The following is a 144,179-nucleotide window of genomic DNA, read 5'->3' on the forward strand; positions in this document are numbered from 1 at the left end:
TATTTCTGAAGATATTTTCATAACTATTCTTATCTGGAATCATTTATCTCTTTGCGCTATCTGTATTACATCAAAAAGGAAACTGTTTAGTTCCTATACTCTGTAAACCTTTGAGTTTAAAATATGAATGTTTTTGAAGTAGTGTTGGAAACTGAAGCATGAGTTAGTATAATATAATGACACTTGATCAACGTGATTATATTACAGTAATTCATGCTGAGTTTCTAAATGGAACGTGATGATTCACAGATCATAACATCATCATGTGCCATGTTATACGACTCTTGTATTCTATTTAACCTCTAAAATATCAAGAAAATATTTCTTGATGATTCGGCTTTTTCCAAGGTATTCTGGTAATTTGACAAGTCAAGATCGTGCCATTACAATTTCCTTCTTACAACATTAACAATGTTCATTCCAAAATTCATATCTGCGAATTATGAACCATTATAAGCGGTACTTACTCACAAGAAGAAGAAACGAAAGGACAAAACTCCGAAACAGAAATTGGGGTATAAATCGCAACAAATAAAAGAAAGCATTAACTGGAGATGACAATGATTATGGGAGACAGAAGCAGGGACATCGAAATATAAGAGAATATATAAAACCCAACAACCACCTAGAAATTATAAACCGTATATATCAATACATATAGCAATATAAAGACACGGGAGAACTAGAAACACTATAAACCCAAGAGTATAGTAGAAGTAAATAGATTCTTCCGACGGTAGATGAAAAAGAAGAATGACCGATATGAAAGTTATAAGTATATCGAGAATCAGAAATGGATGGAGCATATTGACGAATACTTTAAAATATGAGTTGAGGGAGAAAGAATAGAAGGTGTGAGTTGTAAGGAAACGAAGGAGGCGGATTTATAGGAAAACCTCCGACAGAGCAATCAAAATGGATGATCGCATTTAAAGCGGATCCTAATTTCCTTAACCAAATCTTATTACGAAGATTTTCTCTAAATTCCTTGAATTTTGGAAATCAACCGTGACTATGTCATTGGTTAAAAAGAACGTGCATTTACTCATTTCATTCTTTTGTAATAACTTCACTCGTACTCTTCACAAAAATCAAATTGCTTTATCTATATTACTTGATGATAATAAAACTCTAATTTTCAACTCGTATACGTCATGAAAACATACTTATTGTCAGCCATGACCATCCCATTCAAATTTCGGGACGAAATTTCTTTAACGGGTAGGTACTGTGACAACCCGGAAATTTCCAACCAAATTTAAACTTTATCTTTATATTATTCCGACACAATAAGCAAAGTTTGTTAAGTTAAATCTCAAGAATTTTAAATTGTGTTCATACATTCATTATAACCTCGACCAAATTCCGACGATTCACGAACCGTTATATATAAATAAATATGTATATATATGTATATATATATATATATATATATATTATAACTTAAGAATATTAATAAAGTATTAAACGTATAATATTTTACATGAACGTATTTGTTTCAATATGTTTATCGATGGAATTAGAGGATAATATCAAATGATTAATTTATCAGATACATTGTGATACGATTACGGGTCTATGTTATGAGGTCAACTGTGATTTAAGAAATCTATTCTTTTTGACAACATTCGGAAAATGGTAAAGTGATTTATAAGTAAGAACGTGGAGTGTAAATAACTTAGATGTTGGATATCGACAAGTTAAGTAACTCGGCATTTTTCATTAAGATGATTTCATACGTTTATTTAACCTTTGAACTTTATCCCATGCTTCACCAACAGACTGTAATTTAAAAACTTGAAACCTATTATGAATATATATGATTCTACTTTTCTAAAACGTTTTATGATATAACGATTTCCATTATTTTAACCTTTAAACAAAATGATTTTTAAATATATTTAGTTTTGGAAAACAAAATTATCATATTTATTTGATTTAGTTTCAAAGGTACAAAAACGTTTTCAGTTTAAAAAGAACTTTATTATTAAAACGTATATAACTTTTATAAATATCTAGAACCACTTTTAACAACTCATTACTTAACCAGTATGATAAAGATAACAATATTTATATTTTATTTTATTAAATATATATAACGATTTAAATTAATATTATATAAATTTATACGCGTATTATACGTACATAGTTTTATACTTTTATTATACTTAAACTTTACCTTTACTTTTTTTTTACTTTACCTTAACTTTAATAATTTACTTTAATAATTCACTTTAATAATTCATACTTTAATAATTCACTTTAATAATTCATACTTTAATAATTCACTTTAATAATTTATACTTTAATAATTCACTTTAATAATTCATACTTTAATAATTCACTTTAATAATTCATACTTTAATAATTCACTTTAATAATTCATACTTTAATAATTCACTTTAATAATTCAAAAATCTATTATAAATAGAATTCAATAGGTTTCATTATTTCATAAAAACTTGAAAATATTTTCTCTAAACTCTCTCAATCGATTTACATATATATATTTACTCCGTATTATTTCAAGATATTATCAGTATACATAAAATATTACAACGGAGTGCTGTCCGAGTAATTTCAAAATTGTTTTTCGAGCGGGATAGAGCTAAGAAAATTATGGGTTAAAGCTATGGAGGTTATGGGTATGGTTCGGGAGTATTGCTCGTGAGTCAAACTAGTGTTTATCATCTCCGTTGTGTCTACGTACTTTTCCTACAATATTGAATCTCAATATTGATACGTTCGTGAATCCAAGGCCAACATTGCACTTGTTCAATGACGTCATATGTATTTTTACTACAAAATACAGTATAGCGAGTTTCATTACTCCCTTTTTATATATATTTTTGGGACTGAGAATACATGCGCTGTTTTTATAAATGTTTTACGAAATAGGCACAAGTACTAAAACTAATTCTACGTGGGTTTAAACAAGAAATATACCCTTAGCTTGGTAACATTAAACTACTTGTCTATGTATGGTAGGCGCGAATCATAAAGATAGATCTATTGGGCCTGACAAACCCCATCCTGACTATAGGATGCTTTAGTACTTCGAGGTTATTTTAAACACACCTGATTTGGTGTACTTCAGAGGGTAAAACATGAACGTTAAGGCTTGTTACCGGGTGCCTACAACTTATAGAATACTTTTATACACTTGCGAGTGTACATATATTTATAAACGGAAATCTTATGGTCTATTAATATATTGAAATGATTGTTATGATAAACCTATGAACTCACCAACCTTTTGGTTGACACTTTAAAGCATGTTTATTCTCAGGTATTAAAGAAATCTTCTGCTGTGCATTAGCTCATTTTAATTATATTACTTGGAGTCATTCATGGCATATTTTGAAAGACGTTGTATTCGAGTCATTGAGTTCATCAATATTATTATTATGTCAATTATAGTTGGATGTATTATGAAATGGTGTGCATGCTGTCAACTTTCGTTGTAAAGAAAGTTTGTCTTTTAAAAACGAATGCAATGTTTGTAAAATGTATCATATAGAGGTCAAATACCTCGCGATGTAATCAACTATTGTGAATCGTTTATAATGTATATGAACGAGTCCTTTCACATACTTCCACTTTGAGTTTAACCATAATTTTTGGATATAGTTTCATGTTCATAACAACTTTTAAATCAAAGTTTATCATAGTTTTTAATTAACTAACCCAAAACAGCCCGCTGTGTTACTACGACGGCGTAAATCCGGTTTTACGGTGTTTTTCGTGTCTCCAGGTTTTAAATCATTAAGTTAGCATATCATATAGATATAGAACATGTGTTTAGTTGATTTTAAAAGTCAAGTTAGAAGGATTAACTTTTGTTTGCGAACAAGTTTAGAATTAACTAAACTATGTTCTAGTGATTACAAGTTTAAACCTTCGAATAAGATAGCTTTATATGTATGAATCGAATGATGTTATGAACATCATTACTACCTTAAGTTCCTTGGATAAACCTACTGGAAAAGATAAAAATAGATCTAGCTTCAACGGTTCCTTGGATGGCTCGAAGTTCTTGAAGCAGAATCATGACACGAAAACAAGTTCAAGTAAGATCATCACTTGAAATAAGATTGTTATAGTTATAGAAATTGACCCAAAGTTTGAATATGATTATTACCTTGTATTAGAATGATAACCTACTGTAAGAAACAAAGATTTCTTGAGGTTGGATGATCACCTTACAAGATTGGAAGTGAGCTAGCAAACTTGAAAGTATTCTTGATTTTATGTAACTAGAACTTGTAGAATATATGAAGAACACTTAGAACTTGAAGATAGAAATTGAGAGAGATAGATGAAGAAAATTGAAGAATGAAAGTGTTTGTAGGTGTTTTTGGTCGTTGGTGTATGGATTAGATATAAAGGATATGTAATTTTGTTTTCATGTAAATAAGTCATGAATGATTACTCATATTTTTGTAATTTTATGAGATATTTCATGCTAGTTGCCAAATGATGGTTCTCACATGTGTTAGGTGAATCACATGGGCTGCTAAGAGCTGATCATTGGAGTGTATATACCAATAGTACATACATCTAAAAGCTGTGTATTGTACGAGTACGAATACGGGTGCATACGAGTAGAATTGTTGATGAAACTGAACGAGGATGTAATTGTAAGCATTTTTGTTAAGTAGAAGTATTTTGATAAGTGTATTGAAGTCTTTCAAAAGTGTATAAATACATATTAAAACACTACATGTATATACATTTTAACTGAGTCGTTAAGTCATCGTTAGTCGTTACATGTAAGTGTTGTTTTGAAACCTTTAGGTTAATGATCTTGTTAAATGTTGTTAACCCAATGTTTATAATATCAAATGAGATTTTAAATTATTATATTATCATGATATTATCATGTATGAATATCTCTTAATATGAAATATATACATTAAATGTCTTTACAACGATAATCGTTACATATATGTCTCGTTTAAAAATCATTAAGTTAGTAGTCTTGTTTTTACATATGTAGTTCATTGTTAATATACTTAATGATATGTTTACTTATCATAGTATCATGTTAACTATATATATATCCATATATATGTCATCATATAGTTTTTACAAGTTTTAACGTTCGAGAATCACCGGTCAACTTGGGTGGTCAATTGTCTATATGAAACATATTTCAATTAATCAAGTCTTAACAAGTTTGATTGCTTAACATGTTGGAAACATTTAATCATGTAAATATCAATCTCAATTAATATATATAAACATGGAAAAGTTCAGGTCACTACAGTACCTACCCGTTAAATAAATTTTGTCCCGAAATTTTAAGCTGTTGAAGGTGTTGACGAATCTTCTGGAAATAGATGCGGGTATTTCTTCTTCATCTGATCTTCATGCTCCTAGGTGAACTCGGGTCCTCTACGAGCATTCCATCGAACCTTAACAATTGGTATCTTGTTTTGCTTAAGTCTTTTAACCTCACGATCCATTATTTCGACGGGTTCTTCGATGAATTGAAGTTTTTCGTTGATTTGGATTTCATCTAACGGAATAGTGAGATCTTCTTTAGCAAAACATTTCTTCAAATTCGAGACGTGGAAAGTGTTATGTACAGCCGCGAGTTGTTGAGGTAACTCAAGTCGGTAAGCTACTGGTCCGACACGATCAATAATCTTGAATGGTCCAATATACCTTGGATTTAATTTCCCTCATTTACCAAATCGAACAACGCCTTTCCAAGGTGCAACTTTAAGCATGACCATCTCTCCAATTTCAAATTCTATATCTTTTTTTTAATGTCAGCGTAGCTCTTTTGTCTACTTTGGGCGGTTTTCAACCGTTGTTGAATTTGGATGATCTTCTCGGTAGTTTCTTGTATAATCTCCGGACCCGTAATCTGTCTATCCCCCACTTCACTCCAAAAAATCGGAGACCTGCACTTTCTACCATAAAGTGCTTCAAAGGGCGCCATCTCAATGCTTGAATGGTAGCTGTTGTTGTAGGAAAATTCTGCTAACGGTAGATGTCGATCCCAACTGTTTCCGAAATCAATAACACATGCTCGTAGCATGTCTTCAAGCGTTTGTATCGTTCTTTCGCTCTGAACATCAGTTTGTGGATGATAGGCAGTACTCATGTCTAGACGAGTTCCTAATGCTTGGTGTAATGTCTGCCAGAATCTTGAAATAAATCTGCCATCCCTATCAGAGATAATAGAGATTGGTATTCCATGTCTGGAGACGACTTCCTTCAAATACAGTCGTGCTAACTTCTCCATCTTGTCATCTTCTCTTATTGGCAGGAAGTGTGCTGATTTGGTGAGACGATCAACTATTACCCAAATAGTATCAAAACCACTTGCAGTCCTTGGCAATTTAGTGATGAAATCCATGGTATTGTTTTCCCATTTCCATTCCGGGATTTCGGGTTATTGAAGTAGACCTGATGGTTTCTGATGCTCAGCTTTGACCTTAGAACACGTCAAACATTCTCCTACGTATTTAGCAACATCGGCTTTCATACCCGACCACCAAAAATGTTTCTTGAGATCCTTGTACATCTTCCCCGTTCCAGGATGTATTGAGTATCTAGTTTTATGAGCTTCTCTAAGTACCATTTCTCTCATATCTCCAAATTTTGGTACCCAAATCCTTTCAGCCCTATACCGGGTTTCGTCTTCCCGAATATTAAGATGCTTCTCCAATCCTTTGGGTATTTCATCCTTTAAATTTCCCTCTTTTAAAACTCCTTGTTGTGCCTCCTTTATTTGAGTAGTAAGGTTATTATGAATCATTATATTCATATATTTTACTCGAATGGGTTCTATGTCCTTCCTGCTCAAGGCATCGGCTACCACATTTGCCTTCCCCGGGTGGTAACGAATCTCAAAGTCGTAATCATTCAATAATTCAATCCACCTACGCTGCCTCATATTCAGTTGTTTCTGATTAAATATGTGTTGAAGACTTTTGTGGTCGGTATATATAATACTTTTGACCCCATATAAGTAGTGCCTCCAAGTCTTTAATGCAAAAACAACCGCGCCTAATTCCAAATCATGCGTCGTATAATTTTGTTCGTGAATCTTCAATTGTCTAGATGCATATGCAATCACCTTCGTTCGTTGCATTAATACACAACCGAGACCTTGCTTTGATGCGTCACAATAAATCACAAAATCATCATTCCCTTCAGGCAATGACAATATAGGTGCCGTAGTTAGCTTTTTCTTCAATAACTGAAACGCTTTCTCTTGTTCATCATTCCATTCAAATTTCTTCCCTTTATGCGTTAATGCAGTCAAGGGTTTTGCTATTCTAGAAAAGTCTTGGATGAACCTTCTGTAGTAACCAGCTAGTCCTAAAAACTGGCGTATGTGTTTCGGAGTTTTCGGGGTTTCCCACTTTTCAACAGTTTCTATCTTTGCCGGATCCACCTTAATACCTTCTTTGTTCACTATGTGACCGAGGAATTGAACTTCTTCCAACCAAAATGCACACTTTGAAAACTTAACGTACAATTCTTCCTTCCTCAATACTTATAACACCTTTCTCAAATGTTCACCGTGTTCTTGGTCATTCTTTGAGTAAATAAGTATGTCATCAATGAAAACAATGACAAACTTGTCAAGGTATGGTCCACACACTCGGTTCATAAGGTCCATGAACACAGCTGGTGCATTAGTTAAACCAAACGGCATGACCATAAACTCGTAATGACCGTAACGTGTTCTGAAAGTAGTCTTTGGAATATCATCTTCTTTCACCCGCATTTGATGATACCCGGAACGTAAGTCAATCTTTGAATAAACAGACGAGCCTTGTAGTTGATCAAATAAGTCGTCGATTCTCGGTAGTGGGTAGCGGTTCTTGATGGTAAGTTTGTTCAACTCTCGGTAGTCGATACACAACCTGAATGTACCATCTTTCTTCTTGACAAACAAAACAGGAGCTCCCCACGGTGATGTGCTTGGTCGAATGAAACCACGCTCTAAAAGTTCTTGTAATTGGCTTTGCAGTTCTTTCATCTCACTTGGTGCGAGTCTATAAGGAGCACGAGCTATTGGTGCAGCTCCTGGTACAAGATCTATTTGAAATTCAACGGATCGATATGGGGGTAATCCCGGTAATTCTTTCGGAAATACATCGGGAAATTCTTTTGCAATGGGAACATCATTGATGCTCTTTTCTTCAGTTTGTACTTTCTCGACGTGTGCTAGAACAGCATATCAACCTTTTCTTATTAGTTTTTGTGCCTTCAAATTACTAATAAGATGTAGCTTCGTGTTGCCCTTTTCTCCGTACACCATTAAGGGTTATCCTTTTTCTCGTATAATGCGAATTGCATTTTTGTAACAAACGATCTCTGCTTTCACTTCTTTCAACCAGTCCATACCGATTATCACATCAAAACTCAATAACTCTACTGGTATCAAATCAATCTTAAATGTTTCGCTAACCAGTTTAATTTCTCGATTTCGACATATATTATCTGCTGAAATTAATTTACCATTTGCTAATTCGAGTAAAAATTTACTATCCAAAGGCGTCAATGGACAACTTAATTTAGCACAAAAATCTCTACTCATATAGCTTCTATCCGCACCCGAATCAAATAAAACGTAAGCAGATTTATTGTCAATAAGAAACGTACCCGTAACAAGCTCCGGGTCTTCATGTGTGATGACCCGGGAATTTCCGACCAAATTTAAACATAATCTTATATGATTCGACTCGATAAGCAAAGTCTATTAAACCGAGTCTAATTATGTTTGAACTATTTCATGATAACATTTGACCTTTAACTATTTCCGACGATTCACGAACCTTTAATTGTAACTAAGAATGTAAATATAAATAATTATATATAAAACTAATTATATTAGTATTAATGAACTATTAAGTAATTTTGTTATTATAAAAGATAACATTTAATAACTAAAGATTTTCATTTTGAATATATATAGTAAGTATATTGTATATAAATGATTCAAACATATTTTACCAACGTTATCAAAATATTAAATGTACAATGTTATACTTTGTAGTTAATTGTTTAATATACATAATTAATCATCTACTCAACATTTAAAACATGATTTTATATATATGGTAGTATACATATATACATAAATATAACTATATATATATGATTTTATACATAATTATTATATTATGTATATGTAGAAATTTATAATATATCTATGATGAAATAATGTACTATTTTAATAAATATATATAATACTTACATATATAAAACATTTATATTTTTCATAATTACATACATAAGTATAATATAATTAGTATGTAAATAAATATTATAATATATTTATATTAAAATGCATAAATATATAATATTCAGTATATGTTACAATACATATTACATAATTATTAAATATTACATAATAATAGATGATATTAATAAATTAAATTTAAATACAAATATAGTTGTTGTAGTAATGTTATTTGTATCATCAAATATCAATATTTGTATTCATAATATCACTTTATATCATATAAAGATGAAATTGGATGTATAAATTAGATTATTATTACTAATATTATTATTATCGATAAAATATTAATATTATCATAATTAGTATGGTATTATTATTATTATTATTATTATTATCATTTTTACAATTATTATTATCATTAATATTATATTTATCATTATTATTAATTTTATTAATATTATTAGATATTAATAGTATTGTTATTATATATTATTATTATTAATTAAAAAAAAAGTAGGGATCTATATTATACGCGTGACCTCTGTATCCTTTATCTCTATTATTATTATTTTTTTTGTTTCTTTCCTGCTCCCAACTCGTGAACCTGTGTTGACATTTTCTCCATTTTTTATCAACCGATCTCTATTATTATGTGATGACCCGGAAATTTCTGACCAAATTTAAACTTAATCTTTAACGTTTCCGACACGATAAGCAAAGTCTGTAAAACTGAATCTCGAAATTTTTGAACTACTTTCATATATTTAAATACCCTTCGTTTGTTTTCGACGATTCGCGAACAATTATATGTAAATAGATACATATATACTATAACTTGAAAAGGTAACAATGTATTAATTATTTGATACCGTACATTAAACTTATTGGTTTAAATATCTATTTGAATATATATGATAAGTTGAAATATTTATTATTAAAATTTATTTATAAATAACTTCCAATGTGTATTTAAAAACTGATTTAGTATATTAAAAAGATATATACATATATATAATTTCAAGTTATTTAGTAAACGATAAGTAACATTTTCAAATTGCTACAGTACCCAAAATGCTACAGTGTTTTCGAAAATCACTATTTGCTACAGTGAAATTGACTTTGCTACAGTGAATTGCTACAGTAAAAATTGACTTGCTACAGTGAATTGCTACAGTGGTATAGTTTAGGGATAATTTAAGGCTATATTTTGACAAAGGTACGAGTCACGAAATGTAAAATGCAAGTTTTCTAAGCGTACGAAAATGCGTTCGAGAAACCGGAACCGGGACATAAGTCGAGTGACGACGTACGACATATCGGAACAAAAATTACAAGTCAACTATGCACGTGAATTTAATATAATATATAATTAATTATATAAATTATATATATTATATATTAATATTTATATTATGTCGACAAAGATAAAAACAAACGAACCAGGCTGGTGACAGTTGGCCATGCGATCGCATGGCCATATGCCCATGAAACCATGCGATCGCATGGAAGGAGAAATCAGGCCACACTATAAAAGCTCAACCATTTCTACTTCTGATTTAATTTAATTTTACTCCGTATTATTTAAATTATTTAAATTATTATTATTATTATTATTATTATTATTATTATTATTATTATTATTATTATTATTATTATTATTATTATTATTATTATTATTATTATTATTATTAAGATTCTTAATAATCTTATTATTTTTATTATTAGTGTTATTATTTTTGCGATACAAAAATAATAATGTACATAAAATATTACGACGGAGTGCTGTCCAAGTAATTTTCAAAACGAATTTCTGAGCGAGCTAGAGCTAAGGAAAATATGGGTTATTACCAAGGAAATTATGGGTAATGTTCGGGGGTATTTTTGTGAAGCAAACCTCGTGTTTATCATCTCCGATGCGTCTACGTGCTTTCCTACAATATTGTATATCAATATTTATATGTGTGAGTTTCATATGATCCCTTTTACTCAATATATTTTTGGGCTGAGAATACATGCGACTGTTTATAAATACTGAAAATACCAGATTTATATGCGTGAGTTTCATTGATCTTTTTTTAATTGCTTTTGCAATATATATTTTTGGGCAGAGAATACATGCACTTTATTTTAAACACAATGGATACAAGTACATACTAAATTCTACACTGAGTTTGAACCGAAAATCCCTTAGCTTTGGTAACTAGTAACTGCCAGTTATAAGAACTGGTGGGCGCGAGTAGTAGTATATGGATCCATAGGGCTTGATATCCCCGTCCGAGCTAGAGCACTAGCCTTTTAACGGACGTATGCTATTTGAGAAGTGTACACGTTGGTTTATGTGTATTATTAAGATGATTATACAAATGGTACAAATTATATACACGTTAAGTTTAGTTACCAGGGTGCTCAATTTCGTAGAATATTTTGATAAACGTTTCTGGATGAAACAACTGAAATCTTGTTATCCACTTTTATATGCAGATTATGCGAAACACTAAAACTATGAACTCACCAACCTTTGTGTTGACACTTGTTAGCATGTTTATTCTCAGGTTCCCAAGAAGTCTTCCGCTGTTTGCTTATATGATAGACAAGCTATGTGCATGGAATCTTACATGGCATATTTTTCAAGAAAACGTTGCATTCACCAATTCATCACCATGTACCTTATTTAGACTGCATTGTCAACGGAAATACTATTTTAAACTATTATATAAGGTGATTGTTTATATGTAGAAATCATCAGATGTCAAAAACCTTTGATTTAATATTCATTTATGGTGTGCCTTTTCAAAAGAATGCAATGTTTATAAAACGTATCATATAGAGGTCAAATACCTCGCAATGAAATCAATGAATGACGTATTCGGCCAAATGGATTTGGAGCGATCGTCACAGTTGGTATCAGAGCGTTGGTCCTAGCGAACCAGGTCTTGCATGAATGTGTCTAACTGATAGTTGTTAAGATGCATTAGTAAGTCTGGACTTCGACCGTGTCTGCATGTTAAAAGTTTTGCTTATCATTTTTTGTCGAAAATTACATGCTTATCATTCTTAAGTCTAGACACGTTTTACTGCATTGATTGCATAAATAGTATATAGACAAAAATTCATATCTTAGCGTATCTGTTACTGTAAACTTTTCCTGACATCTTCCGAAAATTTCTCCGTGATTTATGGAATTTGGTATTATATATACATATGTAAATTATGTATTGAAGAATACCAAACTAAATTCTATAATCTAATTCATATCAAAAATCATCTCCCTAATTATACAAGATGGATCCCGTATCTAGTTCAAATTCCTTAAACTCTGACAGCTATTCCGATATGGATATTCACCTGAATTCTGAAGACAGTGTAACCGGAATGGATCAACCAATTAGCCATCATCTATTCTGGATGAATTGGGGATGGGTTCGTAGCCTACTTAATTATTGGAGACAAGAAGAAGGCGATCCCTTCCAACCACCACATTGCCCTCTTGGCGAAGAACCTGAAGCACTTACCGGCGAACCTGTTCGTAACACCATTTTCTCTCTCATCTCCAGAATATCTCGTCATGATCATATACTCTCTCAAATCCTGGATCTTATTCATCTGCTCGTCCGAACCGCTAATCATCCCGGTGTAGTAGAAGAAGTCAACGAGCTTCGCGCTCGGGTAGTGGCTTTGGAGAATATGGTGCAAAGGTTACAAGCACCAGCAGAATCTCCGGCATCAACAGTACCACCGACAACAACACCAACAGTACCATTACCACCACCAACAACATCCGCACCGCAAGCCTCAACATCACAATATGTACCTTGAACATCAACGTCATACGTATCGTAGTTACCAAGAAATACCAGCAACAATAACCGATGAAGTATTAACTTATTTCCCCTGAAGAAATTTTATGTATATTTAATATATATGAATTTTGAAATCAAAATAAATCTTTTCGTACTAAGCTATTACGTGTGAATCTTAACTGGTAGGTACTACTCGGTTAATTCATATTACTAATATGCTATGATGTACATACTTCGTTAATGACTTAACTATCGTTAACTACAATCTCTGTTTCCAACTCAATGAATTCCATTTCATAATAAACTAAGTATATTATTCAATTATATGGTTGATTTTATACTTTCATCTTCGATGTATTCGAAACTTTCTAGAAAACATCATTCGTACCTTGCGAAGTTAGCAAGAGTTCCATGAGCACCAACATGATTCACTGAGAAAATATCAATAAAACTGAGTATTGATTACATTAGTGAAATACTCCGTAAAGATTATTAAATCTTTAATGTTTTATTCATTTCTAATTCAAGTCAAAAATTAAATGAGCTTAATATGGTATTAACTCATCAAATCTGTATTACATCTGAAGAAAATATACATACATATATTTTCATAAAGACGGTAATAAAAATTCTTTTGTACAAAATATTACTTGTGAAATCTTTAACGGGTAGGTAATACTCGAGAAATATATAAGTTCACAATTAATATGTTACACTGTACATTCTTCAACTTTGATTCAAAAATTATTAACAATGCTCACAACGATATACAATCGTTTTCATACAAATTCAATTACATATTCTGATATTGACGGATCATAATCCAAGTCATAACTCTGAACCGGTGAAATCATTCTTAGATCTCTACATCTTTCAAAGCTATACTTTGACTTCAAAACTGTGAAAGATCCTTTGGTATTGTTTTTACCAAAAATAACCTTGCAATTCCTTTTCAAAGTATCCAGTTTTACCACACTTCCAACTAGTCTACTTCAACTTTTCAGATTAAGCCTTATTGTAATCTTGATATATACATTCTTGTTACTGGGGAACCTTTTATGTTCCACCACATTAGCAGTAAATTTACCAACAACTTCATTGATCTTTGACCTTCCGAAAAATCCTTATACTCATTGAAACCGTATCATGTACTCATCCACATCTTGTAACGGAAATTGCCATACCAACTATCAGGAATTAGCAATCAGTATTTTGAAATCTTGTAGCACGTCTACGCCAACAGTTATATGTGTACATATAACGTCTACCTCTTGGACTTACATACTTTGAATGTGAAGTTTTCGAAAAACACCCCAAACTACGAAACTAGTTCTTCGAATTTTGGAAAAATGTTGATGAAGCAGCAAAAACTGAAAACGACCTTAACAGTCAAAAGTTTGATGATAAAGAATAGTATGGTAGTAAAGCTGAGAAAAAGAGAAAGTTTGGAACTGGAAAACGGATTGAGCAAAGTATGAAAGAGGCTGTGGATAAATCACAAGGACGAAACCTGTCTTCAAAGAATCCAAATGATTCAGTATCTGTTGAAGCCATTAACGAATACCTTGCTTCCGAATCTAAACCCTTGCGGACAATATTCTTCATCATCCTCTGATATTAGAAATTCTAAGATATCATCGTATCTTTCATTATAAATATCCTCCATATTTTTGGAGATAATTTCATAATCATTCTTATCGAAAATCAATTTTCTCTTTACGATATCTGTGTTACACCATAAAAGAAACTATTTTAGTTTCTAAATTCTGAAACTTTCAAGTTTAAAATATAAATGTTTTGAAGTAGTGTTGGGAACTGAAGCATGAATTAGTATAATATAATGACACTTGATCAACGTGATTATATTACAGTAAGTCATGCTAAGTTTCTAATGGAACGTGATAAAGGTTCACAGATCCCACCCTCATCATGAACCATGTTACATAACTCTTTCATTCTATATAATCTCTAAAAATATCAAGAAAATATTTTCTTAATGATTCGGTCTTTTTTTGAGGTATTCTGGTAATTTGACAAGTCAGATTGTGCTATTACCATTTCTTTCTTAGAACATTAGTTATGTTCATCTGAAACTTCATACCTACGAATTCTGAACCATTATTCGCTTGACTTAAAGTCGGGAAGAGAAAACGAAAGCATGAAGCTCCGAAATATAATGGAAAATATAAAGCCCTATAACAACCCCAAAATTACAAACCGTGTATATCAATGCGTATAGCAATATAAAGACATGGGAGAATGAAAAACACTATAACCCCAAGGTAATGGTAGAAGAAAATAACTTCCTCTGGTGGTAGATGAAAAAGAAGAATGACTGATATGAAAGTTAGGAGTATATCAAGAATCAGAACTGGATGAAGCATTTCACAATCTTTTGGAAGTATGAAATGAAGAAGAAGATGTAGGAGTGGTGAAAATAATGAAACGGAAGTGTTTAATTTATTGCAAAATATCAGACATAGCAATCGAGGTAGATTACGCATTTAATCAAAGAAAATCCTAATTTCCGCAAATTCTGAAGAATCAAATCTTATTTAGATAATGAAGATTTTCTATTCCTTAAATTCCGGAAATCAATCGTTACTATGTCTACAGTTAAGGCGAATCTCTATTCCTTCAATTCACTATTTTACGATAACTTCTCTCATATGCTTCGAATAATCGGATTGTTTTATCCATATTATTCAACGGTGATAAAACTCTATTTATCAACACATATACGCCATGAAAACATTTTTATTGTTAGTCATGACAACCTCACTCAAATTTCGGGACGAAATTTCTTTAACGGGTAGGTACTGTGATGACCCGGAAATTTCTGACCAAATTTAAACTTAATCTTTAACGTTTCCGACACGATAAGCAAAGTCTGTAAAACTGAATCTCGAAATTTTTGAACTACTTTCATATATTTAAATACCCTTCGTTTGTTTTCGACGATTCGCGAACAATTATATGTAAATAGATACATATATACTATAACTTGAAAAGGTAACAATGTATTAATTATTTGATACCGTACATTAAACTTATTGGTTTAAATATCTATTTGAATATATATGATAAGTTGAAATATTTATTATTAAAATTTATTTATAAATAACTTCCAATGTGTATTTAAAAACTGATTTAGTATATTAAAAAGATATATACATATATATAATTTCAAGTTATTTAGTAAACGATAAGTAACATTTTCAAATTGCTACAGTACCCAAAATGCTACAGTGTTTTCGAAAATCACTATTTGCTACAGTGAAATTGACTTTGCTACAGTGAATTGCTACAGTAAAAATTGACTTGCTACAGTGAATTGCTACAGTGGTATAGTTTAGGGATAATTTAAGGCTATATTTTGACAAAGGTACGAGTCACGAAATGTAAAATGCAAGTTTTCTAAGCGTACGAAAATGCGTTCGAGAAACCGGAACCGGGACATAAGTCGAGTGACGACGTACGACATATCGGAACAAAAATTACAAGTCAACTATGCACGTGAATTTAATATAATATATAATTAATTATATAAATTATATAAATTATATATTAATATTTATATTATGTCGACAAAGATAAAAACAAACGAACCAGGCTGGTGACAGTTGGCCATGCGATCGCATGGCCATATGCCCATGAAACCATGCGATCGCATGGAAGGAGAAATCAGGCCACACTATAAAAGCTCAACCATTTCTACTTCTGATTTAATTTAATTTTACTCCGTATTATTTAAATTATTTAAATTATTATTATTATTATTATTATTATTATTATTATTATTATTATTATTATTATTATTATTATTATTATTATTATTAAGATTCTTAATAATCTTATTATTTTTATTATTAGTGTTATTATTTTTGCGATACAAAAATAATAATGTACATAAAATATTACGACGGAGTGCTGTCCAAGTAATTTTCAAAACGAATTTCTGAGCGAGCTAGAGCTAAGGAAAATATGGGTTATTACCAAGGAAATTATGGGTAATGTTCGGGGGTATTTTTGTGAAGCAAACCTCGTGTTTATCATCTCCGATGCGTCTACGTGCTTTCCTACAATATTGTATATCAATATTTATATGTGTGAGTTTCATATGATCCCTTTTACTCAATATATTTTTGGGCTGAGAATACATGCGACTGTTTATAAATACTGAAAATACCAGATTTATATGCGTGAGTTTCATTGATCTTTTTTTAATTGCTTTTGCAATATATATTTTTGGGCAGAGAATACATGCACTTTATTTTAAACACAATGGATACAAGTACATACTAAATTCTACACTGAGTTTGAACCGAAAATCCCTTAGCTTTGGTAACTAGTAACTGCCAGTTATAAGAACTGGTGGGCGCGAGTAGTAGTATATGGATCCATAGGGCTTGATATCCCCGTCCGAGCTAGAGCACTAGCCTTTTAACGGACGTATGCTATTTGAGAAGCATACACGTTGGTTTATGTGTATTATTAAGATGATTATACAAATGGTACAAATTATATACACGTTAAGTTTAGTTACCAGGGTGCTCAATTTCGTAGAATATTTTGATAAACGTTTCTGGATGAAACAACTGAAATCTTGTTATCCACTTTTATATGCAGATTATGCGAAACACTAAAACTATGAACTCACCAACCTTTGTGTTGACACTTGTTAGCATGTTTATTCTCAGGTTCCCAAGAAGTCTTCCGCTGTTTGCTTATATGATAGACAAGCTATGTGCATGGAATCTTACATGGCATATTTTTCAAGAAAACGTTGCATTCACCAATTCATCACCATGTACCTTATTTAGACTGCATTGTCAACGGAAATACTATTTTAAACTATTATATAAGGTGATTGTTTATATGTAGAAATCATCAGATGTCGAAAACCTTTGATTTAATATTCATTTATGGTGTGCCTTTTCAAAAGAATGCAATGTTTATAAAACGTATCATATAGAGGTCAAATACCTCGCAATGAAATCAATGAATGACGTATTCGGCCAAATGGATTTGGAGCGATCGTCACATATTACAACATGATTATGTATAATTGCAAATCAAATAAAAAGGAAATCCAATGAGATTAAAGAGCACAGCGATTTTTTTTTTCTTCTTCTCTGCACGCTCCAATTTTTTTTCTTCTCTTAATTCAATTTCGAATAAAGTTTCAAAATCTAAAAATGCAGAAAGGTTAGAAATCTTTCTTTGAATCTATCTGCAAAATCTCAACTCTCAAATCTTTATATCGATCTTGAATTTTGAAGTCAAAGTTTAGTTTAAAAAAAGTCAACAATTGTTCTTGAGACAAATTCGCGTTTGTGTATATGTTTCTGATCAAATTGACGATTCCAGTAGTTTTTATACATGTTTAGAAAACTATTTCGTGTTATAAACATTATCTATAATGTTATCTATTACGAAATCAATTTTTTTTGTTTTGTTCCAAGAACCGACGCTGCAGTAGGCCTTTAGTATTTTTTTTTTTTTTTATTTTAGAACCCAAATTTTTTTTTTCTGTAATGTTTTGAAGCTTTAAAGGGAACCCCGATTTTTTTTTTTTTTTTGGTTATTGATGTTTTGTTGAATCCATGAGACTTGTGGAGAAGAAGAGGAATAGAAGAAAAACAGTTTATATATAAAATTTAAATTCGATATTAGTACAGAGAATCAGAATTGGTGGGATGGTCGAGAGTGTTTGCGTGTGAGCATGTGGTCACGAGATCGAGTCCAGAGGACGGTAGTTTTTTTTTGAAACTCTTTTCATGTGAGGTAGTTTTCTTTTCTAATTTTATTATTGTTATTATATATTAATTATTATTAGTATTATTATTATTATTGTGATTGTTTTGATTGTTATTGTTATTGTTATTATTAGTATCATACTTGTTATCATATTTGAAAGTATTATAGACATTACTATTATTATTATGATAGGTTTAATAATATTATTATTAGTAATAAACTTATCATTTTAGTATTTTATCATCATTAGGATTATGATTATGATTATCATTATTATTATTATGAAGGAAATAAAAATATATTATTATCATCAATATTAGAATTTGTACCGGTTTATAAATAATAGTATCATCAGTACATTTACAATTAATAATATCATATTTATCAGTATCATCATTAATATTTACTAGTATTATTATGATTATCATTTATCATTTTATAAATATTAGAACCCTTATTATTAACATAAGTATGGTATTAGTATTAATATTATTTTAGAGTTATTATTATTAGTATCATTAACAATTATCATTTTCATTTTTTTTGCTATTAGTATTATCATTATTAATAAAATTATTATTATTATTAGTAAATCATTATTATCTAAATTATTATTTTAACAAATAAATCTTTTGTACACTATATATATACTTATGGTATATACTAGGATTGTATTAATAATTCACATAACAAACTAATAAAATTTCATAAATACAATACTAACCACAAATATATGTATATAAATATATTAATGTCACTATTTATATAAACGTAAATCATTATAGATATATATACATAAAATAGTTATATATATAAAATATAACTTAAAATATAATATAAGTATACGTTTTAAAATAAAGGTTAGAATAAATTCTACAAAACTATAATATATAAATAATACATATTAATAAATGAAATTTTGTAACTTACATTATACGTATTAATATATACACAATTGATATAGGTTCGTGAATCCGAGGCCAACCCTGCATTGTTCAATGACGTCATATGTATTTTTACTACAAAATACAGTATCGTGAGTTTCATTTGCCTTTTTACCCTTTATATTTTTGGGCTGAGAATACATGCGCAACTTTTATAACTGTTTTACGAAATTGACACAAGTACGTGAAACTACATTCTATGGTTGGATTATCGAAGTCGAATATGCCCCTTTTTATTAAGTCTGGTAATCTAAGAATTATGGAACAGACACCCTAATTGACGCGAATCCTAAATATAGATCTATCGGGCCCAACAAGCCCCATCCAAAGTACCGGATGTTTTAGTACTTCGAAATTTATATCATGTCCGAAGGAGGATCCCGGAATGATGGGGATATTCTTATATATGCATATTGTTAATGTCGGTTACCAGGTGTTCAATCCATATGAATGATATTTTTGTCTCTATGCATGGGACGTATGTTTATGAGAAATGGAAATCTGAAATCTTGTGGTCTATTAAAATGATGGAAACGATTGTTTAAGTTAAACTAATGAACTCACCAACCTTTTGGTTGACACTTTAAAGCATGTTTATTCTCAGGTACGAAAGAAATCTTCCGCTGTGTATTTGCTCATTTTATAGATATTACTTGGAGTCATTCATGGCATATTTCAAAAGACGTTGGATTCGAGTCGTCGAGTTCATCAAGATTATTATCAAGTCAATTATAGTTGGATATATTATGAAATGGTATGCATGCATGTCAACTTTCGATGTAATGAAAGTTTGTCTTTTCAAAAACGAATGCAATGTTTGTAAAATGTATCATATAGAGGTCAAGTACCTCGCGATGTAATCAACTGTTGTGAATCATTTATAATCGATATGGACTTCGTCCGGATGGATTAGGACGGGTTTTCACAGTTGGTATCAGAGCGGTGGTCTTAGCGAACCAGGTCTTGCATTAGTGAGTCTAACTGACAGTCGTTAGAATGCATTAATGAGTCTGGACTTCGACCGTGTTTGCATGTCAAAAGTTTTGCTTATCATTTAGTATCGAAAAATTATTTGCTTATCATCCTTAAAGTCTAAGACACGTCTTACTGCCTTTATTGCATAGACAGTGTATAGTTAAATTCATATCTGAGCGTATCTGTTATTGTTACCTTTGCCTGACAGCTTCCGTAGATTCCTCCGTAGCTTATGGGATTTTAGTATTATATATGCATATGTAAATTATGTATTGCAGGGTACTAATCTACATCCTATAATCTATTTCTTATCGAAAATCCTTCATCTGATCGTACGAGATGAATCCCTCAACCAGTTCGAGTCCATCAGATTTCGATAGCTATTTCGATAGTTATTCCGACAGCTATTTCGATATGGATTTCCACTCGAGCTCCGAAAGCAGAGTAACCGGAATGAATCGATCAATTAGCCATCATCTATTCTGAATGAATTGGAGATGGGTTCGTAGTCGACTTAATCAATGGAAACGCGAAGAAGGCGATCATTTCCACTAACCAAATTCACCTCTTGACAATGAACCTAAAACGTTTACCGGCGAACCTGTTCGAGACACCATTTTCTCTCTCATTTCCAAAGTATCTCATCACGATCATATACTATCTCAGATTCTAAACCTCATTCATCCGCTCGTCCGAACCGACAATCATCCCGGTGTAATAGAAGAAGTTAACGAACTTCGCGCATAAGTTGTAGTCTTGGAAAATATGGTGCAAAACGTACCAGCTTCATCCAAATCACCGGCACCAACAGTACCACCAACAACCCAAATTTCAATATCACATGTCTCAACATCTCAATCTATACCTCGAGTATAATCATCATTCTACATGACATTCTACATCAGTTATCTTCGTTCGACATGGTGATTATGTAATCTCTAATGTTTTAGAGATTATTTATTCTAGTTCCAACTGAAAACTAAATGAGTTTAATATCATGTTAACTCATTAAATTCATGATTACATTTGAAGAAAATATATATGTATATATGTTTTCATAAAGATTGTAATTAAAAATTCTTTTGTACAAACTGTTAATAATAAAAATATTTTAACGGGTAGGTAATACCCGAGGAATATTTAAATTTCACATTAATAAGTTACACTGTATATTCTTCGAATCTGATTCAACAGTTATTCACTATCCTATTTACAACCACCGGGATACTTATCCATTCACCAAAGAATAACTATTTTCATTCAAATTCAATTTCATATTTGAATTTTGACCTATCAGAATCCAACAAGTGGCATAATGAAGAAATAATGGACACAATAAAAATTGATTAGAAACAGACTAATTAACAATATTAAATTTTATTAAGAAACCACGCTAACAAAATCCTAGCTAACTGTTAATTCCGTATTACATTTTATTTATCGCAATTTATTTATCGCAATTTATATTCTCGCAATTTTATTTATTGTCATTTAATTTCTGTTATTTACTTTACGCACTTTATTTATCGTCATTTAATTTCTGTTATTTATTTTACGCACTTTAAATATCGGGACACGTATACAAGGTTTTGACATATCATATCGACACATCTATATATATTATTTGGAATCACCATAGACACTCTATATGCAGTAATGATCGAGTTCTCTATACAGGGTTGAGGTTGATTCTATAATAATATATATACTTTGAGTTGTGATCGAGTCTGAGACATGTACACGGGTCACGATACGTATTAATTAATTCAAATATTATATATTAAACTATATATGAATGATTGCACTGTCAACTGTGGACTATCGACTGTGGACTAATAACATTGGACAATTAAAATGAATTAAAATATTGAATATAACATATGAAACTAAACAATTCTTCAAGTTTGCCACTTGATTTCGTCTTAAACCTCATTTGTATCTTCACGATTACATTCTGCGTTCAAACTTTTCATGATTCTTGAAAACACCTCAATCGATAGGATGAATCAACCGCACTTCATCTACGGAAGGAAAGATTTATGCATATAGTTATGCACCTGAGAAAATCTCGGCAATTGAGTAAAAGTTCAACACGTAGCCGCGTCAGATCCTTTGGCATTTATTAACAAAAACAACTTTGCGATCCCTTTTCAAAATTAGCCAATTTTGTCACATCTCCAACAAGTCAACTTCAACTTTTCGTACGAAACAACCTTATTATAACGTTTATATATACGCGTGCTCTTTTATTGTTACCAGGTAACCTTTCATATTCCATCATATTACCATCAGCGTTTAATCATCTAAAAACACAATTCTCATGAAACCACCTCGGATTAATAACCGATGATTCAGATATCATAGCATTAAATGCAGAGGAAACAGAAAAATGGTAGATGGTCTAAACGGACAAAAGTTTGATGATAAAGAAAGGAGTGTTAGGAACGCTCGATAGAAAATTGGGTATTGAAAAATAGATTGAGTTACCCATGAAGGAGACCAAGGACAAATACAAGGACCAAATCCTATATTCAAAGGATTCAGGTAATTCTGGATCCGTTGAAATCTTTAGAGAATATCTTGCTCCGAAGTCATGTTAAAATCTTGCGGAAAATCTTTCTCCATCAACCGTCGAACTTAGAAATTCCAAAATATCATCATCAATATCTTTGATATTTCTGAGGATATTTTCATAAATATTCTCGTCCGAAATTATATACCTCTTCGTGCTTCCTGTGTATCAATATATTGGAAACATTCAATAGAAAATATAGTACCGAAAAGCAGATTATGCGAAACTATGAAGAAAGCCGTGGATAAATCACAAAGAATAAGTTTGACTTCAAAGAATCCAAATAATTCAATGTCTGCTAAAGTCTATAGTGAATAACTTGCTCCTTACTCTAAACCCTTGCAGACAATAGTTTCTATCATCCTCTGATCTTAGATATTCTGAGATATTATCGTACCTTTCATTATAAATATCCTCCATATTTCTGGAGATATTTTTATAACTATTCTTATATGAAATCATTAATCTTTTCGTGCTATCAGTATTACATCATATAGAAACTGTTAGTTTCTATATTCTGTAAATTTTCAAGCTTAAAATATGAATGTTATTGTAGTAATGATGGGAACTGATGCATGAGTTAGTATAATATAATGACACTTGATCAACGTGATTATATTACAGTAAGTCATGCTGAGTTTCTAAATGAAACGTGATGATTCACAGATCATAACGTCATCATGTGCCATGTTACATAACTCTTTCATCCTACTTAACTCCGTAACAAATCAAGAAAATGTATTCTTGATGGTTCTATCTTCGGTGATGTTGATAAATTTGAAAATAAAATCGTGCTATCACGTTCCTTCATGCTTAGAACATTATAATCATTCGAAACTCTATATCTATAAATTCTGGACCATTATTCGCTTGACTTGAAGTCGGGAAGAGAAAACAAAAGTATAGAGCTTTGAAATATAAGGGAGAATATAAAGTCCGATAACAACACATAAATTACAAACCGTGTATATCAATGTTTATCGCAACATAAAGACACGGGAGAATTAAAAATATTATAATCCTGAGGGCGAAGTAGAAGAAAGCAGATTCCTCTGGTGGAAGTTGGAAAAGGAGAATGATTGTTGCGATAGTAAGGATGAGGACAAGGATCAGAACTGGATTAATCATTTTCAGAATCTTTTAGATGTATGAACTAAGAAAGAAAGTATAAGAATGGTGAGAATAATGGAAAGGAAGAGCTTAATTTATACTGGAAATATCAGACGTAGTAATCGGGGCAGATCACCGTATTTAATTAAAGAGATCTTAATTTCCATAAATCCCGAAGAATCAGATTTTATAGATCTTCAAGATTTTCTTTAAATCCCTTAAATTCCGGAATTCAACCAAGGCAATGTCAAAAGTTAAGACGCGCCTTATTTTCTAAATTCAAACCTGACTACGTCAAAAGTTAAAAACAAATCTTTGTTTCTCATTTCATCCTTTTGTGAATAGCTTCATTCGCACTCTTCGAATAATCGAATTATTTTTATCCATATTACTCAATGATGATAAAACTCAAGTTATCAACTCATATTCGTCAGGAAAACATATTTATTGTTAGCTATGACGACCTCACTCAAATTTCGGGACGAAATTTCTTTAACGGGTAGGTACTGTGATGACCCGGGAATTTCCGACCAAATTTAAACATAATCTTATATGATTCGACTCGATAAGCAAAGTCTATTAAACCGAGTCTCATTATGTTTGAACTATTTCATGATAACATTTGACCTTTAACTATTTCCGACGATTCACGAACCTTTAATTGTAACTAAGAATGTAAATATAAATAATTATATATAAAACTAATTATATTAGTATTAATGAACTATTAAGTAATTTTGTTATTATAAAAGATAACATTTAATAACTAAAGATTTTCATTTTGAATATATATAGTAAGTATATTGTATATAAATGATTCAAACATATTTTACCAACGTTATCAAAATATTAAATGTACAATGTTATACTTTGTAGTTAATTGTTTAATATACATAATTAATCATCTACTCAACATTTAAAACATGATTTTATATATATGGTAGTATACATATATACATAAATATAACTATATATATATATGATTTTATACATAATTATTATATTATGTATATGTAGAAATTTATAATATATCTATGATGAAATAATGTACTATTTTAATAAATATATATAATACTTACATATATAAAACATTTATATTTTTCATAATTACATACATAAGTATAATATAATTAGTATGTAAATAAATATTATAATATATTTATATTAAAATGCATAAATATATAATATTCAGTATATGTTACAATACATATTACATAATTATTAAATATTACATAATAATAGATGATATTAATAAATTAAATTTAAATACAAATATAGTTGTTGTAGTAATGTTATTTGTATCGTCAAATATCAATATTTGTATTCATAATATCACTTTATATCATATAAAGATGAAATTGGATGTATAAATTAGATTATTATTACTAATATTATTATTATCGATAAAATATTAATATTATCATAATTAGTATGGTATTATTATTATTATTATTATTATTATCATTTTTACAATTATTATTATCATTAATATTATATTTATCATTATTATTAATTTTCTTAATATTATTAGATATTAATAGTATTGTTATTATATATTATTATTATTAATTAAAAAAAAAGTAGGGATCTATATTATACGTGTGACCTCTGTATCCTTTATCTCTATTATTATTATTTTTTTTGTTTCTTTCCTGCTCCCAACTCGTGAACCTGTGTTGACATTTTCTCCATTTTTTATCAACCGATCTCTATTATTACAACATGATTATGTATAATTGCAAATCAAATAAAAAGGAAATCCAATGGGATTAAAGAGCACAGTGATTTTTTTTTTCTTCTTCTCTGCACGCTCCAATTTTTTTTCTTCTCTTAATTCAATTTTGAATAAAGTTTCAAAATCTAAAAATGCAGAAAGGTTAGAAATCTTTCTTTGAATCTATCTGCAAAATCTCAACTCTCAAATCTTTATATCGATCTTGAATTTTGAAGTCAAAGTTTAGTTTAAAAAAAGTCAACAATTGTTCTTGAGACAAATTCGCGTTCGTGTATATGTTTCTGATCAAATTGACGATTCCAGTAGTTTTTATACATGTTTAGAAAACTATTTCGTGTTATAAACATTATCTATAATGTTATCTATTACGAAATCAATTTTTTTTGTTTTGTTCCAAGAACCGACGCTGCAGTAGGCCTTTAGTATTTTTTTTTTTTTATTTTAGAACCCAATTTTTTTTTTTTCTGTAATATTTTGAAGCTTTAAAGGGAACCCCGATTTTTTTTTTTTTTTTTTTGGTTATTGATGTTTTGTTGAATCCATGAGACTTGTGGAGAAGAGGAATAGAAGAAAAACAGTTTATATATAAAATTTAAATTCGATATTAGTACAGAGAATTAGAATTGGTGGGATGGTCGAGAGTGTTTGCGTGTGAGCATGTGGTCACGAGATCGAGTCCAGAGGACGGTAGTTTTTTTTTGAAACTCTTTTCATGTGAGGTAGTTTTCTTTTCTAATTTTATTATTGTTATTATATATTAATTATTATTAGTATTATTATTATTATTGTGATTGTTTTGATTGTTATTGTTATTGTTATTATTAGTATCATACTTGTTATCATATTTGAAAGTATTATAGACATTACTATTATTATTATGATAGGTTTAATAATATTATTATTAGTAATAAACTTATCATTTTAGTATTTTATCATCATTAGGATTATGATTATGATTATCATTATTATTATTATGAAGGAAATAAAAATATATTATTATCATCAATATTAGAATTTGTGCCGGTTTATAAATAATAGTATCATCAGTACATTTACAATTAATAATATCATATTTATCAGTATCATCATTAATATTTACTAGTATTATTATGATTATCATTTATCATTTTATAAATATTAGAACCCTTATTATTAACATAAGTATGGTATTAGTATTAATATTATTTTAGAGTTATTATTATTAGTATCATTAACAGTTATCATTTTCATTTTTTTTGCTATTAGTATTATCATTATTAATAAAATTATTATTATTATTAGTAAATCATTATTATCTAAATTATGATTTTAACAAATAAATCTTTTGTACACTATATATATACTTATGGTATATACTAGGATTGTATTAATAATTCACATAACAAACTAATAAAATTTCATAAATACAATACTAACCACAAATATATGTATATAAATATATTAATGTCACTATTTATATAAACGTAAATCATTATAGATATATATACATAAAATAGATATATATATAAAATATAACTTAAAATATAATATAAGTATACGTTTTAAAATAAAGGTTAGAATAAATTCTACAAAACTATAATATATAAATAATACATATTAATAAATGAAATTTTGTAACTTACATTATACGTATTAATATATACACAATTGATATAGGTTCGTGAATCCGAGGCCAACCCTGCATTGTTCAATGACGTCATATGTATTTTTACTACAAAATACAGTATCGTGAGTTTCATTTGCCTTTTTACCCTTTATATTTTTGGGCTGAGAATACATGCGCAACTTTTATAACTGTTTTACGAAATTGACACAAGTACGTGAAACTACATTCTATGGTTGGATTATCGAAGTCGAATATGCCCCTTTTTATTAAGTCTGGTAATCTAAGAATTAGGGAACAGACACCCTAATTGACGCGAATCCTAAATATAGATCTATCGGGCCCAACAAGCCCCATCCAAAGTACCGGATGTTTTAGTACTTCGAAATTTATATCATGTCCGAAGGAGGATCCCGGAATGATGGGGATATTCTTATATATGCATATTGTTAATGTCGGTTACCAGGTGTTCAATCCATATGAATGATATTTTTGTCTCTATGCATGGGACGTATGTTTATGAGAAATGGAAATCTGAAATCTTGTGGTCTATTAAAATGATGGAAACGATTGTTTAAGTTAAACTAATGAACTCACCAACCTTTTGGTTGACACTTTAAAGCATGTTTATTCTCAGGTACGAAAGAAATCTTCCGCTGTGTATTTGCTCATTTTATAGATATTACTTGGAGTCATTCATGGCATATTTCAAAAGACGTTGCATTCGAGTCGTCGAGTTCATCAAGATTATTATCAAGTCAATTATAGTTGGATATATTATGAAATGGTATGCATGCCTGTCAACTTTCGATGTAATGAAAGTTTGTCTTTTCAAAAACGAATGCAATGTTTGTAAAATGTATCATATAGAGGTCAAGTACCTCGCGATGTAATCAACTGTTGTGAATCGTTTATAATCGATATGGACTTCGTCTGGATGGATTAGGACGGGTCTTCACATCATGTGCCTCTGCCGCATTAATATTGAAAACTCTTCCGTGGCCTTGTCCATTCGTGTTCTCCTGGTTCGGGCAATTTCTAATAATGTGGCCCGGTTTTCCACATTTATAACAAACTACATTGGTATAACTTGCTCCGACACTACTTGCTCTGCCATTACTCGTTCCGACACCATTTGTTCCTTTCGTTCTATTAACCCCTGGTCCGTAGACCTCACACTTTGCCGCGCTATGACCATTTCTTTTACACTTGTTGCAAAATTTGGTGCAGAACCCCGAGTGATACTTTTCACACCTTTGGCATAGCTGCTTCTGATTGTTGTTGTTGTTGTTGCGGTTATTATTGTTGTTGGGATGATTGTTGTAGTTACTGTTGCTGTTGTTGTTGTTGTTGTTGTTGGGCCGTTTGTTGTAGTTGCGATTGATGTTACGATTGTTGGGATAATTGTTTCGATTATTATTGTAATTGCTGTTGTTGTTGTATTGGTGATTCTTATCACCGTTTTCCTCCCACTTTCTTTTGACTTGCTTCACATTGGCCTCTTCAGCAGTCTGTTCTTTAATTCTTTCTTCAATCTGGTTCACTAGTTTGTGAGCCATTCTACATGCCTGTTGTATGGAGTCGGGCTCGTGTGAACTTATATCTTCTTGGATTCTTTTCAGTAATCCTTTCACAAACGCGTCGATCTTCTCTTCCTCATCTTCGAATGCTCCCGGACACAATAGGCACAATTCTGTGAATCGTCTTTCGTACGTGGCAATATCAAATCCATGGGTTCGTAACCCTCTAAGTTCTGTCTTGAGCTTATTGACCTCGGTTCTGGGACGGTACTTCTCGTTCATCAAGTGCTTGAATGCTGACCACGGTAGTGCGTACGCATCATCTTGTCCCACTTGCTCTAGATAGGTATTCCACCATGTTAACGCAGAACCTGTGAAGGTATGCATAGCGTAATTCACTTTGTCCTCTTCAGTACAATTACTTATGGCAAACACCGATTCGACCTTCTCGGTCCACCATTTCAATCCGATCGGTCCTTCGGTTCCATCAAATTCCAAAGGTTTGCAGGTAGTGAATTCTTTGTAGGTGCATCCTACACGATTTCCTGTACTGCTAGATCCAAGGTTATTGTTGGTATGTAGCGCAGCCTGTACTGTGGCTATGTTTGAAGCTAGAAAAGTACTGAATTCCTCTTCATTCATATTCACGGTGTGTCGAGTAGTCGGTGCCATTTCCTTCAAAATAGTCAAATGGAACAAGTTAATCATACAGAATATTAAGAGTAGTTAATAGTATTTCGTAGCATAATATGAACTCATTTATAAAAGCTTTTTCTTCATATTAGCGTTTTATAAGTTTAAATTTGGGTAGTACCTACCCGTTAAGTTCATACTTAGTAGCTAATATACAATTCAACTACTACAATTCTATATGAAAAACTGATTATAATAATATTTCGCGTTCAAACTTTTACACAATATTTTACAAACTTACAATACCGCTTATTTTACATATAGCATGAAATATAGCACACAATAAATTTGATACAAGATGGTTGTGAAGATAATTCTATCTAGTGCACAAGTCATTCAGCAAAGGCAATAAAGACACGTAATTCATACGTCCAGAAACAAGTCATGCATTCTGGTTTTACTAGGATTACTTCCCATCCTTGGTCTTGTGGAACATAACGGTTATGGCCGTTGATAAGACAGCGTGTTGTAACGTCGTCAAAGGAACGAGGGTTACGTAATGTCCAACAGTCCCGTAACAATCTAAAAACCTCATTTCTTACCCCAATTACCGACTCCGTCACTTGTAGGAATGTTTTGTTTAATAGTTGTAGCCCGATGTTCTTGTTCTCACTTTGGTGAGAAGCGAACATTACTAATCCGTAAGCATAACATGCTTCTTTATGTTGCATGTTAGCCACTTTTTCTAAATCACGAAGTCCAATATTCGGATATATTGAGTCAAAATAATTTCTTAACCCATTGCGTAAAATAGCATTTGGGTTCCCCGTAATATATGCGTCAAAGTAAACACATCGTAACTTATGGATTTCCCAATGTGATATCCCCCATCTTTCGAACGAAAGCCTTTTATAAACCAAGGCATTCTTGGAACGTTCTTCGAATGTCTTACAAACTGATCTTGCCTTAAATAGTTGTGCCGAAGAATTCTGACCGACTCTAGATAAGATTTCATCAATCATGTCTCCGGGTAGGTCTCTTAAAATATTGGATTGTCTATCCATTTTGTGTTTTTATACTGTAAAATAGACAAGAGTTAGATTCATAAAAAAAATACTTATTAATACAAGCAATTTTTTTTTACATATATCATAAAGCATAAGCACACTATATTACATATATTACACCACACGAATACAACTATCTTATTCCGACTCGCTTGTTTTTTCTTCTTCGGTTTTGGTTCATTTTGCCAAGTTTCTAGGGATATATGATGTTCCCCTAATACGAGCCGTCGTTTTCCACATTGGTTTAGAAAAACCTGGTGGTTTAGAGGTTCCCGGGTCATTGTTACAACTTAAGGACTTCGGGGGTTGACGATACATATAAAGTTCATCGGGGTTGGAATTAGATTTCTCTATTTTTATGCCCTTTCCCTTATTATTTTCTTTTGCCTTTTTAAATTCAGTTGGGGTAATTTCTATAACATCATCAAAATTCTCGTCGGAATCCGATTCATCAGAGAATTGGTAATCCTCCCAATATTTTGCTTCCTTGGCGGAAACACCATTGACCATAATTAACCTTGGTCGGTTGGTTGAGGATTTTCTTTTACTTAACCATTTTATTATTTCCCCCACCGGTTCTATTTCTTCATCCGGTTCCGATTCTTCTTCCGGTTCCGATTCTTCTTCCGGTTCCGACTCTTCTTCCGGTTCCTCTTCGGGAACTTGTGAATCCGTCCACGAATCATTCCAATTTACATTTGACTCTTCATTATTATTAGGTGAGTCAATGGGACTTGTTCTAGAGGTAGACATCTATCACATAATATCAAACGAGTTAAGAGATTAATATATCACATAATATTCACATGTTAAAAATATATAGTTTCCAACAAAATTTGTTAAGCAATCATTTTTCAAGTAAACACGGTCGAAGTCCAGACTCACTAATGCATCCTAACAAACTCGATAAGACACACTAATGCAAAATTCTGGTTCTCTAAGACCAATGCTCGGATACCAACTGAAATGTCCCGTTCTTAATGATTAAAAACGTTCCATATTCATTGATTTCGTTGCGAGGTTTTGACCTCTATATGAGACGTTTTTCAAAGACTGCATTCATTTTAAAACAAACCATAACCTTTATTTCATCAATAAAGGTTTAAAAAGCTTTACGTAGATTATCAAATAATGATAATCTAAAATATCCTGTTTACACACGACCATTACATAATGGTTTACAATACAAATATGTTACAACAAAATAAGTTTCTTGAATGCAGTTTTTACACAATATCATACAAGCATAGACTCCAAATATCGTCCTTATTTAAGTATGCGACAGCGGAAGCTCTTAATAATCACCTGAGAATAAACATGCTTAAAACGTCAACAAAAATGTTGGTGAGTTATAGGTTTAACCTATATATATCAAATCATAATAATAGACCACAAGATTTCATATTTCAATACACATCCCATACATAGAGATAAAAATCATTCATATGGTGAATACCTGGTAACTGACATTAACAAGATGCATATATAAGAATATCCCCATCATTCCAGGACACCCTTCGGATATGATATAAATTTCGAAGTACTAAAGCATCCGGTACTTTGGATGGGGTTTGTTAGGCCCAATAGATCTATCTTTAGGATTCGCGTCAATTAGGGTGTCTGTTCCCTAATTCTTAGATTACCACACTTAATAAAAAGGGGCATATTCGATTTCGATAATTCAACCATAGAATTTAGTTTCACGTACTTGTGTCTATTTTGTAAATCATTTATAAAACCTGCATGTATTCTCATCACAAAAATATTAGATTTTAAAAGTGGGACTATAACTCACTTTCACAGATTTTTACTTCGTCGGGAAGTAAGACTTGGCCACTGGTTGATTCACGAACCTATAACAATATATACATATATATCAAAGTATGTTCAAAATATATTTACAACACTTTTAATATATTTTGATGTTTTAAGTTTATTAAGTCAGCTGTCCTCGTTAGTAACCTACAACTAGTTGTCCACAGTTAGATGTACAGAAATAAATCGATAAATATTATCTTGAATCAATCCACGACCCAGTGTATACGTATCTCAGTATTGATCACAACTCAAACTATATATATTTTGGAATCAACCTCAACCCTGTATAGCTAACTCCAACATTCACATATAGAGTGTCTATGGTTGTTCCGAAATATATATAGATGTGTCGACATGATAGGTCGAAACATTGTATACGTGTCTATGGTATCTCAAGATTACATAATATACAATACAAGTTTATTAAGTTATGGTTGGAATAGATTTGTTACCAATTTTCACGTAGCTAAAATGAGAAAAATTATCCAATCTTGTTTTACCCATAACTTCTTCATTTTAAATCCGTTTTGAGTGAATCAAATTGCTATGGTTTCATATTGAACTCTATTTTATGAATCTAAACAGAAAAAGTATAGGTTTATAGTTGCAAAAATTAGTTACAATTCGTTTTTGTAAAGGTAGTCATTTCAGTCGAAAGAACGACGTCTAGATGACCATTTTAGAAAACATACTTTCACTTTGAGTTTAACCATAATTTTTGGATATAGTTTCATGTTCATAATAAAAATCATTTTCTCAGAATAACAACTTTTAAATCAAAGTTTATCATAGTTTTTAATTAACTAACCCAAAACAGCCCGCGGTGTTACTACGACGGCGTAAATCCGGTTTTACGGTGTTTTTCGTGTCTCCTGGTTTTAAATCATTAAGTTAGCATATCATATAGATATAGAACATTTGTTTAGTTGATTTTAAAAGTCAAGTTAGAAGGATTAACTTTTGTTTGCGAACAAGTTTAGAATTAACTAAACTATGTTCTAGTGATTACAAGTTTAAACCTTCGAATAAGATAGCTTTATATGTATGAATCGAATGATGTTATGAACATAATTACTACCTTAAGTTCCTTGGATAAACCTATTGGAAAAGATAAAAATGGATCTAGCTTCAACGGATCCTTGGATGGCTCGAAGTTCTTGAAGCAGAATCATGACACGAAAACAAGTTCAAGTAAGATCATCACTTGAAATAAGATTGTTATAGTTATAGAAATTGAACCAAAGTTTGAATATGATTATTACCTTGTATTAGAATGATAACCTACTGTAAGAAACAAATATTTCTTGAGGTTGGATGATCACCTTACAAGATTGGAAGTGAGCTAGCAAACTTGAAAGTATTCTTGATTTTATGTAACTAGAACTTGTAGAATATATGAAGAACACTTAGAACTTGAAGATAGAACTTGAGAGAGATAGATGAAGAAAATTGAAGAATGAAAGTGTTTGTAGGTGTTTTTGGTCATTGGTGTATGGATTAGATATAAAGGATATGTAATTTTGTTTTCATGTAAATAAGTCATGAATGATTACTCATATTTTTGTAATTTTATGAGATATTTCATGCTAGTTGCCAAATGATGGTTCCCATATGTGTTAGGTGACTCACATGGGCTGCTAAGAGCTGATCATTGGAGTGTATATACCAATAGTACATACATCTAAAAGCTGTGTATTGTACGAGTACGAATACGGGTGCATACGAGTAGAATTGTTGATGAAAATGAACGAGGATGTAATTGTAAGCATTTTTGTTAAGTAGAAGTATTTTGATAAGTGTATTGAAGTCTTTCAAAAGTGTATAAATACATATTAAAACACTACATGTATATACATTTTAACTGAGTCGTTAAGTCATCGTTAGTCGTTACATGTAAGTGTTGTTTTGAAACCTTTAGGTTAATGATCTTGTTAAATGTTGTTAACCCAATGTTTATAATATCAATTAAGATTTTAAATTATTATATTATCATGATATTATCATGTATGAATATCTCTTAATATGATATATATACATTAAATGTCTTTACAACGATAATCGCTACATATATGTCTCGTTTAAAAATCATTAAGTTAGTAGTCTTATTTTTACATATGTAGTTCATTGTTAATATACTTAATGATATGTTTACTTATCATAGTATCATGTTAACTATATATATATATCCATATATATGTCATCATATAGTTTTTACAAGTTTTAACGTTCGTGAATCACCGGTCAACTTGGGTGGTCAATTGTCTATATGAAACATATTTCAATTAATCAAGTCGTAACAAGTTTGATTGCTTAACATGTTGGAAATATTTAATCATGTAAATATCAATCTCAATTAATATATATAAACATGGAAAAGTTCGGGTCACTACAATGTACCTTGAAGTTGAACCTCATTAGTTGCGTGAAAGCGCAAAAGATTATGAAGAAGGGACGTTTTGCTGTCCTAGCACATGTGAAAGCGGTAGAAACTGAGGTGAAAACGTGAACGACGTTCAAATTGTGAACGAATTTTCCGATGTCTTCCCAGAGGAATTGCCTGGATTGCCGCCGCAGAGAACAGTAGAGTTTCAGATTGATTTAGTGCCAGGAGCTGCACCTGTAGCTCGCGCACCTTATAGACTCGCACCTTCCGAGATGCAAGAATTACAAAGCCAACTACAAGAACTACTTGACCGTGGATTTATCCAACCAAGTTTCTCGCCTTGGGGCGCACCGGTGTTGTTTGTGAAGAAGAAGGATGGATCCTTCCGTATGTGTATCAACTACCGTGAACTCAACAAGTTGACTATCAAGAATCGGTATCCTCTTCCACGAATTGACGATCTTTTTGATCAGCTACAAGGATCGAGCATCTACTCAAAGATCGATTTGCGATCCGGTTATCACAAGTTGAGGGTGAAGGATAGTGACGTGATGAAAACTGCATTCAGGACCCGTTATGGTCATTATGAATTTCTCGTGATGCCATTCGGCTTAACAAATGTACCTGCCGTGTTCATGGACCTCATGAATCGTGTCTGCAAGCCGTACTTGGATAAGTTTGTTATCATCTTCATAGTTGATATCCTCATCTACTCTAAGAGCGAAGAAAAGCATGAGCAACACCTCCGACTAGTACTTGAACTCTTGAGACAAGGGCAACTTTACGCCAAATTCTCCAAGTGTTAATTTTGGTTGAAGGAAGTTCAATTTCTGGGTCATGTTGTGAGCGACCAGGGTATCAAAGTTGATCCCGCCAAGATTGAAACCATCAGCAAGTGGGAGACCCCCACTACCGAAGGTTTATCGAAGGTTTTTCTCTGATTGCGCGTCCTTTGACCGCACTAACTCACAAGGGCAAGAAGTTCATTTGGAAACCCGCACACGAATCAGCATTCCAAACTTTGAAGAAGAAGTTAACCACCGCACCTATCCTATCTCTTCCCGAAGGCAGTGACGACTTTGTTGTTTATTGTGATGCATCGAAGAGTGGTTTTGGTTGTGTACTGATGCAACGATTAAAGGTTATTGCCTATGCCTCCCGCCAATTGAAGATTCACGAGCGGAACTACACTACACATGATCTTGAACTTGGAGCCGTTGTCTTTGCGCTCAAATTGTGGAGACATTATTTGTATGGAACTAAGAGCACTATCTTCACCGAGCACAAGAGTCTCCAGCACATCTTTGATCAGAAGCAACTGAATATGAGACAGCGTCGATGGATCGAGATGCTCAACGACTACGATTGTGAACTCTGTTACCACCCTGGAAAGGCCAATGTTGTAGCTGACGCTTTAAGCCGAAAGGAGAGGACAGCACCTCTTCGTGTTAGGGCTCTGAACATCACCATCCATTCGAACCTCAACAGTCATATCAGAGTAGCCCAAGATGAGGCTCTCAAGGATGAGAATATATCTCATGAACATTTGAACATACTTGTCTCTCGATTCGAGGTTAGGGAGTCTGGACTCCGATGTTATGCCGGAAGAATTTGGGTACCGATTTATGGAGATCTACGAAACCTGATACTTGATGAAGCACACAAATCGAGATATTCGATTCATCCTGGAGCGGGCAAGATGTACCACTACCTTAAAGAGCAGTATTGGTGGCCGAATCTTAAAAAGGACATTGCGACTTATGTTGGTAAGTGTTTGACTTGCTCAAAGGTTAAAGCCGAGCATCAGAGACCTTCTGGTTTACTTCAACAGCCGGAGATCCCATAATGGAAGTGGGAAAGGATCACAATGGATTTCATCACCAAGCTGCCAAAGACGGTGGGCGGATACGATACTATTTGGGTTATTGTTGACCGCCTTACCAAATCTGCACATTTCTTAGCGATGAAGGAAACTGATACAATGGAAAGACTTGCTCAATTATACATCAAGGAGGTTGTATCACGACACGGTGTACCTTTATCCATCATCTCCGATCACGATCCCCGTTTTGCTTCTAGATTTTGGCGTTCTTTGCAAGAAGCCATGGGAACTCGTCTTGACATGAGTACTGCTTATCATCCTCAGACTGACGGGCAAAGTGAACGAACGATTCAGACCTTGGAGGACATGTTGCGTGCATGTGTCTTTGATTTTGGGAAGGCCTGGGAAAGGCATTTGCCACTCGCCGAATTCTCGTACAACAACAGTTATCACTCAAGCATTAATGCCGCGCCTTTTGAAGCATTGTATGGCCATAAGTGCCGATCTCCTATTTGTTGGGCCGAATTAGGCGAAAAGCAAATCACCGGACCCGAGGTAGTCCATGAAACCACGGAGAAGATTGCTCAGATTTAAGCTAGACTTAAGACTGCCCGCGATCGTCAGAAGAGTTATGCCGATCTTAAACGTAAAGACTTTGAATTCAACGTTGGTGATCGTGTAATGTTAAAGGTTGCACCTTGGAAAGGTGTGATCCGTTTTGGAAAACGTGGAAAGTTGAACCCACGATACATTGGTCCTTTTGAAATCTTGGAACGTGTTGGACCCGTTGCTTACCGTTTGGATCTACCAGCACAATTGAGCTCAGTTCATCCTACCTTCCATGTGACAAACTTGAAGAAGTGTCTTGCTGCACCTGAACTTATCATACCACTTGAGGAACTTACCATTGTGGAGGAACCTGTTGAAATTATGGATCGTGAGATAAAAACTTTGAAGCGCAACAAGATTCCGATCGTCCGAGTATGATGGAATGCTAAACGAGGACCTGAGTTTACTTGGGAGCGAGAGGATCAAATGATGCGGAAGTATCCTCACCTTTTCCCGACTCCTCCATCTACCTCAGCTTAAATTTCGGGACGAAATTTTCTTTAACAGGTGGGTAATGTAACGACCCTAGAATTTCCAACGTTTATTTATTAATAATTATTATTATTAATACGTGTGATAAAACGAATGTATGTTATTACATTTACATGTTGCCATGATTGCCCGAACTTGACTTTAATTGCCTGAAACGTCTTTGTGACACCCGGAACTTTCACGAATAATATTTTTAGATATTATTTACATTCATGATTAAGATTATTAATCATTTTAATTAACTAAAGTTGTTAGTTAGTTACTTGGGCTTTTAATTGGATTTATTTGTTAAATACTTGAACTTGGGCTTGACAAAGTTAATGGACTCATGAATAAGACTTATAAGCCCACCCTATCTTTTAAATGGACTTAGTTAGCCCACTCTTTCATGTGTAAGTACCAAGTTAAATGGAAACTAGTTGGTTAAGGCTTTTAGAATCTAGTTTGCAACTTATCCCCATGCATAACCATTCTATTAACCAACTTTTGTCATCTTTACATGCTTGTAACCATTGAATACATCCCTTCTCCTTTTGCTACTGCAGGCCGTGGCCTTTATGGCCTTGGTAGTGCATTTTTTGTTTCAAAATTTGATCACATATTGCTAGCATTTCTCTCATTTCTCACACACACTCATTTGCTCTCAAACTCCTTCTCTCATTTCTCTCTCAAGTTGTAAGTAACTTGAAGTTTTCTCTCTTCTTTCTTTGTCCCTAAACCGAAACCAAGCATCCATATATCATCATCATTCCTTGTTTGTTATAATCTTTTGTTAATTGTAGTTGTTTACTTGATTATTGTTACTTACTTACTAGTTGTTATCTTTCTTTAATTACATGTTTTCAAGAATCAAACTTGGTAGTTTATTCTTCATTTTTCTTGTATCTACAAGAACAAACAAGAACATAAACTCTCTAGTTTATATTCTACACTTAAAGTATCAAAAGATTAATGTTCATGTGTTGAAATCATACTTGAAGTTCATGAAGTAAACTTTAAAAGTTTACTTTCTAAAGATCAAGACATAGGCTTGAATCTTTAAAGTATGAACAACCATGAATAAGTTACTTGTTTACTTAGTTTACTTTGTCATTTTGTACACTTTAATTTCATGTAATTAGTTTAAATGGTCAAGTACTACAAGTTAGTCTTGATCTCATTAATCTTGAACTAAAAGTTAACTTTGAAAGTTCAAGAACACACAAATAAGTTTTCTTTAAATATAACTTTGTATACTTATGCTTGATCTAGACTTTTGAGTCTTGGATCTTCAAGATCTAACTAAGAACTATGTTCTACATCTTAAGATCTTGATTAGTTAGTTTACTTTCAAGTTTGTAACTTGTTATTAGTTTTAAAGTTCATGTATGTGTTAGATCTAAGACTTTGATGTAACTTTGGTTCATCAAAACACTTACAACTCTTAAGTGAAGTTGTGCTACATGTCTTGGACTTGCACAAGGGTTATGATGGTCAAAACTTGGTAAATATGATGTAAACACATCAATGAGTTGTACACTTGAAGCTATAGGCATCAAGGATGAGAACCATGATGAACATCAAACACCAAACCCACCGGAACCCATTATTTTTCTGCTTACTGTTCTCTGCCTACTGTTCTGATGTTTCTGTAACATACCAGTAGACCTGGTATTTTGTGATTATGATTTTCAAATAGATTGTTTCGAGTAGATAACTTTTCATATAGGACTCGTCTTAATCCGAGTTACGGTTTAGGATTTATGGCCCTCCGATCGTCACTATGTCCTTTAACGTTGATCAGAAATTTCTGACCTACTCGCACTTAGACCGTCACCACGGTCAAACGAAGACGAGTTTGCTTCTGTAAATTTTACCACAATTAAACGACTCATATACGGAGCCATGGCCACTGGTCTCACCTTGTTTCAGTGAGGGTAGAGGCCGTGGTGACTGATCGAAATCAGCCTTTGTTTTAAACTACTTTCATAAACGAAACTTACTTTACGCCTTTTGTTTGATGATGAATGATGATGACCTTTAAGACCTTATTTACATACTTTTAAAGCTATTAAGAAGATTTACTGACTTAGTACTATTTGCCTTAGGTGGAGGACCTTCGGACCGATTACTTGCACACCTTTTCCGAACCGACTTTACGACTACATTATCATTGTGAGTTATAGCATTCCCTTTTTACTTTAACTTATTTTGGGAACTGAGAATACATGCGGATTTTATGTTTTACATACTAGGCACGAGTACTTAAACTTATATATGTGTGGGTTATACAACGGCATAAACATTCCCTTTAGCTCGGTAACGTTTAATCATTGGTTTTTGAACCGTGAACGCGAATCTTAGATATGGATCCATAGGGTTTGACATCCCCACTCGGGCTAGTAGCGCTAGCATTTAACGAGTGTTTAATACTTCGTAAACATACGCACTTGCCAAGTGTACTTTTAGGGGGTATAAACCTTAAGTTAGTTACCAAGTGCCCACGGTTAACATATACTTTATCATACTGTTTTGAAACGCTCTTTGTAGCACTGAAATCTTGTAGCCTACCTTACTTACTGTTATACTTAAACTATAGCTCACCAACCTTTGTGTTGACATTTTTAAGCGTATTTTTCTTAGGTGTTTGAGGTTAGCTTCCGCTGTATACTAGTCATGCTGTAGACACCCGCTGCTTAGAGTTGTCATCGCATGAACTACTTTACCTTGCATTCAAACTTTAGTACTTTTGAACTATGACTTGTAACGACCGTTGTGGTCACATACACTTATTATTTGCTTTTACTTAGTAAAGCATGCTTTTGAATTGTAAAACATTCTATGTTGGTTTAGACATCATTTTATTAATGAATGCAAACTCTTTTTGAAAACGCATGTAGTACTTAACCTTGTAATGATCCTGTTGTTGATGATTCGTACACGATGGTTTTGTACGGGGCATCACATTTGGTATCAGAGCATTGGTTGTAGGGAATTAGGTTGCATTAGTGAGTCTAAGACCGACCCGAGTAGGATTTACTAATAGGACTAATCTACAACTTGCTAGTTTACGTGTTTCCGCTGAACTTACTGCATGCTGCTGCTTACTGTTACTGCTATATGCCGTATGCTACTACATTATTTCACTACTACATGCTATTACTTGCTTTCGATTGCATGCTACCTTCGTACGATTTGCTGTTATTGCCATGCTACTTATTGTTATACATGATTTAAACTGTTGGCCTAATACGTGCTTGCTTTATGACTTACTGACATGGAAAATTTATTTTCCTTGTTCAGATGTCGGATGTACCACCTGCTAGCGTTTTGGGCAGTTTAGACTCTTCAGCTACTCCACCTACCACTATTGCTGATCCACCGATCCCGATACGCACTAGTGACCCCGGCGCTTCATCTTCCGGGACTAGCAGCCAGCCGCCTGCACCATTGGCTACTTCTGATGGACACGTGAGCCCTACGGAGATTCCAGCTCCGTCTGCTCCCGGACCCTCGGATTCACAGCCCCGCATCGGTGGAGTTGTGATCCCCACGGAGTTCGGGGAAGGGCCATTCCGCAACCATATGCGCATGCCGTGCCGACGCACTCCAGATGGACGTTTAGTGCCGATTCCGCCAGGCAGACACAGAGAGATGTTGGCCGCCTTCGGACTGCCAGTTCAGCCACCCATGCCACCACCGCATGATTCGGATGACTCATCATCCGCCGATTCTTCATCAGATGATTCTTCATCAGACTCCAGTGACGACGAAGATGTAACATCCCGCGTTTTTCCGTTAAATTTATTTTTAACACCGTCTTTTTTTTTAATAATACCTTTCGTTATTTAAATTCGTAGTTTCCGTTGACTAACGGTCATAATAATTCCGTCATTTAATTATAACATCTCTCGTTAACTTGCGTTTTAAAAATATTCGATCGGTTAAATCCCGCACCCGCTTTGAAACTCGAGGGACCGGAGTTGCCAAATGGGTAAACTAGTTGACTAGGTCAACTAGTCAACCCATTTCATCCATTCCATCATCTCCCTCATCCCTTTTCTCTCCATCTCAAGAACACACACACAAACGTTTTTGGAAACTTCTCTCGCCTTACACTCGTAATTCCGGTTCAGGAAATCTTTTATTTTAAATTCTCAATGGAGAGAGACTCTCCACGTTATACTAGTATTCACCTCGAGGGTGAATAGTTCCGACGAACGTTTTTGGAAACCGATAAATCTTCCGCGACGCGAATTTTCTTGAGAAACTTGTCCTAGCTAACGTTTTCAATTCCTAGCAAACTTGTTCAATATGCCTTAGGGAAATGTACCCCGTTTCGGATCGAGATCCTCGTTTCACTTCTAGATTTTGGAGTACCTTACAAAAAGCCTCGGGACCGCGTTTAGACATGAGTACCGCGTACCATCCACAACCCGACGGACCGAACAAACATGCGATTTAAACCTTGGAGACCATAATACGAATTTGTATTACCAACTTCAAATTTACTTGAGAAAAGTATTTTCCTTTAACCGAATCCTCGTACTACAATGATTTTCATTCGAGTTTTAACGTCACTCCTTTTGAAACCACATGTGACCGGAAACGTCATTCTCCTTTGTCGAACCAAGTAAACGATGATCAATTCACCGGGGCCGAGGTTATTCATGAGCAACCGAGAAAATTTATTCATATTCAGGTAAAACCCTACGCGACTCGTAATCACCAAGAGCTACGCCAATGTTAGACGTAAACATTTCAAATTCCACGTGGGAAACCGCGTCGCGTTAAGAGTCGCACCTTGGAAAGGTGCAATCCGTTTCGGGAAAACGTAGGAAGCTAAATCCGCGATATTTTGACCCTTTAAATTCTTGGGGTGTTTTGGACCCGTCGCTAGCCGTTTAGACTTTTCCGACTCATTTTGGGGTCTCCGTTATCCTACATTCGATGTATCAACTCAAAGACGTGTTTTACGAAACGAGAACTTGTTATCTTCTTTGATGAACTCACTATCGACGATAAACCTCACTTCCTAGGAGGACCGGAAACCATAAAATCATGGAACCAAACCTTAAAACGACATACGACCCCGACCTTCAGGTTCGTTGAAATACCCTAGAACGTACTTCTCCTTCATTCGTAGAATTGGCAACACAAAATCTCGAGGAAGATTCAACAACTACTACTTCCAACTAAATTTCGGGACGAAATTTCTTTTGAGTTGTGGATAATGTAACATCCCGCGTTTTTCCGTTAAATTTATTTTTAACACCGTCTTTTTTTTTTAATAATACCTTTCGTTATTTAAATTCGTAGTTTCCGTTGACTAACGGTCATAATAATTCCGTCATTTAATTATAACATCTCTCGTTAACTTGCGTTTTAAAAATATTCGATCGGTTAAATCCCGCACCCGCTTTGAAACTCGAGGGACCGGAGTTGCCAAATGGGCAAACTAGTTGACTAGGTCAACTAGTCAACCCATTTCATCCATTCCATCATCTCCCTCATCCCTTTTCTCTCCATCTCAAGAACACACACACAAACCCATTCCATTCATTCATCATCTAAATTCAATCTTGGAAGCTCACAACAAATCCGACTACATATTCTTGATCCTCTCATCATCCTCTACGATTTGATACTAACTTCATTGATTTTGGGTAACATTTCTAAAACTCTAGATTTCTCTAAATTCGTGTTTTTAACTTGAAATGGTGTTAGTTAGTGTCTATGGCTCGTGTATAACATGAATATATGTTTTGTTTGCTCGATTCGTTGTTTTGAGTAACTAGTTTGAACATTTGAAATGGGTGTGCTAAATCTTTGATTTTGGATGAGTTAATGTTGTTAAATTGTTAAAGTTCATGTTTTAATTGTGTTACTAGTATCACTAGCTTCGTTTTGATGCGTAGGTTGATTAAGGAAACTTCAAAAACATGAATATTGATCTTTGCGGATTTTGGTTAGGGTTTGATAGACTTAAAACGAGCTTTTGATGTTTCGAATGCCATGAAATGTTATTAGTAAGTGTTTAGTTGTAATGTATGCTTCATTACCTTCAAAACGGCATATCGTATGTGTAAATTGGATTCCCGAATCATAAAATACGTTTTACGAACTTGAAACTTTGAAAATAAACTTTTCTTGATCAATTGACGAGTTTTCGGTTATTGTAAATGATGTTTTTGATTGATGATATGTGGTTAGTTGTATTCCTCGTCAAAATACCTTTTCGACGATATATGATAGGCATTATAAGTGTTTTCGGGTCAAGAATTGGGTTGGAAAAGGTTTTGGTTCGTGCACACTTGGAAAAACTGACCAGAATTCTCTGCCCAGGTAGTGGCGCGGCGCGCCACATCCCCGCGCGGCGCGCAGAATCGCCTGGCCAGATTCTGCTCACTTTGTCACATTTCACGCGAAATGTTTGACTAGCTACCGACTTCCGATTCACATGAAACTTGTTTTAATATACTGGTATATGAATATTTAGCATAGAAAAATAGTTCGGGACCCGACCCGAACGCGTTGACTTTTTCGTTGACTTTGACCAAGTTTGACTTTTAGTCAAACTTAACCAAACTTTTATACAATCATTCTAACATGCTTTTATACTTGTTTCTTGTATGAAACTTGACAACGTGATTCACATGCTATACTTAATCGAGTCATAACGAGCCATAGGACTAATTGAACACATTTCACCCGACCTTGTGTCGTAACCGGTTAATTGATACAACTTACTTGTTTAGGTCAAGGCTAAGCAACTTTCATGCACACGTTTACTTTGTGAAGTACATTTATACTCGTGCACTCGAGGTGAGATCATAGTCCCACCTTTTCAACAACTTTTTATACTTAAATTGTGGGCTGAGAAACATATACTTTGTTACATTTTGTACTACTTGCTTTAATACTTTGAACACAAGTACAAGGAAAACAAACATTCCACAGCGAGTTAGAACAAAAATCCTCAATTCGATTATCATTAGTTACACTTGCAGGGTGTAAGCGAGAACTTATATTGTGTGGCCATACGGGTTTGACAAACCCTCATTCGGACGGTTCGCTACCGTTATGCGGATGAAATATATTTTTGAGAAACAGTGTATGTTCTAACACTATTGTGATGGGGTTCTAGGGAAGGAAACGTTAAGTCTTGATAATTGGGTGCTCGCGAACAATACTTTTGGAATGCAAACGATTTTGATAATCAACTATGGGAATACTAAATCTTGTGGTTCAAAAACAACGTTTACAAATACATCTATGATTTCACCAACGTTTTTCGTTGACAGTTTTCTATATGTTTCTCAGGTTCATACTTGGCTATTTGATACATGCTTCCGCGTACACTCATACTTGCTTGGGGTCAAGCATACATGCATACACTCTGATTATTTGCTTGGAGTCGAGCATACATACATACATACGCTAGGGATAGCACTTTTGGATTCAAACTTTTGTTTACATACTTACGCTATTTATAGCAACTGTGTTTTTCAACTTATATTATGTCGCAAGTTATTTCATTTATACTTTATGACTTTTGTAAACTTAGACTTGTTGTCGAACGGTTTTGTAAACTAAACTTGCAAGTCTTGTACCTTTCAAATGAATGCGACATAATTTTGGTCAAACGAGTCTCATATAGGGACTACGACCACGCAACGGGACCTAAGTTAACGGCGCCGTCAATAACGGTTTTGGTCGGGTCGTTACAATTACTGACATGGAAAATTTATTTTCCTTGTTCAGATGTCGGATGTACCACCTGCTAGCGTTTTGGGCAGTTTAGACTCTTCAGCTACTCCACCTACCACTGTTGCTGATCCACCGATCCCGATACGCACGAGTGACCCCGGCGCTTCATCTTCCGGGACTAGCAGCCAGCCGCCTGCACCATTGGCTACTTCTGATGGACACGTGAGCCCTACGGAGATTCCAGCTCCGTCTGCTCCCGGACCCTCGGATTCACAGCCCCGCATCGGTGGAGTTGTGATCCCCACGGAGTTCGGGGAAGGGCCATTCCGCAACCATATGCGCATGCCGTGCCGACGCACTCCAGATGGACGTTTAGTGCCGATTCCGCCAGGCAGACACAGAGAGATGTTGGCCGCCTTCGGACTGCCAGTTCAGCCACCCATGCCACCACCGCATGATTCGGATGACTCATCATCCGCCGATTCTTCATCAGATGATTCTTCATCAGACTCCAGTGACGACGAAGACCCGGCTGATGTACCTATACAGGCACCCTCCACCCCGCCGAAGAAGCGGTACCGTCCTGACGGCACCGTCATTCCAATGGTGAATGGGGGTCGTGCTTTCACTGAAGCTTTTGGTCGGCGTCGGAGGGTTACTGCCCGTAAGCGGCTTGTGCCGTACCCTGCCGACCCACTCATACGTAAGGCACCTCGTTACGTGCTGACTATTTCTGGAGCCGGGACATCTGCACCCCGTTTCGTGGGGTCTGCACCACCCGCTCCACCAGCACCATCCGCTCCACCGGCCCCACCTGCACCACCAGCACTGCTTGCCCCACCCACTCCCACTGTCGAGGAATTGACAAGGGAGGTGGGAATCCTCCGAGCTCTGGTTACTGAGCTCGAGGAGCAGTTGGCTCAGGTTTTAGACATCCTTCACCCACCTTCACCATAGGACTTTTGTATTAGATTTCATGATGTAATCTAGTTGTAGTTTCATATTTCACTTATGTATTGTACGAATCTATCATGATGTATGAAACTTATTATTAATGAATGGAAACTTTGTGATGTTACTTTTTGCACAAGTGTTCTATTTACGTTACTGTATGGTGTTTTGCGGTACTTGTATCAACTTGCGTTACTTAATTAACATGTGTTGTGCTGTTTACATGTTGGTTGTTATATACTATTTTATTATATATTGAATACTGGATTTTGACTTGAGTCAAAATTTTTGTTTAGAACATCATGGCTAACGGTCGATCCACACCTACTGCTGCTCAAATTGAAGAGATGATCCAAGAACGTGTGGCCGCAGCCCTAGCAGAAAGAAACCTCCAAGCTCCACCACCACCACCACCGGTTATCCCACCCGTTCGAAATGGATGTACTTACAAGGAATTCCAGAGCTGCGAACCACATAACTTCAGTGGAACCGAGGGACCGGTTGGTCTCACCAGATGGTTCGAGAAACTTGAATCAGTATTCCGAGTTAGCAACTGTTCGGAGGACAACAAGACCAAGTTTGCTTCATGCACGCTATCTGACCTCATTAGTTGAACCTCATTAGTTGCGTGAAAGCGCAAAAGATTATGAAGAAGGGACGTTTTGCTGTCCTAGCATATGTGAAAGAAGTAGAAACTGAGGTGAAAAGCGTGAACGACGTTCGAATTGTGAACGAATTTTCCGATGTCTTCCCAGAGGAATTGCCTGGATTGCCGCCGCAGAGAGCAGTAGAGTTTCAGATTGATTTAGTGCCAGGACCTGCACCTGTAGCTCGCGCACCTTATAGACTCGCACCTTCCGAGATGCAAGAATTACAAAGCCAACTACAAGAACTACTTGATCGTGGATTTATCCAACCAAGTTTCTCGCCTTGGGGCGCACCGGTGTTGTTTGTGAAGAAGAAGGATGGATCCTTCCGTATGTGTATCGACTACCGTGAACTCAACAAGTTGACTATCAAGAATCGGTATCCTCTTCCACGAATTGACGATCTTTTTGATCAGCTACAAGGATCGAGCGTCTACTCAAAGATCGATTTGCGATCCGGTTATCACCAGTTGAGGGTGAAGGATAGTGACGTGATGAAAACTGCATTCAGGACCCGTTATGGTCATTATGAATTTCTCGTGATGCCATTCGGTTTAACAAATGCACCTGCCGTGTTCATTGACCTCATGAATCGTGTCTGCAAGCCGTACTTGGATAAGTTTGTTATCGTCTTCATAGATGATATCCTCATCTACTCTAAGAGTGAAGAAAAGCATGAGCAACACCTCCGACTAGTACTTGAACTCTTGAGTCAAGAGCAACTTTACGCCAAATTCTCCAAGTGTGAATTTTGGTTGAAGGAAGTTCAATTTCTGGGTCATGTTGTGAGCGACCAGGGTATCAAAGTTGATCCCGCCAAGATTGAAGCCATCAGCAAGTGGGAGACCCCCACTACTCTGACGCATATTCGCCAATTTTTAGGTCTCGCCGGTTATTACAGAAGGTTTATCGAAGGTTTTTCTCTGATTGCGCATCCTTTGACCGCACTAACTCACAAGGGCAAGAAGTTCATTTGGGAATCCGTACACGAATCAGCATTCCAAACTTTGAAGAAGAAGTTAACCACCGCACCTATCCTATCTCTTCCCGAAGGCAGTGACGACTTTGTTGTTTATTGTGATGCATCGAAGAGTGGTTTTGGTTGTGTACTGATGCAACGATCAAAGGTTATTGCCTATGCCTCCCGCCAATTGAAGATTCACGAGCGGAACTACACTACACATGATCTTGAACTTGGAGCCGTTGTCTTTGCGCTCAAATTGTGGAGACATTATTTGTATGGAACTAAGAGCACTATCTTCACCGATTACAAGAGTCTCCAGTACATCTTCGATCAGAAGCAACTGAATATGAGACAGTGTCGATGGATCGAGACGCTCAACGACTACGATTGTGAACTCTGTTACCACCCTGGCAAGGCCAATGTTGTAGCTGACGCTTTAAGCCGAAAGGAGAGGACATCACCTCTTCGTGTTAGGGCTCTGAACATCACCATCCATTCGAACCTCAATAGTCAAATCAGAGTAGCCCAAGATGAGGCTCTCAAGGAGGAGAATATATCTCACGAACATTTGAACATACTTGTCTCTCGATTCGAGGTTAGGGAGTCTGGACTCCAATGTTATGCCGGAAGAATTTGGGTACCTCTTTATGGAGATCTACGTAACCTGATACTTGATGAAGCACACAAATCGAGATATTCAATTCATCCTGGAGCGGGCAAGATGTACCACTACCTTAAAGAACAGTATTGGTGGCCGAATCTTAAAAAGGACGTTGCGACTTATGTTGGTAAGTGTTTGACTTGCTCAAAGGTTAAAGCCGAGCATCAGAGACCTTCTGGTTTACTTCAACAGCCGGAGATCCCACAATGGAAGTGGGAAAGGATCACAATGGATTTCATCACCAAGCTACCAAAGACGGTGGGCGGATACGATACTATTTGGGTTATTGTTGACCACCTTACCAAATCTGCACATTTCTTAGCGATGAAGGAAACTGATACAATAGAAAGACTTGCTCAATTATACATCAAGGAGGTTGTATCACGACACGGTGTACCTTTATCGATCATCTCCGATCGCGATCCCCGTTTTGCTTCTTGATTTTGGCGTTCTTTGCAAGAAGCCATGTGAACTCGTCTTGACATGAGTACTGCTTATCATCCTCAGACTGACGGGCAAAGTGAACGAACGATTCAGACCTTGGAGGACATGTTGCATGCATGTGTCATTGATTTTGGGAAGGCCTGGGAAAGGCATTTGCCACTCGCCGAATTCTCGTACAACAACAGTTATCACTCAAGCATTAATGCCACGCCTTTTGAAGCATTGTATAGCCGTAAGTGCCGATCTCCTATTTGTTGGGCCGAAGTAGGCGAAAATCAAATCACCGGACCCGAGGTAGTCCATGAAACCACGGAGAAGATTGCTCAGATTCAAGCTAGACTTAAGACTGTCCGCGATCGTCAGAAGAGTTATGCCGATCTTAAATGTAAAGACTTTGAATTCAACGTTGGTGATCGTGTAATGTTAAAGGTTGCACCTTGGAAAGGTGTGATCCATTTTGGAAAAAGTGGAAAGTTGAACCCACGATACATTGGTCCTTTTGAAATCTTGGAACGTGTTGGACCCGTTGCTTACCGTTTGGATCTACCAGCACAATTTAGCTCAGTTCATCCTACCTTCCATGTGACAAACTTGAAGAAGTGTCTTGCTACACCTGAACTTATCATACCACTTGAGGAACTTACCATTGACGACAAACTCCACTTTGTGGAGGAACCTGTTGAAATTATGGATCGTGAGATCAAAACTTTGAAACGCAACAAGATTCCGATCGTCCGAGTACGATGGAATGCTAAATGAGGACCTGAGTTTACTTGGGAGCGAGAGGATCAAATGATGCGGAAGTATCCTCACCTTTTCCCGACTCTTCCATCTACCTCAGCTTAAATTTCGGGACGAAATTTTCTTTAACAGGTGGGTAATGTAACGACCCTGGAATTTCCAACGTTTATTTATTAATACTTATTATTATTAATACGTGTGATAAAATGAATGTATGTTATTACATTTACATGTTGCCATGATTGCCCGAACTTGAATTTAATTGCCCGAAACGTCTTTGTGACACTCGGAACTTTCACGAATAATATTTTTAGATATTATTTACATTCATGATTAAGATTATTAATCATTTTAATTAACTAAAGTTGTTAGTTAGTTACTTGGGCTTTTAATTGGATTTATTTGTTAAATACTTGAACTTGGGCTTGACAAAGTTAATGGACTCATGAATAAGACTTATAAGCCCACCCTACCTTTTAAATGGACTTAGTTAGCCCACTCTTTCATGTGTAAGTACCAAGTTAAATGGAAACTAGTTGGTTAAGGCTTTTAGAATCTAGTTAGCAACTTATCCCCATGCATAACCATTCTATTAACCAACTTTTGTCATCTTTACATGCTTGTAACCATTGAATACATCCCTTCTCCTTTTGCTACTGCAGGCCGTGGCCTTTATGGCCTTGGTAGTGCATTTTTTGTTTCAAAATTTGATCACATATTGTTAGCATTTCTCTCATTTCTCACACACACTCATTTGCTCTCAAACTCCTTCTCTCATTTCTCTCTCAAGTTGTAAGCAACTTGAAGTTTTCTCTCTTCTTTCTTTGTCCCTAAACCGAAACCAAGCACCCATATATCATCATCGTTCCTTGTTTGTTATAATCTTTTGTTAGTTGTAGTTGTTTACTTGATTATTGTTACTTACTTACTAGTTGTTATCTTTCTTTAATTACATGCTTTCAAGAATCAAACTTGGTAGTTTATTCTTCATTTTTCTTGTATCTACAAGAACAAACAAGAACATAAACTCTCTAGTTTATGTTCTACACTTAAAGTATCAAAAGATTAATGTTCATGTGTTGAAATCATACTTGAAGTTCATGAAGTAAACTTTAAAAGTTTACTTTCTAAAGATCAAGACATAGGCTTGAATCTTTAAAGTATGAACAACCATGAATAAGTTACTTGTTTACTTAGTTTACTTTGTCATTTTGTACACTTTAATTTCATGTAATTAGTTTAAATGGTCAAGTACTACAAGTTAGTCTTGATCTCATTAATCTTGAACTAAAAGTTAACTTTGAAAGTTCAAGAACACACAAATAAGTTTTATTTAAATATAACTTTGTATACTTATGCTTGATCTAGACTTTTGAGTCTTGGATCTTCAAGATCTAACTAAGAACTATGTTCTACATCTTAAGATCTTGATTAGTTAGTTTACTTTCAAGTTTGTAACTTGTTATTAGTTTTAAAGTTCATGTATGTGTTAGATCTAAGACTTTGATGTAACTTTGGTTCATCAAAACACTTACAACTTTTAAGTGAAGTTGTGCTACATGTCTTGGACTTGCACAAGGGTTATGATGGTCAAAACTTGGTAAATATGATGTAAACACATCAATGAGTTGTACACTTGAAGCTATAGGCATCAAGGATGAGAACCATGATGAACATCAAACACCAAACCCACCGGAACCCATTATTTTTCTGCTTACTGTTCTCTGCCTACTGTTCTGCTGTTTCTGTAACAGAACAATAGACCTGGGATTTTGTGATTATGATTTTCAAATAGATAGTTTTGAGTAGATAATTTTTCATATAGGACTCGTCTTAATCCGAGTTACGGTTTAGGATTTATGGCCCTCCGATCGTCACTATGTCCTTTAACGTTGTGCAGAAATTTCTGACCTACTCGCACTTAGACCGTCGCCACGGTCAAACGAAGATGAGTTTGCTTCTGTAAACTTTACCACACTTAAACGACTCATATACGGAGCCATGGCCACTGGTCTCACCTTGTTTCAGTAAGGGTAGAGGCCGTGGTGACTGATCGAATCAGCCTTTGTTTTAAACTACTTTCATAAACGAAACTTACTTTACGCCTTTTGTTTGATGATGAATGATGATGACCTTTAAGACCTTATTTACATACTTTTAAAGCTATTAAGAAGATTTACTGACTTAGTACTATTTGCCTTAGGTTGAGGACCTTCGGACCGATTACTTGCACACCTTTTCCGAACCGACTTTACGACTACATTATCATTGTGAGTTATAGCATTCCCTTTTTACTTTAACTTATTTTGGGAACTGAGAATACATGCGGATTTTATGTTTTACATACTAGGCACGAGTACTTAAACTTATATATGTGTGGGTTATACAACGGCATAAACATTCCCTTTAGCTCGGTAACGTTTAATCATTGGTTTTTGAACCGTGAACGCGAATCTTAGATATAGATCAATAGGGTTTGACATCCCCACTCGGGCTAGTAGCGCTAGCATTTAACGAGTGTTTAATACTTCATAAACATACGCACTTGCCAAGTGTACTTTCAGGGGGTATAAACGTTAAGTTAGTTACCAAGTGCCCACGGTTAACATATACTTTATCATACTGTTTTGAAAGGCTCTTTGTAGCACTGAAATCTCGTGGCCTACCTTACTTACTGTTATACTTAAACTATAGCTCACCAACCTTTGTGTTGATGTTTTTAAGCATGTTTTTCTCAGGTGCTTGAGGTTAGGTTCCGATGTATACTAGTCGTGCTGTAGACACCCGCTGCTTAGAGTTGTCATCGCATGAACTACTTTACCTTGCATTCAAACTTTAGTACTTTTGAACTATGACTTGTAACGACTGTTATGGTCACATACACTTATTATTTGCTTCTACTTAGTGAAGCATGCTTTTGGATTGTAAAACATTTGATGTTGTTTTAGACATCACTTTATTAATGAATGCAAACTCTTTTTGAAAACGCATGTAGTACTTAACCTTGTAATGATCCTGTTGTTGATGATTCGTACACGATGATTTTGTACGGGGCATCACAGAATTAGGTGCGGTTGTTTTTGCATTGAAGACTTGGAGGCACTACTTATATGGGGTCAAAAGTATTATATATACCGACCACAAAAGTCTTCAACACATATTTAATCAGAAACAACTGAATATGAGGCAGCGTAGGTGGATTGAATTGTTGAATGATTACGACTTTGAGATTCGTTACCACCCGGGGAAGGCAAATGTGGTAGCCGATGCCTTGAGCAGGAAGGACAGAGAACCCATTCGAGTAAAATCTATGAATATAATGATTCATAATAACCTTACTACTCAAATAAAGGAGGCGCAACAAGGAGTTTTAAAAAAGGGAAATTTAAAGGATGAAATACCCAAAGGATCGGAGAAGCATCTTCATATTCGGGAAGACGAAACCCGGTATAGGGCTGAAAGGATTTGGGTACCAAAATTTGGAGATATGAGAGAAATGGTAGTTAGAGAAGCTCATAAAACCAGATACTCAATACATCCTGCAACGGGGAAGATGTACAAGGATCTCAAGAAACATTTTTGGTGGCCGGGTATGAAAGCCGATGTTGCTAAATACGTAGGAGAATGTTTGACGTGTTCTAAGGTCAAAGCTGAGCATCAGAAACCATCAGGTCTACTTCAACAACCCGAAATCCCGGAATGGAAATGGGAAAACATTACCATGGATTTCATCACTAAATTGCCAAGGACTGCAAGTGGTTTTGATACTATTTGGGTAATAGTTGATCGTCTCACCAAATCAGCACACTTCCTGCCAATAAGAGAAGATGACAAGATGGAGAAGTTAGCACGACTGTATTTGAAGGAAGTCGTCTCCAAACATGGAATACCAATCTCTATTATCTCTGATAGGGATGGCAGATTTATTTCAAGATTCTGGCAGACATTACAGCAAGCATTAGGAACTCGTCTAGACATGAGTACTGCCTATCATCCACAAACTGATGGGAAGAGCGAAAGGACGATACAAACGCTTGAAGACATGCTACGAGCATGTGTTATTGATTTCGGAAACAGTTGGGATCGAAATCTACCGTTAGCAGAATTTTCCTACAACAACAGCTACCATTCAAGCATTGAGATGGCGCCGTTTGAAGCACTTTATGGTAGAAAGTGCAGGTCTCCGATTTGTTGAAGTGAAGTGGGGGATAGACAGATTACGGGTCCGGAGATAATACAAGTAACTACTGAGAAAATCATCCAAATTCAACAAAGATTGAAAACCGCCCAGAGTCGACAAAAGAGCTACGCGGACAGTAAAAGAAAAGATATAGAGTTTGAAATTGGAGAAATGGTCATGCTTAAGGTTTCACCTTGGAAAGGCGTTGTTCGATTTGGTAAACGGGGGAAACTAAATCTAAGGTACATTGGACCATTCAAGATTATAGATCGTGTCAGACCAGTAGCTTACCAACTGGAGCTACCTCAACAACTCGCGGCTGTACATAACACTTTCTACGTCTCAAATTTGAAGAAATGTTTTGCTAAAGAAGATCTCACTATTCCGTTGGACGAAATTCAAATCAATGAAAAACTTCAATTCATTGAAGAACCCGTCGAAATAATGGATCGTGAGGTTAAGAGACTTAAACAAAACAAGATACCGATTGTTAAGGTTCGATGGAATGCTCGTAGAGGACCCGAGTTCACCTGGGAGTGTGAAGATCAGATGAAGAAGAAATACCCGCATTTATTTCCAGAAGATACGTCAACACCTCCAACTGCTTAAAATTTCGGGACGAAATTTATTTAACGGGTAGGTACTGTATTGACCCGAACTTTTCCATGTTTATATATATATTAAATGAAATTGTCATTTTACATGATTAAGTGTTTCCAACATGTTAAGCAATCAAACTTGTTAAGACTTGATTAATTGAAATAGGTTTCATATAGACAATTGACCACCCAAGTTGACCGGTGATTCACGAACGTTAAAACTTGTAAAAACTATATGATGACATATATATGGTTATATATATAGTTAACATGATATTATGATATGTAAACATATCATTAAGTATATTAACAATGAACTACATATGTAAAAACAAGACTACTAACTTAATGATTTTGAAACGAGACATATATGTAACGATTATCGTTGTAACGACATTTAATGTATATATATATATCATATTAAGAGATATTCGTACATCATAATATCATGATAATATAATAATTTAAAATCTCTTTTGATATTATAAACATTGGGTTAACAATATTTAACAAGATCGTTAACCTAAAGGTTTCAAAACAACACTTACATGTAACAACTAACGATGACTTAACGACTCAGTTAAAATGTATATACATGTAGTGTTTTAATATGTATTCATACAGTTTTGAAAGACTTCAAGACACTTATCAAAATACTTCTACTTAACAAAAATACTTACAATTACATCCTCGTTCAGTTTCATCAACAATTCTACTCGTATGCACCCGTATTTGTACTCGTACAATACACAGCTTTTAGATGTATGTACTATTGGTATATACACTCCAATGATCAGCTCTTAGCAGCCCATGTGAGTCACCTAACACATGTGGGAACCATCATTTGGCAACTAGCATGAAATATCTCATAAAATTACAAAAATATGAGTAATCATTCATGACTTATTTACATAAAAACAAAATTACATATCCTTTATATCTAATCCATACACCAACGACCAAAAACACCTACAAGCACTTTCATTCTTCAATTTTCTTCATATAATTGATCTCTCTCAAGTTCTATCTTCAAGTTCTAAGTGTTCTTCATAAATTCCAAAAGTTCTAGTTTCATAAAATCAAGAATACTTCCAAGATTGCAAGTTTACTTCCAAGTTTTCTAAATCCATTCCAAGTAATCATCCAAGATCAAGAAACCTTTGTTACTTACAGTAGGTTATCTTTCTAATACAAGGTAATAATCATATTTAAACTTTAATTCAATTTCTATAACTATAACAATCTTATTTCGAGTGGAAATCTTACTTGAAATTGTTTTCGTGTCATGATTCTGCTTCAAGAACTTTCAAGCCATCCAAGGATCCTTTGAAGCTAGATCCATTTTTATTATTTCTAGTAGGTTTATCCAAGGAACTTGAGGTAGTAATGATGTTCATAACATCATTCGATTCATACATAAAAAGCTGTCTTATTCAACGTTATAAACTTGTAATCACTAGAACATAGTTTAGTTAATTCTAAACTTGTTCACAAATAAAGTTAATTCTTCTAACTAGACTTTTAAAATCAACTAAACACATGTTCTATATCTATATGATATGCTAACTTAATAATTTAAAACCCGAAAACACGATAAACACCATAAAACTGGATATACGCCGTCGTAGTAAAACCGGGGGCTGTTTTGGTTGGGATAATTAAAAGCTAAGAAGAACTTTGATTTAAAAGCTATACTTCTGGAAAAATGATTTTTCTTATGAACATGAAACTATATCCAAAAATCATGGTTAAACTCAAAGTGAAAGTATGTTTTTCAAAATGGTCATCAAGATGTCGTTCTTTCGACGGAAATGACTACCTCTTTCAAAAATGACTTGTAACTTGTATTTTCGACTATAAACTTATACTTTTTCTGTTTAGATTCATAAAGTTAAGTTCAATACGAAACCGTGGCCACTGGAATCACTCAAAACAGATTAGAAACGAAGAAATGGCGAGTAAAACAAGATTGATAAAAACTACTCATTTTACCTACGTGAAAGTTAGTAATAAATCTATTCCAACCATAACCTAATCAACTTATATTGTATATTATGTAATCTTGAGATACCATAGACACATATACAATGTTTCAACCTATCATGTCGACCCATCTATATATATATTGCGGAACAACCATAGACACTCTATATGTGAATGTTAGAGTTAGCTATACAGGGTTGAGGTTGATTCCAAAATATATATATAGTTTGAGTTGTGATCAATACTGAGATACGTATACACCGGGTCGTGGATTAATTCAAGATAATATTTATCGATTTATTTCTGTACATCTAACTGTGGACAACTAGTTGTAGGTTACTAACGAGGACAGCTGACTTAATGAACTTAAAACATCAAAATGTATTAAAAGTGTTGTAAATATATTTTGAACATACTTTGATATATATGTATATATTGTTATAGGTTCGTGAATCAACCAGTGGCCAAGTCTTACTTCCCGACGAAGTAAAAATCTGTGAAAGTGAGTTATAGTCCCACTTTTAAAATCTAATATTTTTAGGATGAGAATACATGCAGGTTTTATAAATGATTTACAAAATAGACACAAGTACGTGAAACTAGATTCTATGGTTGAATTATCGAAATCGAATATGCCCATTTTTATTAAGTCTGGTAATCTAAGAATTAGGGAACAGACACCCTAATTGACGTGAATCCTAAAGATAGATCTATTGGGCCTAACAAACCCCATCCAAAGTACCGGATGCTTTAGTACTTCGAAATTTATATCATATCCGAAGGGTGTCCCGAAATGATGGGGATATTCTTATATATGCATCTTGTTAATGTCGGTTACCAGGTGTTCACCATATGAATGATTTTTATCTCTATGTATGGGATGTATATTGAAATATGAAATCTTGTGGTCTATTGTTACGATTTGATATATATAGGTTAAACCTATAACTCACCAACATTTTTGTTGACGTTTAAAGTATGATTATTCTCAGGTGAATATTAAGAGCTTCCGCTGTTGCATACTAAAATAAGGACAAGATTTGGAGTCCATGTTTGTATGATATTATGTAAAAACTGCATTCAAGAAACATATGTCGATGTAATATATTTCTATTGTAAACCATTATGTAATGGTCGTGTGTAAACAGTATATTTTAGATTATCATTATTTGATAATCTACGTAATGCTTTTGAAACCTTTATTGATAAAATAAAGGTTATGGTTGTTTTAAAAATGAATGCAGTCTTTGAAAAACGTCTCATATAGAGGTCAAAACCTCGCAACGAAATCAATTAATATGGAACGTTTATAATCAATATGAATGGGACATTTCAACTTAAATATCATTTTAACAAATCATAAGTATATATATATATATATATATATATATATATATATATATATATATATATATATATATATATATATCCATATATACATCATTATATAATTATTTCAAATTATGATGTTCGTGAATCGTCAGACAGACTGGTGGTCAAACATTTGCTTAAAATCCATTCCAAATATATATATCTTGACAAGTTTGATTGCTTAACATGTTGGAAACATTTAAATATGTAAATATTAATCTTCAATATATTAGCGGAAAAACCTGGGTCGTTACATTACACACCCTTTAAATTAAATTTCGTCCCGAAATTTAGAATAGTACCTAGTTAACGTGCGATATCGGAAAACAAATGTGGGTACTTCAGCTTCATTTGGTCTTCTCATTCCCAAGTGAATTCAGGTCCTCTACGAGCATTCCACCGAACCTTAACGATTGGTATCTTACTTTGTTTGAGTCGTTTGACCTCACGATCCATAATTTCGACGGGTTCTTCGATGAAATTTAGTTTCTCGTCAATCTTAATTTCGTCTAAAGGGATAATGAGATCTTCTGTAGCTAGGCATTTCTTCAGGTTCGAAACATGAAATGTGTTGTGAATCTTTTCTAATTGTGGAGGTAGTTCAAGTCGATAGGCCACCGGCCCAATGCGTTTTTCGATCTTGAATGGCCCAATGTATCTTGGGCTCAATTTCCCTCACTTTCCAAAACGAATAACACCTTTCCAAGGTGATACCTTAAGCATAACCATATCACCCTCCTCAAACTCTAAAGGTTTCCTTCTAACATCCGCGTAGCTCTTTTGCCGACTCCGGGCTGTTTTTAATCGTTGCTGATTCTGAATGACCTTGTCGGTAGTTTCCTGGATAATTTTCGGACCTGTAATCTGTTTTTCCCCCACATCACTCCAACAAATCGGAGACCTGCACTTCCTCCCATAAAGTGCCTCGAATGGTGCCGCCTCAATACTAGAATGATAGCTGTTGTTGTAGGAAAACTCAGCTAATGGTAGATGTCGATCCCAAATGCTTCCAAAATCAATAACACATGCTCGTAGCATGTCTTCGAGTGTCCGAATCGTCCTTTCACTCTGCCCATCAGTTTGTGGATGATAGGCAGTACTTAAATCTAGACGAGTTCCCAACGCTTCGTGTAATGCCTTCCAGAATCTAGAAGTAAATCTGCTATCACGATCAGAGATAATAGAGATTGGTATACCATGTCTAGAAACAACTTCTTTCAGATATAATCGTGCTAATTTCTCTATACCATCCTCTTCTTTTATTGGCAGAAAGTGTGCTGACTTAGTAAGACGATCGACTATTACCCAAATCATATCATAACCACCTGCGGTTCTCGGTAACTTATCAATGAAATCCATGGTAATGTTTTCCCATTTCCATTCTGGGATTTTAGGTTGTTGGAGTATACCCGATGGTTTCTGATGCTCAGCTTTGACTTTAGAACAAGTCAAACATGCTCCTACATATATGGCTATATCGGCCTTCATTCCTGGCCACCAAAAGTTTCTCTTGAGGTCTTGGTACATTTTCCCCGCTCCGGGATGTATTGAATATCTGGTTTTATGTGCTTCATCTAGTACCACTTTCCTCAAATCCCCATTCCTTGGTACCCAAATTCTTTCAGCTAAATACCTGGTTCCGTCTTCCCGAATATTAAGCTGTTTTTCTAATCCTTTGGGTATTTTCCTTCCAAAAATTCCTTCCTTCAAAACCTCCTGTTGTGCCTCTTTTATTCGAGTAGTAAGATTAGTATGAATAATCATGTTCATAGCTTTTGCTCGAATAGGTTCTCTTTCCTTTCTACTCAAGGCATCGGCTACCACATTTGCTTTCCCCGGGTGGTAACGGATTTCACAATCATAATCATTTAGCATCTCAACCCACCTACGTTGCCTCATATTTAGTTGCTTTTGATTTAAAATATGTTGGAGACTTTTGTGGTCAGTGTATATGATGAACTTGACCTCATATAGATAATGTCTCCACATCTTTAATGCAAAAACAACGGTGCCCAATTCCAGATCGTGTGTGGTGTAGTTTTGTTCATGAATTTTGAGTTGTCGAGAAGCATATGCAATCACCTTCTTCCGTTGCATAAGAACACACCCAAAACCCATTCTTGATGTGTCGTAGTAGATAACAAAATCTTCCATTCCGTCAGGTAACGATAAAATAGGTGCGGTAGTCAACTTCTTTTTCAATAATTGGAAGGCACCCTCTTGTTTGGAAGTCCATTCATACTTCTTCCCCTTATGTGTTAATGCGGTTAAAGGTTTGGCTACTCGGGAGAAATCTTGAATAAATCTCCTATAATAACCGGCTAAACCCAAAAATTGACGTATTTGCGTTGGAGTTTTCGGGCTCTCCCAATTTTTGATGGCTTCAATCTTGGCGGGATCAACTTTGATTCCATTACTACTGACTACGTGGCCAAGAAATTGTACTTCATTTAACCAAAAAGCACATTTAGAGAACTTAGCATAAAGTTGTTCTTTTCTTAACAGCTCTAACACAAGTCTCAAGTGTTGTTCGTGTTCTTGGTTATTCTTCGAATAGATAAGGATGTCATCAATAAAGACAATAACAAACTTATCTAAATATGGACTACATACTCGGTGCATGAGGTCCATGAAAACTGCGGGTGCATTGATTAAACTGAATGGCATAACCATGAATTCGTAGTGGCCATAATGAGTTCTGAAGGCTGTTTTCGGTATATCGGCTTCTTTAACCCTCAGTTGATGATAACCCGACCTTAAGTCAATTATGGAGTATACGCTCGAACCTTGGAGTTGATCAAATAGATCGTCGATTCGGGGTAAAGGGTATCAGTTTTTGATGGTTACTTTGTTCAGCTCACGGTAATCGATACACATGCGAAAAGACCCATCTTTCTTTTTAACGAACAAAATTGGAGCTCCCCATGGTGACGTACTCGGTCGGATAAAACCACGTTCTAATAATTCTTGTAGCTGACTTTGTAATTCTTTCATTTCGGTGGGCGCAAGTCTATATGGAGCACGAGCTATTGGTGCGGCTCCTGGTACAAGATCTATTTGGAATTCAACGGATCGGTGTGGAGGTAGTCCCGGTAATTCGTCCGGAAACACCTCAGGAAATTCTCTTGCAACGGGAACGTCATCGATTTTCTTTTCTTCTTTTTCACCCTTCTCGATGTGTGCTAGTACGGCATAGCAACCTTTTCGTATTAGTTTGCGCGCCTTCAAACTACTAATAAGATTTAATTTGGCATTACCCTTTTCTCCGTACACCATTAAGGGTAACCCATTTTCTCTCGGAATGCGAATCGCCTTCTCATGACAAACAACTTCGGCTTTCACCTTGGACATCCAGTCCATTCGAATAATTACGTCGAAGCTTCCCAATTCCACCGGCATTAAATCAATTGCAAACGTTTCGCTAACTAAACTAATTTTTCGATTTTGACAAATTTTATCAACCTTAATTAGTTTACCATTTGCTACTTCAACTATACACTTTTTATCCAAAGGCGTTAACGGAAAATTTAATTTGGCACAAAATTCTCTACTCATATAACTTCTATCGGCACCCGAATCAAATAAAACATAAGCAGGTGTATTGTTGATAAGAAACGTACCCGTAACAAGCTCCGGGTCTTCCTGTGCTTTCTCCCCATTAATGTTGAAGGCTCTCCCACGGCCTTGTCTATTTCCATTCCTGCACTGGTTTATGGTATGGCCCGGTTTTCCACATCCATAGCAAACAACGCCGTTATTATTTATTCTGGCATTATTTACTCCTTTGTTTCTATTTGGTCCGTAGACTTCACACTTTGCCGCAATATGGCCATTCCTATTACACTTTGTACATAATTCTCTACAAAACCATTCTGGATGAAACGTATCACACCTGGGGCATATAGTTCTTTGTCTTTTGTTGTCGTTGTCGTTGTTGTTGTTGTTGTTGTTGTTGTTGTTGTTATTGTTGTTGTTGTTGTTGTTGTTGTTGTTGTTAGGGTTATTGTTGTTGAGTCGTTTGTTGTTGTTATTGTTGTGATTGGGATTGTTGTTGTTATTATTATTAGGATGGTTGTTGCAGTTATTGTTGCGATTATTGTTGTTGTTGTTGGGGTGGTTGCGATTGTTGTTGTAGTTGTTGTTTTGATTGTTGTTGTTGTATTGGTGACCCTGATCACTGCTTTCCTCCCACTTTCTTTTTCCCTGTTTCATTATGGCCTCCTCGGCCGCTTCTTTCTTTATCCTTCCCGTAATTTGGCCTATCAATTTGTGGGCTATACGACTTGCTTTCTGCATTGTTGCAGGGTCGTTAGCACCTACATGCTCTTGGATTTGTTCCGGCAACCCTTTTATGAATGCTTCAATTTTTGCTTCTTCGTCCTCAAATGCTCCAGGACACATTAAAGCCAGTTCATTGAAACGTCGCTCGTAGGTAGTGACATCTAACCCTTGGGTTGTCAGTGCTTTAAGCTCTGCCTTGAGCTTGTTGATTTCAGTTCTGGGACGGTACTCTTCCGTCATCATGTGCTTGAAAGCGGACCATGGAAGTTCGTAGGTGGTATTCTGTCCTACGTAATCCATGTAGGTATTCCACCATGTCAAAGCAGTACCCCTGAAAGTATGTGTAGCATACTTAACTTTATCCTCTTCTGCGCAGTTGCTGATTGCGAACACGGCTTCAACCTTCTCTGTCCACCGCTTTAGTCCAACGGGTCCTTCAGTTCCTTCAAACTCATTGGGTTTGCAGGCCATAAAAGCTTTGTAGGAACATCCTACCTGGTTGCCATTGTTTCCTCCACTGCTGGAACCCGATTGGTTATTGTTGTTCATTGCATTCACCACTGTAGCTGTGATGGCCCCGTCAAAACACTTAACGGCTCCATCACTTGGTCCCACAGCTTGATCGAACTTAAATGAATTTAATAAATGACATTGCATTCTTTTATTTCAAAAGTTTCCCAAAAAGGAAAGCATACCAAAATATGTAGTTTAAAAGTAACTCAACATATTAATAATCCAAAGTTGACACAAAAACATTGTCAACAACCCACAAGTATTAATTATTCAAAAACCGAATGCAAGCCAAAGTTTCATAAATTGTTTCATAAAAAACTGCCCAAATGCATGCAGACTCTTCTAAACACAACGGAAGCATCACATAAACTCAAGTACCTGTGAAAACATGCGAGTAAACTGTCATCACAAAGGTTGAGTGAATTATAGGTTTAAATAATTGAATAAACTTTAGACCACAAGATTTAAAAATGTTAGAAAAGATTAAACATTATTCCATTATCAATGAGCCACCTGGTAACCACTTAACCCTTTATTTACCCTTGCCAAACATAATAAAAAAATATACACTGGACAGTATATCTACAACAAAATACGAAGTACTAAACATTCTGATTATAAATTGCTAGCGCGACTAGCTCGAAATGGGGTTGTCAAACCCGATAGATCTATCCGTAGGATTGGCGTTCACCGGTAAAAACCAATGATTACAGTTACCATACTAGGGAATATTTTTGTCCAACTCACAATGAATAATTTAAATTTAATTGTCACTTGTGTCTAAACGTGAAATAAAATGTATGTAATCACATCCCAAAAATATACTTTGAAAAGTATGTAAAAACGGGACTATAACTCACCTTAAAAGTAATGAAGTAACCAACACAATTAAACGAACAACAAATGTAGTACGGTGATCAGGAATGATCACAACGCCGACCTATAAATAAAGCAGGTCGATATAAATAACTAACTTAGGTCAAGTCTTAGTATGATAGCTATCGTACATGTTGCAAGTAATCATAGAACAATACTCAATATGCATCGGTTTGATCGGAACAGCTAACGGACACACACTTTCTATTTTTAGAAAGTTTCTACTTTTAGCAGGTTTCCATTTTTGGAAAGTTTCTATTTTTGGAAAGTTTCCAAATTTAGAAAGTTGCTATTTTAGGAAAGTTTATAAGTTAGGAAAGTTTCCTTAATTAGAAAGTCAACAAAAGTCAACTGAAAGTCAAAGTCAACCGAAAGTCAACTCAAAAGTCAACCTCGGTCAAACATAGTCAACGTTAATTTTAAAAGTGTAAGTTATAATAATAATATAAGTTATAACGTTTATTAAAGTTAAATATGTCTAATTATGTCATAACATAAGTTTAATTAAATTAAAATGAATTATTAAAGTTAATATAAGTTTAAATGATATAATTAATATAACATAAGAATTTAATTAATTAATTAAATATTAGTCATAATATAAGTATTATTAATTAATAATAAATTTTAAATCATATCATAAGTTTCATTAATTAATAATGAATTACTAATCATATCATAAGTTTCTAATTATAATTATTAAATCATAAGTATTTAATAATTAAATTATAATTAAATAATAACTAAGTCTTATAATAATTAAGTAATTATTTAATCCTTATTATAAGTCTTATTATAATAATCTCATAATATAAGTTTAATACTTATCATAAGTATTTTTCCATTAATAATGAAGTATTATTAATCATATGTTTAATTAAAAAGTTAATTAAATCATAAATATTAATTAAATGATATAATAAATATAAATATATATCATAAGTGTTAAATAATAATAATTACCTTTTTTTATCATAAGTAATTAAATTATAATGAAATCCATTATTTATATCCTAAGTTTAATAATTAATCAAAAGTTTTAAATCAAAAGTTCATCGGGTCGTATCTTGGGCTCCGGGTGTCGGTTTTCGGCGAGCCTTACATATATCTCTGCCTAAGTAAACCACCCGACACTTTGGTACACTCAAGAACACCCCAGGAACAGTCTACAAGTCATGTTATACAGCCAATACACCACTTGGACTTCAATTCAATCAAAAACGTGTTTTGGACGTAACGGGTGATTCGTGGCTCGGATTGAGATGACCCGAACATGAAAGTTCGCCCCACCATCAGTCCTAACACACTAACACACCCTAAAGTCACCAAATATGGTCACAAAGTCGGACCAAACCTGGTTCATACTAAAATCACATTCAATCTTAACAAAATACCACTTTGATCATAACTAGGGTTCCGGGAATCGAAACGACATGAATCCGGTGTCTAAAATTAATGTCTTGATGAGAGGAACTCATTTATATACTTTATTTTAACTTTTATATCAGTTACAAAGTCAGAAACACACGAAAAATCTGCTGTCCAAATTATATCAAACCGAAAACATATGTAAACGAGCAATTCTACGCATACAATCAACATTACAACAACTAATAATCATCATACTATTAATAAATCATCAAAATACAGAAAAGTAAGGAAAAATTAAAAGTTCTAGGGTTAGGGTTTATACCCTAATCAAGAAACGAGAAGTATAATCGCGTAGAGAACGGAACGAGGAACGCGTTGATGTATAACAATCCTTGATCCAAGCTATGAAAATTGATGAAGATAATGATGTTATGGTGATGGTTGGTGACGGCAAAGAGGGAGAGGATAGGGAGAGAGCACCAAAAATAGGAAATTAGGTTTAATAAAAAGTGGGATGGAAATAATACTCCAAAAATAAAAATCAAGGGAGTTTTACTCCCCTCCCTTAGTGTCTCGGCCGAATGAGGGGCCATGGGGTGGGCCCCATAGCCCAATCTTGCTAAATGTGTAAAAGTTTGTGGCCCAAAAGCCCGAACGAGTCCCGAAACGCGAAAACGCACTTACGCGATTAAAAATTCAGAAAGACAATAAACGCGCGACGAAAAATAAATATAAATACACTATATAATTATATGACCTTAAAATATCATATTTAAAATAAATAGGATTTAAATATCCCAAAAACGCCACCGTTGGTTTGAAAACTGAAAAGATTCACCGGATAGAAATCCGCGATTCGTATAAACGTACGATTTAAAATATGAATACATATATTCACATAACACATAATAATTAATATATTATTACTAAAATAATAATATAGGTCATGAAATGACGTAACCCAATTAACAGTTAACGGTCGTTAAATAATTAACGGTAAAAGATAACGGAAAAAGTAGGGTCGTGACAGTACCTTCCCGTTACGGAAATTTCGTCCCGAAATTTAAGCAGGTGCAGGGGTTGACTCAGCATCTGGGAACAAATGCGGGTACTTCTGCTTCATCTGATCTTCACGCTCCCAAGTGAACTCGGGACCGCGTCTGGCGTTCCATCTAACCCGGACAATAGGAATTCGGCTCTGCTTAAGAGTCTTAACTTCTCGATCCATAATTTCAATAGGTTCCTCAATAAAGTGTAGTTGCTTATCAACATGAAGTTCCTCCAAAGGAATAGTCTTGTCAGCTTCGGCCAAACACTTCTTTAAGTTCGATACATGAAAGACATCATGAACAGCACTGAGTTCTTGTGGCAACTTCAAACGATAAGCCGCCGGTCCAACTCTCTCAACAATCTCAAACGGTCCAACAAAGCGAGGACTTAGCTTTCCCCTTTTATCAAAATGGATCACACCCTTCCAAGGTGAAACCTTTAACATAACACGATCACTAACTTGAAATTCCACATCTTTCCTTCCCCTATCGGCATAACTCTTTTGCCGGCTTCTAGCGGTTCTCAAGCTTTCCTTAATCTGTACAATCTTCTCGGTAGTCTCGTGAATAATTTCTGGACCTGTGAGTTAAGCATCCCCAACCTCATTCCAACAGACAGGAGACGTACACTTCCTACCGTACAGATCTTCAAATGGTGCGGCTTGAATACTTGCGTGATAACTGTTTTTATAAGAAAACTCAGCTAGCGGCAAATATTTATCCCACCCATTACCCAAATCAATAACACACGCTCGCAACATATCTTCCAATGTCTGAATTGTAGTGACCCGAACTTTTCCATGTTTATATATATTAATTGAGATTGATATTTACATGATTAAATGTTTCCAACAAGTTAAGCAATCAAACTTGTTAAGACTTGATTAATTGAAATAGGTTTCATATAGACAATTGACCACCCAAGTTGACCGGTGATTCACGAACGTTAAAACTTGTAAAAACTATATGATGACATATATATGGTTATATATATAGTTAACATTATATTATGATAATTAAACATATCATTAAGTATATTAACAATGAACTACATATGTAAAAACAAGACTACTAACTTAATAATTTTGAAACGATACATATATGTAACGATTATTGTTGTAACGACATTTAATGTATATATATCATATTATGAGATATTCGTACATCATAATATCATGATAATATAATAATTTAAAATCTCTTTTGATATTATAAACATTGGGTTAACAACATTTAACAAGATCGTTAACCTAAAGGTTTCAAAACAACATTTACATGTAACGACTAACGATGACTTAACGACTCAGTTAAAATGTATATACATGTAGTGTTTTAATATGTATTTATACACTTTTGAAAGACTTCAATACACTTATCAAAATACTTCTACTTAACAAAAATGCTTACAATTACATCCTCGTTCAGTTTCATCAACAATTCTACTCGTATGCACCCGTATTCGTACTCGTACAATACACAGCTTTTAGATGTATGTACTATTGGTATATACACTCCAATTATCAGCTCTTAGCAGCCCATGTGAGTCACCTAACACATGTGGGAACCATCATTTGGCAACTAGCATGAAATATCTCATAAAATTACAAAAATATGAGTAATCATTCATGACTTATTTACATGAAAATAAAATTACATATCCTTTATATCTAATCCATAAACCAACGACCAAAAACACCTACAAACACTTTCATTCTTCAATTTTCTTCATCTAATTGATCTCTCTCAAGTTCTATCTTCAAGTTCTAAGTGTTCTTCATAAATTCCAAAAGTTCTAGTTTCATAAAATCAAGAATACTTTCAAGTTTGCTAGCTCACTTCCAATCTTGTAAGGTGATCATCCAACCTCAAGAAATCTTTGTTTCTTACTGTAGGTTATCATTCTAATACAAGGTAATAATCATATTCAAACTTTGGTTCAATTTCTATAACTATAACAATCTTATTTCAAGTGATGATCTTACTTGAACTTGTTTTCGTGTCATGATTCTGCTTCAAGAACTTCGAGCCATCCAAGGATCCATTGAAGCTAGATCCATTTTTTTCTTTTCCAGTAGGTTTATCCAAGGAAATTAAGGTAGTAATGATATTCATAATATCATTCGATTCATACATATAAAGCTATCTTATTCGAAGGTTTAAACTTGTAATCACTAGAACATAGTTTAGTTAATTCTAAACTTGTTCGCAAACAAAAGTTAATCCTTCTAACTTGACTTTTAAAATCAACTAAACACATGTTCTATATCTATATGATATGCTAACTTAATGATATAAAACCTGGAAACATGAAAAACACCGTAAAACCGGATTTACGCCGTCGTAGTAACACCGCGGGCTGTTTTGGGTTAGTTAATTAAAAACTATGATAAACTTTGATTTAAAAGTTGTTATTCTGAGAAGATGATTTTTATTATGAACATGAAACTATATCCAAAAATTATGGTTAAACTCAAAGTGGAAGTATGTTTTCTAAAATGGTCATCTAGACGTCGTTCTTTCGACTGAAATGACTACCTTTACAAAAACAACTTGTAACTTATTTTTCCGACTATAAACCTATACTTTTTCTGTTTAGATTCATAAAATAGAGTTCAATATGAAACCATAGCAATTTGATTCACTCAAAACGGATTTAAAATGAAGAAGTTATGGGTAAAACAAGATTGGATAATTTTTCTCATTTTAGCTACGTGAAAATTGGTAACAAATCTATTCCAACCATAACTTAATCAACTTGTATTGTATATTATGTAATCTTGAGATACCATAGACACGTATACAATGTTTCGACCTATCATGTCGACACATCTATATATATTTCGGAACAACCATAGACACTCTATATGTGAATGTTGGAGTTAGCTATACAGGGTTGAGGTTGGTTCCAAAATATATATAGTTTGAGTTGTGATCAATACTGAGATACGTATACACTGGGTCGTGGATTGATTCAAGATAATATTTATCGATTTATTTCTGTACATCTAACTGTGGACAACTAGTTGTAGGTTACTAACGAGGACAGCTGACTTAATAAACTTAAAACATCAAAATATATTAAAAGTGTTGTAAATATATTTTGAACATACTTTGATATATATGTATATATTGTTATAGGTTCGTGAATCAACCAGTGGCCAAGTCTTACTTCCCGACGAAGTAAAAATCTGTGAAAGTGAGTTATAGTCCCACTTTTAAAATCTAATATTTTTGGGATGAGAATACATGCAGGTTTTATAAATGATTTACAAAATAGACACAAGTACGTGAAACTACATTCTATGGTTGAATTATTGAAATCGAATATGCTCCTTTTTATTAAGTCTGGTAATCTAAGAATTAGGGAACAGACACCCTAATTGACGTGAATCCTAAAGATAGATCTATTGGGCCTAACAAACCCCATCCAAAGTACTGGATGCTTTAGTACTTCGAAATTTATATCATATCCGAAGGGTGTCCCGGAATGATGGGGATATTCTTATATATGCATCTTGTTATTGTCGGTTACCAGGTGTTCACCATATGAATGATTTTTATCTCTATGTATGGGATGTGTATTGAAATATGAAATCTTGTGGTCTATTGTTACGATTTGATATATATAGGTTAAACCTATAACTCACCAACATTTTTGTTGACGTTTAAAGCATGTTTATTCTCAGGTGAATACTAAGAGCTTCCGCTGTTGCATACTAAAATAAGGACAAGATTTGGAGTCCATGTTTGTATGATATTGTGTAAAAACTGCATTCAAGAAACTGATTTCGATGTAACATATTTGTATTGTAAACCATTATGTAATGGTCGTGTGTAAACAGGATATTTTAGATTATCATTATTTGATAATCTACGTAAAGCTTTTTAAACCTTTATTTATGAAATAAAGGTTATGGTTTGTTTTAAAAATGAATGCAGTATTTAAAAAACGTCTCATATAGAGGTCAAAACCTCGCAACGAAATCAATTAATATGGAACGTTTTTAATCAATAAGAACGGGACATTTCAGTTGGTATCCGAGCGTTGGTCTTAGAGAACCAGAAAATTTGCATTAGTGTGTCTTATTGAGTTTGTTAGGATGCATTAGTGAGTCTGGACTTCGACCGTGTTTTCTTTAAAAATGATTGCTTAACATTTTTGTTGGAAACTATATATTTTTAACATATGAATATTATGTGATATATTAATCTCTTAACGTGTTTGATATTATGTGATAGATGTCTACCTCTAGAACAAGTCCCATTGACTCACCTAATAATAATGAAGAGTCAAATGTAAATTGGAATGATTCGTGGACTGATTCACAAGTTCCCGAAGAGGAACCGGAAGAAGAGTCGGAACCGGAAGAAGAATCGGAACCGGAAGAAGAAATAGAACCGGTGGGGGAAATAATAAAACGGTTAAGTAAAAGAGAATCCTCAACCAACCGACCAAGATTAATTATGGTCAATGGTGTTTCCACCAAGGAAGCAAAATATTGGGAGGATTACCAATTCTCCGATGAATCGGATTCCGACGAGAATTCCGATGATGTTATAGAAATTACCCCAACTGAATTTAAACAGGCAAAAGAAAATAATAAGGGAAAGGGCATAAAAATAGAGAAATCTAATTCCAACCCCGATGAACTTTATATGTATCGTCAACCCCCGAAGTCCTTAAGTTGTAACAATGACCCGGGAACCTCTAAACCACCAGGTTTTTCTAAACCAATGTGGACAACGACGGCTCGTATTAGGGGAACATCATATATCCCTAGAAACTTGGCAAAACGAACCAAAACCGAACAAGAAGAAATGAGCGAGTCGGAATAAGATAGTTATATTCGTGTGGTGTAATATATGTAATATAGTGTGCTTATGCTTTATGATATATGTAAAAATTGCTTGTATTAATAAGTATTTTTTTTATGAATCTAACTCTTGTCTATTTTACAGTATAAAAACACAAAATGGATAGACAACCCAATATTTTAAGAGACCTACCCGGAGACATGATTGATGAAATCTTGTCTAGAGTCGGTCAGAATTCCTCGGCACAACTATTTAAGGCGAGATCAGTTTGTAAGACATTCGAAGAACGTTCCAAGAATGCCTTGGTTTATAAAAGGCTTTCGTTCGGAAGATGGGGGATATCACATTGGGAAATCCATAAGTTACGATGTGTTTACTTTGACGCATATATTGCGGGGAACCCAAATGCTATTTTACGCAACGGGTTAAGAAATTATTTTGACTCAGTATATCCGAATATAGGACTTCGTGATTTAGAAAAAGCGGCTAACATGCAACATAAAGAAGCATGTTATGCTTACGGGTTAGTAATGTTCGCTTCTCACCAAAGTGAGAACAAGAACATCGGGCTACAACTATTAAACAAAACGTTCCCACAAGTAACGGAGTCGGTAATTGGGATAAGAAATGAGGTTTTTAGGTTATTACGAGACTGTTGGTCATTACGTAACCCTCGTCCCTTTGACGACGTTACAACACGCTGTCTTATCAACGGCCATAACGGTTATGTTCCACAAGACCAAGGATGGGAAGTAGTCCTAGTAAAACCAGAATGCATGACTTGTTTCTGGACGTATGAATTACGTGTCTTTATTGCCTTTGCTGAACGACTTGTGTACTAGCTAGAATTATCTTCACAACTATCTTGTATCAAAGTTATTGTGTGCTATATTTCATGCTTTATGTAAAATAAGCGGTATTGTAAGTTTGTAAAATATTGTATAAAAGTTTGAACGTGAAATATTATTACAATCAGTTTTTCATATAGAATTGTAGTAGTTGAATTGTATATTAGCTACTAAGTATGAACTTAACGGGTAGGTACTACCCGAATTTAAACTTATAAAATGATAATATGAAGAAAAAGCTTTTATAAATGAGTTCATATTATGCTACGAAATACTATTAACTACTCTTAATATTCTGTATGATTAACTTGTTCCATTTGACTATTTTGAAGGAAATGGCACCGACTACTCGACACACCGTGAATATGAATGAAGAGGAATTCCGTACTTTTCTAGCTTCAAACATAGCCGCGGTGCAGGCTGCGCTTGTAATGACCCGGAAATTTCCGACCAAATTTAAACCTTAACCTTTATATGTTTCCGACACGATAAGTAAAATCTGTAATGTTGAGTCTAGAAAGTTTGAAATCTATATTCGGAAAATCAGTTACCCTTTGACCAAGCCTGACGATTCACGAACAAATGTTGTAAATATATATATACATATATGTTATTATTTTACTTCTATTATTATTATTAATATTATATTATTATTATTATTATTATTATTATTATTATCATCATTATTACCATCTTATGATTATAAATTTTATTATTGTTATTTATAATGTTAAGAATATTATCAATAGTGTTATAAGATTTATTATAAAATAAATACAAATATGTGTAGATATTAATAATACAGATATAATTACACCAAATCAGATATATCCTTTTACGCGTTTGGATTTGTTATCTATCCTAATCAGTAACTTTATTTTTTCTTCTGTCTCTCTGTTTACTTGTGATTATATGTCTACCTAATCTTGATACAAAACAAAAATTTCTCAATCAAGTCTTATCACTGGATTAATCGTTCATTTTCACATATCAAATTACAATTTATGATTCTTTACTCTTTATCTATATAATATGGCTTATATGCGTATATAGATATACTTCACCACCTTCCTAACTATTTTTTTTTTCTTTTCTTTCCTTTCTCATAATCTTAAACACCAACCCAAACGGTTTTGTTGTGGCTACACTACTACCCGTCTTCTCTTTATAGTTTTGTCCAAACAACCAAACCGTCACCAACACTTTCAAACACCACTACACCACCATCAACTTAATACATATATGTATGTATATTCTTTTTCGTTTCCTATTAGAATCACCAAAACCGTCATCTCTCAACTTCACTTCACCACCCTCACTATTTTCGGCCACAACCACCTTCATCATTCAAACACCACCAAAAGAAGCCATCCACCTATCTTCACTTTCTTCTTCGAGAACCCACTTCACCATGACCTCCATAGATAACCTTTACGACTCTCTCTCTCTCTCTCTCTTATCTCTCTCCTATTTTCTGTTTCTAAACGAACACTCAAACCACCATATACTGACATCAATGATCTCAGTCTGATGCTTCTTTTCGTTGTTTCCTGTATTTGTCTGGAAAACACCACCGTAAGCCACCCAAACTGCCACCATCACAATGAAAGACTGTTACTCGCTATTTCTTTTCTTTCTTTTCTATTCCCTTTCGAAATCATAGTAAACTGTTGCACCTGCAATCGCTAGTCCATGCTCATGCTGCTGTTGAAACGTATGATGATGATGGATAATGTAAATGATGTTGACGAGAGACATATTGATGATCGAAGAAGCATGAATACTATTATATTTATGGCTGGCAATTATTTAGTAGGAGATACCCTACTTACTACTTTATTCGCTAGTGGAGTAGATTAGTGATACAATAATGAATTGATGGGGCATCGAAATACTTTAGTGTTAGACAAAGACGTTTTTTTTTGGAAGTTGATTACATCAGATTTCATAAACGGATTTATTAATAATATCATGTTACCACTTGCCTTTCTTTTGGCCAACCATTAATAAACTATCTTGATTGTGGGATATGTTGTTTAAACGAATCTTAGATGAACTAGGTTGTGGTATAAACTAATTGGTACCTTTGTTGTAGTGGTAGGGTAAAGTACATAAGGAAGAGGGATTATTTAAGTAGGCAAGACAGTGTTATAAAATGGGAATGGTAGAATGATTCTGCAACTAGTCTGATATATTTTTTTAAAAGGAAACGAACCCTATAAATGTCTAGTCGCATTCGGGCCTAACAACAAGCTGCTGGATTGAACTGTTTGGGCCGTAAACTTGCTATCACAAATTTGGGCCGAAGATTGGTGTTGAATTACCAAGTTTCAATTCTTATTTGGACTCGTGATTTTGTTTATACACTAATACAAAATTTGATGGTTTGATAACTAGAATATGATGATGAGTTTGGTAGAGATTAATGGAGATATAGTTGGTTATGATAATACATAAGTAAAGAGAATGATAGATACTGTGTTGATGTATCACGATGAATGAGATGATGATTATAATTAGGAATATGATGATAATGATGATGATGTTGATAGAATGATGATAGTGAATGATGAGATTGATTAGATTAGATGATATACGTTATAAAGAATAGTAAATGATAATGTTAAGCGAGTGATCATGATGATAGAAAAAGGATAACGATTGAGAAGTAAGGATGATAATGATGGTAATTAATAGAAAAACAGAATCGGACGAGTAATTAAGAAAGTTATCGGGCTAGCGAGACGTCGTGGGTTCAAACCCGGACTTGGGCATATTTTAGGATTTCTTCCTTGAGGTAGTTTACTGATTTCTTATTTCTATTATTATTATTATAATTATTATTATTTTAATGTAGTAGTATTTTTTTTATCATAAATATTACTAAAAGTATCATTATTTTTAAATTTATCATTTTTGTTAAAATTAATATTTTTATTGAAATTTATAATTATCATTTTTTTAAAAAAATTTATCATTATTAGAAGTATCAGGATTTTTATCATAACTAGTATTATTTTTATTATTATTAGTGTTATTAATACACCTAATAAAGATTTTCTATATAAAATATATTTATGACATAAACTTTATATCACTAGTAATAATATATATATATTTGATCAATTACGATTACATATATTAATAAATATACAAATGATATAGGTTCGTGAATCCAAGGCCAACCTTATACGTGTTCAATGATGTTATATGTATTTTTACTACAAAATACATTAGGTGAGTATATAGTCCCTTTTAAACTCTAAATATTTTTGGGCTGAGAATACATGCGCTGTTTTTATAAATGATTTACGTTATGGACACAAGTAACTGAAAAATATATTCTACGTTGAGTTGTACCACTGGCATACTTCCCTGTAGCTTGGTAACTATTATTTACAGCGGTATTGTAAACGCGAATCCTGTTGATAGATCTATCGGGCCTGACAACCCCAACCGGACTGGACGACCAGTATTCAACGGTTGCACAGTACTTCGTTTCGTGACTACACTTGGTACGGTGTAGTAAGATTTCATAATAAAGGGAATATGCGACGTGATTAATTGTTAAGTATGGTTACCAAGTGCTCAACCACTTAGAATATTTTTATTAAATGTTTATATATTAAATCTTGTGGTCCATTGTTATTACGCTGCTAGCATTAAACCTATATATCTCACCAACTTTATGTTGACGTTTTAAAGTATGTTATTCTCAGGTACGAATTAAGTCTTCCGCTGTGCATAAGCTCATGTTAAGGACATTATTAGGATTCGATCAACGCAATGGGACCAACTGTTGAAGATATCGTCCGGATGGATAAGGACGGGTCGTCACAGGTGGTATCAGAGCTGGTATAACGCCGTCCATGTGTGGCGGGTTAGTCGTAAAGGAGGTTCTCACAGTGTTACCTGTGACGAAGCATTGGCTCTTACTCCTTACGATCCCTTATGAGGGTTGGCTGGCTTGGCAGATATGCGGGCCGTAAAATCAGTGTCTGAGGTACGCTCAGTGGTCACCAGGCGGTTAGCTGGGTATCAGCAGCTGCGGAAGGCACTGGGTGGGACGTTGTCCCCACTGTTCGTCACAGGTGGTATCAGAGCGGTGGTCTTAGTGAACCAGGTCTTGCCTTAGTGTGTCTGACTAGTAGTTGTTAGAATACATTAATGAGTCTGGACTTCGACCATGTTTACATATCAAAAGTTTTGCTTATCATATCTAGTCGGAAATCGTCTGCTTATCATCCTTAGGGAATTTCCTGCTTATCATCCTTAAGTCTAGACACGTCTTACTGCATTTAGTGCATCGATAGTGTATAGACAAAATTCATATTTTAGCATATCTGTTACTTTGGACTTTAGTTGACATCTTTTCAAAGATTCTCCGTAATTTACGGGATTTTGGTATTATATATACATATGTAAAGTATGTATAGAAGAGTACCAAATCTAACTTCTATAATCTATTTCATACCAAAAATTCATTTTTCCGATTATACAAGATGGATTCCGCATCTAGTTCAAATTCCTCAGATTATGACAGCTATGCCGATATGGATTTTCATTCAAGCTCCGAAGGCAGCATCACCGGAATGGATCAACCAATCTCCCATCATCTATTCTGGATGAATTGGGGGTGGGTTCGTAATATACTAAGTCACTAGAGACATGAAGAGGGTGATCCCTTCCATCCACCAAATTGCCCTCTTGGCGATGAACCTGAAGCACTTACCGGTGAACCTGTTCGAGAAACCATTTTCACTCTCATTTCTAGAGTATCTCGTCATGATTATATACTATCTCATATTTCAGATCTTGTTCATTCGCTCACTCCAACCACCAATCATCCCGGTGTACTAGCAGAAGTTAACGAACTTCGCGCTCGCGTGACGGCTTTGGAGAATACGGTGCGAATGTTACAAACACCAGCAGCAGCACCAGCAGCATAATTCGTACCACCATCATCAATACCGACAGTACCCATATCACCCTCAACCACAACCGCGTCGTAAACCTCAACATCACAATTTGTACCTCGGATATCAACATCACTCACCTCAATATCACTATCTGTACTTCGAGTATGATCTTCGTTTTACATATCATTCTATATCGATTATCTTCGCTTTACTTATCGTTCTATCTCATTTATAACTTCGTTCGACATGGTAATTATGTAATCTTTAATGTTTTAGAGATCATGTAATCAAGTGCTAACAGTAAATCAAATGAGTATAAAATCTTATTGACTCATTAAATCCATAATTACATCTGAAGAAAATATATATGCAAGTATATTTTCATAAAGATCGTAATTAAAAATTATTTCGTACAAACTGTTAATGATGAAAATATTTTAACGGGTGGGTAGTACCCGAGGAATATTTAGATTTCACATTAACAAGTTACATTGTACATTCTTCGAATCCGATTCAACGGTCATCTATTATCCTATTTACAATCACCGATATACGTATCTGTTCACAATAGAATAACCAATTCTGTTCAAATTTCATATTTGGATTTTGACCTATCATAATCCAACAAGTGGCATAATGAAGAAAACATTGGATAAATAAAATTTGTTAGAAACAAACAAACTAATTAATTGAAATATTGTTAAGAATCCACGCTAACTGTTCCAGCTAACTGATCCTAGCTAACTGATTAACATTTAATTTATCGCAATTTAATTATCGCAATTTACATTGTCGCAATTTTATTTATCGTCATTTAATTTCTGTTATTTACATTTACGCACTTTAAATAACGGGACACGTATGCAAGGTTTCGACTTATCATATCGACCCATCTATATATATATTTCGGAACAACCATAGACACTCTATATGTGAAGGTGGGAGTTGGCTATACAGGGTCGGAGTTGATTCCAAAATATATATATACTTTAAGTTGTGATCGACACCGAGACCGGTACACGGGTCACGATACGTATTATTTAATTCGAATATTATATATTAAATTATATATATGAATCATTGAACCATCGGACTATTGGACTGCTAACTTTGGACAATTAAAATGAATTAAATTAAAATATTGATTATAACATATGAAACTAAATAATTCTTCAAGCTTGCCACTTGATTTCATCTTAAACCTCATTTATACCTCGACAGTTACAATTTGCGTTTAAATCTTTCATGATTTTTGAAAATCCCTCAATCGAGAAATTGAACTAATCGCACTTCATCTACGGAAGAAAAGATTTTTGCATATAGTTATGCAACTAAAAACTCTCAGAAACTGAGTCAACGTAGCAGTGTTAATTCCTTTAGTGTTATTATTACCCAAAATAACTTTACAATCCCTTTCCAAATTAGCCAATTTTGTCACAGCTCCAGCAAATTAACTTCGACTTCTCAGTAAGACCAGTCTTATTATAACCTCGATATATACACCTTGTCCTTGCGTCATCGTTATCGGAAAACCTTTTATATTCCACCATACTATCATAAGCGTTTAATCATCTAAAAACACAATTCGCCCAAAAACACCTCGGATTGATAATCGACGATTCAGATATGACTGCATTAAATGCAGAGGAAACAGTAAAATTTTAGATGACCTAAATGGCCAAAAGTTTGATGATAAAGAAGGAAATGTTAGGAACGCTCGATAGAAAATTTAGTGTTGAAAAATGGATTGAGCTAACCGTGAAGGAAACAAAGAACAAATACAAGGAATGAACCTGCCTTCAAATAATGCAAATGATTCAGTGTCTGTTGAAACCGTCAGTATGAACCCTACTCCTTATTCTAAACTTTTTCAGATGATATTATTCATCATCATCTTATCTTAGATATTATAAGATATCTTCATATTTTCCGCTATACATATTCTCCATATTTCTAAAGATATTTTCACAACTATTCCTATCTGCAATCATCTATCTCCCCGTAATATCTGCGTTACAACATAAAAGAAACTGTGTTAGTTCTAAATTCTGAAATCTTCAAGTTTAAAATATGAATGTTTTGAAGCAGTGTTGGGAACTGATGCGTGAATTAGTATAATATAATGAAACTTGATCAACTTCATTATATTACAGTAAGTCATGCTGCGTTTCTAATGGAATGTGATGATTCACAGTACCATCATCATGTGCCATGTTACACGGCTCTTACAATCTATCCAATCTCTAAACATATCAAGAGAATATTCTCTTGATGATTCGGTCTTTTCCAGGATATTCTGGTAATTTGACAAATCAAAAATCGTGCCATTACCAATTCTCTCTTAGGACATTAACTATATTCATTTCGAATTTCACACCTACGAATTCCGGACCATTACAAAAGATGCTTAGTTGAAAAGGAGGAAAAGAAAAAGAATGAAGCTCCGAAATAGAAATTGGAGTATAAATCGCAGTAAATGGAAGAGAGTATTAACTGTGGATGATAATGATTATAGAAAACAAAAGCAAGGACATCGAAGTATAAGGGAAGATATAAAACCCAGCAATCACTCAGAAACTACAAACCGTGTATATCAATACGTATTGCAACGTAAAGACATGGAAGAATTAGAAACATTATAATTCCAAGGAAATCATAATAGTGAATAGATTCTTCTGGCGGCAGATGAAAGAGAAGAATGAAAGATATGAAAGTTAGAAGTATAACAAGAATCAGAACGGGATGGAGCATTTTAGAGAATACTTTGAGGTATGAATAGAAGGAGAAAGGATAGGAGATGTGAGGTATGGAAGTAAGGAAGGGAAGGAGATGGATTTATAGTGAAATATCCGACAGAGAAATAGAAACAGATTGCTGCAGTAAATCAAAGAAGATCCTGATTTCCCTAATCACAAAAGAACCAAATCTTATTACGTAAGATCTTCTTTAAATCTCTTAAATTACGGAAAATCAATTCTAACCACGACATCGTTTAAAATGATTCCATATTTACTCATTTCACTCTTTTGTGATAGCTTCACTCGTGCGCTTCACAGGATCGAATTGTTTTATCTATATCTTTCAATAATGATAAAACTCCATTATCACCTCATTTTCGTCATGAAAACATCCTTATTATTATCCGTAACGACCTCTATCAAATTTCGAGGACGAAATTTATTTAACGGGTAGGTACTGTAATGACCCGGAAATTTCCGACCAAATTTAAACCTTAACCTTTATATGTTTCCGACACGATAAGTAAAATCTGTAATGTTGAGTCTAGAAAGTTTGAAATCTATATTCGGAAAATCAGTTACCCTTTGACCAAGCCTGACGATTCACGAACAAATGTTGTAAATATATATATACATATATGTTATTATTTTACTTCTATTATTATTATTAATATTATATTATTATTATTATTATTATTATTATTATCATCATTATTACTATCTTATGATTATAAATTTTATTATTGTTATTTATAATGTTAAGAATATTATCAATAGTGTTATAAGATTTATTATAAAATAAATACAAATATGTGTAGATATTAATAATACAGATATAATTACACCAAATCAGATATATCCTTTTACGCGTTTGGATTTGTTATCTATCCTAATCAGTAACTTTATTTTTTCTTCTGTCTCTCTGTTTACTTGTGATTATATGTCTACCTAATCTTGATACAAAACAAAAATTTCTCAATCAAGTCTTATCACTGGATTAATCGTTCATTTTCACATATCAAATTACAATTTATGATTCTTTACTCTTTATCTATATAATATGGCTTATATGCGTATATAGATATACTTCACCACCTTCCTAACTATTTTTTTTTTCTTTTCTTTCCTTTCTCATAATCTTAAACACCAACCCAAACGGTTTTGTTGTGGCTACACTACTACCCGTCTTCTCTTTATAGTTTTGTCCAAACAACCAAACCGTCACCAACACTTTCAAACACCACTACACCACCATCAACTTAATACATATATGTATGTATATTCTTTTTCGTTTCCTATTAGAATCACCAAAACCGTCATCTCTCAACTTCACTTCACCACCCTCACTATTTTCGGCCACAACCACCTTCATCATTCAAACACCACCAAAAGAAGCCATCCACCTATCTTCACTTTCTTCTTCGAGAACCCACTTCACCATGACCTCCATAGATAACCTTTACGACTCTCTCTCTCTCTCTCTCTTATCTCTCTCCTATTTTCTGTTTCTAAACGAACACTCAAACCACCATATACTGACATCAATGATCTCAGTCTGATGCTTCTTTTCGTTGTTTCCTGTATTTGTCTGGAAAACACCACCGTAAGCCACCCAAACTGCCACCATCACAATGAAAGACTGTTACTCGCTATTTCTTTTCTTTCTTTTCTATTCCCTTTCGAAATCATAGTAAACTGTTGCACCTGCAATCGCTAGTCCATGCTCATGCTGCTGTTGAAACGTATGATGATGATGGATAATGTAAATGATGTTGACGAGAGACATATTGATGATCGAAGAAGCATGAATACTATTATATTTATGGATGGCAATTATTTAGTAGGAGATACCCTACTTACTACTTTATTCGCTAGTGGAGTAGATTAGTGATACAATAATGAATTGATGGGGCATCGAAATACTTTAGTGTTAGACAAAGACGTTTTTTTTTTTGAAGTTGATTACATCAGATTTCATAAACGGATTTATTAATAATATCATGTTACCACATGCCTTTCTTTTGGCCAACCATTAATAAACTATCTTGATTGTGGGATATGTTGTTTAAACGAATCTTAGATGAACTAGGTTGTGGTATAAACTAATTGGTACCTTTGTTGTAGTGGTAGGGTAAAGTACATAAGGAAGAGGGATTATTTAAGTAGGCAAGACAGTGTTATAAAATGGGAATGGTAGAATGATTCTGCAACTAGTCTGATATATTTTTTTAAAAGGAAACGAACCCTATAAATGTCTAGTCGCATTCGGGCCTAACAACAAGCTGCTGGATTGAACTGTTTGGGCCGTAAACTTGCTATCACAAATTTGGGCCGAAGATTGGTGTTGAAGTACCAAGTTTCAATTCTTATTTGGACTCGTGATTTTGTTTATACACTAATACAAAATTTGATGGTTTGATAACTAGAATATGATGATGAGTTTGGTAGAGATTAATGGAGATATAGTTGGTTATGATAATACATAAGTAAAGAGAATGATAGATACCGTGTTGATGTATCACGATGAATGAGATGATGATTATAATTAGGAATATGATGATAATGATGATGATGTTGATAGAATGATGATAGTGAATGATGAGATTGATTAGATTAGATGATATACGTTATAAAGAATAGTAAATGATAATGTTAAGCGAGTGATCATGATGATAGAAAAAGGATAACGATTGAGAAGTAAGGATGATAATGATGGTAATTAATAGAAAAACAGAATCGGACGAGTAATTAAGAAAGTTATCGGGCTAGCGAGACGTCGTGGGTTCAAACCCGGACTTGGGCATATTTTAGGATTTCTTCCTTGAGGTAGTTTACTGATTTCTTATTTCTATTATTATTATTATAATTATTATTATTTTAATGTAGTAGTATTTTTTTTATCATAAATATTACTAAAAGTATCATTATTTTTAAATTTATCATTTTTGTTAAAATTAATATTTTTATTGAAATTTATAATTATCATTTTTTTAAAAAAATTTATCATTATTAGAAGTATCAGGATTTTTATCATAACTAGTATTATTTTTATTATTATTAGTGTTATTAATACACCTAATAAAGATTTTCTATATAAAATATATTTATGACATAAACTTTATATCACTAGTAATAATATATATATATTTGATCAATTACGATTACATATATTAATAAATATACAAATGATATAGGTTCGTGAATCCAAGGCCAACCTTATACGTGTTCAATGATGTTATATGTATTTTTACTACAAAATACATTAGGTGAGTATATAGTCCCTTTTAAACTCTAAATATTTTTGGGCTGAGAATACATGCGCTGTTTTTATAAATGATTTACGTTATGGACACAAGTAACTGAAAAATATATTCTACGTTGAGTTGTACCACTGGCATACTTCCCTGTAGCTTGGTAACTATTATTTACAGCGGTATTGTAAACGCGAATCCTGTTGATAGATCTATCGGGCCTGACAACCCCAACCGGACTGGACGACCAGTATTCAACGGTTGCACAGTACTTCGTTTCGTGACTACACTTGGTACGGTGTAGTAAGATTTCATAATAAAGGGAATATGCGACGTGATTAATTGTTAAGTATGGTTACCAAGTGCTCAACCACTTAGAATATTTTTATTAAATGTTTATATATTAAATCTTGTGGTCCATTGTTATTACGCTGCTAGCATTAAACCTATATATCTCACCAACTTTATGTTGACGTTTTAAAGTATGTTATTCTCAGGTACGAATTAAGTCTTCCGCTGTGCATAAGCTCATGTTAAGGACATTATTAGGATTCGATCAACGCAATGGGACCAACTGTTGAAGATATCGTCCGGATGGATAAGGACGGGTCGTCACAGCGCTACATACCAACAATAACCTTGGATCTGGCAGTACAGGAAATCGTGTAGGATGCACCTACAAAGAATTCACTGCCTGCAAACCTTTGGAATTTGATGGAACCGAAGGACCGATCGGATTGAAACGGTGGACCGAGAAGGTCGAATCGGTGTTTGCCATAAGTAAGTGTACTGAAGAGGACAAAGTGAAGTACGCTACGCATACCTTCACAGGTTCTGCGTTAACATGGTGGAATACCTATCCAGAGCAAGTGGGACAAGATGATGCGTACGCACTACCGTGGTCAGCATTCAAGCACTTGATGAACGAGAAGTACCGTCCCAGAACCGAGGTCAATAAGCTCAAGACAGAACTTAGAGGGTTACGAACCCAAGGATTTGATATTACCACGTACGAAAGACGATTCACAGAATTGTGCCTATTGTGTCCGGGAGCATTCGAAGATGAGGAAGAGAAGATCGACGCGTTTGTGAAAGGATTACCGGAAAGAATCCAAGAAGATATAAGTTCACACGAGCCCGCCTCCATACAACAGGCATGTAGAATGGCTCACAAACTAGTGAACCAGATTGAAGAAAGAATTAAAGAACAGACTGCTGAAGAGGCCAATGTGAAGCAAGTCAAAAGAAAGTGGGAGGAAAACGGTGATAAGAATCACCAATACAACAACAACAGCAATTACAACAATAATCGCAACAATTATCCCAACAATCGCAACATCAATCGCAACTACAACAAACAGCCCAACAACAACAACAACAAAAACAACAACAGCAACTACAACAATCATCCCAACAACAATAATAACCGCAACAACAACAACAATCAGAAGCAGCTATGCCAAAGGTGTGAAAAGTATCACTCGGGGTTCTGCACCAAATTTTGCAACAAGTGTAAAAGAAATGGTCATAGCGCGGTGAAGTGTGAGGTCTACAGACCAGGGGTTAATAGAACGAAAGGAACAAATGGTGTCGGAACGAGTAATGGCGGAGCAAGTAGTGTCGGAGCAAGTTATGCCAATGTAGTTTGTTATAAATGTGGAAAACCGGGCCACATTATTAGAAATTGCCCGAACCAGGAGAACACGAATGGACAAGGCCGCGGAAGAGTTTTCAATATTAATGCGGCAGAGGCATAGGAAGACCCGGAGCTTGTTACGGCTACGTTTCTTATTGACAATAAATCTGCTTACGTTTTATTTGATTCGGGTGCGGATAGAAGCTATATGAGTAGAGATTTTTGTGCTAAATTAAGTTTTCCATTGACGCCTTTGGATAGTAAATTTTTACTCGAATTAGCAAATGGTAAATTAATTTCAGCAGATAATATATGTCGGAATCGAGAAATTAAACTGGTTAGCGAAACATTTAAGATTGATTTGATACCAGTAGAGTTAGGGAGTTTTGATGTGATAATCGGTATGGACTGGTTGAAAGAAGTGAAAGCAGAGATCGTTTATTGCAAAAATGCAATTCGCATTATACGAGAAAAAGGAAAACCCTTAATGGTGTACGGAGAAAAGGGCAACACGAAGCTACATCTTATTAGTAATTTGAAGGCACAAAAACTAATAAGAAAAGGTTGCTATGCTGTTCTAGCACACGTCGAGAAAGTACAAACTGAAGAAAAGAGCATCAATGATGTTCCCATTGCAAAAGAATTTCCCGATGTATTTCCGAAAGAATTACCGGGATTACCCCCACATCGATCCGTTGAATTTCAAATAGATCTTGTACCAGGAGCTGCACCAATAGCTCGTGCTCCTTACAGACTCGCACCCAGCGAGATGAAAGAACTGCAAAGCCAATTACAAGAACTTTTAGAGCGTGGTTTCATTAGACCAAGCACATCACTGTGGGGAGCTCCTGTTTTGTTTGTCAAGAAGAAAGATGGTACATTCAGGTTGTGTATCGACTACCGAGAGTTGAACAAACTTACCATCAAGAACCGCTACCCACTACCGAGAATCGACGACTTATTTGATCAACTACAAGGCTCGTCTGTTTATTCAAAGATTGACTTACGTTCCGGGTATCATCAAATGCGGGTGAAAGAAGATGATATTCCAAAGACAGCTTTCAGAACACGTTACAGTCATTACGAGTTTATGGTCATGCCGTTTGGTTTAACTAATGCACCAGCTGTGTTCATGGACCTTATGAACCGAGTGTATGGACCATACCTTGACAAGTTTGTCATTGTTTTCATTGATGACATACTTATTTACTCAAAGAATGACCAAGAACACGGTGAACATTTGAGAAAGGTGTTAGAAGTATTGAGGAAGGAAGAATTGTACGCTAAGTTTTCAAAGTGTGCATTTTGGTTGGAAGAAGTTCAATTCCTCGGTCACATAGTGAACAAAGAAGGTATTAAGGTGGATCCGGCAAAGATAGAAACTGTTGAAAAGTGGGAAACCTCGAAAACTCCGAAACACATACGCCAGTTTTTAGGACTAGCTGGTTACTACAGAAGGTTCATCCAAGACTTTTCCAGAATAGCAAAACCCTTGACTGCATTAACGCATAAAGGGAAGAAATTTGAATGGAATGATGAACAAGAGAAAGCGTTTCAGTTATTGAAGAAAAAGCTAACTACAGCACCTATATTGTCATTGCCTGAAGGGAATGATGATTTTGTGATTTATTGTGACGCATCAAAGCAAGGTCTCGGTTGTGTATTAATGCAACGAACGAAGGTGATTGCTTATGCGTCTAGACAATTGAAGATTCACGAACAAAATTATACGACGCATGATTTGGAATTAGGCGCGGTTGTTTTTGCATTAAAGACTTGGAGGCACTACTTATATGGGGTCAAAAGTATTATATATACCGACCACAAAAGTCTTCAACACATATTTAATCAGAAACAACTGAATATGAGGCAGCGTAGGTGGATTGAATTATTGAATGATTACGACTTTGAGATTCGTTACCACCCGGGGAAGGCAAATGTGGTAGCCGATGCCTTGAGCAGGAAGGACAGAGAACCCATTCGAGTAAAATCTATGAATATAATGATTCATAATAAACTTACTACTCAAATAAAGGAGGCGCAACAAGGAGTTTTAAAAGAGGGAAATTTAAAGGATGAAATACCCAAAGGATCGGAGAAGCATCTTAATATTCGGGAAGACGGAACCCGGTATAGGGCTGAAAGGATTTGGGTACCAAAATTTGGAGATATGAGAGAAATGGTACTTAGAGAAGCTCATAAAACCAGATACTCAATACATCCTGGAACGGGGAAGATGTACAAGGATCTCAAGAAACATTTTTGGTGGCCGGGTATGAAAGCCGATGTTGCTAAATACGTGGGAGAATGTTTGACGTGTTCTAAGGTCAAAGCTGAGCATCAGAAACCATCAGGTCTACTTCAACAACCCGAAATCCCGGAATGGAAATGGGAAAACATTACCATGGATTTCATCACTAAATTGCCAAGGACTGCAAGTGGTTTTGATACTATTTGGGTAATAGTTGATCGTCTCACCAAATCAGCACACTTCCTGCCAATAAGAGAAGATGACAAGATGGAGAAGTTAGCACGACTGTATTTGAAGGAAGTCGTCTCCAGAAATGGAATACCAATCTCTATTATCTCTGATAGGGATGGCAGATTTATTTCAAGATTCTGGCAGACATTACAGCAAGCATTAGGAACTCGTCTAGACATGAGTACTGCCTATCATCCACAAACTGATGGGCAGAGTGAAAGGACGATACAAACGCTTGAAGACATGCTACGAGCATGTGTTATTGATTTCGGAAACAGTTGGGATCGACATCTACCGTTAGCATAATTTTCCTACAACAACAGCTACCATTCAAGCATTGAGATGGCGCCGTTTGAAGCACTTTATGGTAGAAAGTGCAGGTCTCCGATTTGTTGGAGTGAAGTGGGGGATAGACAGATTACAGGTCCGGAGATTATACAAGAAACTACCGAGAAGATCATCCAAATTCAACAACGGTTGAAAACTGCCCAAAGTCGACAAAAGAGCTACGCTGACATTAAAAGAAAAGATATAGAATTTGAAATTGGAGAGATGGTCATGCTTAAAGTTGCACCTTGGAAAGGTGTTGTTCGATTTGGTAAACGAGGGAAATTAAATCCAAGGTATATTGGACCATTCAAGATTATTGATCGTGTCGGACCAGTAGCTTACCGACTTGAGTTACCTCAACAACTCGCGGCTGTACATAACACTTTCCACGTCTCAAATTTGAAGAAATGTTTTGCTAAAGAAGATCTCACTATTCCGTTAGATGAAATCCAAATCAACGAAAAACTCCAATTCATCGAAGAACCCGTCGAAATAATGGATCGTGAGGTTAAAAGACTTAAGCAAAACAAGATACCAATTGTTAAGGTTCGATGGAATGCTCGTAGAGGACCCGAGTTCACCTGGGAGCATGAAGATCAGATGAAGAAGAAATACCCGCATCTATTTCCAGAAGATTCGTCAACACCTTCAACAGCTTAAAATTTCGGGACGAAATTTATTTAACGGGTAGGTACTGTAGTGACCCGAACTTTTCCATGTTTATATATATTAATTGAGATTGATATTTACATGATTAAATGTTTCCAACATGTTAAGCAATCAAACTTGTTAAGACTTGATTAATTGAAATAGGTTTCATATAGACAATTGACCACCCAAGTTGACCGGTGATTCACGAACGTTAAAACTTGTAAAAACTATATGATGACATATATATGGTTATATATATAGTTAACATTATATTATGATAATTAAACATATCATTAAGTATATTAACAATGAACTACATATGTAAAAACAAGACTACTAACTTAATAATTTTGAAACGAGACATATATGTAACGATTATCGTTGTAACGACATTTAATGTATATATATCATATTAAGAGATATTCGTACATCATAATATCATGATAATATAATAATTTAAAATCTCTTTTGATATTATAAACATTGGGTTAACAACATTTAACAAGATCGTTAACCTAAAGGTTTCAAAACAACATTTACATGTAACGACTAACGATGACTTAACGACTCAGTTAAAATGTATATAGATGTAGTGTTTTAATATGTATTTATACACTTTTGAAAGACTTCAATACACTTATCAAAATACTTCTACTTAACAAAAATGCTTACAATTACATCCTCGTTCAGTTTCATCAACAATTCTACTCGTATGCACCCGTATTCGTACTCGTACAATACACAGCTTTTAGATGTATGTACTATTGGTATATACACTCCAATTATCAGCTCTTAGCAGCCCATGTGAGTCACCTAACACATGTGGGAACCATCATTTGGCAACTAGCATGAAATATCTCATAAAATTACAAAAATATGAGTAATCATTCATGACTTATTTACATGAAAACAAAATTACATATCCTTTATATCTAATCCATAAACCAACGACCAAAAACACCTACAAACACTTTCATTCTTCAATTTTCTTCATCTAATTGATCTCTCTCAAGTTCTATCTTCAAGTTCTAAGTGTTCTTCATAAATTCCAAAAGTTCTAGTTTCATAAAATCAAGAATACTTTCAAGTTTGCTAGCTCACTTCCAATCTTGTAAGGTGATCATCCAACCTCAAGAAATCTTTGTTTCTTACAGTAGGTTATCATTCTAATACAAGGTAATAATCATATTCAAACTTTGGTTCAATTTCTATAACTATAACAATCTTATTTCAAGTGATGATCTTACTTGAACTTGTTTTCGTGTCATGATTCTGCTTCAAGAACTTCGAGCCATCCAAGGATCCATTGAAGCTAGATCCATTTTTTTCTTTTCCAATAGGTTTATCCAAGGAAATTAAGGTAGTAATGATGTTCATAACATCATTCGATTCATACATATAAAGCTATCTTATTCGAAGGTTTAAACTTGTAATCACTAGAACATAGTTTAGTTAATTCTAAACTTGTTCGCAAACAAAAGTTAATCCTTCTAACTTGACTTTTAAAATCAACTAAACACATGTTCTATATCTATATGATATGCTAACTTAATGATATAAAACCTGGAAACACGAAAAACAGCGTAAAACCGGATTTACGCCGTCGTAGTAACACCGCGGGCTGTTTTGGGTTAGTTAATTAAAAACTATGATAAACTTTGATTTAAAAGTTGTTATTCTGAGAAGATGATTTTTATTATGAACATGAAACTATATCCAAAAATTATGGTTAAACTCAAAGTGGAAGTATGTTTTCTAAAATGGTCATCTAGACGTCGTTCTTTCGACTGAAATGACTACCTTTACAAAAACGACTTGTAACTTATTTTTCCGACTATAAACCTATACTTTTTCTGTTTAGATTCATAAAATAGAGTTCAATATGAAACCATAGCAATTTGATTCACTCAAAACGGATTTAAAATGAAGAAGTTATGGGTAAAACAAGATTGGATAATTTTTCTCATTTTAGCTACGTGAAAATTGGTAACAAATCTATTCCAACCATAACTTAATCAACTTGTATTGTATATTATGTAATCTTGAGATACCATAGACACGTATACAATGTTTCGACCTATCATGTCGACACATCTATATATATTTCGGAACAACCATAGACACTCTATATGTGAATGTTGGAGTTAGCTATACAGGGTTGAGGTTGGTTCCAAAATATATATAGTTTGAGTTGTGATCAATACTGAGATACGTATACACTGGGTCGTGGATTGATTCAAGATAATATTTGTCGATTTATTTCTGTACATCTAACTGTGGACAACTAGTTGTAGGTTACTAACGAGGACAGCTGACTTAATAAACTTAAAACATCAAAATATATTAAAAGTGTTGTAAATATATTTTGAACATACTTTGATATATATGTATATATTGTTATAGGTTCGTGAATCAACCAGTGGCCAAGTCTTACTTCCCGACGAAGTAAAAATCTGTGAAAGTGAGTTATAGTCCCACTTTTAAAATCTAATATTTTTGAGATGAGAATACATGCAGGTTTTATAAATGATTTACAAAATAGACACAAGTACGTGAAACTACATTCTATGGTTGAATTATTGAAATCGAATATGCTCCTTTTTATTAAGTCTGGTAATCTAAGAATTAGGGAACAGACACCCTAATTGACGCGAATCCTAAAGATAGATCTATTGGGCCTAACAAACCCCATCCAAAGTACCGGATGCTTTAGTACTTCGAAATTTATATCATATCCGAAGGGTGTCCCGGAATGATGGGGATATTCTTATATATGCATCTTGTTATTGTCGGTTACCAGGTGTTCACCATATGAATGATTTTTATCTCTATGTATGGGATGTGTATTGAAATATGAAATCTTGTGATCTATTGTTACGATTTGATATATATAGGTTAAACCTATAACTCACCAACATTTTTGTTGACGTTTAAAGCATGTTTATTCTCAGGTGAATACTAAGAGCTTCCGCTGTTGCATACTAAAATAAGGACAAGATTTGGAGTCCATGTTTGTATGATATTGTGTAAAAACTGCATTCAAGAAACTGATTTCGATGTAACATATTTGTATTGTAAACCATTATGTAATGGTCGTGTGTAAACAGGATATTTTAGATTATCATTATTTGATAATCTACGTAAAGCTTTTTAAACCTTTATTTATGAAATAAAGGTTATGGTTTGTTTTAAAAATGAATGCAGTCTTTGAAAAACGTCTCATATAGAGGTCAAAACCTCGCAACGAAATCAATTAATATGGAACGTTTTTAATCAATAAGAACGGGACATTTCATGAATGGTCCTTTCACTCTGACCATCCGTTTGGGGATGATAAGCGGTGCTCATATCTAACCTAGTTCCCAAGGCTTCCTGTAAAGATCGCCAAAACCTCGATACAAATTGACTGTCTCGGTCCGAAATAATGGATACAGGAACACCATGCCTAGAAACAATCTCCTTCAAGTACAAACGAGTAAGCTTCTCCATTGAATCTGTTTCCCTGATCGGCAAAAAGTGAGCCGACTTAGTGAGTCGATCTACAATCACCCAAATAGTGTCATAGCCACCAGCAACTCTCGGTAACTTAGTAATAAAATCCATCGTAATTCCTTCCCACTTCCACTCGGGAATCTCGGGTTGTACCAACAGTCCTGAAGGTTTTTGATGTTCAGCTTTAACCTTAGCACAGGTCAAACACTTAGCCACATACGTAGCCACATCACCTTTCAAATTTGGCCACCAATACAGCTCCTTAAGATCACGATACATCTTTCCTGAACTAGGATGAATAGAGTACCTAGACTTATGAGCCTCATCCAAAACAAGTTGTCGCAGTTCACCAAACTTCGGAACCCAAAGACGTCCTGCAAAGTACCTAGTACCATTTGCTCGAATCTTAAATTTCTTAGCAATACCTCTTACGTTCTCTTTCACAAAATTCTCTTCCTTTAAGGCTTCTTGTTGTGCCTCAAGAATCTGCCTTGCGAGGTTTGTTCTAATTGTCATATTCAAGGCCCTAAACCTGCGAGGTTCAGCCCTTTCTTTACGACTCAACGCATCAGCCACAACATTGGCCTTACCCGGATGATACAAAAGTTCACAATCGTAATCATTCAACGTCTCAATCCATCTTCGTTGTCTCATGTTCAACTGTTTCTGATCGAGGATATGTTGAAGACTTTTGTGATCTGTGTACACAGTACTCTTGAACCCATACAAATAATGTCTCCAAATCTTAAGTGCAAAAACAACGGCCCCCAACTCTAAATCATGAGTTGTATAGTTCTGCTCGTGAATCTTCAACTGACGTGATGCGTACGCAATAACTTTTTTTCGTTGCATCAAAACACAACCAAAGCCTTGACGCGAAGCATCACAATAAACAACAAAGTCATCATTACCCTCAGGTAGTGACAATATTGGAGCGGTAGTCAACTTCTTCTTTAAAATCTGAAAAGCAGTCTATTGTTCATCCTTCCACTCGTACTTCTTCCCTTTATGAGTTAAAGCAGTCAGAGGTTTTGCAATACGAGAGAAATCTTGAATGAACCTTCGATAGTAACATGCCAATCCTAGGAACTGACGAATCTGAGTAGGAGTTTTCGGAGTTTCTCACTTTTCAATCACCTCAATCTTAGCAGGATCAACTTGAATCCCTTGCTTACTAACAATGTGTCCAAGGAATTGAACTTCTTGTAACCAGAATGCACACTTAGAGAACTTAGCGTACAACTCTTCTTTCCTCAACAGATCAAGCACTAACTTCAAATGTTCCTCGTGCTCTTCATCACTCTTCGAATAAATAAGGATGTCGTCGATAAACACAATAACGAACTTGTCTAGAGAGGGTCTACACACACAGTTCATGAGGTCCATGAACACAGTAGGTGCATTCGTCAATCCGAACGGCATAACAAGAAACTCAAAGTGACCGTAACGGGTGCGAAAAGCAGTTTTCGAAACATCAGATTCTTTAACACGCAACTGATGATAGCCGGAACGAAGATCGATTTTTGAATAAACAGATGAACTCGGAAGCTGATCGAACAGATCATCAATTCTCGGAAGAGGATAACGGTTTTTAATAGTAAGCTTGTTCAACTCACGATAATCAATGCACAAACAAAAAGAACCATCCTTCTTCTTAACAAACAGAACAGGAGCTCCCCAAGGGGATGAACTAGGACGAATGAAACCCTTGTCTAACAACTCACGAAGTTGACTCAACAATTCTTGAAGTTCAGAAGGCGCAAGACGATAAGGAGCACGTGCTACAGGAGCAGCACCGGGAACAAGATCAATTTGAAATTCTACCGCGTGTTGCGGCGGAAGGCCAGGTAAATCTTTGGGAAATACCTCGGGAAAATCTCTAACAACATGAACATCTCCAACACTCTTCGTTTCTCTTTCGAAATCAACAACATGGGCTAGAATAGCGTGACAGCCTTTGCGAAGATGTTTAAGAACCTTCAGACAGCTAATAAGATTTAACTATCAGCACCTCTTATCTCCAAGAACCATCAGCGGCTCTCCAACCACATTAGTAATATGAATAGATTTATCATAACACACAATCTCAGCACGATTCGCAGATAACCAATCCATCCCAATAACAACATCAAAACTACCAAGTTCAATCGGTACCAAATCTATCTCAAAATCTCTACCAGCTAAACTAATGTTACACTTACGATGCATAGTCTTAGCAGTGAGTACCTTACCATTAGCTATTTCAACAACATACGTATTTTCTAAAGGAGTTAACAGTGTTTTGATTTTTGGACTTAATTTACTCGACACAAAACTCAAATCAGCCCCTGAATCAAATAGTACTTAAACTGATAAATCGTTGCCGAGAACGTACCAGTAACAAGTTTAGGATCTTCCTCAGCACCCCTGGCGTTAATGTTGAATGCTCTACCACTCGCAGTCTCTGCAGTCTTCTTGTTGGGACAAGCATCACGGAAATGCCTCGGCTTCCCACACTCGTAACAAACTATCGGATTACCACCATTATTCGACTTTCCATTGCCATTACCATTACCACATCTATTACCAGCATTAATACCATTATTACCACCTGCAGCAGGAGTAGTAGAACCCGGCAGAAGCACCGTACAATCCTTAGCAATGTGTCCCTGTTTGGAACACCTCTTGCAAGTCATGGTACAGAAACCATCATGAGCCTTGTAACAACGTGGACACACACGCTGACTGCGGTTATTCGAACCAGAAGTATCCTGCTTTTTCTGCTGACCTTGGCTTTGATTGCGGTTATTATCCCACTTTCTCTTCCCAATATCAGCTTTCTTAACAGTCTCTTCACTGGGTTCGGTTACAGCAGCCTTGCTTCTTCTCAAAATCTTATCATTCAACTTATGAGCCATCGACATCGCGGCCTCAATAGTTTGGGGCTCACTAGATTCAACTCCATGTTCAATTTTCTCGGACAACCCATCAATGTAAGCTTCAATAGTAAGATTCTCATCGGCATAAACATTTGGGCACAACAAAGTCAACTCAAAGAATCTCTGCTCGTAGGCATCTAATTCGGTGCCCTTCATTTTCAAGTTTTTAAGTTCAACCTCTAACTTCTTAAGCTCACCCCTAGGACGGTAACGGGTGATCATTCTTTCCTTAAAATTATTCCAAGTTAACCCATAAGCCACATCATTTCCCAAACTGTTAACCAAGTTGTTCCACCAGGTCAATGCACTATCCTTCATAGTGCAGCTAGCAAAACTAACCTTGTCCTCCTCTCGGACTCGACTAACCCTGAAAATAGACTCGATTTTCTCGAACCAGCAGGTAAGTCCTATGGGTCCTTCTGTACCACTGAATTCCTGTGGGCGACTAGCCATGAACGTTTTGTGGGAGCATCCCACCTGATTGTTGTTCACATTAGCATTTGCATTAGCATTCGCTGCCATAGCAGCAGCTATCCCTTCGGTAACAAGACGTTGGATACGGGCTTCGTTGGACTCTCTAGGAGGCATGATCTTCAAAACAGAATAACACAATGCGTCCTAAAACCACAAGCAACGCGTTTAGTACTAACGGTTGTGTTATAAAGGAATAGATCGAACACGAAAAGATTAACCATTAAAATAATAGTCAGTAACCACTATGAGTAATAACATGACAGTTATGATTGTTATAGAAATAACCACCACATGCATACATATTTTATGATAACATCATACAACATACATAGCACCTAACATACATGATCTACATTACGCATAATATAACATGCCAAGAGTCACAACATCAGATATAAATTGTGATAATGATAATCGATGTCAAAAAAATTACCATCCATACATAATGAAAAACATCCCGTAACAAAATCTTAATAAAATCCTCGGCAAAACGCCGTACATAACCCAAAAATGTATGTATGAAAGGACATTAAGTCTTATGAAATAAATTATCAATCATGAATCATCATATCACATTTGCTTAGAGCGGGTGTGATAAGCTGGGCCAGCATGAGTCTCAGCAGAAGGCTCATACTTCCGCAACTTTCCTTTCACTTCTTCCAACTCTTCCTTCAAACCACGAACTATGCTCTCTAGAGCCTCGAACCTAGCGTCAACTTCACGGTTACGCTTACGACTCTCGATCCCAACATTGTTCTTGAAGCTAACAAACGAATCCATACTAGCTCGTATCTGGTCCATCATCTCGTTATGTGGCAAAGTACGCAAACAATCACTGAGAGCATTAATACGCGTCACTTCATTGTAAGCCCTGTTTATATGGGTAAGGGTGGAAAAGTAGTAGTGAACAGGATCATCGATCTCCGGTTGATCAGCACGGCGTCTAGCAGCAGCCGAAGGAGCAGGAGCAGCAACTGAGTTATCGCTCGAAGTCGACATCTGCAAACAGTAAAACCGCAAACCACATACCAAAAGATATAAATGCTAATGATATAACACATCTGAAATGAAATGCATAATAATGCTATAGCAAAAGGGTCGGGCTGTAGACTAGACTCTAATGCACCCTAAGAACCACGGGTTGACCACATTAAGACTTCCTAGTTCCCTACAACCAGCGCTCTGATACCAACTGTGATGGCCCCGTCAAAACACTTAACGGCTCCGTCACTTGGTCCCACAGCTTGATCGAACTTAAATGAATTTAATAAATGACATTGCATTCTTTTATTTCAAAAGTTTCCCAAAAAGGAAAGCATACCAAAATATGTAGTTTAAATGTAACTCAACATATTAATAATCCAAAGTTGATACAAAAACATTGTCAACAACCCACAAGTATTAATTATTCAAAAACCGAATGCAAGCCAAAGTTTCATAAATTGTTTCATAAAAATCTGCCGAAATGCATGCAGACTCTTCTAAACACAATGGAAGCATCACATAAACTCAAGTACCTGTGAAAACATGCGAGTAAACTGTCAACACAAAGGTTGAGTGAATTATAGGTTTAAATAATTGAATAAACTTTAGACCACAAGATTTAAAAATGTTAGAAAACATTAAACATTATTCCATTATCAATGAGCCACCTGGTAACCACTTAACCCTTTATTTACCCTTGCCAAACACAATAAAAAAAATATACACTGGACAGTGTATCTACAACAAAATACGAAGTACTAAACATTTCGATTATAAATTGCTAGCGCGACTAGCTCGAAATGGGGTTGTCAAACACAATAGATCTATCCGTAGGATTCCGTTCACCGGTAGAAACCAATGATTACAGTTACCATACTAGGAAATATTTTTGTCCAACTCACAATGAATAATTTAAATTTAATTGTCACTTGTGTCTAAACGTGAAATAAAATGCATGTAATCACATCCCAAAAATATACTTTGAAAAGTATGTAAAAACGGGACTATAACTCACCTTAAAAGTAATGAAGTAACCAACACAATTAAGCGAACACCAAATGTAGTACGGTGATCAGGAATAATCACAACGCCGACCTATAAATAAAGCAGGTCGATATAAATAACTAACTTAGGTCAAGTCTTAGTATGATAGCTATCGTACATGTTGCAAGTAATCATAGAACAATACTTAATATGCATCGGTTTGATCGGAACAGCTTACGGACACACACTTTCTATTTTTAGAAAGTTTCTATTTTTAGCAGGTTTCCATTTTTGGAAAGTTTCTATTTTTGGAAAGTTTCTATTTTTGGAAAGTTTCTATTTTTGAAAAGTTTCTATTTTTGGAAAGTTTCTAAATTTAGAAAGTTGCTATTTTAGGAAAGTTTATAAGTTAGGAAAGTTTCCTTAATTAGAAAATCAACAAAAGTCAACTGAAAGTCAAAGTCAACCGAAAGTCAACTCAAAAGTCAACCTTGGTCAAACATAGTCAACGTTAATTTTAAAAGTGTAAGTTATAATAATAATATAAGTTATAACGTTTATTAAAGTTAAATATGTCTAATTATGTCATAACATAAGTTTAATTAAATTAAAATGAATTATTAAAGTTAATATAAGTTTAAATGATATAATTAATATAACATAAGTATTTAATTAATTAATTAAATATTAGTCATAATATAAGTATTATTAATTAATAATAAATTTTAAATCATATCATAAGTTTCATTATTTAATAATGAATTATTAATCATATCATAAGTTTCTAATTATAATTATTAAATCATAAGTATTTAATAATTAAATTATAATTAAATAATAACTAAGTCTTATAATAATTAAGTAATTATTTAATCCTTATTATAAGTCTTATTATAATAATCTCATAATATAAGTTTAATACTTATCATAAGTATTTTTCCATTAATAATGAAGTATTATTAATCATATGTTTAATTAAAAAGTTAATTGAAGCATAAATATTAATTAAATGATATAATAAATATATATCATAAGTTGTAAATAATAATAATTACCTTTTTTTTATCATAAGTAATTAAATTATAATGAAATCCATTATTTATATCCTAAGTTTAATAATTAATCAAAAGTTTTAAATCAAAAGTTCATCGGGTCGTATCCTGAGCCCCGGGTGTCGGTTTTCGGCGAGCCTTACATATATCTCCGCCTAAGTAAACCACCCAACACTTTGGTACACTCAATAACACCCCAAGTACAGTCCACAAGTCATGTTATACAGCCAATACACCACTTGGACTTCAATTCAATCAAAAACGTGTTTTGGACCTAACGGGTGATTCGTGGCTCGGATTGAGATGACCCGAACATGAAAGTTCGCCCCACCATCAGTCCTAACACACTAACACACCCTAAAGTCACCAAATATGGTCACAAAGTCGGAACAAACCTGGTTCATACCAAAATCACATTCAATCTTAACAAAATACCATTTTGATCATAACTAGGGTTCCGGGAATCGAAACAACATGAATCCGGTGTCTAAAATTAATGTCTTGATGAGAGGAACTCATTTATATACTTTATTTTAACTTTTATATCAGTTACAAAGTCAGAAACACACGAAAAAGCTGCTGTCCAAATTATATCAAACCGAAAACATATATAAACGAGCAATTCTACGCATACAATCAACATTACAACAACTAATAATCATCATAATATCAATAAATCATCAAAATACAGAAAAGTAAGGAAAAATTAAAAGTTCTAGGGTTAGGATTTTGATGTTATGCGAGGCGTATATGAAATAGCTTTATTTTTACTAGGAAAAACTATTAAATACGATACATTTTTACACAAGTTATTTATTTATTTACCGATGGGATATACCTAAACCTTGCTACAACACTATAGGCAGTGTACCTAATCGTAGAGTAGTATAGTTTTTAGTAAGTTCGGTTCGTTCCACAGGGAGACGGTTACACTATATTTTAAACAATTACATTTGTACAAAAATATATAAATATATATATATATAATAATATATAAAAGGGGGTTTTACCGTTTAATGACCGGTTTGTCGATTTTATATTTTAAGCGAAGCGTAAAGTAAATGACGATATTTTACTAACAATATAAAATAAATAACAATAATTAAAATGACAATAAATAAAAGTACGAGGAAATATGAAATAAAATATATTATGCTTATTTAAACTTCCGTAATAATGATGTTTGACGTGTTGATTTTTAGTTTATTCCCATGGGTTAATTGTTCTTTGTCCTGGATTATTTAATATGCCCGTCTGGTTTTTGTCCATAACAGTCCATCAGTCATAAATATAAAGTGCGAGTGTCCTCGTCAAATTATCCTTATATCCGAAGTCAAATATTCCAACTAATTGGGGACTTAAACTGTAACAAGGTTTTAATACTTTGTTTAATAATTACACCAGGATATCGACTGCGTGTAATCCAAGGTTTAATACTTTGTTAACAATTACGCCAAGTGTCCTTGTATATAATTTCACCCCTGTTTTAATAATTCCATAGACTATTAATCCATTCCCGTGTCCGGTTAAATGAACGATTATTCGTACATATAAATATCCCGCCCATCGTGTCTGATCGAGTGTATATGGTTATTTATAGGGACGTCCAATTGTAAATCTTTATATTAAAATTAACAAACTATCATTTAGTTAAACAAATATAAAGCCCATTAATAGCCCATAGTCTAATTTCCACAAGTGTCGTTCTTTTGTCCAAACCCCAATTATGGTACAAAGCCCAATTACCCAATTTTAGATATTTTTAGCCCAACATCATGATTACTTCGTCTTAAATAAACATAATAATAACTTAAGTACGAGACATTAATTTAAAAAGGAGAACATAGCTTACATTGATTATTTATCGCGTAGTGTTACACGGACAGAGCTCCGACTTTAAAACCCGTAAAACAACCTTTGCATAACCCAAACTAATCTAATATAAAACTAAACTAATTTATATTTTATATATATATATATATATATATATATATATATATATATATATATATATATATATATATCTATATATTATATATATCAGAGAGAGATTGATATTGGGGATGGTTGAACTCGGCAGAAGCTCGTTCATTTTATAGGGAAATTCTGATTTTTCAAACTCCGCGAGTCATGGAGTTTTAAGCCTGCAAACTCCGCGAGTCGTGGAGTTTGAAAATCCAGCTCACACAATTTTGGAACCTTGCTTGTCGACATAATTTATATATAAATATAAAATATAAATAATTAACATAATTATTTATATATTATATTATATTCTTGTGCATAGTAGACTTGTAATTTTTAGTCCGTTGCGCCGGGCGTTGATAGTTGACTCATGTCCCGGTTCCGGATTTTTGAACGTCCTTGCGTACAATTTAATATCATGTACTTTGCGTTTTGTAACTTGTACTCTTTTCATTTTGAGATGTTTCTCATCAATAAATTGAACCACTTGAATTGTATCTTGTACATTTGAGCTTTTTGGATGTTTTTGTCTTTAAATCTTCGTTTTCGCCTTTTGTCTTCGCACTTATTTATTTAAACAATTACAATGAAAATATAATACAATTACATATGAAAACCTATTATTTAGGAGGGATATTGCTATGAAATATATGTTCCTTTTTAGTCTTATCAAATATTCCTACACTTGAGCGTTGCTTGTCCTCAAGCAATACAGAACTTGAAATAAAAACATACATGAATCACTTTTTTATTCATCACACTTTGTACATTAGTGATTTTGATATGGTGGTATAAACAATGATAGTAACGATAGAACCATGGTTAAAGGTGGGTGTGTCATCCACAGTTGCCTTGGGTTTAGGTCAACGACACTTGCAATCAAATAGCCGATTTACTTTCGGTTTCCAAAGCAAAGTGCACATTTGAAAGGCGGTTTACAGTCCCACATGACTATGAAAATGTAGATCCTTAAGGAAATTGGATCTTTATGAAAATATTTGATCTTTTGAAAATTCAATCTAGCTTTTACCCTAGATAAGTTTTCCGGAATAACCCTTCACCGGTGTTGCAAAATATTTTTGTGGGTTTTGTGGGTTTAAGATTTGAAAATTTTAGCTCAAAACTTATGGTTTTGTATCACCCACTTGCTAACCTTGTATTAGGAAAGCAACACGTCCATTTTACTTGTCCCGTATATTACCTTTCAGCAAACTACCGTCCGGTTGTAAAGGAAAGCGATGAACAAGAAACTGTTAAGGCAATGTCTAATGACAAGCATTTGATTATGGTCTATATCATATCGGACGCAATTACTATCCTTTGTAGGAGCAATAGTAAAGCTCACCCTTATAATTTTTCGGTCTGGCACAAGGTCCTGTCTTTGACCATGCTATGCAACCACCGTTCTTACGGTTGACACCCGATTTGGTTCAGGAGACCTAATAAATTCCAGGTGAATTCCTAGGATTTTACGTTCAATGGTAATGAACGCATTGAAAATAGGTTTTCAGAAAACAAATCGGTTTTAATTTTTGATCAAAATATTTTCTAGTTCAAGCTCGAGTTTAGATATCATTGAATGCCATGAGTTTGTAATTCTCAATCTTTAAGGTCAATCTCAAGGATTGAGTAATATCAGGCTTAAAAGCTAATTTTTAATCTTTAAGGAGATTATCCTTTCTGGGGATCTGATTCATTAGTCTTATCAAGCTAATTTGCACGGTGCCCTCCCCATTTTACGAGACAGATGCTCTCATGGTTAGGATAAGTCTGACCACTTGGCGACCCTGTTTGATGCTGAGGTCCGTGGATTTCCTGCCGATTTTAGTGATGACTTTTCAAGATTTTTCGTCAACCTACAGCTGGTCTGGACGATAACTTCCTGACCTAAATCAAGAAGCGCGTGTCTTTTTCAGAAGACTTTACTTCCTTTTAATGATGGAATTGATTCATCGTGTAGATCCATCTTTTCTTTCAAATATATTACAGTAAATCGGGTAAAACTGATTAAAATCGTCCAAAACAAAAGTATCTGCAATAACTTTACAGAAACATGTGATAGATAGTTTTTAATTGAATAACTTGGTACATTCTCCCCACACTTAGTTTCTTTCTTTGCCTTTTTATTCTCCTTTATTCCATTTTAAATGAATTCAATCGTTTTAGGGTGTTTCTCAATTTATGTCCTTTCCGAGGTAACGATAATTTTGGTATTAACACCTAATTTTCATCGTTCATAAATATGTATAAACATGATTTTGAATTCATTTATTTGAAAATTTTTAAAATTTTCACAAAATTTGGCAAATAAACTAAGTATAAACCCGAGAGAATTTATAACCCTTCCCCACACTTGAGATCATGCAATGCCCTCATTTACATGAAATCAGACTCTAATTATAAATTCATGAGGGTGATTAGTGTAGAAAAGTGATTGAAAATACCCAGTTTGTAATTACAAAGCTCGTCAAATGATAGATGGCGCGCCTCATCGTTCATTCCTTCTTGTTTTATCACACATGTTTTTCTTCAAAAATGGTTGCTTTTCTGAACTGTTTGCTAATATTTGAAAATGCGTCTTTTACCCTTACTTATTATGCATGTTTATTTAACGAGTTATGCACTAACCCGAACCCCTAATTTAACGTTAAGTGGGGTTAGACTTCCCCACACTTAGCTTATGACATGTGAAGTCGGTAGAATAAGTTCTACGAATTAAAATAGTGAGCCACTTATTTACATCTCGGGTGGTATAAAATATATCAATGGGTTTAAAGTTTAGACCCACCCGAATATCACTACTTAATTCTTTTTTAAGTGTAGCTTTTAGTAAATGGATATGTCTCTTTTCTGGTTCTTGGTCAAATGGATCGATATACATCGACATACATATTATAGGGCGGACAATTCCTAACATTTCCTTCCGTTCATTCTCGGGATCAAAGGTTTCACCTCTATTACCCAATTGGGTGAAATTCGAGGTGTCATTATCTATTACAGCTCGTAGTTCATTTCCGGTGGATGACTCGTCTATTGAGAATATTGGGTTGAAAGGTTGTGGAATGGTGAATTTCGGGATCAAAGCAAATTATTTTTCATTAATGGTACTTATTGGTCTCACCATTTTGGTCTCGGGGGTAAAATTTTCAACGTTATCGTTTTCTCAAGAGTACCAATTTGTCACCCTTACTTCTTCTTCATTCATTGATGGATCGATGATTTTGTCGGTAGAGGCTAATGTGTCGATATGTTGTGAAATTGGTAAAGCTGAATAAAAAGTATCATCGGGATAATTGGTGATTTCGGAGCTCTCGAATTCATCAAAATTCGATGATATGAGATTTTCTTGCACACGACTCCTCAGATCAACAGGTGTGTAATCTGATAGAGTTTCAGCTTGCCTATTTACAAACTCTCTCATTTGTTCATTTTGAGCATCAAGTTCTTCGAGTTTGATTTTCATATTGTCTAATAAATTTTCAGACACGTAATTTTCCTCGTCTACTGGTTGTTGAGTTTGGATATATTCTTGGGAATAATCTCAATTAGAATTGTATTCCTCATAATCATTCCATTCAGGTTCCATGGGTGCGTAATTTTACATAGGAACGTAATAATAACATTCCCATGTTGAGTGATAATCTCCACAGATTTCACAACCAGTTATTGTTTCGTCATTCGTGATCCAAGATTGACTGAACGAATTGTCATCAACACTCGGTTGAGAGTATTGATTTCCTATGTCGTAAAGAGTTTCCAAAATATCTTCGAGACTTTTCATAATGCGCTTATTACCAAATTTTAATTATCCTATTAGTTATAAATATAAAAATTATATAAGTTATCAAATTAATAGACTTTTCTGCTTTTGCTCACGTTTCGAATAGCCAATAGATGCAGCAGGGAGCCAGAACCCTTTAAATCGGAAGCTCACAACTCAGCCACTAACAAATCCAACTATTACTACGAAGCAGAAAATTTGGATGTCTATCAATTTAGCCGCTTAAAATAATTTTTCGTTTTGAAATTTTAGAGAAGAAATAGAGAAAATTTCTAAGTCCTAAAAACTAGGTTGTCGAGAAATAAGAAAGAAAAAGAGTGCGCGTCGAAAAACGTCGAAAAATAAAAATAAGAAAGAAAAATGTCGAAACTTAAAAGTCTAAAAATTAAATCTAAAAAGTTACGCCTAAAGGTATTAAAGCTTAAAGGAATTCTATATCCAAAACGGCAATAACTTAAAAGGCACTAAAATTTAAAACGGCGTCGTAAAATTCTAAAGCGCCTAAATCTTAATCTAAAGAAAAAGTACTTAAGGGATTTTACAGCAAAGCCTAAAAATCTAGAAATAAAAATAAGCTACGGCAAAATACTAAATTTAAAACTAGCTACGAACAATAAAAATACAAATATTATGCTAAAAACAAATAAAAATAAACAAAAAAAATAAAAATAAACTTAAAGTTGTAAAAAAGTACAATTTTTATAAAAATGTTATTTTTATATTTATTTTATAAAAGTATTAATTTTTATATATAATAAAACTAATTATAATTAATTAAAACTAATTAATTAAAACTAAAACTAAATAATAAATTAATTAAACTAATTTAGGGTTTTAAAAATAATAATAATTAATATAATCCGTAATTAATGCGATTAGGGTTTACCAGGCGCGTCAGGGTGGCTCCGCGAGTCGCGGTTCCACATTCCATCAAAACTCCGCGAGTCGCGGAGGTTGAAAAACGTTTTTTTTTAATTTTATATTGTTTTTCTAAAATGATATATAAATATATTTATACAAAAATAAATTAAAAATATAGCGTTTCGCCGAAGTCCCCGGCAGCGGCGCCAAAAATACTTGATGTTATGCGAGGCGTATATGAAATAGCTTTATTTTTACTAGGAAAAACTATTAAATACGATACATTTTTACACAAGTTATTTATTTATTTACAGATGTGATATACCTAAACCTTGCTACAACACTATAGGCAGTGTACCTAATCTATAGTTTTTAGTAAGTCCGGTTCGTTCCACAGGGAGACGGTTACACTATATTTTAAACAATTACATTTGTACAAAAATATATAAATATATATATATAATAATATATAAAAGGGGGTTTTACCGTTTAATGACCGGTTTGTCGATTTTATATTTTAAGCTAAGCGTAAAGTAAATGACGATATTTAACTAACAATATAAAATAAATAACAATAATTAAAATGACAATAAATAAAAGTACGAGGAAATATGAAATAAAATATATTATTCTTATTTAAACTTCCGTAATCATGATGTTTGACGTGTTGATTTTTAGTTTATTCCCATGGGTTAATTGTTCTTTGTCCTGGATTATTTAATATGCCCGTCTGGTTTTTGTCCATAACAGTCCATCAGTCATAAATATAAAGTGCGAGTGTCCTCGTCAAATTATCCTTATATCCGAAGACAAATATTCCAACTAATTGAGGACTTAAACTGTAACAAGGTTTTAATACTTTGTTTAATAATTACACCAGGATATCGACTGCGTGTAATCCAAGGTTTAAAACTTTGTTAACAATTACGCCAAGTGTCCTTGTACATAATTTCACCCCTGTTTTAATAATTCCATAGACTATTAATCCATTCCCGTGTCCGGTTAAATGAACGATTATTCGTACATATAAATATCCCGCCCATCGTGTCCGATCGAGTGTATATGGTTATTTATAGGGACGTCCAATTGTAAATCTTTATATTAAAATTAACAAACTATCATTTAGTTAAACAAATATAAAACCCATTAATAGCCCATAGTCTAATTTCCACAAGTGTCGTTCTTTTGTCCAAACCCCAATTATGGTACAAAGCCCAATTACCCAATTTTAGATATTTTTAGCCCAACATCATGATTACTTCGTCTTAAATAAACATAATAATAACTTAAGTACGAGACATTAATTTAAAAAGGAGAACATAGCTTACATTGATTATTTATCGCGTAGTGTTACACGGAAGAGCTCCGACTTTAAAACCCGTAAAATAACCTTTGCATAACCCAAACTAATCTAATATAAAACTAAACTAATTTATATTATATATATATATATATATATATATATATATATATATATATATATATATATATATATATATATATATATATATTATATATATCAGAGAGAGATTGATATTGGGGATGGTTGAACTCGGCAGAAGCTCGTTCATTTTATAGGGAAATTCTGATTTTTCAAACTCCGCGAGTCGTGGAGTTTTAAGCCTGCAAACTCCGCGAGTCGTGGAGTTTGAAAATCCAGCTCACACAATTTTGGAACCTTTCTTGTCGACATAATTTATATATAAATATAAAATATAAATAATTAACATAATTATTTATATATTATATTATATTCTTGTGCATAGTAGACTTGTAATTTTTAGTCCGTTGCGTCGGGCGTTGATAGTTGACTCATGTCCCAGTTCCGGATTTTTGAACGTCCTTGCGTACAATTTAATATCATGTACTTTGCGTTTTGTAACTTGTACTCTTTTCATTTTGAGACGTTTCTCATCAATAAATTGAACCACTTGGATTGTATCTTGTACATTTGAGCTTTTTGGACGTTTTTGTCTTCAAATCTTCGTTTTCACCTTTTGTCTTCGCACTTATTTATTTAAACAATTACAATGAAAATATAATACAATTACATATGAAAACCTATTATTTAGGAGGGATATTGCTATGAAATATATGTTCCTTTTTAGTCTTATCAAATATTCCTACACTTGAGCGCTGCTTGTCCTCAAGCAATACAGAACTTGAAATAAAAACATACATGAATCACTTTTTTATTCATCACACTTTGTACATTAGTGATTTTGATATGGTGGTATAAACAATGATAGTAACGATAGAACCATGGTTAAATCTTCGTTTTCGCCTTTTGTCTTCGCACTTATTTATTTAAACAATTACAATGAAAATATAATACAATTACATATGAAAACCTATTATTTAGGAGGGATATTGCTATAAAATATATGTTCCTTTTTAGTCTTATCAGGTTTATACCCTAATCAAGAAACGAGAAGTATAATCGCGCAGAGAACGGAACGAGGAACGCGTTGATGTATAACAATCCTTGATCCAAGCTATGAAAATTGATGAAGATGATGATATTATGGTGATGGTTGGCGATGGCAAAGAGGGAGAGGAGAGGGAGAGAGTACCAAAAATCGGAAATTAGGTTTAATAAAAAGTGGGATGGAAATAATACTCCAAAAATAAAAATCAAGGGAGTTTTACTCCCCTCCCTTGGTATCTCGGCCGAATGAGGGGTCATGGGGTGGGCCCCATGGCCCAATCTTGCTAAATGTGTAAAAGCTTGTGGCCTAAAAGCCCGAACGAGTCCCGAAACGCGAAAACGCACTTACGCGATTAAAAATTCGGAAAGACAACAAACGCGCGACGAAAAATAAATATAAATACACTATATAATTATATGACCTTAAAATATCATATTTAAAATAAATAGGATTTAAATATCCCAAAAACGAGACCGTTGGTTTGAAAACCGAAAAGATTCGCCGGATAGAAATCCGCGATTCGTATAAACGTACGATTTAAAATATGAATACATATATTCACATAACACATAATAATTAATATATTAATACTAAAATAATAATATAGGTCATGAAATGACGTAACCCAATTAACAGTTAACTGTCGTTAAATAATTAACGGTAAAAGATAATGGAAAAAGTAGGGTCGTGACAGTAGCCATATTTGCAGCGAAAGCTTGAAGTTCTTCTGTGTTCAATTGTTGTTGTCTAGTAGCTGGAGGAGCCATTTCCTTCAAAAATAGCAGACTGAGTTAATCATATAGAATTTTAGAAGTAGCCAAAAAGTATTTTGTAGCTTAATATGAACTTATTATTATAAAAGCCTTTTCTTCATATTAGCGTTTTATAACTATAATAATGTTCATACTTAGCAGCTAACACACAAATTAACTACTAAAATTCTAATATGAAAAACTATGGTAAGTTATTGTGTTACTACGTAATAATAAGTTGTAATAATAATAATAAACCTTCCATGCTTATTCTTATTATTATACAATCATAAGGAAAATTACATTGCGGATTTTCTTACAAACTTAAACACACAATATAATACATATTATACAATGCATGGAATACAGGATAGCTGCCGATGGTTCAAGAACGGCGAGATTTCTTAGATGTTGACGTTGTTTCTTTCTCGGCCAAACGTTTGGATTTTCGTTTGGATAGTTCTTTTTCCAATTCCTCCCAATTGGTTCTTTCGGCTAATTGTTTGGGAGCAAAACCAACAGTCGTTATACGAGCGATCATTTTATAAACTGGTCTCTTAGGTGGTTCAGGTGGATGATCACAAATATGTTGGGTCATAATAGGTTCATCGGGTTTGGGATCGGGTATAACAGCCAAAGATTTTCCCAAATCACGTTGTGGTTCAGTAATTTCCACAACTTCTTCAGGATCCTCTTCTTCGGGTTCCTCTTCGGGATCTTCTTCTGGATCCTCTTCTGGAACCTCTACCGGCAATTGTGAATCTTCCCAATTTTCCCAACAATTTTCCACTTTAATGGTAGCACCAAAATTTAACTTTTCCGTTGGTTCATAAGTCGTATGCTTTAACTCAGCCTCCGAATCACTTGATAAGTAAATGAAATCTGAATCACTAGAGATGCTTATATGATCGGATGAAGTCATCTATCACATAATAGCAGGCACATTAAGAGAATGATATATCTTATAATATTTATATGTTAATAATCTTATGTTTCCAACAATTATATTAAGCAATCATTTTTAAAATAATTACGGTCGAAGTCAAGACTCACTAATGCATCAAAAATCAGTTAGACACACTAATGAAAAATTTTCTGATTCTCTAAGACCAACGCTCGGATACCAACTGAAATGCCCCGTTCATATTAATTATAAACGTTTCATATTAATTGGTTTCTTTGCGAGGTTTTGACCTCTATATGAGACGTTTTTTCAAATCTTGCATTCGTTTTTAAAAACAACCATAACCTTTATTATTGAATAAAGGTCTTAATGACATAATTTAGATTGTCTATCAAAGACAATCTCCTCAAATAAATAAGTTTTTACACAACCCATTACAATATGATCAAATATATTACAACAAATACTCCGAATGCAAGTTTAAACAATATAAACAATTATGCTGACTCCAAATCTTGACCTTGGGTTGGCATACGACAGCGGAAGCATTTTTAATATTCACCTGAGAATAAACATGCTTAAAACGTCAACAAAAATATTGGTGAGTCATAGGTTTAATTTCAACATAATAATCATAACATTTAATAAGCCACAAGATTTCATTTAATTAAATGCGCAGGATCATTACAACTGCAAAAATCATTCATACGATGAGTCACCTGGTAAACGACCTTAACATAGAGCGCTTAAGATATCTGGCATCATACATTCCACTATTCAAATGTATGACAAGAACCCTTCGAAGTACTAAAGCATTTCCACTATTCGAAAATGGGGGTGGTTGGTGCCCGTAGATCTACCTTTAGGATTCGCGTCAATTAGTGTTTTTCACTAATTCTTAGGTTACCAAGCATAATAATAATAAGTACAGATATCAGGTATAACAAATCAATCGTAGAATGTAGTTCCATGAACTTGTGCTTATTTTGTAAAACATTTATAAATTTTGCATGTATTCTCATCCCAAAATAATTTAAATAGTAAAAATGGGACTATAACTCACTTGTGATGATTTCCGAATAGATGGTGATAAGACTTGGCCTTTTGACAAATTCACGAACCTAATAATAATATTCTTGTGTCAAGATATATATATATATATATATATATATATATATATATATATATATATATATATATATATATATATATATATATCCATATATATGATACTTGTGATAATTTTAATTGTCCATTATTAGTAGTCCAACGTTCGTAGTCCAATAGTCCAATAGTCCAACAGTATAAATATATATATAAATATAAATGCGTATATTGTGTTAGAATTCACTAACACTATAATATATTGTCTTAATATAATAAGACACATAATATGTATATTGTCTGAAGCAATCCGCGACCCATTGTATACATGTCTCAGGCTCGATCACAACTCAAAGTATATAATATTTTGGAATCCACTTTGACCCACAGCTAACTCGAGATTACTGCCAATGGTGTCTAATAGTTCGTTCCAATAATATATATAGAAGAAGTCAAAATGATATGTCAAAACTTTGTATATGAGTCCACGGTGATCAAGTCATATATATATTGTCGTAGAACTTAATCACGACTATTATAAATTGTATATCCATCAGTTCGGGAACAAGACATGTATAAATACATGTAGGATACAAGGTAAGTTAGCTAGGATAAGGTTAACATCCATTTTTATAAATCATGTCCTTAGCTAAAAATTAAGAAAAATATCCAATTTTGTTTTACCCGTAATTTCTTCGTTACAAATCCGTTTTGAGTGATTCGAGTTGCCATGGTTTCGTATCGAACTAAAAATTGTTAATCTTAATAAAAAAAGTATAGGTTTATAGTCGAAAATACAGCTTAGGTGTCAAATAAGAGAAGATAGTCATATCCTTCGTAAGAACGACATCTTGACGACCCTTTTGAAAAACATACTTCCACTTTGAGTTTAACCATGGATTTTGGATATATTTCATATACGTATAAAATAATATTTTTCACCAAAGGAAATCTTTTAATTCAAAGTTTAAGATAGGTTTTTAAAATTAAACCCAAAACAGCCCCCGTTCGACTAAGACGGCGTATAATATATTTTAAGGTGTTCTTCGTGTTTACAAGTTTTATATCCTTATGTTAGCTTGACATACTGTCATAATACATGTGTTGAAGTATTTTAAAATTCAAGTTAGAAGGATTAAGTTTATTTGCAAACAAGTTTAGAAATAATCTAAACTATGTTCTTGTTGTTATTAGTTATAACTCAAAATAAGATAGCTATATGAATACGAATCGAATAAGATTATGAATAAGGTTACTACCTCAAATCAAATGAGTAAAGTTTCTGGAGAAATAAGGAGAATATCTTGAGTTCAAAGATACCCTTGATGGCTTGGAATTCTTGAAGTGTTCTTGATCAAGCTTTGTTATGATGATTATAACTTGGATTATGAGACCAATACCTGCTGAATTGAATGGAGGTTTGAGAGAGTGTTTGAGTATGTGTTTAGAGAGTAAAATGATGTAGTTAATTGGAATGAAATGGATGGTTATTTATCCTACATGTTGGCATCAAAATGGGGACAACAACATGGCTCCATGGTTTGTAATTTTATGCATTTAGTCAAAATAGTTTCCAAGCCATGGTTCCCACAAGTCTACATCATGTTTATACATGTCTCACAACTAATTGAGGGCTTCTAAGATCAATGATTTAGTATGTATATACCCATAGTAAATACGTATAGAAGCTGGGTATTATACGGGTATAAATACCGTATGAATACGAATAGGATTCTTGATAAAATTGAATGAGAAAATGAGTATAGCTATCTTTATTGAGTATAAATATATTGATATATATTATTAAGTCTTTCAAAAGTGTATTAATACATATTAATACAATACATATACATACATTTTAATTTAGAAGTTATTACAACGTTAATCGTTATATATATGTATATAGTCTTGAAGTCTTTAAGTTAGTAATATAATTTTATATATATAACCAATTGTTATTATATATAATGAGATACTTAAATATCATTTTAACAAATCATAAGTATATATATATATATATATATATATATATATATATATATATATATATATATATATATATATATATATATATATATATATATATATATATATCCATATATACATCATTATATAATTATTTCAAATTATGATGTTCGTGAATCGTCAGACAGACTGGGTGGTCAAACATTTGCATAAAATCCATTCCAAATATATATATCTTGACAAGTTTGATTGCTTAATATGTTGGAAACATTTAATTATGTAAATATTAATCTTCAATATATTAGCGGAAAAATCCGGGTCGTTACACCTGTTTTGTTTGTTAAGAAGTAAGATGGTTCGTTCCGATTGTGTATTGATTATCGCGAGTTGAACAAGCGTAATGATAAGAATCATTACCCCCTTTCGAGAATTGATAATCTATTTGATCAGCTTAAGGTTCGTCCGTTTATTCTGAGATCGATCTTCGTTTTGGTTATCACCAATTGCGCGTTAAAGAAACTGATATTCCGAAAACTGCTTTCCGAACCCGTTATGGTCACTTTGAATTTCTGGTAATGCCGTTCAGATTGACTAACGCACCTGCAGTGTTCATGGACCTCATGAACCGTGTGTAGTCCTTATCTGGACAAATTCGTTATCGTTTTCATCGATGATATTCTTATCTATTCCAAGAGTGATGAAGAGCACGAAGAGCATTTAAGATTAGTGCTTGATTTGTTAAGAAAAGAAGAGCTGTATGCTAAATTTTCGAAGTGTGCGTTCTGGTTGAAAGAAGTTCAATTCCTTAGACACATTGTTAGTAAACAGGGAATTCAAGTAGATCCTGCCAAGATTGAGGCAACTGAAAAGCTGAAAATTCCAAAGACTCCTACTCAAGTTCATCAGTTCCTAGGTTTGGCAGGTTATTATAGAAGGTTCATCCAAGATTTTTCACGAGTAGGGAAACCTCTGACTGCCTTAACACATAAGGGGAAGAATTACGAGTGGAAAAGCGAACAAGAGTCTGCTTTCCAAACTTTGAAGGAGAAGTTAACCTCTGCACCGATATTATCACTACCCGAGGGTAATGATGATTTTGTTATCTATTGTGATGCTTCGCGTCAGGGCTTTGGTTGTGTTTTGATGCAACGAAAGAAGGTCATTGCTCACGCATCACGTCAGTTGAAGGTTCATGAACATAAGTATATGACCCATGACTTAGAATTGGGGGGCTGTTGTGTTCGCACTTAAGATTTGGAGACATTACTTATATGGGGTCAAATGTTGTAACGACCCAACCCGTTATCCAACCGAATACGCAAGAATTTTTTTTTTATACAGAAGGGGTGCGTGGAGTGCAGCCCCCTTTGTGCGCGGCGCGCACAAGGCCTGACAGCTTGCTGTCCAAATTTTCCAATTTTCATTTAAAGATCTCACACTTCTTGACACTTTTAGACGAAACGCTTTTCACAACATATAATATTAGATAAAACTAACACATTCCAATAATAAAACGAGTTTGACGACACCGGGCCCACATCGGCCGTTTTACGACTTTCGCACAAAATACAAGTTTTCGACCACGTGAGTTTTAACACAAAATAAAGACCGAGCATGGCGATTGGGGATACGCTACCCAATCCTAATCAAATCCAAAAGCACGTCTTCTAAAGCAACCTACGCGAGACCACTAGTTCCCACGCTTACCCGAGCCACCGCATCCATGCAAATCTATAAAAATGTAAACAACGAGAGGGTAAGTTAACGCTTAGTGAGTGAGAATATTCTACATACATATATATGCATAAAATGGACATGCCACACAATAATAATCAAATAACACATACCGGAGTCCATGCATAAAGGCAAGCTAATTTAAGCATACCACACAATCGCTATACACAAGCTAAAATATCAACAATGCGAGTACACCAATGATGATATGTACTATGCCAATAAGCTACACCTGGAGGGTTAGCTACAACCCAACAATACAAAAATATACATATGTATAACAAAGCTTAATACCGCCCAACGTTAACCCCTTAACCCAATACCAAATGAAGATTGGCCGAACTACACGAGCCTTAGTAAATCCGCATCCACGCGAGACTACTATCTTCAATACCACAACAACATCGAGGTTGGCCGAACTACACGAGCCTTAGTAAATCCGCATCCACACAAGACTACTACCTCAATAAGATGACCGAACTACACGCGTCATCGTGAATCCGCATCCACAAGTGATTCACTTCCCAAATCAAAACCCACGGTCCCGGAATTTATAAAAATCCACATCATCGAGGTTATCCAATTCACAACTCAATATCAACCCTTCGCCATTGGGGTTATATAATCCACATCACAAGCACATGTGATAACGTACACACAAAGTGTGCACCTTACCAAAGGTGGTCAACCAAAATGCACAACCGTACCAATTGGACCTATTACACAAGTCCATCGAATCCACCTATATGTGAAGTGAGCTCTATAACTGAGAACCACTTCACCCGACCCGCACCCATCCTACACATACATATGCACATGGGATATTAACACTCACCTTGTCGTCTTGAAGAGTGCTACCGAATAATCCGCAACTCGCCAATGGAAAGTACCTATTCCATTATCACAATACAAACAACACACTTAGAGCGGATTTACAAACCAACTCAAATCGACACTTAGTGCAATTTCGACCCATCGCACTTCCAAGTACAAACCGTGCCCAAACTAACCAATAATCACTAACACTAGTGACAATTGTCCTAATATGCCAATTTAACCCAATCATAAGTGTTAAACACTTATCATTCTCAAAATCACCCATAAACCCTAATTTTGACTCATTTCAAAATTAGTCTTTCAAATACACTAAAATGGGTTCCAACACTTCCATAATCACCAAACTTAGTGATTAAACCTAATTCCAAGTCCTAAATCATGGTCAAGTCGGTTTTCAACCCAAAACCCTCCAACAACAACAATAAACCCGATTACTAACAACACTAAACTCACTTCATGAGTTTAAATGGGTTTCTCAACAACTTAAGTTCAAACCCTAACTTGAATATCAAAATTAAACAATGAAATTCGGAGTTAGAACTTAGCACAATAACCACAACGTAGATAGGAACGAGGTGAACAACTTTAACACACGAGGTTTTGATCGATTCAAGCTTCTTCTTCTTTAAAACCCCAAATCTCTCTCTAGAAGTCTCTCTCTCTCTCTAAGAATGGGTGCGAGTGTTGAATGGATATGAAAGTGATCCAAAATTGGATCCAAATCTGCCAATAAGTCCACAGATCCTTCCTCAAGTGAAAAGACCAAAATGCCCTTCATTTAACTCAAAATAGAAAAAGACAGAAAACTGTCGCCAGGTAGTGTGCGCGGCGCGCACCCTCCATCCTGCACGGTGCGCACGAGGCTCAAAACAGCCTGTCAGCTTTTAAATTTATACCACACTTCACCCACTATACGTACATCATTTAAACGCTATGTACCATAAATATTTGGGTCTTACAACTCTGCCCCACTTAGAATCGATCACGTCCTCGTGATCCTCATCACTTAACCAACCGGTCCCACACTCCATGGTCCTCAAATATGCATTCCAATACGACTTCTGCCATATTTATCGTTTATCCGAAGATTATCCCATTTACCATATACACACTTGCACGCATTAGGGGACATGCAATGCACACAACATCCGAAGTCTACTACAATCGCTTAGCATACATGGAATCATCACGCGTTCTTCCAACTCCTCTAGGCAATTCTTCCCAATGAATCGCCTTCAACACTAAATCATCATTCGTGATTTATCAAATCCACGAATCCGGGCACTAAAACTTGCTCAATCCCTCACATCGGGAAAAACACAACTAATCTCTTACCGAGATATCAATCCCTTAGCGTACCCTTACCGAGTACAATGCTAAAAGCAACCAGGTCTCAACCTAAGGTCAACAACCTGAACGATGAAGACCGAACCAAATGAATCCTTACGGATAACACTTATCACTAAAGATCCCTCGTAGTGCGCAATACGACCAATACGCAACTATCGTAACATCATAAGCAAATGGCTAAAACCGATAGCACCCAAAACGACTATGGCAACGCTATGTAAGACCATAATCTTCATTGTACAGCAAAGTAAATAGGGCACATGAAGTGTGGGTGACCTTGTATATTAAAACAGAGGTCAGAGGGCGAACTGAGCAGGGTGCGCTCAGCGCACACTTAGGGGTGCGCCTGGCGCACTCCTCACTGTAGCCGGGTTCTGTTTGTATTATTCAGATATTTTGATGGGCATTTTGGTAATTTTACTTGTGAACGAGTTGGAGGCCAGTAGGTCAGATCTTGGGGTATCATTCACTCCATTTTCAACAACCTTATCTTCTTCACTTTAATTTTGGAGAGAGAGTGTGATTTCTTAAGTGAGAAAGCTTAAATCCAAGAGGAAGAAGTTGTTCTCGAGCCAAAGTGCGGGTATTAAAGTCATTCATCTACTCGCTAGCTACGTTGTGGTTGTAGTGGTAAGCTCTAATCTTGTTTTCCTTACTTTGATTTTGTGTAGGGTTAGGGTTTGCGTAAACGAAGAACATAAAACCCGTATTTGTTGATTTTGGGTGTTCTTGGGTAAGATGGAGTCATGAAGACTCAATGGTAACTAACCTAGGGTTTCAAAGTGTTAATTGAGGTTTATGAGTCCTAATTGGTTAGTTAATTACTAGCACACCTAGCTAATTTGTAAATGGGTGTTAGTTGGGTTAGTGGATGACCCGAAATGGGTGTGTTGATTTTAAATGAGTCAAAGGGGTTAATGATTGACCTAGTTGGGGATTATGGGTATGAATTACCCTAATTGTGTTATAGTTGGTGTTGATAGAACTTAATCACTAGCTTTTAAGTGATTGACAATGGTCTTAACGCTTAAGGGGCGGTTTTGGTGAAAATGGGGCATTTAATGCATTTAAGTCATTAAATGCACTTGAGTGAATTGTTGGTGTTTAGCCCAACAAGTTTGTTTGTTGATTGACTACTTATTGTATTAGGTACTCAGCTTTGAAGCATTCGGAAGTATAAAATCATCACCAAATCGTTGAGGTGAGTGGAATAATTATATATGTATGTACATGATTTATTTGCTTGTGGGGTATGGGTTAAAGTTCGATGTTGACGATACCATATCCTAGAGTATATTGTTGGTACGTTTGATGAGGGTTTAAGTTCGATGTTGACGATACCTCATGTATGGATTTAAAGTTCGATGTTGACGAAGCCATACCGCTATTGTAGTGAAATTCGATGAGGGTTTTAAGTTTGATGTTGACGATACCTCATATGTGGGTTTAAGTTCGATGTTGACGATACCACATTTATTGGGACGAATGGGAATTAAGTTCGATGTTGACGATACCATTCATTGAGCTAGCCTTGGGATTCGAATACTAATGGATGTTGTGAACATCAATGCGTATATATTGTGTTGTAGCATATTGTATTATTGCGTTATATGATATTGTTATACTAGCTTGTGTTATCGAGGACTTAGCGTTATACATTATAATGGTATGCTAATTATGTTGCTAGTAGGTATATGGATTTGTTGTAAGTGTGTGCAAGTAAGTAAGTTATATATATATATATATATATATATATATATATATATATATATATATATATATATATATATATATATATATATATATATATATATATATATGTATAATTATTGCATTCACTAAGCTTTAGCTTACCCTCTCGTTGTTTATCTTTTTATAGGCTTGGGCGTTGACAAGGGTAAGGGTGTACGGTTGGATTAGAGATTCCCGCTTGTTTGATAGGGGACGCTTTTGGATGTGATAGCTTTTGGAGTTTGACCGATATTTGGGTAGTTTAACCCCAAACACCATGCTCTTAGTGTCGTTTAGAATTTAACGTAATGTGGTCTAAACTCGTGTTTTGTATGAAACTCGTAAAACGGCCGATGTGGGCCCCGTTTTGTAAAACTCATTTTATTATTGAATCGTGTGAGTTTTAACTATTATGACATGTTGTGAAAAGCGTTTCGTTTAAATATGTCGGGAAGTGGGAGATCTTTATTTGAAAAATTGCCAAACCGGACAGAACTGAAAACTGACCTGTGCGCGCCGCGCACCCTGAGGTGGTGCGCGTGGCGCACTCCACTGTAAAAAAAAAAAAATTAGTTTCGCGTATTTGGTTGGTTATTGGTTTAGGTTGTTACAAGTGGTATCAGAGCATGGTCTACGGGATTTAGGCGACTTGAGATAGGTGCCTAGACTTAGACTTATTTGTGTATGCGCTTTATGCGGGACTTGTAGGAGACGGGTCGGACCGGGAGTTGATTAGTGCTTAGGTTTATGTGAATTATCCTTGCACTAATTGTTTTGTGTTATTTTAGCGATCATCAAGCGAGATAGGCGTTGTACTAGCAAGTTATTGCGACGTGCTAGCGTAACAATGATTAGCTACCATTGTTACGGGTTCAAATCGTGTCAAACAAGCGATGTACGACGATTGTTGAGCAAGATGGGGTAGTGTGGTGTAGATGTATATACATATGTGTTAAGTCCTTTTGTTTTGTGCTTAAGTTAATTCGTTTTATAGAATGAAGATGAGAAATGGACACGACACCAATGACGAAAGTACGAGTGAGGACGTCGAACTCACGGTCAAGGTCGAGGCCATCTTTAAAAGGCTAAAAAAGGACTTTCTTGACGATGTTCGAAAGGTTTTCCAAGAGTCGGTTGATGGACAAGTGACCGAAATGATAAATGAACGAATGAAAGTCGCAATAGAGGAGGCTTTGGAAGCTAGAAACATTTATATTCGAGGCGAAGGGGGTGAAGGTAATGGTGGGGGTGGAAGGCGGGACTTCCACTACAAAAATTTCAAGGATACTCAACCTCCGATGTTTAATGGGGTGAGGGATCCATTGAAAAGCACTTGTTGGATTTTCGATATCGAGGGAGCTTTCCGTACCGCGGAATGTCCTCCCGAGAAGAAGACGAGGTATGGGTCTAGCATGTTGCGCGAAGAAGGCAAGTTGTGGTGGTACGATAAAATCAAATTATATGGTGAAGAGCAATGCATGAGCTTGACATGGGAGGAGTTTAAGAAGGAATTTTTCCAAGAATACCGAACTTCTTCCGATCTTGATAGAATCCGGGACGAGTTGCACAATTTGCAACAAGGTTCAATGGACTTGGTCACTCTCAAGTCTACCTTCTTGGCAAAGACTCGTTTTTGTCCGGAATATGTTGGTGACGATCACAAGCTAATGAAAGATTTCTACCGTACCATGAATGATGAGTATAAGGGTAAGATTAGTCGAGGAGCGACTAAGTCTTTTGAAGAGTTATTTGAATTGGCTCGGGGTTTTGAGCCGGAGGTTCCAAGAAAAAGTGATTTCACTTTTTCTAAAAGAAAGTTTGAAGGTTCTAGTCATTCTAACTTTTCCAACAACAAGAACAAGAACAAGAAGGGTTCCGAAAGTGTAAATAGTGTGAAGAAGGGATGTTTCAGGAACTTTATCCCTACTTGCTACAATTGTGGGGTACGAGGTCATTTGGCTCGGGATTGTACAAATCCTCCTTCAACAAACAAGCTCACTTGTTTTAATTGCAACAAAGAAGGACACCGAAGGTCGGAGTGCCCCGACTTGAACACCGATCATGTTAAACGGTTGGAGAAAGCGGCGGGCACGGCTAGGGGTCGCAACTATTTGATGACGAATGAGGAGGCCAAGCAATCCAACAAAGTCATTTCAGGTACTTTCATGGTTAACTCTAATCCGGCACGAATCCTATTTGATAGTGGTGCTAATTTATCGTTTGTTTCTCTAAGATTCGTGCCTAAGTTAAATAAACTGCTAGTTAAGTTAAGTCGTCCGGTAGAAGTTGAAATAGCAGATGGCAAGACGGCGCTAGTGGTTGATGTGTGTAAAAATTGTAATGTTGTGTTTGGTGCCGAAAATTTTAAAATCGATCTCATTCTGATGACTTTGGGTGATTTTGATATCGTCGTTGGTATGGATTGGCTCGATCATAATAGAGCCGATATTGCATGCCATGATAAGTTTATTCGGGTAAAAACCCCAAGTGGGGGAGAGTTAATTATTCACGGTGATAAATGAAGAAGACTTGTGCCGATATGCACTTTTGCACTGGCACGTCGTTTCCTTGTTAGTGGTGGCATGGCTTTTCTAGCTCATGTTGTTGTTACTTGAGATGAGCCACCCTCCATTCGTGAAATTCCGGTGGTAAATGAGTTTGAAGATGTTTTTTCGGATGAGTTACCGGGTGTTCCGGCGGAAAGACAAGTTGAATTTCGCATTGAGTTGGTTCCGGGAGCTACTCCCATTGCTAAAACTCCTTATCGTTTAGCGCCGACGGAAATGCAAGAGTTGTTAAATCAAACCCAAGAGTTGCTTGAGAAGGGTTTTATTAGACCGAGTGCTTCGCCATGGGGCGCTCTGGTTTTATTCGTAATGAAGAAAGATAGTAGCATGCGGATGTGCATCGATTATCGGGAGTTGAACAAAGTGACGATCAAGAATTGTTATCCTTTGCCTAGGATCGACAATTTGTTTAACCAACTCCAAGGTGCAATGTATTTCTCCAAAATCGACCTACGGTCCGGCTATCACCAAATGCGGGTCCGGGAGGAAGATATCGAGAAAATGACTTTCCGAACTCGTTATGGGCATTTTGAATTCGTAGTTATGCCTTTGGTCTTACGAATGCACCGGCGACATTCATGGATCTTATGAACCGAGTGTGCCAACCTCTATTGGACAAGTCGGTAATTGTGTTCATTGACGACATACTTGTCTATTCGAAGAGTATGAGGGAACATGAACATCATTTGCAGAGTGTGTTAAAGACGTTGGGAAGGAGAAGTTATATGCTAAATTCTCCAAATGTGAATTTTGGCTAAGGGAAGTTCAATTCCTTGGCCACATCGTGAACAAGGACGGTATTCAAGTAGATCCGGGGAAGATAGAGACGGTAAAGAGTTGGGGGCAACCGTCTACGCCTATGGAAATCCGAATTTTTCTCGGATTGGCAAGTTATTATCGTCGGTTTATCCAAGACTTTTCTAAGATCGCTTCTCCATTGACGAAATTGACAAGAAAGAACGCAAGATTTAATTGGGAGAACGAGCAAGAAATTGCTTTTCAATTGTTAAAAGAGAAGTTATGTCAAGCTTCGGTGTTAGTATTGCCGGAAGGTGTGGAAGACATGACGGTTTATTGTGATGCTTCTTTAAATGGGCTCGGGTGTGTTCTAATGCAAAGAGGTAAAGTCATCGCTTATGCCTCTCGATAATTAAAGGAACACGAAACGAGATATCCGACTCATGATCTTGAGTTGGCGGCGGTTGTGCATGCGTTGAAAATTTGGCGCCATTACTTGTATGGTGTCAAGTGTACGATTTATTCGGATCACAAGAGTTTGAAACATCTTTTCGATCAAAGAGATTTGAATTATCGTCAACGTAGGTGGATGGATGTGGTAAAAGATTATGGTTGTGAAATACTTTATCATCCAGGCAAGGCGAATGTGGTCGCGGATGCGTTAAGTCGAAAGAGTCACCACCCGGCGTTACGTTTAGGATTGTTACGCATGATTATTACTAACGATTTTCTTGAAAAACTTGGTGTGATTCAAATTGAAGCTTACGTTCACAACAAGCATGCGGAACGAATTGTGGGGCAATCGGAATTCATTACTATGGGTTCGCGTGGTTTGTTGTCTTTTCGAGGAAGAGTGTGGGTGCCTAAGATGGGTGATTATCGACAAGTGCTACTTGATGAAGCACATAAGTCAAGGTATTCCATTCATCCGGGCGCGACGAAAATTTATCTTGACTTAAGGAAAGATTATTGGTGGCCGGGAATGAAACGTGATGTTGTAAAGTATGTTGAGCAATGTGTCACGTGTTTGCAAGTTAAAGCCGAACACCAAAAGCCGTATGGTAAGTTACAACTGTTGGAAATTCCGAAATGGAAATGGGAGCACATTACCATGGATTTCATTACAAAATTACCAAAGACGGCGAGAACCCAATTTGATTCGATTTGGGTGATAGTTGATCGATTGACGAAAAGTGCCTTGTTTCTTCCCATTCGGGAAGCGATATCAACGGAGACTTTGGCTAAATTGTTTATCAAAGAGGTAGTCGCTCGACATGGGGTTCCTATATCTATTATTTCGGATCGAGATACCCGTTTCACATCTCGGTTTTGGGAAAAGTTTCACGAAGATATGGGTACACAATTGAAATTGAGCACGGCGTATCATCCTCAAACGGACGGTCAAACCGAACGTACGAATCAAACTTTGGAGGATATGTTACGGGCATGTATTATTGATTTCGGTGGTAGTTGGGATGAGCACTTACCTTTGGTGGAATTCTCGTACAATAATAGTTATCATACTAGTATCGGGATGCCACCTTATGAGATGCTTTATGGGCGAAGGTATCGAACTCCGATTTGTTGGGGTGAGATTGGTCAAAAAGAAATCGGGAGTACCGATTTGGTCTTAGAAACGAATAGCAAGATTGATATGATTTGGGATCATTTGAAAAAGGCTCAAGATAGGCAAAAGTCGTATGCCGACAAGCGTAGACGAATGATCGAATTTCAAGAAGGTGACATGGTGATGCTTAAGGTTTCGCCATGGAAAGGTGTTATTCGGTTTCAAAAATGGGGAAAGTTAGCTCCTCGATTTATTGGGCCATTTAAGGTTTTAGCTCGTGTTGGTGAAGTTGCGTATCGTTTAGAATTACCCGAAGAGCTTGCGGGGATCCATAATACATTTCATGTTTCCCATCTCCGTAAGTGTCTTCCGGATGATTCATCTTGGGTACCGTTAGACGAAATTGAGCTAAACAATAAGTTAGAATATATTCAGGAGCCGATTGCCATACTCGATGAGAAGGTCAAAAGGTTGAGACAAAAAGAGGTTAAGACTTTTAAAGTTCAATGGCATCGTAGTAAAGGTTCCGAGTTTACTTGGGAGCCTGAAGAATTCGTGTTTGTTTATCTTCCCTCTTGTCATGCGGCTTGGATCACGAGGACGTGCTCCGATTCAAGTGGGGGAGAGTTGTAAGATCCTAATCTTCATTGTACAGCAGAGTAAATAGGGCACATGAAGTGTGGGTGACCTTGTATATTAAAACAGAGGTCAGAGGGCGAACTGAGCAGGGTGCGCTCAGCGCACACTTAGGGGTGCGCCTGGCGCACTCCTCACTGTAGCCGGGTTCTGTTTGTTTTATTCAGATATTTTGATGGGCATTTTGGTAATTTCACTTGTGGACGAGTTGGAGGCCAGTAGGTCAGATCTTGGGGTATCATTCACTCCATTTTCAACAACCTTATCTTCTTCACTTTAATTTTGGAGAGAGAGTGTGATTTCTTGAGTGAGAAAGCTTAAATCCAAGAGGAAGAAGTTGTTCTCGGGCCAAAGTGCGGGTATTAAAGTCGTTCATCTACTCGCTAGCTACGTTGTGGTTGTAGTGGTAAGCTCTAATCTTGTTTTCCTTACTTTGATTTTGTGTAGGGTTAGGGTTTGGGTAAACGAAGAACATAAAACCCGTATTTGTTGATTTTAGGTTTTCTTGGGTAAGATGGAGTCATGAAGACTCAATGGTAACTAACCTAGGGTATCAAAGTGTTAATTGAGGTTTGTGAGTCCTAATTGGTTAGTTAATTACTAGCACACCTAGCTAATTGGTAAATGGGTGTTAGTTGGGTTAGTGGATGACCCGAAATGGGTGTGTTGATTTTAAATGAGTCAAAGGGGTTAATGATTGACCTAGTTGGGGATTATGGGTATGAATTACCCTAATTGTGTTATAGTTAGTGTTGATAGACCTTAATCACTAGCTTTTAAGTGATTGACGATGGTCTTAACCCTTAAGGGGCAGTTTTGGTGAAAATGGGGCATTTAATGCATTTAAGTCATTAAATGCACTTGAGTGAATTGTTGGTGTTTAGCCCAACAAGTTTGTTTGTTGATTGAGTACTTATTGTATTAGGTACTCAGCTTTGAAGCATTCGGAATTATAAAATCATCACCAAATCGTTGAGGTGAGTGGAATAATTATATATGTATGTATATGATTTATTTGCTTGTGGGGTATGGGTTAAATTTCGACGTTGACGATACCATATCCTAGAGTATATTGTTGGTACGTTTGATGAGGGTTTAAGTTCGATGTTGACGATACCTCATGTATGGATTTAAAGTTCGATGTTGACGATACCACATTTATTGGGACGAATGGGAATTAAGTTCGATGTTGACGATACCATTCATTGAGCTAGCCTCGGGATTCGAATACTAATGGATGTTGTGAACATCAATGCGTATGTATTGTGTTGTAGCATATTGTATTGTTGCGTTATATGATATTGTTATACTAGCTTGTGTTATCGAGGACTTAGCGTTATACATTATAATGGTATGCTAATTATGTTGCTAGTAGGTATACGGATTTGTTGTAAGTGTGTGCAAGTAAGTAAGTTATATATATATATATATATATATATATATATATATATATATATATATATATATATATATATATATATGTAAAATTATTGCATTCACTAAGCTTTAGCTTACCCTCTCGTTGTTTATCTTTTTATAGGCTCGGGCATTGACAAGGGTAAGGGCGTGCGGTTGGATTAGAGATTCCCGCTTGTTTGATAGGGGACGCTTTTGGATGTGATAGTTTTTGGAGTTTGACCGAGATTTGGGTAGTTTAACCCTAAACACCATGCTCTTAGTGTCGTTTGGAATTTAAACTAATGTGGTCGAAACTCGTGTTTTGTATGAAAATCGTAAAACGGCCGATGTGGGCCCCGTTTTGTAAAACTCATTTTATTATTGAATCGTGTGAGTTTTAACTATTATGACATATTGTGAAAAGCGTTTCGTCTAAATATGTCGGGAAGTGGGAGATCTTTATTTGAAAAATTACCAAACCGGACAGAACTGAAAACTGACATGTGCGCGTCGCGCACCCTGAGGTGGTGCGCGTGGCGCACTCCACTGTAAAAAAAAAAAAAATTTGTTTCACGTATTTGGTTGGTTATTGGTTTGGGTTGTTACACGCTAATCCCAAGGTGTATAAAATCGACTATTGTCACACCCGTAACAACATGTGAGCGAAACACGGCTATCGCATCACTAATCACACGACATGGTCCTCACGACCCTGCTATTGGTGTATAAAACAACCAATAGTTCTCAATAATAACCACATGAAGGCTGGCCGAAACTACACGCGCCTTAGTGAATTCGCAGCACACGCAACTCACCACCTCCACCGCAACAACAATCGGTATTGGCCGAACTACACGCGCCTTAGTGAATTCGAACTACACCAGAGTCACTATCCCAATAGAATGACCGCATCCACATGTGTCATTGTGAATCCGAACTATACGCGACTCACTTCCTAAACTCAACACAGGAATGGTACTCCCATTCCCCACCGGTACTCGTATTTCCCGATAACGTTAAACCATACCGATATAACACTTCTCCCAAGGTGAAGTTAGCGAACCAAGTCAACGGCCATAAGCCACCAATCACACACGCTCTTTTGGCCTCATACAACGAGTAGTGTAACATCGCACACTGCTACACCATAGTGAATCCTAACGGGATACACTAACCATCCACACGCTCTTTTGGCCTCGATCACAACGAGTAGTGTAACATCGCGCTCTGCTACACCATAGTGAATCCTAACGGAATACACTAACCATCCACCCAAACAACAAGTATTTACTCATACTTAGGAACATTCCACTCACTTGAAAATCCTTGCACACGCATCACACGTACGTGTACACAACGCCACCACAATCGAGCAAGAACCACCTATATCGCACATAGGCACAAAACAATAATTCTCTAGAACAGAATCCGACACACACATCCCTTAACTGAGGGATCTCACCTTGCTCGTTAAACACGTCCATTATCTCCAAATGAGATTCACCACATTACCACCTCAGTGATAATTTAAATCTAATACCATAAGTACAATTTATTCCAAATCGTACTTTTACCACAATTCACCGACGTAGGTCTCAACGCTAGCTCCGAATCCATACGTGCAACGTCCAATATCAATACACTAGAACATCTTCGTGCGAGAGTGCAAACTCCCCCACTTAGAACTCCATTTCGTAACCACATCACTATACCTTGCTCCAACCTTGTGCGCACGAAGGATTTTAACCTATCCTTAAACACTTCGAATGAAGAGTTTGCCACAATTACACAAACTTAAATCTTGCAATCTTCCGATTGCTCTAGCTTGTCAAATTTCCACCTAGTCACTCATGCACCTAAGGGTTTCTCTCCGGTACCCTAAGTACAATGTAACCGCAATACCATCGGAGTCGAATACCACGCTAGTAGGTATGAAAGAGGCACCTAACATCGCATCACGTAGACTCCATTACAGACATACATCGAGATCAAACACTCGATCTTTAGGGTTTTATCCACCCGTCGAACCTCATGGTTCATCAACTTCAACACAATAGCGAACACGCGCTTAACGACCAAACAACAAAGGCCATACCCATGGCTTGGTAAAAACAATTCCCAACACTAAGGAATGCTTGGTCGCACCAAGTCTTACTCCCTTCCTCCGTCAATCCATACACCACCATAGGGTAATTCCATTAGGAATGTCACCCATAACAATAACATGCACAACACAACGCATTTATCAAACCCGAACTCAATCGGCACATAATAAATAATCAAAGGACATATTTATTAAAATGAAAAGTACCTTAACGTCTCCTCGTCACACCCGTCCCCGCTAGCTCGGGACACTCCGACTTACGATATCCTTCTTCTTGGCAATTGAAGCACACCGTGCCATCACCCTTTGGCACCGAACATTCTCAAGACTTGTGACCCCTCACGCCACAATTGTAACACCTAGACACACTAGAATCTGATATACTCCTCCGTATACCACCCGTGCTCACACTTGCACCATCAGTTCTCTTACTTGTAGCACCATACGAAACAACCCTTCTCTTACTTAAAGGTTCACTAACCACCGATCGCGAATACGATTCGAAACCCCTAGCCACGGCGAATAACTCCGCAAACAATTTCGCCTGACCTCTGCTAATTTTGTCCTGCAAGTCATCATTCAAAGTTCGATAGAAATCTTCCATCAACATACGATCGTTCCCAATATACTCCGGGCAAAAACGAGCCTTCGCCATAAAGGTAGTCTTGAGAGTATTCAAGTCCAGAGATCCCTGTCGCAAATTTCGCAACTCATCACGCAATTCCGCCAAGTCGGCTTGCGTCCGGAACTCCTCGAAGAATCCCTTCTTAAAATCGTTCCACGATAATCCCATAAAAGCTTCACCACCAACGATATCAATTTTACCATCTAACCAATCCTTCGCCCTACCCCGCAACAAGCTAGTAGCGAGTCTTGTCCTCTTCTCGAGAGGGCATTCAATAGTGCGAAAACACCCTTCGATATTCGAGATCCATGTTGTACTTATCAAAGGATCCGGTTTCCCGTCATACATCGGAGGTTTAGTCTTCATGAAACTCTTATGACAACGCTCCATTTCACCACTACTTTGAAATTTACAATACTTCTTATCCATTTCTTCTCGAAATGCACCCATTTGCTCCTCAACGACGACCGCAACCCTATCGTTAAACTCATCGACATTCGTCCCGATCTCGTTTTGCGTCGTCATTCTAAAGAATACAAAAATGATTAGTCCACGAACGTATAAAGCCACACGCAAAACACCACCCCATCTTGCTAAACACTCATTGTACATCACTTGTTAGACACGATTTGCACCTGTAATAAAGTTTGCAAGTCCTTATTACACACACGCCATATCAACTTGTTAATACAATGACTGCCTCGCTCGATGATATAAACCAACATAACAAAAATTCTACGCGATATAAACACACGCAAGAATTACATCACAACACAAGCCACAATTCTAGTTAGTTCACTTACACGCTAAGGCACTAACCAAGTTCCCATTCCGACCCGTACTCCTACAAGTCCCGCAATAATTAAGCATACACAAAAGTCTAAGTCTAGGCACCTATCTCAAGTCACCTAAATCCCTTAGACCATGCTCTGATACCACTTGTAACAACCCAACCCGTTATCCAACAGAATACGCAAGAAATTTTTTTTTATATACAAAAGGGGTACGCAGCGCGCAGCCTCCTTGTGCGCGGCGCGCACAAGGCCTGACAGCTTGCTGTCCAAATTTTCCAATTTTCATTTAAAGATCTCCCACTTCCCAACACTTTTAGACGAAACGCTTTTCACAACATATAATATTAGATAAAACTAACACGTTCCAATAATAAAACGAGTTTTACGACACTGAGCCCACATCGACAGTTTTACGACTTTCGTACAAAATACAAGTTTTCGTCCACATGAGTTTTAACACAAAATAAAGACCGAGCATGGCGATTGGGGATACACTACCCAATCCTAATCAAATCCAAAATCAGGTCTTCTAAAGCAACCTACGCGAGACCACTAGTTCCCACGCTTACCCGAGCCACCGCATCCATGCAAATCTATAAAAATGTAAACAACGAGAGGGTAAGCTAACGCTTAGTGAGTGAGAATATACTACATACATATATATGCAAAAAATGGACACGCCACACAATAATAATCAAATAACACATACCGGAGTCCATGCATAAAGGCAAGCTAATCTAAGCATACCGTACAATCGCTATACACAAACTAAAATATCAACAATGCGAGTACACCAACGACGATATGTACCACACCAATAAGCTACACCCGGAGGGTTAGCTACAACATAACAATACAACAATATCCATATGTATAACAAAGCATAATACCGCCCAAGGTTAACCCCTTAACCCAATACCAAATGAAGATTGGCCGAACTACACGAGCCTTAGTAAATCCGCATCCACACGAGACTACTATCTTCAATACCACAACAACATCGAGGTTGGTCAAACTACATGAGCCTTAGTAAATCCGCATCCACACGAGACTACTACCTCAATAAGATGACCGAACTACACGCGTCATCGTGAATCCGCATCCACACGTGATTCACTTTCCAAATCAAAACTCACGGTCCCGGGATTTATAAATGTAACGACCCAGCCCGTTATCCTTCCAAAAACGTGCCATAAAAAAAATTTGTAACCCAGTTCATCTGGACGGCGTCCAATTATCTGGACGGCGTCCAGTTGTGAAGACCAGGATGGCGTCCAGCCATCTGGGACGGCGTCCAAATGTACTAAAATATTCTGATAAGTTTTTCAAACACACGCGAGCGAAAAACCCGCTTCCCGACACTTTTATACCAAAACACTTTCGCAGTATGTTATAATAATTAAAACTAAGAGTTTTCTATAATAAAACCGAGTTTTACAACCCCGGGACCACGTCGACCCAAATTACAAACCAGTGACCATTTCGACCCATTTAGTTAAATTCAAAACATAGACCGAGCATGGGATTGGGGATACGCTACCCAATCCTAATCAAATCCAAAAGCAAGTCTTCTAAAGCAACTACGCAAGTCCACTAGTTCCCACGCTTAACCGAGCCACCGCATCCATGCAATCTATAAAAATGTGAACAACGAGAGGGTAAGCTAATGCTTAGTGAGTGAGAATATACTACATACATATATATATGCATAAAATGGACACGCCACACAAATAATCAATTAACGCATACCGGAGCATCCAAGTGTAAAGGCAAGCTAAGCTAAGCATACCGTACGATCACTAAGCAACAAACTAATAACAACAAGTAAGTTCACCAACGATGAGGTGAACAATGCCATCAAGCTACACCTGGACGGCTAGCTACATCACAACAATACGACGATATATAACAATAAGGCGTAAAACGATCAAGGTTAACCCCTTAACCCGAATACCGAAACCAAAAGATTACCACTATGAAGATTGGCCGAACTACACGAGCCTTAGTAAATCCGAAACCACACGAGCCTTATTGAATCCGTAACCACACGAGATCACTACCTCAATAAGATGACCAAACTACACATGTCATCGTGAATTCTAACTACACGAGACTCACTTTCGATAAGATGACCGAACTGCACGTGTCATCGTGAATCCACATCTACACGTGATCCACTTCTCCAATCACAACCCACATCAATCGGGGTATTCCAAATCACATCACAATATCAACCCTTCGCCATTGGGGTTATATAATCCACATCACAAGCATATGTGATAACGTACACACAAAGTGTGTACCTCGCCAAAGGTGGTCAACCAAAACACACAACCATGCCAATTGGACCTACACGCAAGTCCATCAAAATCCACCTATATGTGAAGTGAGCTCTATAACCGAGAACCGCTTCACCCGACCCGCACCCATCCCACACATACATATGCACATAGGATATTAACACTCACCTTGTCGCCTTGATGAATGCTACCGAATAATCCGCAACTCGCCGATGGAATGTACCTATTCCATTATCACAAATACAACAACACAATTAGAGTGGATTTACAATCAACCCAAATCGACACTTAGTTCAATTTCTACCCATTGCACTTCCAAGCACCAAACCGCGTCCAAACCAACCAATAATCACTAACACGAGTGAGAATGGTCCTAAAATGCCAATTAAACCCGAACACAAGTGTTAAACACTCGTCTTGCCCAAATTGACACCAAACCCTAATTTTGACCCATTTCAAAATCAATCAACCAAACACACCCAAATGTGTTCCAACACTTCTATAATCACTAAACCTAGTGATTAAACTCAAGATCAAAGCCTAATCAAGGCCCAATTGTCAACCAACCTAAAACCCGCCAAGTGACAAGAATAACTAGTCACCATAAACCCATTTCATCATCTAAGAGGATTTCACAACAAATTAAGCTCAAACCCTAACTTGAATATCAAATCTAACAAATGAAATTTAGAGTTTGAACTTACCAATACTACCACAACGTAGCCATGAACGAGATGAACAACTTTAGAACCCGAGCTTTTGCGAGAATCCGACTCCTTACTCTCCAAATCAAGCTCTCTCTCTCTCTATCTAAACTCTTACTCTCTCTCTCTAGATAAGGATGAGAGTGTTTGTGTGGGTGAAATGTGATCCATAAATGGGATCTAGGTCAGCCCTGAAGGCTCCAAACCGGCACCCAAGTGAATTGACCAAATTGCCCTTTTTAAAATAAAATAAACAGCTGGCCCGTCTATACATTTGGACGGCGTCCCAAATCCTGGACGACGTCCCACTCTTCATTACTGGACGGCGTCCCAAATCCTGGACGGCGTCCCAAATAACTACAAAAGACTGAATTAGAAACAGGGTCTTACAACTCTCCTCCACTTAGAATCGATCACGTCCTCGTGATCTTTGTCACTTAACCAACCGGACCACCACTCAATAGTCCTCAAACATACGTTCCAATACGACTTCCGCCACCTTTATCGTAAATCTCGAAGATTGTTCCACTTAACTAATACTCACGTGCACGCATTCCGAGACATGCAATGCACACAACATACGAAAACTACAACAATCGCTTAACGTACATGGAACCATCATGATTCCTTCCAATTTCTCTAGGCAATTCTCCTCAACGAATCGCCTTTAACCCTAAACCGTCATCCGCGATTTTTCAAATCCACATATCCGAGCACTAAAACATGCTCAATCCCTCACATCGGGAAAAACTCAACCAATCTCGTACCTAGATATCAATCCCTTAGCGTACCCCTACAAGTACAATGCTAAAGTAACCACATACCAAAATAAGGTCAACAACCCAAACGGTGAAGACTGATCTAAACGAATCCTTACGGATAACACCAATCACTAAACGTCCCTTGTAGTGCACAATACGACCAATACGCAACTACCGTACATCATAAAAAACGGCTAAAACCGATAGCTCCCAAACGACTATGGCAACGCTAATCCCAAGGTGTACAAAATCGACTATTGTCACACCCGTACAACACGTGAGCTAAACACGGCTATCGCATCACTACTCATACATCATGGTCCTCACGACCCCACCACTGGTGTATAAACAACCAATAGTTCACAATACAACATGGTCCTTACGACCCCACCATTGGTGTATAAAACAACCAATAGATCACACATCCAACAACATGAAGGCTGGCCAAAAAGTACACGTGCCTTAGTGAATCCGCATACCACACGTTACTCACTACCTTCACCGCACAACAATCGGGATTGGCCGAACTACACGCGCCCTAGTGAATTCGAACTACACGAGAGTCACTATCCCAATACAATGACCGCAACCACACGTGTCATTTGTGAATCCGAACTACACGAGACTCACCTCCTCAATACAATGACTGCAACCACACGAGTCATTTGTGAATCCGCACCAACACGAGACTCACTTCCACAATATAATGACCGCATCCACACGAGTCATTTGTGAATCCGAACTACAAGCGATCCACTTCTCAAATCTCAACACAGGAATGGTACTCCCATTCCCCATCGGTACTCGAATTTCCGGATAACGTTATACCATACCGATATAACACTACACCCATGATGAAGTCAGCGGACCACGTCAACGGTCATGCTTCACCAATCATAAGCTCTTTTGGCCTCATACAACGAGTAACGTAACATCGCGCACTGCTACGCCATAGTGAATCCTAACGGATACCACTAACCATTCACACAATCGAGCAAGGACCACCTATATTGAACATAGGCACAAGACAATAATTTCCGACACACATACCCCTTACCCGATGGATTTTCACCTTGCTCGTCAAACACCTCCCTTATCTCTCAACGAGATTACCACATTATCACCTTGGTGATAATTTACATCCAAATCATAAGTACAATTTAACCGAAATTGTACTCTGCCACAAATCGACCAAAACTAGGTCCCAACACAAATTCCGGATCTACTATGAGCATCCTACGAAATCTCACACTAACACTTCCTCGTGCGGGAGTGTAACTCCCCCACTTGGAACTACGTTCCATAACCGCATCTTGTACAACCGTACAATGCTACCAAAGGTAGACTTTACCAACAATTGGGTTCAAACGACCCATCACTACATCTTGCTCCAATCTTGAGCACATGAAGGATTTTAACCAATCCTTAAACACTTCGAATGAAGAGTTCACCACAAGTATACGAACTTTACTCTCGCAATTATCCAATTGCTATAGTTTGTCAAATTTCACCTAGTCACTCATGTACCTAAGGGTTTCTCCCCGGTACCCTAAGTACAATGTAACCGCAACGCCATCGGAGTCGAACACCACACTAGTAGGTATGAAAGAGGCACCTAATGACACGTCATGTAGAATCCTTCACCGATATACATCGAGATTAAGCACTCGATCTCTCGGGTTCCATTCCACCCGACGAACCTCATGGTTCCACCATTCTCAACACAAAAGCGAACACGCGCTTAACAACCGAACACCAAAGCCCATTCCCGAGGCTTGGTAGAAACATTTGTCAACACTAAGGAATGCTTGGTTGCACCAAGTCTTACGCCCTTCGCCCGACAATCAAAACATCACCATAGGGTACTTCCATTAGGAGCGTCACCCATAATAATAACATGCACAACACAAGGCATTTAACAAACTCAAACTCAAACGGCACATAATAAATAATCAAAGGACATATTTATTAAAACGAAACGTACCTTAACGTCTCCTTGCCGCACCCGTCCCCGCTAACTCGGGACATTCCGACTTACAATGTCCTTCTTCTTGGCAATTGAAGCACACCGTGCCATCACCCTTTGGCACCGAACATTCCCAAGACTTGTGACCCCTCACGCCATAATTGTAACACCTAGACGCACTAGAGTCCGATATACCCGTCCGTGTACCACCTGTGCTCACACTCGGATCCTTAGTCCTCTTACTAGGAGCACCATATGAAACAACCCTTCTCTCACTTGAAGGTTCCCCAATCTTTGATCGCGAATACGACTCGAAACCCCTAGCCACCGCGAATAACTCTGCAAACGACTTCTCTTAACCCCGGCTAATTTTTTTTTTCAAGTCATCATTCAAAGTTCGATAGAAATCCTCCATCAACAAACGATCATTCCCCAAATACTACGGGCAAAAATGAGCCTTCGCCATAAAGGTCGTCTTGAGAGTATTCAAATCCACAGAACCCTGTTGCAAATTTTGCAACTCGCTACGCAATTCTGACAAATCGGCTGAAGTCTGGAACTCCTCGAAGAATTCCCTCTTAAATTCGTCCCACGATAACGCCATAAACGGTTCACCACTGACAAGATCAATCTTTCCATCCAACCAATCCTTCGCCCTACCCCGCAATAAGCTAGTAGCGAATCTTGTCCTCTTCTCGGGAGGGCAATCAATGGTACGAAAACACCCTTTGACATCCGAGATCCAAGTTGTGCTTATTAAAGGATCCGGTTTCCCGTCATACATCGGGGGTTTAGTCCTCATGAAGCTCTTAAGACAACGCTTCATTTCCCCACTACCTTGAAATTCGGAATACTTCCTATCCATTTCTTCTCGAAACCCACCCATATACTCCGCCACAGCGGCAGCAACACTAGTGTTAAACTCCACGTCGTTCGTCTTGATCCCGTTTCCCGTCACCATTCTAAGGAATGCAAAGCGATTAGATCATGAACGTATAAACCACACACACAACACCGCCCCATCTTGCTAAACACTCGTCGTACATCACTTGTTAGACACGATTTGCACCCGTAATAAGGTTTGCAAGTCCTTATTACGTACACACGCCGTATCGACTTGTTAGTACGATGACCGCCTCGCTCGATGATATATGCAAACACAAACATAAACAAAACACAACGCAATCATATATTAATAATGTCCACATATTAATATAAACGTTAGTACTACAAACGAGGCACTAACTAGAACTCGTTCCGAACCGTAATCCTACAAGTCCCGCAACAATTTAGCACACTCAAAAGTCTAAGTCTATGCACCTATCTCAAGTCACTTAATCCCTTAGACCATGCTCTGATACCACTTGTAACGACCCAACCCGTTATCCTTCTAAAAACGTGTCATAAAAAAAAATTTGTAACCCAGTTCATCTGGACGGCGTCCAGTTATCTGGACGGCGTCCAGTTATCTGGACGGCGTCCAGTTGTGAAGACCAGGATGACATCCAGCCATCTGGGACGGCGTCCAAATGTACTAAAATATTCTGATCAGTTTTTCAAACACACGCTAGCGGAAAACTCGCTTCCCGACACTTTTATTTCAAAACACTTTCGCAATATGTTATAATAATTAAAACTAAGAGTTTTCTATAATAAAACCGAGTTTTACAACCCCGGGCCCACATCGACCCAAATTACAAACCAGTGACCATTTCGACCCATTTAGTAAAATTCAAAACATAGACCGGGCATGGGATTGGGGATACGCTACCCAATCCTAATCAAATCCAAAAGCAAGTCTTCTAAAGCAACTACGCAAGTCCACTAGTTCCCATGCTTACCCGAGCCACCGCATCCATGCAATCTATAAAAATGTGAACAACGAGAGTGTAAGCTAATGCTTAGTGAGTGAGAATATACTACATACATATATATGCATAAAATGGACATGCCACATAAATAATCAATTAATGCATACCGGAGCATCCAAGTGTAAAGGCAAGCTAAGCTAAGCATACCGTACGATCACTAAGCAACAAATTAATAACAACAAGTAAGTTCACCAATGACGAGGTGAACAAAGCCATCAAGCTACACCCGGAGGGCTAGCTACATCACAACAATACGACGATATGTAACAATAAGGCGTAAAACGCCCAAGGTTAACCCCTTAACCCGAATACCGAAACCAAAAGATTACCACTATGAAGATTGGCCGAACTACACGAGCCTTAGTAAATCCGCAACCACACGAGACTACTATCTTCATAACCACAACAACATCGAGGTTGGCCGAACTACACGAGCCATAGTGAATCCGCAACCACACGAGATCACTACCTCAATAAGATGACCCAACTACACGCGTCATCGTGAATCCGAACTACACGAGACTCACTTCTGATAAGATGACCGAACTACACGTGTCATCGTGAATCTGCATCCACACGTGATCCACTTCTCCAATCATAACCCACATCAATCGGGGTATTTCAAATCACATCACAATATCAACCCTTCGCCATTGGGGTTATAGAATCCACATCACAAGCATATGTGATAACGTACACATAAAGTGTGTACCTCGCCAAAGGTGGTCAACCAAAATGCACAACCATGCCAATTGGACCTACACGCAAGTCCATCAAAATCCACCTATATGTGAAGTGAGCTCTATAACCGAGAACCACTTCACCCGACCCGCACCCATCCTAGACATACATATGCACATTGGATATTAATACTCACCTTGTCGCCTTGATGAATGCTACCGAATAATCCGCAACGCGCCGATGGAATGTACCTATTCCATTATCACAAATACAACAACATAATTAGAGTGGATTTAAAATCAACCCAAATCGACACTTAGTGCAATTTCGACCCATTGCACTTCCAAGCACCAAACCGCGTCCAAACCAACCAATAATCACTAACACGAGTGAGAATGGTCCTAAAATGCCAATTAAATCCGAACACAAGTCTTAAACACTCGTCTTGTCCAAATTGATACCAAACCCTAATTTTGACCCATTTCAAAATCAATCAACCAAACACACCCAAATGTGTTCCAACACTTCCATAATCACTAAACCTAGTGATTAAACTCAAGATCAAAGCCTAATCAAGGCCCAATCGTCAACCAACCCAAAACCCGCCAAGTGACAAGAATAACTAGTCACTATAAACCCATTTCATCATCTAAGAGGGTTTCACAACAAATTAAGCTCAAACCCTAACTTGAATATCAAATCTAACAAATGAAATTTGGAGTTTGAACTTACCAATACTACCACAACGTAGCCGTGAACGAGATGAACAACTTTAGAACCCGAGCTTTCGCGAGAATCCAACTCCTTCCTCTCCAAATCAAGCTCTCTCTCTTTAAACTCTTACTCTCTCTCTAGATAAGGATGAGAGTGTTTGTGTGGGTGAAATGTGATCCACAAATGGGATCTAGGTCAGCCTTGAAGGCTCCAAACCGGCAACCAAGGGAATTGACTAAATTGCCCTTTTTAAAAGAAAATAAAGAGCTGGCCCGTCTATACATTTGGACGGCGTCCCAAAGCCTGGACGGCGTCCCACTCTTCATTACTAGACGGCATCCCAAATCCTGGACAGCGTCCCAAATAACTGCAAAATACTGAATCAGAAACAGGGTCTTACAATAAAAATCCACATCATCAGGGTTATCCAATTCACAACTCAATATCAACCCTTCGCCATTGGGGTTATATAATCCACATCACAAGCACATGTGATAACGTACTCACAAAGTGTGCACCTCGCCAAAGGTGGTCAACCAAAATGCACAACCGTGCCAATTGGACCTATTACACAAGTCCATCAAATCCACCAATATGTGAAATGAGCTCTATAACCGAGAACCACTTCACCCGACCCGCACCTATCCTACACATACATATGCACAAAGGATATTAACACTCACCTTGTCGTCTTGAAGAGTGCTACCGAATAATTCGCAACTCGCCAATGGAAAGTACCTATTCTATTATCACAATACAAACAACACACTTAGAGTGGATTTACCAACCAACTCAAATCGACACTTAGTGCAATTTAAACCCATCGCACTTCCAAGCACAAATCGCGCCCAAACTAACCAATAATCACTAACACTAGTGATAATGGTCCTAATATGCCAATTTAACCCAATCATAAGTGTTAAACACTTATCATTCTCAAAATCACCCATATACCCTAATTTTGACTCATTTCAAAATTAGTCTTTCAAATACACTAAAATGGGTTCCAACACTTCTATAATCACCAAACCTAGTGATTAAACCCAATTCCATGTCCTAAATCATGGCCAAGTGTCACACACCCAAATAGGGCCTGGGTATTTGTGACTAATTATATCAAATCACAGTTGTATAAACAAGAACGACTCTATATGAGACGTTTTATTGAGTTTTGCAGCGGAAGATAAATAGATTACATTGTATTTAGAGCATTAAATGTTTTTAATTGATATGATATGTAATGAAGACTCTAAGCATAGCAAGCAATCATCATTAAAGCAGCAAATATACAGCGGAATCAATATTTAAGTACCTGAGAATAAACATGCTTAAAAAGTCAACACGAGGTTGAGTGAGTTCATAGGTTTGTCATAAATCAATAGTTCAATATACTATTAGACCACAAGATTTCAGTTTAAAGTTGATTAATACCAAATATATCAATCGAAAGAGTTGCTATTTGTAATATCGCTACTAGATAAAAATTACCTCGTGACACTTGTTATTCATGTCGTTGAATCATTATTATGTAGTCAAAGACCAACGGTCAACTGACTAGAGACGTCACTCTCAGTAGCGCTACTCACAATAACTAAGCTTGCATCTTATACCTCAGCAATTAACGATATTACGGCAGGGATTTAGCATGACAAAGCATGTATATAGCATAAAAGTTTGAGTACTTGTGTCTAAACGTAAAATAGTTATAAAAGTTGCGCATGTATTCTCAGCCCAAAAATATATATAAAAAGGGAGCTATGAAAACTCACGATACGATACGATAGTTTGTAGTGAACGAGCATAGGATGGCACTGAACAAGTACAGAGTTGACATCGGATTCACGAACATATATCAAGTATATATATTAAGACGTATATTGAACATATAATGTTAATCAAACCAGTTTGTGTAAAATATATTACTTATAGTAATATATTTGTTATTTCAATTATATATGTTTATATATATATATGTATGTTATTTTTATATGTTATTAGAAAATAGTACATTAAATATATTTATTATAATTAATTAAGCAGTGTTCATTATAAAAATATAAATATAGTTCTGTTGTAGGTTTTGAATATATTTTTATACAACGAGTATTTATTTAGTAAAATAATATTAATAAGTATAAATATAAAGTTGTATCTTTTTACGATAATAATAATAATAACCTAAATGAAATTTTAATTATAATTTTAATAAAAATGTTAATTTTTAATAAAATGATAGTTTTATTAGAAATGATAATTTTGATAACTTTAATTAAAGTGATACTTTTTAATTATAATTATGTTTTAAATATTAATGTTTATAATAACTTTAACATTAGTAATAGTAATAATATAGATAATAATATATAAAAAGGTATATTTGATTACGATAATACTTTTAATAATAATACTAATAATAATAATAATAATAATAATAATAATAATAATAATAATAATAATAATAATAATAATAATAATAATACAAATTATTACTAATTATAATGATAGTAATACTAGTAATAATAATACTAATACTTATGATGATGATAATAATAATAATAATAATAATAATAATAATAATAATAATAATAATAATAATAATAATAATAATAATAATAATAATAATAATAATAATAATAATAATAATAATAAAAGTAAAAGTTTACCTTTTAGATGTTTTTCCAAAAAAATGCCAACGACCGGGCTCGAACCCGAGACCTCACGCTTACCCGTAACACCCTTAACCATTTGACCAAATTCGGTTTACTGATTTAATACCCATCTTTAATTTAATTAAACTGTATTCGTTTCAACTTCTTTTTCTTCTCTCTAATCCAAATCGACAGGAATCCCATAATTAATACAATCAGTTCACCCTTTGATTTAAGATATTAAATTGGACTTGAACAACTAGTAAATTATCTTAATTAACAGACATGGAAAGAAAAAAAAATATAAATGAAGAGTGCCTCTGCTGCTGTCGCAGCAAAAAGAAAAAAAATAATGATTTTGAAATCCAAACCGTTATAGACTAAGATCATAACACGAAATACTTTGTAATTCACTCATAGAAACTATCTCAAACATCAATTGAACCTGAAACACAGAATTGAATTCGAATTTGATCATGAATAAGACAGTTGACTTTTTTTAAAAAAATTACTTTGACTCAAGAATTCGAATTCGTTTTGAAGAATCGAGAGGTGATATTTTGCAGATAGTTTGAGTGAATGATTCATAACAACATTGCATTATTACATTTTAAATTTGGATTCGATTTCAGGGTTTTTGAAAAATAAACCAATAACAGAGGTTAACGAGCTTTTTGTTTAAAATTTTGGTTTGATTCGAATTGCAGCCGAGGATTGGATTATATAGGGTAATTGAGTGATTGATGCTGTAACAAAAAATTGATCAAAGTGGTTTTGTAGTAGAGATTGTGGTCGACTAAAGTATATCGTGAGCAAGAAAAAAAAAAGAAAGAAATATAAAAAAATAAAAGCTGATTGATTTAAATAAAAAAATGGGTGTCGACTCAGTTCATGATCAGAAAGCTAAAGAAAATAAAAAAAATTTAAAAAGCTGAATACCTAATTTAGGTTTCGATCATTTTCATCATTTTTTTATAATTAATAATTTAATAATAATAATACTAATTAATAATAATTAGATTAATAATAATAATAATAAATATAATTAATAATGAGAATAATATGATACTTAATAATAATATTAGTAATAATAATACTAATAATAATATAAATTATGTTAATGATATAAATAATCATATTAATCATAATAATAATAAATGATAAATGATAATAATATTAATTTTGATAATAATAATATTAATAATAATGACAATACTGATAATGATAATTGTCAATAATGAAAACAATAATACTAGTAATAATAATTTTCATATCAATAATAGTATTAAGAATACTGATGTTAATGTTAGTATTTATATTTAATTATGAAAGTAATATTAGTATATTTACTATAATTTAACTTTTAATTATTATTACATATTATATATATTGAATATGTAATATTTATACATTATATATATATATATATATATATATATATATATATATATATATATATACATACATACATACATATTTATTTACACATTTGTTCGTGAATCGTTGGTCAATAGTCAAAGGTAATTGAATTCATGAAATTAGTTTAAAAATTTTGACATTCAAGATGAAAGGTTTTTGCTTAACGTGTCGATATCATATAAAGATTAGGTTTAAATTTAGTCGAAAATTTCCGAGTTATTATAGTATCCCCCTGTTAATAGAAATTTCATCCCGAAATTTAGTTTTTGCCATCCATCGGCATTGTTTGTAAACAGGTGAGGATATTTTCGTTTTATTTGGTCTTCACGATCCCAGGTATACTCGGGGCCTTGCGTGAATTGCAACAGATAGAATATTGTTTTGTTTTCAAGAGTTTAAATCATACGAACCATAATTTCTATAGGTTCTTCTATGAAGTGCATTTTATCATTGATGCGGAGGTTATCTAAAGGATTTAACAAGAGTGTCATTGATTAGGTTTTCTCAGAAAGAGATGATGATGCTATACAAGCATTTCAATACACATGAAATGTGTTATGATTAATAGTGAGCTTATTTAAACCTTGAGCGTTTATGCCACATGATGTTATGCGAGGTGTATATGAAATAACTTTATTTTTACAACTAAATACTATTAAATACGATACAATTTTACACAAGATATTTATTTATTTATAGAATGGATATACTTAAACCTTGCTACAACACTTATAGGCAGTGTACCTAATCGTACAGTAGTGTAGTTTTTAGTAAGTCCGGTTCGTTCCACGGGGAATCTTTTAAACAAAGCTTAACGCTATATTAGTTTTAATTTATAAAAATACAAATATATATATATAAGTAATATTATTATTATAAAGGGGGTTTTTTACCGTTTAATGACCGGTTTGTCGATTTTAAAAACTTTAGTCGCAGTTAAAACCTAATGTAAAATATTAAAAATAAATATAACTTAATTTAAAGCGTAAAGTAAATAACGATAATGAAATTACGATAAATAAAAGTGCGATAAAATAAAATTGCGATAATTAAAAAGTACGATAATTAAAAGTGCAATTAAATACAATAACAATAAATAAAAGTGCGATAATTAGAAGTGAAATTAAATATAAAATAAAGGAAATTAAATATGAAATAAAATAATTATGCTTATTTAAACTTCCGTAATCATGATGTTTGACGTGTTGATTTTAGTTTTATGCCCATGGGTTAATTGTCCTTTGTCCTGGATTATTCAATATGTCCGTCTGGTTTTTGTCCATAACAGTCCATCACTCATAAATATAAAGTGCGAGTATCCTCGTCAAATTATCCTTATACCCGAAGTCAAATATTCCAACTAATTGGGGACTTAAACTGTAACAAGGTTTTAATACTTTGTTATCAATTATGCCAAGTGTCCTTGTACATAATTTCACCCCTGTTTTAATAATTCTAGTGGCTATTAATCCATTCCCGTGTCCGGTTAAATGAACGATTATTCGTACATATAAATACCCCGCCCATCGTGTCCGATCGAGTGTATATGGTTATTTATAGGGACGTCCAATTGTAAATCTTTATATTAAAATTAACAAACTATCATTTAGTTAAACAAATATAAAGCCCATTAATAGCCCATAGTCTAATTTCCACAAGTGTCGTTCTTTTGTCCAAACCCCAATTATGGTACAAAGCCCAATTACCCAATTTTAGTAATTAGCCCAACATCATGATTACTTTGGTATTAAATAAGCATAATAATAACTTAGCTACGAGACATTAAATTAAAAAGGTTGAACATAACTTACAATGATTAAAAATAGCGTAGCGTTACACGGACAGAATTTCGACTTACACCCTTACAATATTCGCTAACATACCCTTATTATTAGAATTAAAATTAAAATTAAAATTAAAATTATAATATATATATATATATATTACGTATGAATGAGGAGAAGAAAAAGATATATAAAACGATCAAAATGCGTTAGCTTTTATAGGCATTTTTGTCCAGGGTATCTCCGCGAGTCGCGGTCCCTTTGCACTACAAACTCCGCAAGTCGCGGAGTTCGTAAACCTAGCTCACACAAGTTTGGATCCTAGTCTGCCGATGGTTTTAATATATAAATATAATATATATATATATATATATATATATATATATATATAATTTATATAATTAATTATATATTATATTATATTTATATACATAGTTAACTTGTAATTTTTAGTACGTTGCGTCGAGCGTTGAGAGTTGACTCTGGTCCCGGTTCCGGATTTTCGAACGTCCTTGCGTACAATTTAATATCTTGTACTTTGCGTTTTGAATCTTGTATTCTTGTAATATTGAGACGTTTCTTATCAATAATTGGAACCACTTTGATTGTATTTTGTACTTTTGAGCTTTTTGGTCGTTTGCATCTTCAATTCGTCGAATCTATCTTTTGTCTTCACCTTTTATTATTTAAACGAATATCACTTGTAAATAGAACAATTGCAACTAAAAGCTTGTCTTTCTTGAGGAATAATGCTATGAAATATATGTTCGTTTTTAGCATTATCAAATATTCCCACACTTGAGCGTTGCTTGTCCTCAAGCAATATAGTCTTGAAATACTAGAATCACTTCTTTATTCTTCACACTTTGTACATCAGTGATTTCTATACAACGGTATAAACAATGGTAATAACGATGAGGTTTACAGTCTCACATGACTATAAAAATTTAGATCCATTAAGGAAATTGGATCTTTATGAAAACATTTGATCTTTTGAAAATTCATTCTAGCTTTTACCCTAGCTAAGTTTTCCGGAATAACCCTTCACCGGTGTTTGCAAATTGTTTTTGTGGGTTTAGTGGGTTTCAGATTTGAAAATTTTAGCTCAAAACTTGCGGTTTTGTGTCACCCACTTGCTAACCTTGTATTGGGAAAGCAACACGTCCAGTATACTTGCTCCGTATATTACCTTTCGGTAAACTACCGTCCGGTTGTAAAGGAAAGCGTTGAATAAGCAACTGTTAAGGCAATGTCCCCTGACATGCTTTTGTTCATGGTCTAAAATGTGTCAGATGCTATTACTATCCTTTGTAGGAGCAATAGTAAAGATCATCCTATAATTTTTCTGGTCTGGCACAAGGTCCTATCTTCGACCATGCTATGCAACCACCGTTCTTATGGTTGACACCCGATTTGGTTCAGGTGACCTAATGAATTCCAGGTGAATTCCTAGGATTTTACGTTCAATGGTAATGAACGCATTGAAAATAGGTTTTCAGAAAACAAATCGGTTTGAAATTTTGATCAAAATATTTTCT

The sequence above is a fragment of the Rutidosis leptorrhynchoides genome, chromosome 5 (assembly GCF_046630445.1).
Source record: "Rutidosis leptorrhynchoides isolate AG116_Rl617_1_P2 chromosome 5, CSIRO_AGI_Rlap_v1, whole genome shotgun sequence".
In the NCBI taxonomy this organism is placed as follows: domain Eukaryota; kingdom Viridiplantae; phylum Streptophyta; class Magnoliopsida; order Asterales; family Asteraceae; genus Rutidosis; species Rutidosis leptorrhynchoides.